General features: G+C 37.9%; 6 protein-coding genes across 22 annotated transcripts; 3 read left to right on the top strand and 3 right to left on the bottom strand.

Annotated features, from left to right (window-relative positions):
* Positions 1–16,701: 16,701 nt before the first annotated feature.
* On the top strand, positions 16,702–95,854 carry LOC104606902 (phototropin-2). 5 transcript variants are annotated; one of them, XM_088890254.1, is made up of 24 exons: positions 16,702–18,124; positions 19,409–20,109; positions 20,664–20,846; positions 40,046–40,137; positions 40,223–40,499; positions 40,829–41,039; positions 41,954–42,024; positions 42,735–42,841; positions 43,086–43,135; positions 43,490–43,594; positions 44,407–44,466; positions 45,915–46,004; positions 49,513–49,589; positions 53,470–53,554; positions 59,540–59,620; positions 63,499–63,602; positions 67,204–67,253; positions 67,730–67,836; positions 80,435–80,554; positions 82,977–83,028; positions 90,512–90,624; positions 90,995–91,135; positions 92,245–92,357; positions 95,836–95,854. In XM_088890254.1, the coding sequence occupies exons 2-23, from the start codon at positions 19,547–19,549 to the stop codon at positions 92,353–92,355; spliced, it is 2,850 nt and encodes a 949-aa protein (XP_088746380.1). In that variant the 5' UTR covers positions 16,702–18,124; positions 19,409–19,546; the 3' UTR covers positions 92,356–92,357; positions 95,836–95,854. The 5 variants fall into 5 exon arrangements, with proteins under 5 accessions (XP_088746380.1, XP_088746379.1, XP_010270628.1 ...); XM_088890253.1 differs by lacking the exon at positions 95,836–95,854 and adding an exon at positions 93,900–93,918; XM_010272326.3 differs by lacking the exon at positions 95,836–95,854 and adding an exon at positions 92,501–92,826.
* LOC104606901 (uncharacterized) lies at positions 95,672–98,464 on the bottom strand. Of its 6 annotated transcripts, none has more exons than XR_736857.3 (3): positions 97,207–98,464; positions 96,934–96,994; positions 95,672–95,970 (listed from the first exon to the last, which is right to left on the bottom strand). XR_736857.3 is itself a non-coding variant. In XM_010272322.3 (2 exons), the coding sequence occupies exon 1, from the start codon at positions 98,462–98,464 to the stop codon at positions 97,241–97,243; it is 1,224 nt and encodes a 407-aa protein (XP_010270624.1). In that variant the 3' UTR covers positions 96,485–96,994; positions 97,207–97,240. The 6 variants fall into 6 exon arrangements, 1 of the variants encoding a protein (XP_010270624.1); XR_016077620.1 differs by having other exon boundaries at positions 95,672–95,928; XR_016077621.1 differs by having other exon boundaries at positions 95,672–95,928; positions 96,934–96,989.
* Positions 98,465–98,687: 223 nt separating this feature from the next.
* On the top strand, positions 98,688–101,430 carry PDE191 (Mitochondrial transcription termination factor family protein). 2 transcript variants are annotated; one of them, XM_010272320.3, is made up of 3 exons: positions 98,688–98,828; positions 99,897–100,898; positions 100,979–101,430. In XM_010272320.3, the coding sequence occupies exon 2, from the start codon at positions 99,902–99,904 to the stop codon at positions 100,895–100,897; it is 996 nt and encodes a 331-aa protein (XP_010270622.1). In that variant the 5' UTR covers positions 98,688–98,828; positions 99,897–99,901; the 3' UTR covers position 100,898; positions 100,979–101,430. The 2 variants fall into 2 exon arrangements, with proteins under 2 accessions (XP_010270622.1, XP_010270623.1); XM_010272321.3 differs by lacking the exon at positions 100,979–101,430 and having other exon boundaries at positions 98,689–98,828; positions 99,902–100,977.
* Positions 101,431–106,870: 5,440 nt separating this feature from the next.
* LOC104606898 (protein DETOXIFICATION 33-like) lies at positions 106,871–110,021 on the top strand. Its single transcript, XM_010272314.2, has 8 exons — positions 106,871–107,398; positions 107,558–108,099; positions 108,213–108,302; positions 108,491–108,547; positions 108,815–109,053; positions 109,267–109,385; positions 109,573–109,659; positions 109,774–110,021. The coding sequence occupies exons 1-8, from the start codon at positions 107,159–107,161 to the stop codon at positions 109,870–109,872; spliced, it is 1,473 nt and encodes a 490-aa protein (XP_010270616.1). The 5' UTR covers positions 106,871–107,158; the 3' UTR covers positions 109,873–110,021.
* A 124-nt stretch (positions 110,022–110,145) lies between these two features.
* LOC104606899 (Serine/Threonine-kinase, putative (Protein of unknown function, DUF547)) lies at positions 110,146–119,568 on the bottom strand. Of its 7 annotated transcripts, none has more exons than XM_010272315.3 (10): positions 119,158–119,568; positions 118,590–118,707; positions 118,228–118,309; positions 113,894–114,217; positions 112,805–113,187; positions 112,195–112,294; positions 111,381–111,440; positions 111,215–111,301; positions 110,737–110,865; positions 110,146–110,663 (listed from the first exon to the last, which is right to left on the bottom strand). In XM_010272315.3, exons 2-10 carry the CDS (start codon positions 118,670–118,672, stop codon positions 110,346–110,348), a joined length of 1,566 nt encoding a protein of 521 aa, XP_010270617.1. In that variant the 5' UTR covers positions 118,673–118,707; positions 119,158–119,568; the 3' UTR covers positions 110,146–110,345. The 7 variants fall into 7 exon arrangements, with proteins under 7 accessions (XP_010270617.1, XP_010270620.1, XP_019054900.1 ...); XM_010272318.3 differs by having other exon boundaries at positions 118,228–118,297; XM_019199355.2 differs by having other exon boundaries at positions 119,100–119,240.
* Positions 119,569–128,629: 9,061 nt separating this feature from the next.
* LOC104606897 (protein MIZU-KUSSEI 1) lies at positions 128,630–129,643 on the bottom strand. The gene has a single exon (XM_010272313.3). The coding sequence runs from the start codon at positions 129,450–129,452 to the stop codon at positions 128,781–128,783; it is 672 nt and encodes a 223-aa protein (XP_010270615.1). The 5' UTR covers positions 129,453–129,643; the 3' UTR covers positions 128,630–128,780.
* Between the last annotated feature and the right edge of the window lie 1,015 nt (positions 129,644–130,658).

The following is a 130,658-nucleotide window of genomic DNA, read 5'->3' as shown; positions in this document are numbered from 1 at the left end:
GAACGGGTGTTATCCCAGACGAATCATTGTCGGAAACGACAATGAAAATGGCCGGAGATAACTTTCTAAAGGGGGGGGGGGGGGGTAAACACTGGACTGAGAGAGAAAAATATCAAATAAAAAATACGAAAAAGAGGGCTTAAACGAACCAATATCACAAGTAGAAATCTGGTCTTACCGTCAACGGTTATAGCCAAATAAGTGATTGGAGTTCTAATCGGGAGGACATGAAAGCTTGGATCGTGGAGGAAAGAGACGCTTATGACAAGTCACGATATATTCTCATTCATTTCCTTTCTCACCGGAGTCGCACGATTTCAGCGTGACCCTTTTCAAGTTTTGGGAGGTTGCGTCCCATGATTTCTCAGTCTGTTTCATAAAACAAACAAATGAAAACAAACATCTAATGGGAACATTTTAATTTTCTCATCCCAGCCGCAGCAACCAAATAGACCTTTAGGAATGAGATTGGAATTCTGATTCTGTTCAACCAAAATGGTTGGAAGCGGAATGGACCATTCCAATTTTGATTTCAGACTCCTATTCCTGCAAATCAAACAGACCCAAGATTCATGTACTAGTGTTTTGTTTACCAATATATCATTTATGTACATTATTTCAATTTCTTTATACTCATCCTATTCGTTATTCGTTACTCTTACAAGTTTAAAATCATGGCTTCCACCGAATTTGCAGGCACGTTTGGGCGTAGAATTTTGTTGCAACATGCCAACATTGCATGTACATATTTTACCAAAATATAAGGAAAGAAAACGTTAAAACGTTGGTTGTTCATATGTCCTTAACCAATAGAACGTGTGTTGTCTTTAAAGTTTGGTACTTTGGTAACCCAATATCATATCCAAAGTGGCTGAACTCTTAAACCATATTCACTTGGGCTGTGTGTTTGATTGAATTGCTGGTCGAAGCATCGTTACTCTTCAATTCGGTAGGTGACGGGATGGCTAGACCCTTGGGTAATTCTATTACGCACTGAACCAGGTTGGAAATCACATCTGCTTGACCGAACTTGAATTTATTCACACCCTCACAATACATTCAGCCCCGTAGTAGGAAAACCTCCCAACGAAAGACAGCATACAAGTACGTAAGATGTTCCTAAGCCTCGTTCGTTTTTTGGTAAATTATTTATCCACACTTACCCGGGTAAGTACATTTACCTATGTTCTTTTATTTCCCATGTAAATAAGACAATGACCATTTTATCCATAAGAATCCATTATTAAAAGTGGCATTTTTGTACCATTTAAGTGTTGGCAATTTTCCCCTAGGTGGGAAAGTTATTTACCCACTTAAGAGATAACCAGGAAAATAAACTTTCCCTTATTTTCACATAAATCTGAAAAAAGAACATGAGATTTTTGGTCAATGAAAACTCCCCCCCCCTCTCCTCTCAAAATCCAGAAAAAGAATACCCCCTTAATGTACTACTGCAATGTATTATGAGGTGAGTGTGAAGAGCAGGTCTGGCCTCGAATCAAACAGGAGAATACTTTCTGTTTATTAAAGAAAGAGGAAAGAAGGGACATAAGGGGTTTTCTCATCATGGATCTCATATGTACTTCCTTTCCTCCATTGTCACACATGTGTATATTAATTTTTTAAATTAAATTTTAAAAATATAATAAATCAAAATTAAAACCCTCATGGGTCTTAATTGTCTCTCATAAAATCCATATATACTCTTTAATAAGATCAATTTTAAATCTCTCTCTACCCCTATCCACTAGGGATGTTGATGCAAGTTGAGCGGGTTGGGTTGGGTTTTAGTTCAACCCAGGCTCAACCCTAAGAATTAGGCCTAAAGCCCAAGCCTTGCCCACACTAAAATTTGAGGCACTTTGGTTGGTAAATCGGCCCATACTAAAAATTGATATACATGCATGTGTATATGTATGCATGTATACATATATGTGTGGCAACCCAATCTATATCTATCTATACTACTTATAAAAGTGTGAATGAAGAGGTATTGGCTTCTGAATTTTTTTTTTTACTGAATTTAGTTCATCTCCATTGAAAGGGTAGAAAATGCAATTAAAAGAATACCATTAAGTACATTCAATTACCTCTCATTAAGTCTCACATTTAAGTTATTAAATAAATCACATTCTCTCTCATTGAATCCAACATTTATACTTTTGTTTATCATCATTAAATTCCACTAACAAATCCATACACAATAATTATTAATAGAATGGAATTTTATATTTTTAAAATAAACATAGGAATGGAATCATATTTTTCATCTAGGTGGTGGGCAAGTAGTTCAACCATTTGGGTTAAATGGATAATTTCGTGATGTCATAAATAAATAATACAAATTAGAAATATAAAAAATACTTTTGTTTATCATCATTAAATTCTATTAATACATACACAATAATTATTAATAGAATGAAATTTTATATTTTTAAAATAAACCTAGAAATGAAATCATATTTTCCATCTAGGTCGTGGGTAAGTACTTCAACCATTTGGTCAAATGGATAATTTCATGATATCATAAATAAAGAATACAAATTTAGAAATATAAGAAATACAAAAATATAGAAAAAATTTTGAAAAAAATAGACACATTTCTATTATTATATATTTGTCATATTAAAAAAATAACTATGATAAAATCGACATAATTTTATTAATGATGGACATCAAATAAATAACTTAAAACCGATGGGAAATTAAACCATCTTCCTATCTAGGGGGTGGGTTAGTGTTTCAACCTTTTTGGTCAAATAGGTTAACCCATGGTGTATAATTAAAAACAATTTTTTTTTAATATAAAATTGTACAAAAGAATATGAAACAATTTGGGGCACATCTATAATATTATATACTAATAATATAAACAAGAATAAGTATGATAAATAATAATTATTTTATCAATGATATAAATGAAATGTAAAATTTAAAACCACTTTGAGAATGAAACCATTTCCATATTTAGATGGTATGTAGATAAGTCAATGATCTAACATTCTAGGTCAATCTATGATGTCATAACTAGGTAACGAATATTAAATACATACATACAAATATATATAAACTCAAAGAAAAATATAAGCTTTATATAAATCATTTTGATACAACTCTATTGTTATATATTCACCAAATTAAACAAAAGTAAATGTGAAAATAATAATTACTTTTATCGATAATGAAAATGGAATACATGATTTAAAATCAACCGGAAAAGCAAAATGATTTTTCTATCCAAGTGATAGGTTAGTGGTTAAACTAAACATGTCAAATGGATGTCATTATTAAATAATGAGATACCTAAAATTTTAGAAAATTTAGAAAATTATCGATAATTTTGGGAACATTCTATAATATTATATTCATCATATAAAAAAGTGTGATTAATGAGAATTATTTTTATTAATGATAGAAATGGGATAAAAGTTAGGATAAAAAATAAAGAGAATTAATGTCTAACACATGACTCGATTAACCATGTCAAATGGTTCAATAATTTAATTAGCTAGGTCATCGTAGGCAAGTGGTTTGGTAGGGATGCAAACAGATCAGATTATATTTAAATTAGTGTATATTCAAATATGATATGATCCAAAGATTCGACTGGATCTCATAAATATTGATACGAATCCAAATATGATACGGATCTCATAATCCGTATCATAAATATTGATACGGATCTCATATCATATTGATACGAATATGATATGATCCTATTTAATTTTTTAAAAAATTAATAAATTATTAAAAGAAAAAGAAAAATATAACAGTTGAAATAAAAAACAAAAAAAATATAAGTATTTTTTCAACTATTTCCATCATATAAAATGTTTACAAAATGCAATATAAATATATGATTTGACCACAATATTAAAAACCAATGTTCAAACAATATATTGGAATTGCATTACCTCTTGGTAAATAAGTCATTTTTATTATCTCATAAATTAAATAATAAAAAAATTAAAATATAGAATTTTTTATAAATTTTATAGAAAAATTTTAACATGCATTAATATTATATATTCTTTATATTAAACAAAATATATTTGAAAAATATGAATTGTTGTTAGTATAAAGATAGAAATGGCTAAAATACAAAGAAAAAATGAATTAAAGTCTTAATCATAGTCCATTTTCCTAGTTAAATAGATTAATGGTTCAATAAGTAAAGTCATTTGATTGCTTACTATTATCATCATCATCATTTGATATTGCCACGTGCAAAAATAAATCTAGAAATAAGAATTACTTTTATTGATGATGAAAATGTAAAACATGATTTAAAATCAATTGAAAAAGAAAAAATGGTTTTTCCATCCAAGTGGTGGGTTACTGGTTAAACTATCCATGTCAAATGTATTAACACATGATGTTATTATTAAATAATAAAATACATAAAATTCTAAAAAATGTAGAAATTTGTAGATAATTTTGGATACATTTTATAATATTATATATTCATCATATAAAAAAGTGTGATTAATGAGAATTATTTTCATTAATTATAGAAATGGGATAAAAAATAAAAATAGCATTAATGTATAACGCATGACCCCACTAACCATGTAAAATGGTCCAATGATTTAATTACTTAGGCCATTGTAGGCAAGTGGTTTGGTAGGGATGCAATTAGATCGGATTGGATTTGAATCAAGATATATTTGAATTCGATTCGATCTGAAGATCTGATCGGATCTCATAAATATTGATCCAAATCTGAATCCGATCAATATATTGGATATCCGAATCTGATACAACTCGATTTAATTGAAAAAAATAATAAATTATTAAAAAGAAAAGAAAATATAATAGTTGAAATAAGTATTTTTCAACTATTTTCATCATATAAGAAGCTTACAAAGATGCAATATAAATAACATATATTTTATATATAAATGATATATATATTCGGAGTAAGGCCGAAATACCTGACAACATAGAGGCCAGCAGTACAAACGCCGCACTACCAAAGAAGCAGCAGCGGCGGTGGCGCAAGACTCGCCGTTCATCAGCAAGGAATGATCCATCAGCGAAGCCCAGCCATGCAGCAGTTCAAGGTCGAGAAAGAGAGGAGGTGAGCTTGGTGGCCATAGGAACAATGCCAATCTTTTGAGCTGGCCTTCCCCCTTGCCACCCGATCTCCTAGTGGCCCCGATGCCAAAAGATTTCAAGGTACCACCGCTAGACAAGTATGATGGGTCCTTTGATCCTAATAATCACGTAAATGCATTTCAGTCTCAGATGCATCTCGCCGTGGCCGATGATGCTTGTATGTGAGTGGCTTTCTCCACCACATTCAGAGGAGTAGTTCGAACTTGGTATAGAAACTTCGCATCGGGTTCCATCAGAAGCTGGGCGCAGTTCACGGACATGTTTATGGTCCACTTCATCACAAGTAAGAAGTGCCCGAAGTCACAGGAGAGCCTTCTGAACGTGGTGCAGAGGGAAGGAGAGTCAATTCGAAGCTACATCAAGCGCTTCAACGAGACATGCTTGTAGATACCAGACCTTGACCCAGCAGTACGTCTCACTGCAGTGCGAAAAGGAATCACTCACAAAGAGTTCAAGTGGCACGTCGTGGCCAACAAGCCGAAGAAGATCACCGAATTCCCCAAGTTGGGCAATCAGTTTATTAGTACAGAAGTAGAGATAAACTAGAAAACCGACAACCAGCCAGGAGAAAAAAGGAAGAGAGAGGAAGAAGGAACGAGTAACAAGAAAAGAAAAAAAAAGCAAGTCCCCCCAAGTGAAGAAGCAAGTTCCAAGCTCGAGAAGTAAGTACCCCTCACGAAGTTACAGGACGGGTCGGCGTTCCAAGACCCCACCAGTGGAGAGAACAAACTATACTCCCCTGAACGCAAAGCAAGGAGAGATCCTAATGGCCATCAAAGACTCCTTTATCGTCAGATGGCCACCCAGGCTACGGGGAGACCCAATGACCAAAAACCCAAACGTCTATTTCACTTTCATTGGGACCATGGTTACAACACAGAAAACTGTAGAAACCTCTGCGATGAGATCAAAGAACTAATTTGCCGTGGGTACTTGAAGAACATTTTGCATGAGGAAAAAGGACAGGGGAACCGATAGGGAGATTGGAAAAAAGACGCCCCAGAGAGTAGTAAACAGAACAAGAAGCCACCTCACCTGCTATCGGAAGAAAGACCGATCCGAGGGGTGATTAATATGATCATTGGAGGATCTATTGTAGTAGGGTGCACAGTAGCAGCCGAGAAAACGTCAGTCCAAGAACTGGAGCATGAAGCAGAGAATCCACCCAAGCAACCTCGGATCGAAGAACCAATCTACTTTACCGAGGACGATGCCCATGGGATTCAGTATCCTCATGGCGATGCCCTGGTTGTGAAGATGATCATCAATGAGTTTGAAGTAAAGCAGATCTTGGTGGACTCAGGTAGTTCGACCGATATCCTCTTCAAAGGAACCTTTGACAATTTGCAACTACAGTAGAGCGATCTAAAACTAGCAGATGCCCCACTAGTAGGGTTTAGCGGAGAGGAAGTCAGGCCTATAGGTCGTGTCACAGTACTAGTGGAGGCGGGCACATGGCCGAATATTGTCCGGTTCGAGCACACATTCTTGGTGGTCACAACTCCGTCCCCCTACAACACAATCATAGGTCGGCCTTTACACATGTTTTACGTGCGATAGTGTCAACTTACTATCTTAAGATGAAGTTCCCGATGGATTACGGAGTAGGGGTAGTACGAGTCGACCAGCTCGAGTCTCGGAAGTGTTATGAGGCTGCTCTCAAAGGAAAGGCAAAATTGGCAAAAGTCGTCGAATTAGAATGACTAGCAGACTACAATGAGGAGCGAGCTGCCCCAATGGAAGAGTTGGTCCACATACCGGTGTCCAAGACTGAACCGGCCAGGACTCTCAAGATCGGTACACTAGTAAGTGAACCACTTCGAACACAGCTAGTAAGTTTTTTACAAAACAATTTAGATGTTTTCGCCTGGTCCACATCAGAAATGCCCGGAGTTTACCCTAGCGTCATAACTCATAAACTTAATGTGGACCTCTTGTCAGGCCAGTCAAACAAAGAAAATGTAACCTCACCCCGGAGCGGTGGAGGGTAGTTGATGAGGAGGTCAGGAAGATCTTCTGTGCAAACTTCGTTTGGGAGGTCCATTACCCGAGCTGCGTCGCAAACCCTGTGCTTGTGAAGAAAGCCAATGGCAAGTGGCACATGTTTGTCGATTACACCGACCTGAACAGAGCCTGTCCAAAGGATTGCTTCCCCCTACCCAGAATTGACTGCCTGGTAGATGCGACCTCAAGGCACGAGTTGCTGAGTTTCATGGACGCCTACTCCGGCTATAATCAAGTTAGGATGGACATAACTGACCAAGAAAAAACTGCTTTTGTAATCGAACTTGGGGTATACTGTTATAAAGTTATGCCCTTTGGTTTGAAAAATGCTAGAGCAACTTTCCAGCAATTTATAAACAAAATTTTTGAACCTTTGATTGGCAATAAAGTGGAGTGTTATGTTGATGACATGGTCGTGATGACCCAATTCTCTAGATCTTTAATTAATGATTTAGATGCTGTTTTTCAAATTTTAAGGAAGTATAATATGAAGTTAAATCCAAATAAGTGTGTTTTCGGAGTCACGTCGGGCAAATTCCTGGGTGAATCGACGTGGCATTGAAGCAAACATGAACAAAATCAAGGCTATCTTAGAGATGCAACCATCCTAGAAAATCAAGGAGGTACAACGACTAACTGGGACAGGTATGCCTTAAAGCAGTTTATGAAGTACCGACGTAGCTGCCATAATCCCAACAGAGATTGAAGTACCAATGTTACAGCATGAAGCTTACGACGAAGAGATGAATGACGACGAGCTCAGAACCAACTTGGACCTCATCGAGGAGGTACGCGATCTGGCCTACATTTGAACTGCAGCTTACCAGCAGTGAGTAAATCGGTATTATAACGCCCGAGTCAGGAAGCGGCTATTTCGAGTAGGCGACCTGGTCCTTCGCAAGGTAATGGTACCTGAGCCCGGCATGGGTAAGCTCAGTCTGAATTGGGAATGTCCTTACCGGGTGAGACGGGTGTTTGGAGAAGGAACTTACAGGCTCGAGACCATGGAAGGAAAGCAGGTACCTCACGCTTGGAATATCAACAACTTAAGGAGATACTACCTATAAGTCTCAACGCAAGCAAAAAATGACTAAGTCCATAGATCACCGAGTTAATCCTATGGACAATGTATTGGAGAGAGGACCTTAAGTCACTCCTAGAAGCCTAAGGGCTATAGTGCCGAGTTGACAAAAGACCTCGGCACGATATAAGACCCAGTCACCTCTCCGGCATGGGCAGAGAAGTCTTAGTCGCCTCTTCGGCATATGCTGTTCAAGACCGGGGTTTTGGATGGATGCCCTCCAGTGAGTCGGGAAAGGCCACCCCTCGGTGTTACGGACCACGAAGTAGCATCTCTTCTAGGCCGGAACCTTGTTAGGGAGCTCGTGCAATAGCTTGTACCCGGGCCGAGGAGACATATTGTAAGTTCGTCTGTGTTCGGGTAGAATGCAGGCTGAGTTCTTCTTAATGGGAAGGATTGAAGAGAAGATGTCGAGGTCTAGAGGATGGTTGTAATCGTGGAAAAGGGAAATGGTACCTATGATATTACAGATGGAGTTCGGGTGTATCTGGTCTATGGCAATGTCAAAGAACTTAACGACTTCGACTATGAAAGGGTGGAGAGGAAGACGTAGACCGGCTACGAGCTGCTCCTCGAAGACCACAATCTCATCGTGACCATGATCCCAAGGAAAGTTGCTTAAGGGAATACTATATACAAAGTCATTGGGGAGTCTATACTGAGCTACTAAGGATAGGAGCCTATCCGCTGTCATTGTAGACAGACCAAAGTTGTTTGGCAGGCGACCTCGGTGTGAAGTGGAGGCCGATTTTCCAAAAGTTTCTCGCTCTCGCCGAGGTGAGTCTGCCTCAAGTGGATTGGAGTCCACATCTTGTGCCAAAGTGCCCACCTCGACTGGATGAGGCTCCGCGGTCTATGCTAAGGTTCCGACCTCGGCCTCAGCGGACTCACCACTCCCATTTAGAAGGCTATCTAAGTTAAGGCTAGACATATTAATGGAAAGGACAACGGAATCAAAAGCAAAGGAAGACAGACTCACCAAAAAAAGACCGAAGAAAGCGAGATGACCTCGGACCCAAGAATAGCTGACACCGAGCTGGGATACTTAAATGCAACCTCAAGGACTTTGGGTTCATAGTTTTGTGGCGAAGAAAATGGGCCCTTCGGCCCCTATTTATAACCTGTATATTTGGGAATCAACGGTCGAGATCTACATGATCCAACGGCTCCTAGGAAAACCGACTCACGCCTCCCGAGGTTGAAATTAGTTTAGCGTGCGTTTTGACGTCCGTAGAGACTATAATCGGCTTGACGTCCGCACGTACCTGATACGCGATCTGGGTCACTTCCTGGTTGAGCCAAAGGGTTGAATTGGTCTGACCAACGATCTGCCCGAGGAGTGGGGGGCAATTGATGAGGGGTAATGAACTTCTCGCGCAGGGTCACCTAGGCTTGTCATGAAGTTCCCGCGTAGGGTCAGGACCCCTGGCACAAGGAGTGGGGGCAATTGATGAGGGGTAATTTGGCACGAACTGGTAAGTAAGGGTCACGTGGACGCGATCTGCCCGTAGAATGACAACTCAACAAGGGGAGCCTAGTCAGTAGTTTTCAGAGTTTGGATGTTTGGCCACCTCGGCATAGAGTCACCTTGGCGCCTAAGCCAATTCAGGGCCTAGGAACCGAAGTGACATGTAATCGATTTCAGAAGCTTCCCAGCGGACTTCGAACATCACGAGATCACATCGCGTAACGGCAGGCTTTATCCTCTCCCCGCCCGGATCCCGGAACCGTTTCGCGAAACCCACGATGACTTACCTATATAAGGGCATCAACCCCTACAGGGTCCAGGTACGCGTGGTTACCTACATTCAAGCTCTCTAGCACTCAAACTTTAGCTCGCAACCACAACAAGAATACTGACTTAAGGATCGGAGCGACCTCTCTAGGTCATCCACCCCGGTCTCTCTGGTCACTGTTTTGTCGTTTGATCCAGCTCACCATGCGAATACGTCCAAGCAATCCTCCAACTAGGAGCTTCCAGGTCGTGCATCATCATTTGGCATTGTTTATTTTAAGGAGTTATCTCTTTTTTACAGTTAAAATGTCCTTATGAACACTGAGTTTTAAATAGCAAAAAGAGATAAATCCTTAAAATGAGAATTGCCAAATGTTGCCTAAACATGTTAGCGGAATAGTGGGGTTATTATTTTAAAATGACAAGTTTTAAAACCGACTCGGTGACCGAACCGGTCAGGAGTTTGGTTATCGGGTTGAATGGTCCGACTGTTCAAACCAAATGCTCAGCCTGTTCTGACAAAAAAAAATAAAAAGAAATGGTCAAAACCGTTCGAATAGTTCGAATGGTCCGAACGATTAACCACCCGGTTCAGCGGTTTACTGACCAAAATCAACGATTTTAAAGGGAAATCCAGCTTTTGGGAAAAATGGAATCAATCACCTGACCATTTCCCAGTTTTTCCAGTCCGTCTGTCCAATCCGGTCTGGTTTTAAAAACCATGGAGAACACCGTCAAGGCTGAAAAACCAATGTATCGCATGATATATGTCGATACATGGTGGTATTTTGAGCCATTGAAAAAAGTCTCAAAATGTGTTCTACATGGTTGCTAATTGCGTTATAATCACTACTGCTAGTTGTGAACTTGCGAAAGGAGGGTTCCTAAATTGTAATTCGTAATTGCTATTATACAAACAAGATTATAACATAAATTGTTCCCACATTCTTATCCACAAAGCACCACCAGTGTGTATCGGACCATCTTCTAATAAATAAAAAGAGAGGTATTTCCAATGTGCAGCTGTAATATCTAGTGGGTAGAGTTGTGGGAAGTGAGAACAGTTCATGGTTAAAATAACTACAAGCTGCACAAACCTGACATTTTATCAATGGTAAATTTCTCAAATATCCATACAATTAGTTTTGATCAAAATATTTACTTTTCAAATTATCTCTTCGTATGATTCATTAGTCCAAACCCTTTCAATCTATTTTCTAATTGATTCGTTTTTCAAATTTTCCCATTAATATATTTTTTATGTAGGAATAAGTCTCAACAGTAATTATGGATATTTTGAATATTTTTGGGCTATAAGAGGTTTTAGCAAGGGTAAAAAAAATTCTGAAAAGGTTTCAGCAATTTACGCCTTTATCAAATAATTAGATGTTGAGATTATTGGAGAGAGATGGACGTTTGGGTTTGTCGGTAATCGGTAAAGAAACTCGACCGGCAGCTGTGAGCTTCAACGTTCAATCCAGGCCAAGATATTACTAGATATGTCTTTTATTTCAGAAATAGACACGTCTTCATCACGTGATTGTTATAATTCCGTGGCTCAGAGGTAGACACGTATCGTCATTGCAGACTACCAATATGGATAAGATCGTTTGGTTATGTTTCAGGAGTTTCATTCATGGTCATAACGGGATTGTGATTTATGAGTTGTTACTTGCTAAACATTTTCTAATTCTTCATTGGTTATTCAAATCAGTAATTTTAGTTTTCGTCTTTCCGGCTTCCCCGTTTGATTGCAATCCATATAGTGAACGTTCTGGATCAACGAGTATGCTCATTGTTACTTTGTCTGGTCTATTCAAAGGGTTTGGTATTTTATTTTGAGTTAATTTGCAACTAACCAGATTGACAGATTGTGGTTGTGGTTGTGGTTTTGGAGTTTACATCTCCGCCCCACAGCACATCCCCGCTGTGTATTGGGAACATCTTCCAATTATAGATATATCGATTCTCGTGTTATCATTGGGAGATGTTTTCAATACACGGCGGAGATGTGCTCTGAGACGTTGTGGGGTGGAGATGTGAACCCGTGATTTTGTCATCTCAACCTTTTTTAAGGAGTAATTTCTCAATCCAGTTACACTTCTATTGTTTTTGTTTTTTTTTTCTTTGGATTGATATAACTGGTAGTTTGGAAGGTAAATTATCAAGGTAAATTACCAAAAACTAATAAATTGTTATTCACTAACTCAATATGACTTTTTAAAGTATTTTGGGTAAATGTTATATTCATGTTAATTAGCTACATTTTATAGAAATTGAAAACTCTTTAACTAATTTCTATAAAATTGAGAATTATTCTTAACAATTATCAAAAAGTATAAAATTTTAGTTATTGCTATTATTATAGTAAATAACCAAATGAAGATGGGGAAATAAAATATTATAATGTTGAAAAATGAATTTATTAATTAATTTATATTAGAAAATAAAAGATAAATTAGTGTAATCTTGTTAGTTAACTACCTAATAAAAATAAATATTTAATAACAATCTAAAATAATTTTCAATAAATCTCCATAATTATACAAATGTAATAAAATTTTCATAAAACTATATTTTCGTAAAATAACATTTTGGAAATTAAAAGATATAAATTTTTTGAAAATTTATTTGAAATGTATTAAATAATTATTGAAAATTATTGGAATATTTTGGAAATTTTAGGAAAATTTGTTACATTTAATAAATTTTGGAAAGTTATTGAAAAATTATGTAATTTTCATTATGAATTATTAAAAATTATTAAAGTTAAATGAGTATGGGAAAGGGAGAATTGTAATTTGAACCAGTAATTACATAAATTATTAAGATAAATTAGTATAATATTGTAAAAATGAAATTATTGATTAGTTTATATTAGAAAATATAAGATAAATTAGTGTAATTCTGTAAGTAAACCATTTAAAATAAAATAGATTATTTAATAATAATTTAGAAATAAATTTGAATAGATTTTCAAAGTTACACAAATGTAATAAATTTTCCAAAATTTTCATAAAATTACATTTGTGAAAATTGAAGACAATTTAGTGTATTTTTAGAAATTTACCATGTGGCTAATGCTCAGTATATCCTTTTGAACATTTTTGTCATCAAATTGAATATTGTGTTGATGGGGAGTGGGTGTCTTGCCTTGAACCCACCCAGCACTAGGGATGGGGTGGGGAAAATTCATTGATTCCCCATCCTTGATTAGGAGTGGGTGCATTGCCCTAAACTTGCCCAACACCGAGGACGAGGTAGGGGAAATTCAAGGATTCCCCGTCCCTAACGGGGAATGGGTGCCTTGCATTGAAGCTGCCTGACACTAGAGACGGGTGGGGAAAATTTGAGAATTCCTCATCCTTGATGAGGACTGGGTGCCTTGCCCTGAACTCACCCGACATTGAGGACGAGGTGGGGAAATTCAAGATTCCCTATCCCTAACGGAGAGTGGGTGCCTTGATTTGAACCCGCCTGACAGTGGGGAAGGGGCGGGGATGGGGTAGACTGTCTTGATTATGGGATAGGAATAGGGATTGGGTGCCCTGCCCCAAACCCACCCCGTTTTCATTCCTATATAATTGTTAATTATAAGTCAAATTAATAAAAATGTTAGCTTTGTAATTATTATTTATTATCATTTTTATTATTTATTTATTTATTTAAAGTCAATCAAAATTTCAATTAAAAATAATGAAAATAATAACAGTTATTAAAATTACTACAAATGATTAATAAAATTAAATTTCTTAAAAAATATTTGTTCATATTCAATTAACAATAATTATTTTCTATAAATCAACATTAAATGAACAAATACAATCATTAACATTTTAAATATTAAACAATATATTTGAATATTTTTAGTTAATTAACAACAAAATTTGATTATTAATATACCAATTCATTAATAGTAAATAAAATAATTATGGATTAGTAGACTGCAGTTCATCTCAGAAATCTAAAATTTCAGTCTCCGCCTACTCTACTAGTAGTCCCCCTATAAACCACATCCTGACCATGGATTTAGCATCGATCCACAGCCAGGATTAATCCCACCTGTACGGTGGAGCTCAGATTTCTGGGGTGGACTGAACAATAAAAATCCTATAAAATACGTTTGATTAATCATATTTTTCAGGTTATTTTATGAGTAACTCTAATTTTAAGGGTAGACAAACCTAAAACCTACCCTGACCTATTTAAAAAAAAAAAAAACTAAAAGAAAAGATTAACACATGATAGATCGATATTTGAACGTTGAGTAAAATTGGCCTCAAGGGTCTGGAAATAATGAGAGAATGAGATTTGCCAATTACACTTCTGTTAGAGAGTGATGTTGTTTAAAATTATAGTTGGAAAGTGGGTCGCAAGGTGGATATTATTAGATAACACATCTGGATTTGTCCAATTAATATCACTAGTTCACTACACTTTGGATATTTCAGATTTGTTTACCCAGTAGATGGGAAACATCCAACTTGTCATTCTTGGAAAAATGTTTTCAATGTATGGCTTTTAAACTATATTTGGTTTGAAGGAAAAAGTAGGAAAAGGAAGAGAAAGATAAAAAAATATTTACAAATCTTGTATAGATTTTCTACCTTTTCCTTTCTTTCTCTATCTTTTCCTTCAAACCAAAGATAGCCTGTGGGGTATGTACGAATTACCTCTCACAACTTGTCCTTAAAAACGGGGAAAAGAGAAATATAAGAACTTGCCCCTAAGTGCTTAATTTCATTATGCCATTTTTTTGGGGTATTTCATTTCATTGTGAAAAAAATTGGACACAAGTTGAGGTGAAGTCGCAAAAAAAAGTTGAGGTGAAGTCCGCCAGATACAGATTTTAGGGTTCGTTTGGTTTTCAGCCAAATTTAAAATCAGAATGGCCTACTCATATCCTGGAATCAAAATTAGTTGGAATGAAATTAAATTTCTAAGGGAGGGGGAGGGAATGACCATTCCACCCGATCAAACAGTTGCCAGACCTCAATTCCTGCAAACCGAACAGACCCTTCGTGCAGTACGTGCTTTGCTTTTGGATTTCAATATTGTAAGGGTTTGTTAGCCGAGCATGCTTTATGATTGCAAGATCAAGATGAATTAATCCTTCTGCTGTCTCCCCAAAATTTGAGGATTTGAAAGTTTAAAGTTTAGGATGTATTTTACATTGTTTTTAAAATCGGACAGGACTAAACAGTTATACTGGAAAATAGGGAACTAGTCACGGAACTAGATTAATCCTTTTTGGCCAAAAACTGTTGATTTAGTCATTGAACCACTGACTCGGGAGGTTGAACTGTCGCCCATCGACCCTGACAATGTTTTTTGATCGTTTTTATTTTTATTATTTTTTTTGTCAAAATGCATCATCCGTTCGAACCAAACTGTTAGACTGTTCAACCCGGGAACCAGTCCCAAGAAATGGTTCCATGTCCGATCCGATTTTAAAAACCTCGACACTTTCAATCTTCAACTTTGAATTGGGAGAATAGATTGGATTTGGTTAGATTGGTAGTTCCTAGCTATTTAGGTCTTGTGGGGAATAGACTCATTAGGGTCCTAACCTTTGGCAAATTCACACACAAAGTGGCCAAAGTGGCCGCACTCGGTGCAAGTCTGGCGAGATTAGGTTGGGTTGACGTCAACCCTAAGTTTATTGGGTTGGTTTGGATTGGCCTGATTTGTTTACTTTTTTTTGTCAAATGTTGTTATTTCTTAGATTCAAGTGTTGAAATCAATTCAACATTATTATGTAAAAAAAAGGACATTGTTAGAAAAATTTTGCCTTTAAAATTAAAATTATTGACATACATATGTACAACCAAGAGAGAATTTACATCCCTTCTCACATGTTCTTAAATTGCCAGCTTGAGAATTTTATTATTTTAATAACATAGAATATTAAAATAAAATAATATTAACATTTTATTTATTTTAATAATTTTACTTTATTATTAATATATTATTTTATTATTAAAATGATATTATTTTCATAATATTGTATTATTATTGTATTACTAAATAATATTAAAACAATTAAATATTAATATTAATTTTTATGTTATGTTATCAATATTTAATTATTATGTAAACTTTATTAAAATTTTATTATTAATAATGTTAACTATCAATAATATAAATATCCATTATGATAATCAACTATAGAGACAAAATGGTAAAATAACCATTTATAAAATTCAAAATTTAGAATAACATTCTCTAATATCATATAGGACAAATAACACCAATTTTCAAGGAATGACGTCTGTGTGGATGAATGTAGTTTCCCCAAAACCTATATTATTGAACTAGGGATTTTTAGAATACTCCAATTATATTATACAAGCTTTTGCCTTTTGATGCCTTCAACCATTTAATTTAGTTTGAAAATTGCATTAATATTTATAAATTATTCAACAATATTAATTAAAGACCATAAATATCAAAATTTGTGTTGCTAGTTGCGACCATGCTAGTAATACATTAATATATTTGGTTTTGGTCTTTTTAAGTTTTTGTTTTCAATTTCTCTCTCATCTCTTGTGTTTTTTTTTTTTTTTTTTTTTTTTTCTTTTAAAAATATAAATCCATAAGATCCCAAAAAAGCTAAGAGAGAGAGAGTAAACCTGTCACCTGTAGACTGTAGACCCAAAGACCCACGGTGCCCACTTTCTGCGAGGATAATTGGACTTTGACGTGCAAGCTCACCTGGCAGCCAAGATAGTTTGAAGCGCGGTGTTGGTCTTTTAGACTGCATTTGCATTTGGATTGCTGGTAAGCGTTGGTCGTAAGATGAATACTAGCCATACAAGGTTCTCTTAAGGATTTGAAAAATCGGTTGTTGTACTATTTAATATTTAGATGAAGGGTTCCTGGTGAAATTATTGTGATTGGTTCCTGCATCACTTTCAGGATTATTGTGGTCGTTTTTCTGAATACAAATGCTTTCCGAGTAGTAACTGCATGGTTCTTATCCAACTCAGGTGAAGTCTTACGAAAGAATTGGATTATTGGAATAGGGTTAAGAATTTTAATGACCGGGTTCTACTATTTGGGTCCGAAAGTTTAGCAACAGCAGAGTGGAATTTACTCCAAAATTCTTAATTCCCTGAGAACGAGCACAGCAACGTTAGGGTTTTCTATAGGCAGCTTGAAGCTTCCGCTGGACTGGGTTCTCCAATATTGCTTCATGGGTATACTGGATTGGGATGCATCTAATCAACCACAGGAAGTAGAAGCTGTTTCACCTATGACTATAGGACTCTATGAGTTGTAATTGTAGGATTGATCAATGGTGATGCTCGTTGTGATGGTGGCATGACAAGGTCGTCACGGGCGTGTGGGAGCTGGGAGGCGTCTCCACTCATCAGGGAAATGGGAGGTGGGGTCCCAGGTGGGTGTACTCATACTATAAGGGTGCAGCTCCAACCGATGGTAGGAGGATGGATTGGGATTCTGTCATCACTGTTGTTTTGTTTGTTATCAAGATTGATGGAAAAAAGATTTTGTCATCGCGCAGTAGAAAGTAGAAAGGAGAATCAATCAATCAAGCTTTCCGTACCATATGTTGATGTGTTATCCAAAGTCATCCAGATGTTCATATTTTCTAGGTTCATTGGTCACTCTTTCATGTCTCATTCACGAGAGACTAATAAATGGAGGAAAAGATAAAACAAAAAGTGGGTAGCAAAAATTATCTAGTAATAATTTTTCAAACGACATTTGCAGCCTCAGAAAAATGGTCGACGCAACAAAAGATCGCGTAAATAGGAAAAATATCATCTTTCGTTTCTCTTGGTTAAGGGAATTCTAAATTTCTTTTCTTGAAAAATGAGAAAGACACCCACCAAGGTGAGACTTAGATACTGAACATGAGATAAACGGCCATGAATGTTCCTTAACGATCGACGTGTTATAGCTAATGACCACGATTCGTGTTTTATTTCTTATATTTTTCCTTGGGACAGTCGGAACTCGAAGTCGCATTTAGTGTCTCAAAACAGTGTCTCCATTCTCTGTCGTTTGGAGGACATTACAGAGGAACTTGAAGGTTCATTGAGGGTTGAACTAGTTACTTGCTTAACACTTGTTCTTGAAGAACTGAATCATTTGGAGCTTGAATGGGCGGACTTACTATAGAGCCTTGATGAACGTAACAATCCTACATCATATCTGAAACTGTGAGTTTCACCATTTCTTAGTTTCTTCTCTTAATTGTCAGTAGAGTTTATTGCATTTCTTTCAAGCTGAATTTTGGTCCTTCTGGAAATCATTTCTTTGGTTACGGTTTATCTCGTACTGTTGAATTTTCACTAAATTTTACTAAAAAATGTGTTTCTCTTTTGTGGGTTGTTTAAGCTTGTGGTAGAATTTGACATTTTCTTGATTGTATAATGTTAGAATATCGTCTCAGTAGAGTGTTATGCCATAATTTTAGTAGGATTTTTTTCTTCAGTAGATTTTACTAGAACACAGAATTTTCTTTTGTCATTGTTCAAGTTGTGATAAATTTGAACACGGATAGGATCTTAGAATAGCACTTCAACAAAATAGTTTGATGTGGTTTTGTAGAATAATGAATCTCAGAGTTTTTTTTTCCTACTAAAAAAGATTTTATTTATTTTTATTATTTAAGCTGTGGTAGAATTTGATTTTCTTGGTGGGATCTTGGGAGAACATTCCAGTCTTCATGCAATCTCAGTAGGCTAATGATTTTTCAGTAGGATTCTGATAGGTCCTGATATTATTGGACTTATCTTTGCCATCTGTTCACTATGACAGAATATGATTTGGGTAGGAGTAATGAAAATTTGGTAAACTAACCTTGGAGCATAGTTTCATCTTAGTAGTCTTAAATTATGATTATTCCTAAATTTTGTTCATGTGACTTTGTACAACCTTTGCCATTTCAACTTGATTTCTTTGATATTTTGTGGTTTCTGGTTTAATTATCAGATAATTCACTGTTTTTTAATGGTTCTGTAGATTGATTTTATGGTTTCCAGTGGACATTTATTATATTTCTATCCTTAAAATAAAGACTGAAAAATATGTTGTCACACTCCAAGTTTAAGAAGGATACTTGTTTTTCATTCATTTTCTTTTGTATATTCAGATATTTGCTCATCTCTGTGGCAATTTTTGTTTCATCTTATGACTCCAGTGAGAAATTTCATCACTCCTTTTTCCAGTTGTCATTGCTGGTGTGAAGATCTTAAGATGAATATTAACTTGTCTATGGTAGAGTTCTTTGAGATCACAATTTATTGATCTAGTTTTCTCCAGTTGCATTTGATGAACTTCTTAGTTTTTTTTTTTTTTTAAATTTTCTCCACTTGGATTCCATCAGATTCTTTTCCCACCTGCAATGCAATTTCATAATTCAATCATTAGATGATTAATTGACAGAATGCTAGTGAAATTTTCTCTTTACTCTCTAATTCAGAGAAACTTTTTGTTGGCAGGGGCTTCTATTCTTAACAGTTTAAAGTGGAAACTGCAGCAAGCTCTTATTTCCTTCCCTTCTAATTATCCTCCTCCACATCAAGGGTCAGTCAGTTAGTAATAGAAATCAAGGACAGTAAGTTGAAATCTTTGAAGCAATGGATTATGTAGGACAATGTAGTCAGAGTGCACATGTTAAATTCCAGAGTTCAGATCACATACAAGAGGGTGAATTGATGACATTGTCTGGTAGAGAACCTACTGATAAGTGGATGGCATTTGAAAGAGACTATAAACCAGAGAACAATGGGTGTGGGCAGGGAGACACTGATCTCTTGGAGTCAAATAAAGCAGTTGAACAAAATTCAAATCGTAATCAGATTTTATCTGAAGCAAGCATGGCTGAAAGGGTTGCAGAGTGGGGCCTTGTAGTTAAGTCAGAGATGGGAATAGGTAATTCTAAAGCCATTGGTGTCAGGTCATCAGGAGACCGAAGCAAAAATTCATCAGATAGAACCACCGAATCTACAAGAACATCTGAAGAGGGTTCTGAATCTGGCTTTCCTAGGGTCTCTCAAGAGCTGAAGGATGCATTGGCTACACTACAACAGACTTTTGTTGTATCAGATGCAACAAAGCCAGACTGCCCTATAATGTATGCCAGTGCTGGTTTTTTCACCATGACTGGTTATTCTTCAAAGGAGGTTATTGGACGAAACTGGTAAGGGGTGTTTTTCATCAATTGCTATTGTTCTGAAACTAGGCTAGAACCTTTGTTTTACTTTGTGAAACCTAAGGGGGTCATGTGAGAGATCGTAAGACAGTTCCAGATGGCACATTGGCACATGACTCAAGCATGGGTCATGAACCATTTATGTTCTTGCCTAGGAGATCTTGAAAATAAATGGTCAATTCAATTGATCATGGTCATTTTTCTGGATCCTTGGGCATATATCCATACCTTCTAAATGGAACAGAATGATTCTAAAATCCAAGTCATTAGACCAATTTAAGTATCTGGAGTAGGGATCTCATATGTAGGAACAACAAGAAAAATCTACCTCATTTCAGCCCACTTCCAGTGCAGTTTTCTCCATTTTTGACTACGGAAGGATGCCATCAAGAATGCTTATTAATGCTTCTAAATAAGTTAATATATTCTACATGTACACACTGCTCTTATACTAAAGAAGCAAGTTCCTCTTTTGAGGATGCTGTTTTCAATTCTTTTATTTAACAGAATGTAACTCCCTTCCTTTTTTCCTCTTCTTGCAGCCGCTTTCTTCAGGGACCTGAAACAGATCAAAATGAAGTTGCAAAAATACGAAAAACAGTCAAAACTGGGGAAAGCTACTGTGGAAGACTCTTGAATTACAAGAAGGATGGCACACCTTTCTGGAATCTATTAACAATTACACCCATAAAAGATGACACTGGGAAAGTTATCAAATATATAGGGTGAGATGTTATGACTGCATTTCAATTATATTGTTGTGTCTGTTTTGCTTTCAGAGATTCTCCATTAATCAGATGGTTAACTATGTAGCATTAAGGATGATGGATCCCATGTCCACCATATAACATTAAGGATCGCAGTGCTACACTTGAAGAAACTTTCCAAGGAATGGAGTTAGGTTCTAAATTTTATTTCTATACAACAATAATTAATGTTTGATGATAAGCAGGGGGGTTGATATGAACCTGGTAATGTGGATCTTGGATTGCGACTAGTTTCTTGGGTTTTGGAAACCAAAACGTGATAGTTTCAACCTTTTATGGTCTAATATACAAAAGTTTATAACCTTTTATGGTGTAATATCCAACACCATCCTTCTTTGGGGCTGAATTGGAACTTGGGCTTCATTAGGAATCTTAGAGAGTCAGAAATACCCTTGGTGTCCAATTTGTTGAGCCTCTTACTCCTGATGTTTTCTTTTTTTTTTTTCTCCTTGTAAATCCTTTTTTAAGTCCCTTGTGGCCGCTTTTTCTTCCCCTTCCTTTCCTGTAAAAGAAATCTGATGCTTCCCTATCCCTCCAAAAGTTGGTGCTTTTTGCTGGGAAGTTTTCCATGGTTCCCAGAATTTGACACAACTCCGTTACAAACCTCATACCTGATGTAAGGGAGGAAAGATGGCAGCAGTGCATTGATATCTTTCCAAAGAGAAGCCTGGGAAGCCCTAGCCAGTGTTCCTGAGTCCCATCCATTTACCGAGAGCTCATGAATACTCTTCATAATTTTTACCATAGCTTTTCCTTTTCCATAGGAAGCCTCCAAAGCCATTTTCCCAATAAAGCCAAATTTCTTCTCTCAATATTCCCAATTCCCAATCCTGAATCCTCATAAAGTTTTATCTTCAAAAAAAAAAAAAATCCTTCTAAAGTTTTGCTCTTGCTGACTTGTTCCCAAATAAATCTGTGATCTTTTCTCCCCTCACTTGGCTCCCACAAAAAATGTTTCATCATTTTCTCCAATTTCCTGATCACACTTCTTGGGGCCCTATGGACCAACAGATAATAAACAAGAAGATTAGCAAGGGTCGCTTTGAGTAGAGTAATCCTTCCACCTAAAGAAATGCAATTCTTCTTCCAGCTGGTAATTTTCTTAGCAAAACTCTCCACCACTGGGTTCCAGAAGCTGACACACCTAGGGTTATGACCTAGAGGGAGAGCAAAATATTTAATCGGCCACTTTGTCATCTCACACCCCCTCACAGCTGCTAACTCCTCCAACTCCCTCTTGGTCAGATTGACTCTTTACTCATACAATGCAACTCTTGTTGAAATTGACCTTAAGAATTGATGCATTCAAGGAGTTGAATTATTGATTTCAGATTTCTAGTCCAATTCATGTCATCCCCTTCACAAAAAAAGAATTGTATCATCCATGAATTGTAAATGAGTAATTGGAACATTCTCCTTACCTATTCTCCAACCTCTCACCAGATTTCTTGAGTCAGACCTAGATCTACTTAATGCTTCAGAAAAAATTGTGAAGAAAAAGATCAGTTACCTTCTCTTTATGCTCTTTCAAGCTTCAAGAATTAGCTTGTTTCCTCTTTTTACTATCATTTTGATTCGGATTTAGGGTTGAATTGGGATTTGGGATTTAGAAGGGGGGTTAGGGGAGGTGATTTGAATGGGCTATCTGTACTTATCAACATCCTTTTTGGGGTTTTCATGGATCCGTTGAGCCAAGATCATAGAATGTGGTCTCTCTCCCCTGCTAGTTCCTTTTCTTGCGCTTCATTTTTCAAATCCTTATTTGAATTCCCTCTCTCCTTGTTGGTCTGTGCTTCCCAGTTAAGGAGATTTGGTGCCATCCTATCCCTTTGAGAGTTGGGGCCTTCTGTTGGGAAGCTTTTTTGGGGAAAATTAATACCTGTGGCATGCTTCAAAGAAGGAGACCAGAGACCAAATATGTGCCTCTCTCCTAATTGGTGTATGCTATGTAAAACCAACAGTGAGTCTTGCCACCACTTATTATTATTATTTTTTGATCAGCATAGAGAAATTTTATTATAAGATCAAAAAAGTTAATACAAAGAGGAAGGACTGCCACCCAAAAAAGCTACCCTCAATATTACATAGCAGTCCAAGACAAATGCTGTCTCATAACTCCTTGCTTAGCAAGGGAATCAGCTAACCCATTTGTAGTCCTTCGCACCCATTTAAATTCAGCAATTATGTCCTTATCAATACTTTCCACCTCCCTAAAAGCATGTCTTAGAGTCCATGGAGTTTGACTGCTCCCATTATCCCATGAAACAATTAATTATGAATCTCCTTCCACCTCCACCGGTCTTTACTCCAGTTGTTTTACTAACTGAAGACCTTGTAGCAAAGTTAACAATTCAGCTTTCAATGGGTTCACCACTCCAATGGGACCTGAATAAAGAGCCAATATTATCCTTTAAGAATTCCTGATCAAACTACCTATTCCAGCCATGCCCAGATTTCCAAAAGAGCTCCTGTCAAAATTCAGCCTCTTTGATGCCTTCTGGAGTTTTCCAATACAACCTCATATTTTCTTTTTCTCTAGAGGATTGTGCCAATTCCGACCAGGCTCTAAAGATATCCATAACTGAGAACACTTGAAAGCTTTCCAAGGTTTTTACCAGTCAGCCACCTTTATTTTGATGTTGTCCAATAACTCCTCCAAGGATCTATTCTTTCCATTGAAGATTCTTCCATTTCTTTCTTCCTTATCACCCAAACTACTGATGCCTTTGTAACTTTTCACAAGATCCTCCCTCTTTTCTTTGGTTGCCTCAAAAAGTTAGGTTGAAAATACCAACCACTTCTTTTTATTTTTTTTTTTTTTGGGGGGGGGGGGGGCACCTGCAACCAAAGAGGGAATAAAAAAAACTCCTAAATGCAATTCACAAAAGGACAAGAAATTAGTAAATGGGAAAGAATTTCATCACCAATCCTGCATAAAAAGCACGTCTGAGGAGAAAGGAAAGAATTAGGCCTTCTTCTCTGCAGCAAATCACAAGTATTAATCTTTCCAAGGAAAACTTCTCAACAGAAGGCTTGAACTTTAGGCGGAATAGGCTTACACCAAATCTCTTTCACCGGGAATTCTACCCCAACAGAAATGGACAAGGTTAGATTTCTAAAAACAAGGAGAGCAACTGAAAAGACCATCAGGAGAGGCTGACCAACATCTAGAGTTCACAAGATTTTCATCCAAAAACACAGTCTCTAAGAGTTTAATCTCTTGTCCTTTTGCATCATGCATTTGGTATTGGTTTTCTTCCTTTTTTGGGTGCAAATCTCCCAGATGATTTGCAAGGATTAATTTGCCTCTTATCCTTTCAGCTTGCCAAAAATGAGGGGTAAGATGTTGTGGAGATGCACTAGGGTTGTCATTTGTTGGATGTTATGGGAGGAAAGGAATTTTAGAATATTTGCTAAGATATCATAGACATTATCATGATCAAGGTGGCTCATTGGGTGAGGACAGTGGATCTTTTTTCTTCATATTCAGTTGATGACATCATGCTCAATTGGGAAGAAGTGGCTGAAACCTGCACTTGTTAATCCATCTAATACAACTGATTAGACCCCTCTGGAGAGAGGTTTCATCAAATTAAACTTTGATGGGAGTTGCTTGGGCAATCCAGGTACCTCTAGAATTGGAGGAGTCTTAAGGGATGAGGGTGGTAAAGTGGTGTCTCTTTATTTAGGACTAGCTGCAAATGGAGATTCTCTTCAGGCTGAGGTATTGGCAGAAGTGGAAGGAATCTAAAAAAACAATTTCTCTAAATATTAAGAAGTTGATAATTGAGGGGGATTCAAAGCTGGTGGTTAATTGGCTGCAAAAAAGAACTGATTCATTGGATATTGAATAATGAGAAGAAAAAGATTTAATGGTTAACTAAGAATATGGAAGTGAGAGTTTAGTGGGTCAAAAGATGTGCAATTTCATTTGTATATACTCTTGCTTGGCACAGGTAGAACTCATCTATTTTGGGCACAATTGTAATTGATTTCTTGTAATCTTTTGCTTCTGGGAAGAGATAAGAGAGGTTATCTCTTCCTTTTTCATCTGATGTAGTCCTTTTAATTACCAATGGAATTTCCAGTTATTGATAAGAAAAAGTTTTCCATAGTTGCATTAATACTTGTGATGTGCTTTAGAAGAAAAGATTAAACTGGTCCTTGTCCCCCAATTTGTCTGTCTTATGTAAGTTGAATGGTGAGACTGCTTTTCATCTCTTAATCTCCTGTCCTTTTGCTTGCTGTATTTGGGAATGTTTTTTTTCCTCTTTTTGGTTGCAGGTGTAACCCTCTTGCCTGTTTAGAGTGGTTGGTTTAACTCTTCTGTTTTGAGAAGCACAAAAAGGAGGAGCAAAATTCTTTGAAGATGCACAAGGGAAGCGATGATTTGGGCAGTGTGAACTGTGAAGAAAGAAAATCAAGAATTTTTGGGGATAAGCAGAGGAGTAAGGAAGCAGTGATTGATCTCATAACTCTAAGAGTTGCACATTGGGTAAAGACCTTGAAACTCTTTTCAGACTTCAAGGTGGAGGATTTCTTCAGGAGTTGGGGGGTGTAGAGAACACTAATGTGGACCCCACTAAGGAGGTCCCCACTGTTCGTATGTCAGCAATAAGTTATATTAGGATTAGTTCTTTATGATAAGATTAGGACTAGTCTTTTATAAGATTAGGATTAATCTTTTTTCAGCTTTATCTTACCTTATCTTATCTTATCTTGCCATGTAAGCAATTCAGTCCTTTTACAAGTATGATACTATGGTATATAAATTTAAGAGGGGGGCGGCTGTTTAAACACATCAACCCAACTCTCTTTTTCAAAATCTCTCTCTCTCTCTCTCTCTCTCTTTTCTCCCTCTTCTTTTCTTATTTTTTTTCTTCTCCTTTAAGTGTCTGTTCAATCTTGAGCGACTACTTGGTATTAGAGCATTCGATCTAGGGTTTCTCATGTGGAACTAATTCAGCCGGCCACATGAGAATTATTTAGGGCTGAGTTTTTTCATTTGACTGATTCTTGGAGATTACAAGAAGTCTTCAGCAATTGTCCAAGGATTGGAAAGTGCTCCTTGTAATCAGGAAGACTTAGAGAAGAATTAAGTGATCAAGGTTAGGTCTTTGGTCAAGATTGGAGGTGCCAATCAGATTTTTTGGTTCTCTCATCAAGATTGAAGTTGGCGATCAAGAAGATTTTTCTCCGATATCTGTTCTGTTTTAGAAGTTTCTCGGGTTGATCAGAATCAAGATCAGTTTTGAGCAAACTGAAGTTGGCGATCAGAATTTCAGCAAGAATTTTTTGAATCAAAATCAGTTTTTTTTTTTTTTTTTTTTTCTCAGAAATTCCTGGGTAAGGTCTTATTCCTTCTTGAGGGCAGCAACAAGGATAGCTTAATTTGTGAGGTACGGCTATATAGAATTTTTTTTCTTTTTCTTTTCTAGGGTTTTAAAAGAAAACCCTGAAATCCAGGACTGTTACTGTGTCTGGATAAGAGATTAGATTTGTTTTTAAGTTTGGCTCCTATCAGATTTCTGTTCTCTGATCTTTGTTTTTGGAGTTTTGTACCCAGGTCAACTGCTATTAGTTCTCAGATTTAGTAGGCTGATTGATACAGTGATATAGTGAATTGGAAATTTTTTTTTTCTTTCTTTGAATCTGATTTCTACTTCTAGACCTACTGCCGTTAGTTTTTTCAGACCCAGTAGGCTGATTGTTATAGTAAATAGAAGGTGTTTTTTGCTTAACCCCTAACCAAGAATGGAGTTCAAGCACCAAGGGGAGGGTGTTTTTGGGACTGGTTCAGGTGGCATGACTGAAAACACCTTCCAGATTACAACTGTAAAGTTTGATGGTTCAAACTACTTAGAGTGGGCCCAATCAGCCATGATGGCCATTGGGGGAAGAGGAAAACTGAACTATTTGTTAGGAGATGTGAAGGAACCAAATAAAGAGGATCCTACTTATGCTAAGTGGATTCAGGAAAATTATTTAGTGATGACATGGCTGTGCAATTCCATGCAGCCACACATCAGCCGAAATTACTTATGGGCAAAAACAACTAAAGAAATATGAATGTTGTGAAAGAAACCTACTCTCAGCCCCTTAATGCTGCTAGGGCTTATGAGCTGAAGTGTGAGGTTAAAAATCTCAAGCAAGGTGAGAAACAAGTTTCTGTTTATTTTTCAATCTTGAAATCCCTGTGGCATGAAATTGACCACCTTGAATCAATTGAATGGGAAAGTCGGAAGGATGCACAGATTTACAAAAAGCAGATTGAAACTAATAGAGTGTTTGAGTTCCTGGCTGGTCTAAATTCGGAATATGATATTGTGAGGCAGCAACTGTTGACAAGAGACAGTGTAACTTTGTCCCAGGCCTATTCCTTAGTGCACAACGAAGAGACTAAGAGAAAAGTTATGCTACAACAACGACCTTTTGAATCAGCTTTGGCAGCAGTTAAGCCTAAATCTGGGAGTGTGATAAGGAAAGAGACATGAAGAAGGAAGCTAAGAAGGACCTAGTATGCGAGCATTGCAAGGAACCTAAACATACTAAAGAGACCTATTGGAAGTTACATTCACATCTAGTTCCAACAAAGCTCAGAAACAAAAAGGGGAATGCAAATATGGCTGTTAACACTGATAGTACAACCTCATCTAGCACAAGAGGCAATCCTCTAGATACTCTAGCTGCTGTCCGAGCTGCTCTAGTTCAGCTAGAAAATGAAGTTGGTAATTCAGCTCCACCTCTCAGACACCATCAGCACCCCCTACCTCAGCTTTTGCTCATTCAGGTAATCGGGCCTCAGCTCACCATGCCTCAGTTACAGGTAATACAGAACATTCATGGATAATAGATTCTGGAGCATCCGACCATATGACTGGCTTGTCGTCACTATTTACTACCTATCACTTATCTTCAGGCAGAGACAAAGTGTCCATTACTATTGGCTCCCTCCTTCCTATTTCTGGCAAGGGAGACATCAAGTTGTCTAATGCTATTTCCTTATCTTCGGTTTTGCATGTTCCTAAGCTTAGTACTAACTTGCTTTCAGTTAGTAGCATTACAAAAAACCAGAATTGTTCAGTAGCCTTTTTCCAGATCGATGTGTTTTTTAGTATCTGGAGACAAGAAAGGTGATTGGGACTAGCCGTGAGGCAAATGGGGTCTATTTGCTTGGAGGGAGTCCTCATTGGGAAAATAGTGAGACTAAGAGGTCTTGTGTTTCTTAGTCTGTTGATCAGGCTATGCTTTGGCATAATAGGATGGGTCATTTATCTTTTTGGGCTTTGAAGAGTTTGTTTCCTAGTTTATTTGAATCTATCCAGATGTCTAGTTTGAAATGTGAGAGTTGTGAACTTGCAAAACATTGTAGGACAACCTATTCATTAAATAATAATAGAAGTAATATTCCCTTTGAAATTGTGCATACTGATGTTTGGGGACCTTACCATACCACTGCCATGGGGGGGTACAGATATTTCCTATTGTTTGTTGATGATTATACTCGTTTTTCGTGGATTTATCTCATGCGTTCTCGAGATGAGGTTCCACCATTAACCCGGATCTTTCATCAGATGATTTTAACCCAATTTAGGGTCAAAATCAAAATTTTTAGATCTGATAATGCGAAAGAATATTTTGCAAACCCATTAGCCTCCTATTTGCTTGAACATGGGATTATCCATCAGAGTACCTGTCCTCATACACCACAGCAAAATGGGGTTGCTGAGAGAAAGAATAAACACATATTGGAGGTAGCCAGAAGCATTATGTTTACCTCCAATGTGCCTATACGTTTCTGGGGGGATGTTGTTCTTACAGCAGTGTATCTCATCAATAGGATTCCTTCACAGGTTCTTGACATGAAATCTCCATTTACCCTCTTATATCCTGATAAAGAGTAGTTATTTACCATTCCCCTTAAAACCTTTGGTTGTACATGCTTTGTTTAGATTCTTAGCCCTCATCGTTCCAAGTTTGATCCTGAGGCCTCAAAATGTATTTTCCTTCGTTACGCACAAACTCAAAAGGGATATTGCTACTATGAACCTACTTCTGGGAAAAGATTTGTCTCAGTGGATGTTACTTTCTTTGAAGATGTACCCTATTATCCAAGGGTTTCTCCTTAGGGGGAGAGTAGTAAGGATGGGGTTAACTCGTCAGAAGTTCCTTTACCTATCCCATTAAGTGAAGAGGGGTGTAATGGGGAGGGCTATCAGAGATGTAGGGATGTGAGAGTCTATCATAGACGATGGAGACAGGTTGATTTTGGACATCAACAGTGTAGGCCAGTCCCAGTCTCCTCTGTAGATCTAGATCCCGGTACCACAGTAGCCTCAGTTCCTTCTACAGAGCCAGATCCAGGTACCACAGATACTACAGATGAAAGACATCCCACCATGGAGCCTTCACCTTCATTAGATGATCTTGATCTTCCCATAGCAGTTCGTAAGGGCAAGCATCATTGCACCACATCTACAACTCACAACATTTCTCAGTTCTTGTCCTACGATCATTTGTCTCCCTCCTATAAGTCTTTTCTCGCATGCATTGCCGATGTTCCCATTCCCAGAACAATATAGGAAGCATCGGAAGTACCAGAATGGAAAGATGCAATAAAAGCAGAAATGGATGCCCTCATCAGAAACAATACTTGGGAGATAGTTGATCAGCCTAAAGCTAAGAAACCGGTTGGATGTGGATGGGTATTCACTGTGAAACATAATGCTGATGGTTCTATTGAAAGGTATAAGGCCCGGTTAGTTGCAAAAGGATTTACTCAGACATATGGTATTGACTACTTGGAAACTTTTGCACCAGTAGCAATGATGACCACTATCAGAGTCTTATTATCTCTTGCAGCCAGTTACTCTTGGCCGTTGTATTAGATGGATGTTAAAAATGCCTTCCTCAATGGAGACTTGCAAGAAGAGGTTTACATGCAGTTGCCTCCTGGATTTTATGGTACAGCGACAAGAAAGAAGGTTTGTCGGTTGAATAAAGCCTTGTATGGACTAAAACTGTCCCCCAGAGCTTGGTTTGATAGATTTAGACAAGCCCTTGAAAGGTTCGGATATGTACAGGCCCAGTCAAACCACACCTTGTCTATTAAGAGAGTGGATTCTTCCTTAACCTTGCTTGCTGTATATGTGGATGATATTGTAGTAACAGGAAATGATAATACTGAGATTGAGTCCCTTAAGAAACTCCTTCATCAAGAGTTTGAGGTAAAAGATCTGGGAGAACTATGATACTTCTTGGGCATTGAGGTAGTCAGATCCAAGCATGGGATTTTTGTTTCTCAAAGAAAGTATGTTCTTGACCTGTTGGAAGAAACAAGAAAGTTGGGTGTTAAGCCTATTGACACATCCATTGAACAAAATCACAAGATCAGTGCAGAGTGTTAGAATGATATGTTAGAAGGCTTGAGTGTGTTCAGCTGATAAGAATTCCTATTATCCCATTCTTATGTTAAACTTATATTGTAACTGGGCCTTTGCTAATGGGCCTAATCTTGTTTATTTCTTAAGTCCTCTAGGTGTCCCATCACTAATCAGGGGTATCCCAGTAATTTCTTGTACTTTGTACTTCACTTATATATAAATAAAGGCATAGTCGATTGCAAGTACAGTTCGACATTCTAGCATCTCTTCTTCTTCTCCTCTTTTCTGCTACTTCGACTACAGTGGTTCAGCTTTTATGGTATCAGAGCATTGAGCACCTTCCTGGTTACTGCCGACGCCATCTCCTCTTTCTTGCTGTATTTCATTTTTTTTTATCTGGGTTGCTGCTGTGAAACCCTAGAGTTGCAGGAGAACAACACAAGGTTCGACCTAGGGTTTCCCTTGGTTGTAGGGCGCAAGGGAGGTAAGACCCTGAAGCTGGAGTCCTACTAGTTTCTAGTAGTTAGCAGCTATTCGGCTGCTAAGAAGAGGTCTGTATAGGACAGACCTTGTTGAGGACTGATTTCAGCAGTCCTAGTGTTGTCTGTAAGGAGGGGAACTCTCTTTACAGTTGCAGTACTCGAAGTTCAAGTGGAGTCTGCATAGCACAGGTCGGTTACCAGCCCAGAACACCTTTTGCTGCTGTAACAGAACTGCTTCAGAACTGTGACAGTCTCGGCAAGTCTGAAACTGTGTTGCGAGCTGTCAGGGCCTGCTGAGGTTACTTCGGCTAATCAGAATCTGCATCAGAACTGGTTCAGAAAGACCTTTACAGAACTGTGGCGACTTCAGTTACAGATCATTTCCAGGTCGGTTACCAGCCCTACTCTAGCTCTGTGAACTGGTTCAGTTACAGACTTTTCCTTGCTGCTGTACCCGAACTGGTTTAGTCCAAGTGAAGCCTATCCGGTGTGCTACCAGCACTGTGAACTCTGAGGTGAAGCCTATCTGGTGTGCTATCAGCACTGTGAACTCTGTGACTACTTCGGCCAGCCCTAACCAGAACCACCCAACAGTACTGTGAACAACTCCTTGACCGAAGTTAGGATGTCATCACCATCCGATGAAGTTTCTTCTAAAGATAACAGACCTGTTATAAGGTCCTCAAACCTGGAGAACCCTAATCTGCATAGCTTGCAGATTACAAGTGTGCTATTGGATGAGTATAACTTTAGAGAGTGGTCTGTCTCAGCAAGACTGTTCATTACCTCTCGTGACCTCATAGGCTATTTGGATGGAGATAAAAAGGAACCAGAAATCAGCAGCCCCGAATACACTGTGTGGCGCAAGGAAAATGCCACAGTTATGTCTTGGTTGCTAGCCTCCATGACTCCTCGGGTGGCCAGAACTGTTCATCATTTTCCTACAGCCACTAAAATCTGGGAGAAAGTATCTAAGACATATGGCCAAAAGAAGAATAATGCTAGAATCTACAGGCTGAACCAAGACATTGCAGCCCTAAGGCAAGGAGACATGTCTGTGGCAACATACTTTGCAACACTGGAAGGTCTCTGGGAAGAGCTTGACCATCACATGATTTTGGATTGGGAAAATGCCAGGGATAAGGAGAGGCATGACAGGCAGATTGAGGAGGGCAGAGCCTTCAAGTTCCTAGCAGGCTTAGACCCTATATATGAAGGTGTAAGGTCATAGATTCTAGGGAGAGATGAATTACCTGAGCTTCATCATGTTTACTACCTGGTGAGGAATGAAGAAGTAAGGAGAAAGGAGATGCTGGTTGACTCCCAGACACAAGCAACATAACTATCTGGAGAACATTCAGCCTTAGTCTCCACTAAGGGAAGCAAATTTTCAGACAAAAGTCCCTCAAGTGTACCCATTGTGGTGGTGAGAAACACACAAAGGAGAAATGTTGGGTCTTGTACCCTCATCTGAAGCCAGCTGCTCTGAGAAAGGAAAAAAGGCAACATAAGGGCCACACAACAAGTGGGAATCTTGCCACCAACAACAGTAGTGACTTCTCACAGAGTACTCAGCCAGTGTCCTCTTCCACCACAAAGCAGGTTGCTGATTCCTCTGGACCAAGTACCTTGGGCTTTACAGCTAGTGAGGTAGAGGTTCTCAGCCGGGCATTTGCCCGTCTGAAAAACAATCCTTTAGCTTCCACCTCTCTTGCCAAATCAGGTACAACCTCTGCATTTAGTGCAACTAGTTCCATTAATTCTAGCTCTTGGGTGATTGACTCAGGAGCCACTGACCATATGACACATATGTCCTCATTATTCTCCTCATATCATTTATTGTCTAGCCAGGATAAGATGAGAGTAGCTGATGGGTCCCTCTGCACCATCTCAGGAAAGGGAGTGGTTGACCTAAGCAAGGATCTCTCTCTTAAATCAGTCTTACATGTTCCTAGTCTTACATCAAATTTGTTGTCTGTTTCAAAGCTTACAAGAAATTTGAACTGCAGTATAACTTTTTTTCCCTCTCATTGTGTTTTCTAGGACAGATTGACGAGGAGAACGATTGGGAGTGGTCATGAGTATGAGGGCCTCTACTATTTTGATGCAGATGTCAGTTCAACACTGCAAGCTTCTGCTACTACTAGTCCAGAAAGTGTGGAGTCAAGAGCTAGGCTACACTTGTGGCATGCTAGGCTAGGTCATTTGTCTTTTTCTTCTTTAGCAATGTTGTTTCCTGATTTATGTAAGGGTATTTCGAGTCAAAGTTTAGTTTGTGATGTGTGTCAAATGTCAAAACAATGCAGATCAATGTATCCAATTTCTAGTAATGAAATTCAAGCCCCTTTTGATTTGGTCCATTCTGATGTTTGGGGTCCTTCACCCATTGTCTCCATTGATGGCTTCCGTTATTTTATCAGTTTTATTGACCATTATTCTCGGTGCACTTGGATTTATCTGTTAAAAGGACATGAAGAAGTTCCACGGATAACTATGATGTTTTGCAAGATGGTTGAAACCCAATTTGATAAGAAGATTAAACAATTCCGTTCAGACAATGCAGCTGAATATTTTGAAAGATCCCTGAACTCATAAATGGAAGACAAAGGCATGTTACATCAATCATCACGTGCTTACACCCCTTAGCAAAATGGAGTTGCTGAGCGCAAGAACAAGCACCTAATGGAGACAGCTCGAGCTCTACTTTTCCAACACAATGTGCCCAAGCAATATTGGTCTCAAGCTGTTCTCACTGCATCATACCTGATAAATCGGATGCCATCTAAGGTACTGGGTATGAAGACCCCTTTCTTTGTGTTGTGTCCCATGGGTTTTTGGATGTACATGCTTCATACATGTGAAGGATCCAAAGAAAACCAAGCTGGATCCTAAGGCTACAAAGGGAATTTTTTTGGGTTACTCTCCTACGCAAAAGGGGTATAAGTGTTATGATCCTGTCTCCAAGAAAAAATATGTCACCAGAGATGTAGTCTTTTTTGAGTCTCAACCCTATTTCCAATCTTCTCAGAATCCTCTTCAGGGGGAGACTAGTGGGATGGAAGAGGATTCTCATTCTCCCTTCTTTTTTGTTCCCCTTTCATCACCTTCCACTACTCCTAGCTATAACATTCCGGGTCGACCTAGTGAGACTCCCGCTGTACCAATTACATCTCCAGCTTCAGCTGATGCTCCTGATGATTCCAGCAGGCAAGAGAAAGAGATACTTACATACAGTAGAAGGAAGAAGGGCCCTCAACCTCATGATTGCAACCAGTTGGACTCAGATCAATCTGTCTCTGCAATCCAAGGTAATTCTGACTCTCTCAATTCAGATTTGGATCTTCCCATTGCTCTCCGTAAGCCTGTTCGTTCTTGTACCACTCGGCATTCCATAGCTGATTACGTCTCTTACTCACATTTATCACTTGCCTATCATTCCTTTGTGTCTGCTCTTTCCTCTGTATGTGTCCCTTCTAGATATTCAGAGGCGGTATCTTATCCAAGATGGAAAGAAGCCATGAATGAAGAGATGAAAGCCCTAATGAAAGCAAGAACGTGGGAATTGGTGGACCTGCCAGAAGGGAAAGGCACTGTTGGGTGCAAGTGGGTATTCATAGTAAAGCATAGGGAAGATGGGTCAATTGAAAGATACAAGGCCAGACTTGTGGCAAAGGGATTTACACAAAAGGAAGGAATTGACTATAAGGAAACCTTTGCCCCGGTAGCAAAGCTCAACACAATCAGGGTTCTACTGTCATTAGCTGCAAAATTCTCTTGGGAACTTAATCAGTTGGATGTGAAGAATGCTTTCCTAAATGGTGATCTACATGAAGAGGTATTCATGGAACCCCCACTTGGATATAATGTTGGAAAGAAGGTGTGTAAACTAAGGAAAGCTTTGTATGGCTTGAAGCAATCTCCCTAGGCATGGTTTGAGAGACTTTGTACGGCCATGAAGAAAGTGGGGTACACTCAGAGCAGTGCGGATCATACATTGTTTACAAGGAGACAGGATGAAAAACTTATAGCTCTCATTGTTTATGTGGATGATATGGTGATTACTGGAAATGATGTGAAAGAGACGAAGAGGCTGAAGGAGTTCTTAGCTTCAGAATTTGAGATCAAGGACCTGGGAAATCTGAGATATTTTCTCGGGATTGAAGTTGCTAGATCAAGAGAAGGAATCTACATATGTCAACGAAAATATGTGCTAGATCTCCTAGAAGAAACAGGCATGATGGGGTGCAGGCCAGCAGACACACCAATAGAACCGAACCATGGATTACAAGAATCAATGGGTGAGGAATACCGTGATAAGGAAAGGTACCAAAAATTGGTAGGAAAACTGATATACCTATCCCTCACTCGGCCAGACATTGCCTATGCAGTGCATGTTGTCAGTCAATTCATGCACTCACCAAAGACTCCTCATAGGAGAGCAGTGGAAAGAATTCTAAGATACTTGAAAACTTGCCTAGGGAAAGGAATTCTATTCAAGAAGAACAACAGACTTGGAATTGAAGCCTACACTGATGCTGATTGGGCTGGGTCTGTTGGAGACAGAAAGTCAACCTCAGGTTACTGTACATTCTTGGGAGGAAACCTAGTCACATGGTGCAGTAAGAAGCAGAATGTTGTGGCTAGATCAAGTGCAGAAGCAGAATATCGAGCTATGGCACACGGGGTTGCTGAACTCTTATGGCTCAGAGCTCTCCTTAATGAGCTTGGTATCAAGACTGAAGGTCCTCTCAAGTTGTATTGTGATAATAAAGCTGCTATCAACATTGCCAATAATCCAGTACCACATGACAGGACAAAACATATTGAAATTGATCGACACTTTGTAAGAGAGAATTGTTTCAGGGGAACTCTGTGTGCCTTATACTCCATCAGAAATGCAGATTGCAGATGTATTAACAAAAGGGCTGGCAATTACAAAGTTCAAGGACATACTTGGCAAGCTAAACATGATTGATATCCATGTTTAGCTTGAGGGGGAGTGTTAGAATGATATGTTAGAAGGCTTGAGTGTGTTCGGCTGATAAGAATTCCTATTAGCCCATTCTTATGTTAAACTTATCTTGTAACTGGGCCTTTGCTAATGGGCCTAATCTTGTTTATTTCTTAAGTCTTCTGGGTGTCCCATCACTAATCAGGGGTATCCCAGTAATTTCTTGTACTTTGTACTTCACTTATATATAAATAAAGGCATGGTCGACTGCAAGTACAGTTCGACATTCCAGCATCTCTTCTTCTTCTCCTCTTTTCTGCTACTTCGACTACAGTGGTTCAGCTTTCACAGAGGGTGGAGAACCCCTTGAAGATAAAGCTATGTTTCAACGATTAGTTGGAAAACTTCTCTATCTTTGTCTCACTTGACCCGACATCAGTTATGCAGTCAGTGTGGTTAGTCAGTATATGCACTCTCCTAGGACTACTCACCTCCTTGCAGTTGAGAGGATACTAGCATATATGAAGAGGTGCCCAGGCAGAGGCATTTTATTCAAGAATAATGATCACATGAAGATAGAAGTTTTCACAGATGCTGATTGGGCTGGGTGTGTTGATGATCGAAGTTCTACTCTGGATATTGTGCTTTTGTAGGAGGTAACCTTGTCTCTTGGAGGAGTAAGAAACAAAATGTTGTTTCTCATTCCAGTGCTGAAGCTGAATATAGGTCCATGACAAATGGTGTACTTGAGATCCTATGGTTGAGATCATTATTTGAGGAGTTAGGTATTGTTTATGAGAAACCCTTGATGTTGTACTGTGATAATCAAGCTGCCATCAATATAGCCCATAATCCGGTACAACACGACAGGACTAAGCATATTGAAGTGGATCGACATTTTATTAGAGAAAGGGTTACATCTCAAGAAGTATGTCTTCCATACATCACCTCCGACATGCAGCTGGTAGACCTTCTCACCAAGGCGGTTTCAAGGAAGAAGTTAGAAGCAGATCTATACAAGTTGGGAATGACAAACATCTACTCCCAACTTGAGGGGGAGTGTAGAGAACACTAATGTGGACCCCACTGTTTGTATGTCAGCAATAAGTTATGATTAGGATTAGTTCTTTATGATAAGATTAGGATTAGTCTTTTATAAGATTAGGATAAGATTAGGATTAGTCTTTTTTCAGCTTTATCTTATCTTATCTTGTTATCATATCTTATCTTGCCATGTAAGAAATTCAGTCCTTTTACAAGTATGATACTATGTATATAAATTTAAGAGGGGGGCGGCTGTTTAAACACATCAACCCAACTCTCTTTTATCAAAATCTCTCTCTCTCTTTCTCTCTTTTCTCCCTCTTCTTTTCTTATTTTTTTCCTTCTCCTTTAAGTGTCTGTTCAATCTTGAGTGACTACTGGGGGCAATTGCTGACTCTTCCTCTAGGAATCAAAGAACCCTAGAGATTTGATCACCACTAGTCAGAGGCTGGATGAAATTGAACTTTGGTGGTAGTAGTGTGGGCAATGAGGATGGTATTATATGTGCCTTGTTCTCAGGCCCAATTGAGCAATGTGATTCATAAGAGCAGAATTTTTTGTTACAATTTTTGGGGTTGGGAAAGCTAAAGATATGGGGATTAGCAATTTGATCATTGAAGGGGATTTGAAGATAGTAGTGGATGGTTGAAGAAATGTGAGGGGGTGATTGGATGCAAAATGAATTCAGACACTTCAAATGGCTGTCAAAAGACATGAACTTTCAAATAAGGTGGATTGGAAGATCAGATAACAGTTTGGCAGATGGTTTAGCTAAGCAAGGGGTTCAAAGACAACAAATTGTACTGGGCACAATTGTAGTATAATGTTGGGGGGCTTGCTATATAATGGGTTTGCTAGTTTTTCACAACTTCATTTTGATGAATAATGAGTGATCTTTTACAATTTCTTGTACTCCTTTTCTCTTAATGTTTTAATGAATGAATGATTTCTTTGTTGCCGATAAAAAAAAGATAAATAAATCTAGGAAGATTACTAGTTAGTAGAACTAGTATGTTTATACGTAATTGTGCACTACTAACAAAGTTCACCATTTAAATGGATACATTGCTAGATACTGATAATACTGTAAATCTGTACATTGCAGATTCTTTCTAACATTTGAATACCATGCACTTTATTGGTTATTAATTGTCAAATATGTAGAACTAATTTTGATGAAGTCAATCTTATCAGGATATTCCTTGATATGTAAGTAGTTATTCTGTTCTTAAATGGATTGCAAGGCTGGATGCTATATTGTGATGTAGAAAATCACTGTATTTGTTGTAAGAAAATAATGCAATAATTTTGTGCAAATAATGTTTTTTCCCCCATCTATGGGAAAATATGAGACAACCTTTACCTCTATTAATGTAATAGATGTTGCATTGCCCACAGTTTTTGTTAATAGAACCATGGCTGTCTGATGATGTTTTAGGATGAGTCATAAAAAAAAGAAGTGTTGAGAATGTAAGGGCATTTATGTCCTTTCATCCTTTTTGTATTTGGGCGCCTATTCAAGGCCCCATTTGTAATTTTCTTCTTCTTCTTCTTCTTCTTCTTCTTCTTGAGTCTTGACTACTCTCGACTACTTTAACTAGAAGGCTTACTTTAACCAGCTGGAATAGAAAATTGGGATGGTGGGCTCTAAGATGTGTAAGTACCTACTACAAAAGGCAGCAAAAGGCAAATTATTTGTGTCCTGATTTCTCAAGGACAAATTTGCCCATCTTGATTTACTAGTAGAATTATTTATTATCCCTCAATATTTTTGTCCTTCAGGGAAATTGGATATTAGTATAGTGGTTGATCCCCAAAAATCTGCTAAGTTGTACTCTCAAAATAAATATCCCATTAGATGATATTATTTATAATATATTCCCATCTTCCTTCTCTTCAAATTCTGAACTACATTATTTCTCTTTACCTTTTGTGGTGGATAATCATGTTTACTTTATAAATTTTCAAATAATAACAATAGATTACGATGCCCTAAGTAGCTAAATTATGCATGATTAGCTCTTCTGTTAAGGATGATTTTACGACCCATCAAAATGTGTGACATTTAACACACATTAAATACATTTTATACACATTTTACATTTGTTTTAGAGTAGTATACGAAGATATTATTTTTTTCTAACATAAGTTTCTTTCTTATTTAAGTTCCAGCAGATCTGGACTCTGCACTTATGGAAGAGAATGATATCTGCTCTTCATTTTTAAAGCATAGGGTATGCCATTCGATCAATTTTCAAGATTTAGGAGGGTAGTCTGAACTGAAATTGTGGTGACCCTTTTGAAGTTAAACCTAGTTTTATGGTTAGAAATGTAAATAAAAAAGACAATAGAGGATAAGAGACATAGTTCTTCAAAATGTTCCCTTGAGCCTTCATTTACAAGTTGTAACGCTTGAAGGCTGAGTGGTAGTTTGTTTCTATTCTCCACAGACAGATATCTGCAGGGACTAGAAGAAACTTGAGAGCACGATTGAAGTTAAAGGAACACTCAGAATTCGTGAGGTTTATAATGGAAACTTGTAGTCTTTTTCTATGGCTACACATGCATTTCTTAGATTGTAAAGGTTCTGATACATAAGAGCTTTTGTTGGAACCTATTTATTTGTATGCTTTTGATATTATAGTTATTTGCCTGGTCCAAGTTGACTCATTTTTAAGGTTCCTTGGATTTGCCCCTTTAAGGAATGGTCTAGTGGTGTTGAATGATTTCCAAGTTTTTGAACTTCCTCTGATCTGTCTTATGTTCAATTTGAAAAGAGTCTGATGGGTTCTTGAGTTTGGTATTGTCATGATCGATGACCTGGTTGGTTCAACTTTTTACTGGTATTAGATTCTTTATCAAGAAATGACAGTTTATTTCTTGAGTTTTGATGTCATGCTTGCTTGGTTGGTCTACATGTAGATGGTGGATACTAACGAGCTACATTGGTTATCTCTTCAAGCTAAGAAACATCTTAGTTATGCTTATCAGTGTTCATGTTTCTGAACCTCCTGTGATCCTTCAACCTCTTAATCTGAAAGCATGATTTACTTCATCGTCCATTTGTTTGAACTATGATTGAGTTCTAATTTTTATTGGTGACGTGGATAATTACAGTATTTGGTCATCAGTAAACTGCCTTGTTGAACTTATAGTATTGATACCATATGGTTTCTAGGATGGTGTCTTTCTTAGTTTGATTTCCTGCTGATAGTTAATTATGTTTTTAAGTACTTCATCTAGATACTAGAGATAGTATGGTACATTGAGGGTGCTAATTGTATTATCTTTTTGCAGGATGCAGGTTGAAGTTAGTAAATACACTGAGGGTCTGAGTGACAAAGCAATGCGGCCAAATGGCTTACCAAAGTCACTAATCCGCTATGATGGTAAGTGTGCATATTCAACATGCTTCTTAATATATATTTGTATCTTATTTGCAATTTAATATGTTGATTCTTTATGTTCAACTAGCTCGCCAGAAGGAGCAGGCCTTGGGTTCCATCACAGAGGTTGTCCAAACTGTGAAGCATCCACGAGCTCATATTCAATCTGCAGATGATGAAATCCCTGCAAAGACTGAAGAGCAAGACAAGTTTAACCTTGATTATTTTCTGCCAAAATCTGCAGAACTGTCAAACTTTAGTACCCCTGGCAGAGAAACTCCTCAAATGGATGATATGTCCAGAAGAAGTTCTGGTCATGATCTCAGCAATAAATCTAGAAAATCTGGGCGAATTTCCTTGATGGGGTGAGTTTCTTGTTGGAGTTTCCTTTTGATGTTTGTCTTTTTGGCTTCCAGACAATATTGTTTTTTGAGGCTGCATCTCGCGCCTCTTGGGAAAACTAAATGCTGTATCAGTTGTAAATCCATTTTAATTTTTTTAATGGAATGCTTTATTATTCATAAAAAAAACTGTACCCCCCATGGATTAAGAGTTTATGACTTAAAATGCCAATCATTTAAGTTGATGCCTTTGTTTTTTATTTTAATTTTTGTTTCTTTTTACTTCTCAATTTATGTTGTTCATCTAGTGTGTTTTAGATGATTCTATAGAAATTGTTGATCATTATTTACAGGTTCAGAGGCAGGTCACAAAGTTCTGCAGAAAAACCTCAGCCCAGTATTGAGCCAGAGGTTTTGATGACCAAAGATGTAAAACACTCTGACAGCTGGGACCGTGTTGAAAGAGAAAGGGATATACGCCAAGGAATTGATTTAGCAACGACATTGGAACGCATTGAAAAAAATTTTGTGATAACAGATCCTAGACTTCCTGATAATCCAATTGTAAGACTGACTTCAAACAACATTTGGGTAGCTTTTTCATGTCTACACTGTACTCTAAGGCTGTGTTAGGTTTGAAAGAAAAGGTAGGGAGACCTGGTACATTTTTCCTTGCCTTTCCCTACCTTTTCTTTCAAACCAAACACAGCCTAATTTACTACTTGAAAATCATGCCATTTGTTCCTACTTTCAATCATAAAGTTCTCCTATGTTACCTGGATATGGCTGGATACTATATTGAATATGGAATTTTACACTAAAAAAAATTAAAGTGTCTGACATGATACAGCACCCTTATACAGATAACTAGGTATCATAAGAGTTCTTTGATTGCTTGTTTTACATAAAAAATTCAATTCTCACTTAATTTCTTCAAGGGTTGTTTTCCATTTGTTCTCAGGTGAGATAATAGCCTTGATATTGCATTATCAAAATGCATACACGTGTAAAAGTTGCTGAAGTTATAGAGAAAGTCTTATGCATAGATAACAACTTCTTCCAATAAAAAATTCATCATTTCACTTCATAAATCACAACTGTCATAGGCTGAGTGAGGATATTGCAGAGGACTCCTTACCTAGAAGTGATGTGAAATAAAGATTACTGTACATAGGAATTTTTTTATATTAATTTTCATGCCTATATATATATATATATATTAAATTAGTGATTTAGTTTCCATTACTTATAAAAGTGGGTACACAAATAAGTACGTGGACCCAGATGCAAACTTGCACACATAAAAATGCTTCAACTACACTATTTTCCTTTGTTGTTATTAACTCCCTATGTACTTCAGGTGCTGATGCTGGTCTGTCCATAAATAATTTATGTATATTATTACTTACCATTTACTGATAAAAAACCATGAGAGGTTCTACATATTCATGATTTGACCCCAATATTTTTACACACAGATATTTGCGTCTGATAGCTTTCTTGAATTGACGGAGTATACTCGAGAGGAAATTTTAGGAAGAAACTGCCGGTATGGTGTTATATTCTTTATTCCTTTCAATAAATGTCTATATAGAAAGGTAGATGCTGGTTGAGTGTGGGAAGGGCAAACAAAGTCTTTTAATTACAAATTTCTTACGGGATATTCATTTATTTTTGCATATCACTCTCTTTCACAAACACAAACACACACACACACACACACACACACATATATATATATATATATATATTTAATGACATATTGAATTATTGTTACAGAGATATACGAAGAGGCATACACATTTGTGATACAGAAACCTATATATACATATACTTATATACATGTTTATTGTGTATATTATTCTGAACTATTATATAAGATGGCAATTGCATGTATACCAACACATACATGTTTAATTACAAAGTTCTTAAGAAGTACTTGATCATTTTTGCATTTCTTCTCTCCCATATATAGATATACATAATACACATATTTGCGTGTGGGGTATTGAGTTATTGATATACAACTACATATTGAATTAAGGATATTTCATTATGTACTTTAATGGCTATGGTCTTTTGGGACTGAAAAACACCTAAAAAATCAGTCTGATTATCTCCAATCTGATCTGGCATCATGGTATCCTTTCGGAATTGTAATAAACTGTTTGCATTTTGTGCCTTGTTTCTATTTTTGCTTTTATATATGTTGCTCCTGTCATATAATATTTTGCTACTGAGCTTCATTGGGTTGTATAGATTTCTTCAAGGACCTGAAACTGATCAAGGAACTGTGTCAAAAATAAGAGATGCTATCAGAGAGCAGAGAGAAATCACAGTGCAGTTAATAAACTACACCAAGAGTGGTAAGTTGACAATTTCAAGGAGCTTTCAGTCTATAAAATATATAAACAGATTATATATCATGTCATTGTGGATTTGTGTCCGATTTTCTAAATGAATTAAAATAAAAATGTTTCCATGCATAATTTTTGGATATGTGAGAATATGCTTGATTGCCTTGAGAGTAAATTGGTTCATTAGTTTGAGAATACTAGTTTTTACATTCAATCTTTGACGTGGTTGACTTTATGAAATCTGGATTTGCAGGGAAGAAATTTTGGAACTTATTCCATTTGCAACCTATGCGTGACCAGAAGGTATCCTCAATTTCTCTCTCTCTCTCTCTCTCTCTCTCTCTACCATCCATGCCTTATCCCAACTATATGGGGTTGGCTACATGAATCCTGTTTCACCAAGCTGTTCTATTTAAAGCCATATCCACTGTTAAATTATTAGTGCTTAAATCACTTCTTACTACTTCTACCCATGTCCTTTTTGGTCTACCCCTAGCTCTTCTAGCCTCTTCCACTTCTTACTACTTGTAATATATATATATATATATATATATATATATATATATATATATATATATAGATAGATAGATAGAGTCTCAGTTTACTGTTTCTGCAATCCTTATTGGAAATTATCTGAATGGTCCATTACTTTGTTAGGGTGAACTTCAATACTTCATTGGCGTGCAACTAGATGGAAGTGATCATGTGGAACCCCTTCGAAACCGTCTGTCAGAGAAGACAGAGCTGCAAAGTGCTAAGTTGGTATGCCCTTTCACCTTGATGATTTATTTAGTATATTCAATTTTATTTCTTGGGGGGTACCCTTCACTTTTTGGCATATTGGAGTGGGTTTTCAGGCCTCAGTCCATAGATTGAGGGTTAATGCGATACCTGATCAGTCCATAGATCTAGCCCAAGGCTTCCATATCGTGCAGTCCATACCTTGCTCAGTTCAAATGGTTGACTGTAATCATGTGGTAATAGAGATCTCATATGCATCTGAAATATTTGATCTATATTTTAATCACTTTTACGATGAAAATATTGTTTTCCTTGCCATTTAAATAGCTGAAAAATTTTCAGTCTGAAAAAAATTATTTCTATTTTATTGAGAAACAGATGGAGCATTTAATAAACTTTCTTTTTTTAACTTTTTATTATAAAAAATAGGCACCCTCTAAAATATGCAGTCAAGTATCACAATTTTGATCTTTGATCCAGATTTGAGCAGCTTGCTAATTTCCAATACTAGCTTGGGAAGCTATACATAAGAGGTTATTTGCTCCATCTGATTGGCCCAATATTTTGGAATCCACTAATAGACTCCTTGATCTTTATACTGATCAAGTGATCCAGAACAAGTGGATGAAAGTCATTCTGGGGCTGGTCTAACTCTTCTTGGCCTGCATGACCTAGATGTGAAATTTGAACTTGTTTGAAATAATTTAGGATATTCTCTTGTCTGTTTTTTCTTCTTCATCCTTGAACTATTTTGCACAAAAACCATTGGAATTTAACCTGGATGATGTGGTTTGCATATGTTGATAACTTGAGTATTTGCTTATGTTTTACAGGTCAAAGCTACTGCAGAAAATGTTGATGAAGCTGTCCGAGAGCTTCCTGATGCCAACTTGGTAAGGTACACCTTTCTAGAACCATGATGCATTTGGTCAAAGAAATCAAAGATGTCATATGTCACTGCTTGGAATAGTTCATAATAATTTTGAGTTTACAGGCTCCCTTTCTAGTGTTTGGTGATCCTATCGAAGAAGCCTTTTAGAAATTAATTTGTATAACTAATAAGACAAAAGGTGATACTGAATTGCCCATAGCGAATTACAATATGAATAAACACATAAGGCCTCTCTGATATATAATTACTCTTCATAAAATTAGAATTACCAAAATCAGAACTCTATGTGTTTGGATGAGACACAGATTTTCCAAGAATTAGAATAAGAATACCAAATATGTCATAAACTCCATCTGTTTCTAGTTTGTTCTCTATTTTGCAGGAGAGGAAGAACAATAAATGGTTCTTGGTGTTAGATAACCATTCTAACTTGTCCATTCCAGAAATTTTAGGTGAAAGTTTTGAATATGTTTGAGTGTTTGTCCATCTTTGTGCCAGTCATTGGAAAATAGGTTGGATGGTTTTTAGTTGTTACTGCACAGTAGGTCAGAACTTGATGAATGAATTTGATGCTCATTAGTTGTAGGGTTCAAGGTTTGAGATAGAGTGAAGGTTGCCAGAAACAAAGAAGAGTGACACATTGAGATTCCAAGAAGAAAAGCTGGGCAAAAGGAATAGAATTTGAAGCTAAGGGGGAGGGGAAGACGTCTGATGAAGGTTCAGTCTCTAGATTGCATCTGGTGCCTATAATGAAGGTAATGAAAGTGTGGAAGATGTTGAAGGTCTTCATCTCTGGATCTGGTGGCCTGTGTTTCAATTCCAAAGACTTGGAAGTTGGAACTGGAGAAAACATGTGTTGTGTTCTCCCTTAAACATTGGTGGCTTGTATTTTTAGGCTAGTACCTAACTCCTCAAATTCAAATGGAATTTACAAATCCACTGTAAGGTGTCTGTGCCAAAATTTTGAACTTGGAATTGGGGCAAGTTCTTCCAAATCCACCTCAATTCCGTGAACCAAAGCCAGCCATAGTGACTTTCTTCTATTCTTTCTTGCTTCTGTCATAGTGATGAAAACTTGGCAGTGGGCTTTTTTATACTTTAAATGTAACTTATCTTTAGATTCATGGCTTCATAATGTGCTGTAAATTTTCAGAACTTTATGTATGACAGAGATAGGTAGGGTCATGCACATCTTCTGGCTTCCACACAGATGGCTGTGGTAATATTTATTTCTAATGGTTTTTGAAATGCTCCGGATAATATTTCCAGTGGATTCATAGCATTCTTCTTGGCTTTGCATTTTACCTCTACTATTACTCATTTTTGTACATTTTCTTATTTCCTTAGTATAAGCAATTATTTTATTTTCTGTATTCACCACCTGGTTACTTTTTCATCTTCTATTCCCTATATTGAAATGTAGCTTATGCTATTTTTGAAATCTTTTAGAGACCAGAAGATTTGTGGGCAATCCATTCTCAACCTGTCTTCCCAAGGCCTCACAAAAAGCATAGTCCTTCTTGGTTAGCAATTCAAAAGGTACTTATTTATGAAGTAATTGCTCATGATTTTACCTGTTGATCCATTTTTGGATCCTTTTTCAAATATGTATTATCTATGTTAATATTTGTAGGACTTTATTCATGCAGAAGTGTCATGCTCATTTCTTTAAGGTTTCTCTTAAACTAATCCTGGTCTTTAGAATATGTGAAGTCTGAACAACTAATTTCATATTAAGTCAACCTTACTGATTTATAAGTGCATGGCGGGTAATAAATGTAAAACCTTCTCCTGCTCAATGATTGAGTGGATGCAGGGTAGGTTTATCTTTCAGTAAATTGTTGATTTCTACAAAAATATTATATCCAAATTGAGTCTTGCATGCTGGAAACAAGGATTTCATCTGCTAATAAAAGAAAACAAGCGCTTCAACCGTGTAATTTTTGGTGGAGACTGAACTTGAATTCGGTTAGAGGTGGAATAAGACTAATATTTCACCTTTTGGGGAGACAATTATGATCTTTTTTGATAAGATGGACACAATTATGATTCCCATGCTCATTTTAAGATGCTAGAAATATACTCCACTTATTCAACTATCTATTTTTCATTTGTTTGAACTGTTGAATTAAACTAACTGGACAATGGACAATATGTTTGATATTAAATAAAAATTTATTGAAAAAAGTAAATAAAGAATAAAAGAGAAAGATAGCAATGTGGCTCGAGTGACAAAAAAAATCCACAAGACAAGAATAGAGAAATAAAAATGTCCCACCCCCAAACCAAAATATGATGTTCTCCACTAAACTCATCAATAGAAATCCACACAGAAGAAGAGCACAAGAAGAAAATTTCTCAGACCCAACCACTCCCAACTGCAACACAAACAGCAACCAAACTAGCACTGATCTCTTCCACCTGAATTCCCACCCACAATATCTGCTTGAAAGCCCCAATTTTTTCTTAGGCTCCACTATGTCCTAGTGAAATAACTCTTCCTTATCTATTAACATGATAACATCCTTAACCCTAAATCAACTTTCATTGGATGGCTTTGTTGATACTTCCACCTCATGAGATTTTCTTCTCTTCTATTTCCATTTCTCTGAAAACTAGGGCTGTCAATGGGACAGGTCTGGTTGGTACAGGGTGATCCCATTCGGAAGCAATTATTAACCAGAACAAAATCGTAGACCCAGAACCATCCTGGTTAATAGTCAGTTGGTTCTGGATCTGAATCGGATTGGGACAGGCAGGAACTGGAATGATCCAATTGTTAATTGGGACAAAATCATAGAACCAGAACCGACAAAATTGGTTCAGTTCGGTTTGGGCAATTGGGCAGAACCAACCCATTGACAGCCCTATTGAAAACAGAGTTGGCAAACTGTTCAGCCCAAGAGAAGTCCACCTAAACCTCTTTATCTGAAACCACAGCCATCTCCACTGAACCTTTCTCTGCCACCGCTGATCTTCGCTGGCCTCACAGGTCTTTTCCAAGTCCCTGTCGTCCTCCTTTGCAATTGGGTTAGCCCTGTAGACCCTTCCATCCTCTTTTTCATGATCCAAGCTCATGTCTGGTATAAATTCAACCTTTTCCATTGTTTTTTTTTTGAAGCCATTATCAATATATTTTTTTTCTATTGTGTTTACCTCTCTGCACTCTGCAGCACTGAGAGCCCTCATCAGCCTCTTTAGTGATACCCTCAACTTTTCCTTGTTCTACCTGAAGTCCACTGTTTTGACTCCAAACGATAGTTGACAATTGCCTCTGCTAATGCTAGTGAAGCAGATGCTCAATTCCTGGGGGAAGATATTAGTGCAGAGGCACTGAAAAAGGAGACTTTAGTTGGCTGAGCAGGGGTGCAAGTCATGTTGGGTTGTAAGCAGCCCTAATCCAACTTGATGACTTTGTGTTGGGATCAGGTTGGGATTTGGACTGGTCTCAGGTAGCCAAATTTTTTTTCCTTTTGCTTTTAGAGAAAATGTTAACACTACTTAAACGTGGGATGGTGGGATTGGCCAATTAAGTTTAGCTATATAGGGTGACAAGGTTATGGTGCTTTAGGAGTACTATACTTATGTTGTACTAAAAAAATCTTTACTTTTAAAATTAAATTATTACATACAGGCATATGTACATACAGACATACACATTAATATGATATTTATAGAAAATATGAAGACATGTGGGATTTGGGTTGGGTTGAGTTGCCAAAGGCTTCAACCCTAAACTTTGTATTTCCCTAAGAGACTCTGACCATACCTGTCATTGAGGGAAACTCGCTTGAGCTCTTCCTGTTAAATAGCTTGAAGCTTTCTTTTAAAGTCTCTTTTTCACTGACAATAGGTTCAATGGAGAAGGGTACATACTATAAAAAGCCAAAAGTGGCTAAACCCCAAAATATTGATACAGGTTTCCTTAGTTTTGGTGGTGGAACCCTTGCTCTATTTCTGTCTCTACCTACCTACTTACCTACTTATATCTATCTTTCTATCTATTATATCTACTTCACACATGGGATTTGATTTTTTTTTTTTAATTTTTTGGGTATCTATTAGAGATGAACTAATGGAATAAAAGTTTGTTTGAAGTTATTTTCAAGTGTGTGGTTTTCTTTTTTTCCCCCTCTCTTTTTTTCTCTAAAGTATAACATTTTTTCTCTTCTCTATTTCAGGTTAGAAATTTCTTTTAAATGATGGGTAATTTTTTTTTTCCTTAAAAGCTCTCTTCAAATAAAAGAAATTTGAGTATGAGTTGCAAAATGGGTGAGTGAGGCGCACTAATGGGATTTTTTTTTTATAATTTTATATTTTTTATTAACCAAGCATTTTTTATCTGATAATTCTTCATTTTTGTTTCATTTCATTCCATTTAATTTATCTTTTGTTAACCTTCTTATATATATTTTTTTTGTGTAAAACAAAAAGAGCCCATAAGGCTATTGGTTCTAAGACATAGTTCCTTGATCCTTCTATTAATGAAATTTGATGCCATTTGGATGTATAAAATTCATGCTGGAGATGGTTGAGCATCTGCTGACCTGCATGTCCTATCTTTAGAATTTCATACTTTTCTTTGTTTTCGGAATTTCTTTTTTGATTTCATCTTTACTATTATTCTTTATGAGCACTCAAATCATGGATATCCTCACTTAGCTAGGGCTTATTACCCTGTGGTTTCTAAGACTGGACAGTATATATGCAACTTAGTTTTTAGACAAGTTTGGGTGGAGTCCTCGGTATCTTGCTTCTGTTTCATGATTCCATGAAACTCTTAGTTTGGGTTTTCTGATCTGTCTTGGCATTTTTTTTAAACTTCATACACAGTGTATTGTGGATTCTCATGTTTAGTACTTTGTATATCTATAGTTAAATTATTTAATTTATGCTTTGTGACGTTCTGCAATCTTCTGGAATTTTGTTCAAGTGATATTTGTTTATCATTTGAAGTTTTAAAGTTTTGTTGGTTATGTACTTTTTGGCATATTATATATGCATTCACTAATGCTATTATATTTTTAATCTCCTTTTGTCTTGGTAGATTATTTCACATGGTGAACAGATTGGGCTGAAGCATTTCAAGCCCATAAGGCCCCTGGGTTGTGGTGATACTGGCAGGTAATGCAATTTCCTATGTTAGTATAGACATGACTCTGATTCCTTGTAACTTATCTCGACTTCCTAGTGGTATTATCCAACAATTGAATGAATTGGTTCTTTAATTCCCTTATTTTCTTCAGGGGAGTGATTAGGGTATATCCTATTTTTTTTTTTTTTTTTTATAAAATAGGATATCCCTAGTGAAAAAACAAAGAAGCCACTGTTGATTACCAAAGAAATCAAAACAATGGTGTGTTTTTATCTTTTAATGTATGTGTTGTTTGAACAATGATTAATGGTGTGCACCCTTAATCATTGCTTCTGCAATTTACTTTTTATCTAAGCCTTTTTAATGATAGAAAAAGAAATTTTCTCTGCAAATAGTTTTCCAGCTAGAAACTTGCTTAGGATTGTTGATTGTTGTTAGCTGATGATTGATTAAACTAATGAGGGATTAAATGCAAAGGTTCATGGACAAATAGCTTATAAACAAGAGATTTTAAAATAAGTAGGAGCATAATATATGATCTGTTTTGGGGAGCACACAAAGAAAGGGCAGAATTCTCTGAAGATGTACAAGGTGGTGGTGGTCTGGACAGCTTGGGAAGAAAGAGATTTTAGAATATTTGGGAGATGGAGAGAAGAAAGGAGACACTAATTGAGTCTATAACATTAAGGTTTGCACTTGTGAAGACTCTGAAACTCTTCTCAGAATTTACAGTTGAGGAGTTTTTCAGGAATTGGGGGGCAATAGCTGATTCTTCCTCCATTTGTATCCTTTTCTCTATTTAATGAATTATTCTGTTATTGATAAAAAAAAGCTGAATCTTCTTCTATGAAACAAAAAGTCCTTGTGGTTTGGTCATCCCAAGTGGTGGGTGGACGAAATTAAATTTTGATGGCAGCAGCCTGGTTAATCCTGGACCTTAAAGAATTTGGGGGGGGGGGGGGGGGGAGGGAGGAGGAGGAGTGATAAGGGATGAGGGTGGAGATATTGTGCTTTGTTTTCGGGTCCAATTGAAGAAGGTGATTCAATAAGGACCGTACTTTTGGAAGCAGTTTTCTGGGTGCAAAAAGCTAAGGAAGTGCGAATTGTAAAGCTGATCATTGAAGGGGTTTCGGAGATAGTAGTGGGGTGGCTGAGTAAAAGTAAGGGGTGGTGTGGCAATTTTAGAAATGGAATTAGATGATTTAAGTGGTTCTCAAAAGATATGAACATTCAAATAAGACGGGTAAGAAGATCAACTAATTATCTTTTTTTTTTTGATAAATAGAAGATTGACTAGTTGTCTGGCAGATGGTTTGTTTAGACAAGGTGTTCACAATCAACAAATGTATTGGGCTCAATTGTAATAGGGTGGCGGGGTGTGTTTGTAATTTTTTATTTTTTTAGTGGCATTCACAACCTCTTGTTGTATCCCTTTTCTCTTTAATCATTTAATGAAATCTTTTGTGTTTCTGATAAAAAAATGATATGTTAATTTAATATAATAGGAGTGCAAATCAAGTTATGCTTAGGGTGGAATGGCTGGAGGGAGACAAAAATGGTTTGTGGGTGACAGCAATGAAAAGAAAAAGAATCAAGTGGCTGAAAAAAGACATGGAAGTTAAAGTAAATTGGGTTACGAGATGTGCAAACTCCTTTGCTGATGGGTTAGCAAAACAAGGGGTAAATAGGGGTACTATGTTTTGGGATCAACTGTAATTTTTCTGCTCTGTTTTTTCTTGTTTGGGGGAGATGAGAGTGGTTATCTCCTCCCTTTGTATCCTTATTTCTAATTAATTAAGTCTTTTGTTATTGATAAAAAAAAGTTACACTTAGGACTGGAAACCAAGAGATAACTTAAGGTGACTTTTTCTGGTACCTTGGCTTGGTAATTCATAACAAGGGAGAGATTGAGAATGACCCCCCCATGAAATTAGAGCAGGATGGACAAGTGGAGGGTTGCATTCAGAATCTTATGTAATAGGCAGATACCAATTAGATTAAAAGGAGAATTCTATAAAACAGTTGTAAGGCCAGCTATGTTGTATGGAGCAGAGTGTTGGGCAGTCAAGAAATAACGTGTCCAAAAAATGAGTGTGGCACAGAAATGCATATGCTGAGATGGATGGGTGGAAAAACTAGAAAGGATAGGGTTAGAAATGAAGTCATTTGGAGGATAAGGCCTTTTATCCTTTTTGAGATAGAATAAGGAGAAAAGGTGGGTGATTATTATTTGGTAAAATACAATTCCTTATCCATTTAGGTGGCTAAAAAGTGTTTTTGTGGATAAGTTTTAAGGGGTTGAGATCTCATTTTTCTCCGCCTATCGGAACTCCTTATCCATCCTTGTGTTTCAAAGATGCAAGGGCATGCGTGGCTTCAAAATTTAATAAAATCTGAAATATTTATAATGCCCTCTAAAGACAATGCAAAATAATTTTTTTTATGACCATCAAACCCTTGTAAATGATTTTAAACCACTTGAACCACCCTTATAACTTCTACAATTTTAAATGGATGGATTATCCCCTACTTTATTAAAGAACTTATTTTACCCACCATTATTACCTATTCAAGCTAATTTTATCCATAAGATGCAAAACTCACATCCATATGGAGATAAAGCCATGGATAAGTTATACAAACACAACCTTAACATCCTAGGTTTAGGATGTTTTTTAATTGCTTATTTTATGGCAATTAAAAATACAAACCCAAAATGAGAAGTAGGTTTTTACATAAGCAGCTTAGATCTACCAATTAACTCAGCCTATAATACTGGAGAGAAATCCACCTCAATAAATTTAAATTTCTGAGATTTGCTTTCAAATACTCTCTTAAATCTATTTTTATTAGTAAAGAACTTAATTAGAGGAGAGATGGAGAAAGCATAATAGAAGCATCCACTAGGAATGGCAATGGGGTGGGGTGGGGCCGAGTTTTTCCTACCCCATCTTGACCCCAAACTCAAATGCCCCACCCCATCCCTGCCTTGAACCCTGGCGGAGCTAGAAATCTTAACCCCATCCCCGTCCCCGTGGGGAACGGGGATCCCCGAATTTGCAAAGCTTTGCCTTGGTCATTCATACTTGTATACTTACAGATTTAATTTTTTATTTTTTTGAAACCTACCTAGAACTATTTTATGTAATTTAATATAATATAACATATATTAACAGTTATTGACATTTATATATCATATGTATATTATGTTATATAATATAGTCAGGGCGGGTTTGGGGCCGAGGTCAGGGTGGGGTGGGCAAATACCACCCCCACCCCATCCCCAATCTCTAGAGTTTCAGGTTTCCCTGAACCCGCCTCAAATCCCAATCAATGGTAAAAAAACCCACCCCAGTCGGGGCAGGGCGGGGCCCCACGGGGATGGGTCAAATGCCAAGTGTAGCACCCACTCCAGTTGATAGGAGAGGTCTCAAAGCTTCAAGAGGCAACCCAAACACTAGGGCAATCCCCGATACAATTAAGTCCTGAGTAACCTGACTCCTAACAAGTTGTCAGACATTAAGTTAGCTAACCTTGGACTCTTTTCATGTGTAGTAGGAAGTTGGTTTAGAAGAGTATTAATTCTTTTTGTGATTTGTTTTTCCTAACTAATGACTAATAATTCTAGGTGGGTAATATTATGATTGGAAAATTAAGTTGCAAAAGCCTGAAGGCAAGGTAGAACAAAAACATTTCACATGTGTTTTGTTGATTATCATTGAGTCATTTATAAATACTTGAAAATGCATCACTAACATTTGGATAAACGATTTGTCACATGTACCCGTATGGTTTTCTAGGAAACATACTGGAAATTATATAAACTTATTTAGCATTATTGCTTTTGAAATTTGTTGGAGGTTTATACTTGGCTGTCTCATTGTTTGGTGGATTTCTGTGTTGTTTCAGTGTTCATTTAGTGGAACTAATTGGCACTGGAGAATTGTATGCTATGAAGGCAATGGACAAATCTATAATGTTGAACCGCAACAAGGTTTGAATATTATGGAACTTCCTGATTGAGTTCTTCATGATGTATCACACATATTTGTTTTAATAGAGATATTCTTATACATGTGATTTGGATAACTTGCATAATTTGTATGCATTATACAAAAAAGGACAAAAGCATCTGTTCTTGTCATTTACTCTTAGTATTAAAATTAGTTATTAATAATGCTATTTACTATTAGTAATGGTTGAGAATGTGCAATTTGTTGTAAGGGTATCTTGGGGTTTTTTCTTTCTTTTGTATTTGGGTGCCCAAGGGAAATCTTTGTACTTTTCCTCTCAAATATAAATTCAATGTTTCTGGTATGAACAGTAACAAAAACACCATTTGTAACTCTTCTCTTCTTCTCTTCTTTTCTTCTCCTTTCCTTCTTCTTCTTCTTCCCGGCTTTTCATTCAACAGCTTGGTGTCAAAGCAACATTTGGATTTAGGTTGAGAGTTCTGCTGGTGTTTGATGTCAATAATACATTTCTGAATGGAGATCTTTAGGAAGACATTTACTACATGGACCCTCCTCCAGGAGATGACATAAAGGGAAAAATATGCCTATTGAAGAGGGCTTCGTATGGTCTAAAACAGTCTCCTAGAGCTTGGTTTGAGAGACTATGCAATGCGATGAAGAGTGTCAGATATAAACAAAGTAATGCTGATCACAATTTATTCTACAAGAGGAAAAATGAAAGTCTTACTGCTTTAATTGTATATGTTGATGGCATGGTGGTGACTGGGAATGATGTAGAGGAGATTCAAAGGCTGAAATCCTTCTTAGAATTGAAGTGGCAAGATCAAGTGAGGGAATTTAAATATGTCAAAGAAAGTATGCCTTGGATTTGTTGAAAGAAAATGCAAAACTTGGGAATCGACCCACTGATGCTCCTATTGAGCAGAACCATGTGTTACAGGAGGGGGATGATGAGCTATATAACGATAAGGAGAGATATCGATGACTAGTGGGCAAGCTTCTTTATCTTTCTCTCACCAGACTAGATATTGCATATGCTGTGCATATTGTAAGTTAGTTTATGCATGCTCCCAGAGTCTTAGACATGAAGGTTGTTGAAAAAAGTTCTTAGATACCTAAAGAACTGCCTAGGAAAGGGTTAATTGTTTAAGAAACATGGTAGACTAGAAGTTGAGGCATACTCTGATGCTTTTGCATGGTCTATGGACTGGAGATCTGCAACTAGGTATTTTACATTTTTTGGGGGAAATTTGGTTACATAGAGAAGAAAAAAGCAAATAGTTGTTGCAGATCCAGTGCTGAAGCAGAATATAAGCCATGTGCCATGGTGTGGTTGACTTCTTATGGATTCATATCTTGCTGAAGGAATTAGGAATGGGGATTTTTGGTCCCCTGAAGCTTTATTGTGACAATTAAGCAGCTATCACTATTGCCAATAATCCAGTTTAGCACAATAGGACCAAACATATTGAGACCAAGAGGCATTTTATTAGAGAAAAACTTGTATCTGGAGACCTATGTATTTCTTACATGTCTTTTGGGAAGCAGCTGGCCGATGTCTTTTTTTTTTTTTCGGAAAAGGTAAGGTATTTTATTAAATCAAGAACCAGTACAAAGGAGCCTAGGCCATTAGAGGCTGCCTAGAGCCACCACAAATCACAAATACATCCAGTTCTGAGATCTAAACAACATACTCGAATTCTGATTTTTAAACACCTCTGTTGCCAACACCCAGGACAGAAGTTTACCCACAGCTTTCTGCACCATTTCCTCTGGAGATTTAGCTTTCACTGAAAAATTCTGTTATTTCTTTCAATCCAGATAGTCCAAAGCACAGCAGCCGGGATAGTCTTCCAAACCAATGTACCTTTCTTGCTGAGACCCTCAATCTGCCAACACAACAGCAGATCCTTCACAGAATTTGGCATTACCCAGCTGATTTCCAAAGCTTGTGGAAAATGCCTCCAAATATAATTCGAGACTGGGCAATGTAAGGCCACATGTTCAGTAGTTTCTATTGCCCCACCACACAAGCCACATGACATGTCCGGAATTTGTATGCCACGTTTCACTAGATTAACTTTGGATAGACATTTATTTAAAGGCATTGTCCAGAGCAAAAACTTCACTTTAGAAGGACTGATTGAGTTCCAAATCTGCCTAGCCGGAAAGTTTCCCTGACCTGAACTTATCAACTTACTGAACATAGACTTTACAGAGAACCTGCCATCAGCTTCCCATTTATCTCCAAGCATCCTCCATGTTTGGGTCAATTCTCTGGTTATGGAGCAGGCCCAACAGATTTGCATACTCCTCAATTTCCCAGTCAAAGAGATGCCTCTTACAAGTTAGGTTCCAACTGAAAGAGTTACCATCCACATTGAAATTATCAGCCACCGAGGAATCCTGATTTACAGAAATTTGATACAAGAGAGGAAATGCATCTTTCAGACACACTTCAGAACACCAAGAGTCTTTCCAAAATTTAATTCTTTCCCCATTTCCCAAGTTGTAACTGATTCCTTCCTCAAATAAATTAGAGTTCTTCATTATACCTGTCCAAATGGAGCTTATCCCTCTTAAAATAGGAGAATTGGATCTCCAATCACCCCAATCTACTCCATATTTGTCCACAATCAGCTTTCTCCACCAAGCATTTCTTTCATTTGCAAATCTCCAAAGCCATTTACACAGGAGGGCAGAATTGAATTTCTTCAATTTTCTTATTCCCAACCCTACAACTTCCTTAGGAAGACACACTTGATCCCAGTTTACAACATGAACCTTCTTCTCCTCCTCCCAACCTCTCCAGAGAAAATTTTTCTGTAGTTGCTCCAATCTGTTAGCCACTTTGGAAGAAATAGGAAAGAGGGAGAGGAAGTAAGTAGGTAGATTAGAAAGAGTACTCTTAATCAAAATCACTCTCCCCCCGAAAGAAAGGTATTTAGCTTTCCGGGAAGCCAATTTTTCTCCATTCTTTCAACCACTGGATTTCAAGTCTGAGAGGAAGTATATTTAGCTCCAAGAGGGAGCCCCAAGTACTTGACCGGAAGATGGGCAGTCTGACAAGCCATAACTTCTGCACAAACTTCTAGATTTGTAACAAGACCTACAGGGATAATCTGAGATTTTCTCAAATTTACCTTGAGGCCAGACACCACCTCAAACCAACTCAAAATTCCAAGCACCACCTCTAGTTGATTTGGAGAAGCATCAACAAAGCATAAGGTGTCATCAGCAAATTGAAGAATATTAACTTTTTCTTTTCCCGGAGCAAATTGCAAAGCCCTCCCAAAGCCCATTCTCAACAGCCTTCTTGCTAAAGAGATAAAATTTCCATGACGCAAATGAAGAGTAGGGGAGAGAGAGGGTCACCTTGCCTTAAACCTCTTGAGCTTCCAAAAAACCCAGTTGATTGCCCGTTAACTAAGATGGAGAACTTAGGAGTCTTAACACAAACTCTGATCCAGTTTCTCCAAAGCTGCCCAAAATTCATTTTCTCCAAAACCAGATCCAAGCAGTGCCAGTTAACATGATCATAAGCTTTTTCAATATCCAGTTTGCACAGAACACCTGAGGTCTCCTCTCTTCTTCTGGACTCCAGCAGTTCATTGGCAATGAGAATAGAGTCAACCATCTATCTACCCGGGACAAAAGCACTTTGGTTACAAGAGATAACACTGCCTAATACACACTTCATTCTTTCAGCCAAAACCTTAGCCATGATTTTGTAGAAACTGTGCAAGAGACTAATGGGCCTGAAGTCCTTTATATTGACAGCCCCCTCAATTTTTGGAATGGGAGTGATGAAAGTTGCATTCAGACTTCTCTGAAAAGAGGCATTAGTGTGAAATGCCTGGAACACCTGCATCAAATCACTCCTCACAATATCCCAACATTTTAAGTAAACTAGATTAGAGAACCCATCAGGACCCGGTGACTTATCATTTTCTAGCTTCTTTACTGCACCCTTAATTTCCTCTTCTGAGAATGGTCTCTCTATGCAGATTTTCTGCTCTTCATTTAATTTATTAAATTGGAGCTCGGAGGGAAAAGGTCTCTGAACCCACTTCTCTTTATAAAGGTTCTTATAGAAAGAAGTAGCTACAGATTTAACTTCAGAACTAGACTCACCACACCTGTCCTCCCACACCAGCTTGCTGATTGAAGAGAATCTAGCACGAGCATTTGCCATTTTGTGAAAGAACTTTGTATTTTTATCCCCCTCTTTAAGCCAAATGGATTTAGCTCTTTGTCTTCACTTCCTCTCTTCCTCGACTGCCATCTTATCATACCTGATTTTTGCAATTGACCTCTTAAGTCTCAGATCTTCAGACAAGGGACCCGCCTCTTCAGCTCTGTCAATCTTAACAGTGGTGCTCAACAAAGCCTTCTTATCAGTAACCCACTTCATATTCTTTTCCTTACTCCAAATTTTTAGTTTACCCTTGACAGCCTTTAATTTTGATGCCATAACGAAAGAACTAGAGCCCTCCACTTGCAACTCATTCCACACAGAGCTGATTAAGGGGATAAGATTTTCCTCCTCAAACCAAGCATTTTCAAACCTAAACAGGGATTTGACTATCTCATGGAGACCACAAACAAGCTGAATAGGGCTATGGTCGGACATCGGTCTAGGAAGGGTAAGCTGTCTGAAATCAGGAAAGAATTCGTCCCAGTTTGAAGAAACCAAGAATCTGTCCAGCCTAACCAGGGCCGGGATAGATTGGTTATTGGTCCAAGTGAATCTATTACCCTGAATTGGGATGTCCATTAATTCCATACTATTTATGAAGTCAGCAAACATGTTCATCGAACCAGTTCTTCTACCCCTTGTATTCTTCTCATCCACCAAAATAGTTGCATTAAAATCACCCCCAATTACCCAAGACAGTTCTGAGGGTCTCTCAAATCTGATAATTCCGCCCAAAAGCCACCCGAAAATTAGAGTCAACAGGACGATAAACGTTTGTGACTTGAATAAGTTTTCCATCTTGTAGTTTCAGCCTCAGGGTGATTGAGAAATTACCAATTCTGCAAGAAACCAAAGAACAGAAAATGGGGTCCCAAAGGCTCACAATTCCACCAGCACTCCCCGAGGCAGCCAAGGCCTTCCATCTGACCTGATCCTCCCCCCAAACACTTTGAATTGTAGCAGCGTCAACCCACTCCAGCTTAGTTTCTTGGAGCAAGACAATCTTTGACTTCGATTGTTTCAAAGAATCACATGCCATCATCCTCCTCCTTAAGGTTATCTTCTGCCAAATTTAAGGAGTTGTTGTGCAAGCTGGGCATGATAGATATCTATGCTCAGTTTAATGCTATTGTACTTAATTTTACCCCTCCCTCCTTTCTATTGTACTTAATGCTATCATTAATAAATTTCTGTTCATTATCCAAAAAAAAAGATATCTATGCTCAGCTTGAGGGGGGGTTTTGTGGGCCATAAGTTTTATGGGCTGGACTATAATGTTCTTTCTTGGTATATCTTTCTTTAATAGTGCTTAATGGGCATGGGCTTATGCTATGTAACCTATTTCTTACTGCCTACTAATTGGGGGCAGTTTTGTACTTTCTTGTATTTTGAAATCTCTCATTTAAATACAAAGTTAGGCTGGACACAGTAAGCTGCTGCCCATTTAGTATGGACATTTTGATGAAAGTAAGAAAGTACTTCTCTAATCTAAGGTTGAAAACCTTCATCTAGTATGGAAATTTTGATAAATGTATTCTAGATTGTTAATAGTGATCTGATTAATGCCTTTTAGAATCTAGTATGTAGAATGCAATTGTGTTATTTCATGAATCATGATGTTCCTTTTTTTCCCTTCTCTGGTATAATCTCTAAGTTAGATATGCATTTGCATGCCACAATATGCTACATAAAATCTTAATGTTGTTTGCAGAGGGAGCTCAGCATTTTCTATATCTTTTTTTTTTGTCTAAGGTAATATAGTTGCTTAATAATGTTAAAGCTTGCCTAATATATGAATCATGTACAGGTCCATAGGGCGTGCATTGAAAGGGAAATTGTATCGCTACTGGATCATCCTTTTCTTCCAACACTATATGCTTCTTTTCAGGTCTTTTTATGTTCTTACTATACTCCTAGATCTTATTCTTTTGTTAATTTGACAGGGATCCCACTTGATATGTTGACATTAGTGCATTTAGATAATGTAAAAACACAACTGACATTTAAGAAGTCTTAGTTATTTGGGAAGGCAGTTGTACTGTGAAACTCTAAAAAGAAAAATTCTGCAGATGAAACTTTCATGTGCATATTGAACAAAGTCATAGAACATATATGAACAATTCTAGACAGCCTGAACCAAAGAGCAAATAAAAAAGCAGTTGCATTTTCTTTTTTTTTTCTACCTCATTTTCTTAATTAGAAATTTTCATAATGGTGCACAAGATGGAAAATGGATTTTTTAAGGACTAGGTTTGAGATTTATGAAGTCTTGGTAATGTTCATATTGGCAAGTCAATTATCTGTACGGATGATTTGAGGCTTATGTAGCCATCCCCAACTAATAGAGAACTTGAATATCAACCATATGATAACTTTCACACATGTTTAGGGTGGTGAAGTGAAGCTTTAGGGCTTTTCTGTTTATCCTAGGGATGAAAAAATTCTTTAGGCCAAAGGGAATAAAAGAAAAATCAAGGAATAAGGTAGTAAAACAGGTTTTAGCTAGGAAGAATGCAAGCATTGAGTATTTGAAAGTAAGAATATTCAGGAACTCAGTACACCAAGAACATATCAAGATTCTTTCATGAATGCTAGAAATCAAACAAGAGCGTAAGAAATTGAGAAAGGGATCAAGAATTAATCAAGATAAACCAAGGATGTCCAAGATTTAAAGAAGAAATTATAAGACTTAAATCTTAATTCAAGAATAAGAAGAATAAGATTAGATTTTACCTGACAGAGAGAGAGAAGAAAAAAATGCGAAATTCCTTCAATAACTTCAATTCTTGAATCTGAAAATTTCAATTTCTATTGCACAAATTGATCAGAAGGAATTCCAATGGTCTTACAAGCACATTTATAAGTAGAAAAGAATTTACCTGCCTTTTACCACTTTATTTTGCCTACTACAAGAAAGAAAAAAATCTATTAATCCATGTCATGTAAGTAGACTCCATCATTAAATATAACCAAGACAATAGGAGAAACTCTTTAACTGTCTAATATGAAGTCATTGACACTTGAAAGAAAAGACAAAATTTCTTAAACTCTGAGAAATTGACCTAAAAGAAAAAATAGACTGAAACTACAAAATTGCCACTTAAATACCAAAAGAGAAATCATATTTATCTCACATGGGGTGAGATGTTTTCTGATTTGATTGTACAATATTCTATATCTAGACAAGCTCTATGTGGTGGCTGCAGCAGCTGAGCCCACCAAAGGCTTGGGGCCCCACTTACAGTTTTCACCACTTTTTCTCTTCGGACCCTCTCATGAGATGGGAATGTTGGCAGAAGTTGTTTTGGCCTTGAACCTGAATGAGGCAATAAGCTGATCATTGAAGGAGGCTCAAAGCTTGTGGTGGGCTGGCTATAGAAACCGGGAACTGTTACTTGGGATTTTAGGGATGAAATCAAGATATTTAAGTGGTTAACCAGCAATATGACAGTGATTATTCATTGGGAAAGGAGATTGTAAAATTAATTGGATGACCATATAGCTAAACAGGGGGTATATAGGGATCAGCGATTTTGGGCTCAATTATAATGTTTTTTGTTTTTAAATTGAACTGGATGTCTCACCTCTCCCTTGGGATGCTTGTATTGGATTGACATGTTGATTTTTTTAATAAAATTGAAGTTGCTTATGAAAAGAAGTTGTTTTGCCCTTGTCTTCCTTCTTTTCTTATTTTATTATCATATTTTGAGATTCTAAAAGTGGATCATAATGATATAGGTCAAGCCATCTACATGTTTCTTTCCATTCCATTATGTGGTTTGGTATGAAACTACATAAGAGAGTTGCAAAACTAGATAATGCACAATGTTCCTTTCAAGGACTAGATAATTCATGTTGTTCAATAATCATTTCATTTTTTAATATACTATGTATCATTGAATTTCTAGACTACAAGAATCTTGTATTGCTTTTTCCTAACTACTGATACTTTCTTTACTAGGTCTAGGGTAAATATATTGATGAGAAAAAGTATAACAAATTTTAGAAGCAATCTTAATTCTGAAATAATAATGTAAAGTCGTGATATGAATGGTGGAGATAAATTACCCAAAATGGATTATCATAGATGGTAGAGAATTGAATGTGATATTTTCCAATGGAGTAGAGGACGCCTAAGAAGGAGCTCAACGTTGGTTCAAATGCAGATTTAGTTGGCTATTCTGATCCATGGAAGCATATGCAAAAATGAATATTTATTAGCACCTTTTATTAGGTATTGTGTTTTTTCAACTAAAGGCTCCTTAGTTTAAGAGCATAAATAAAAGCACTTTACTTGCTTCTGTTAGGATATTTTAATTAATGTTATAATTAAAAGCATACATGGGGGCTATTCCTTGGTGCAATGGTAAAACCTCCAATTGACAAGTGTGAGAAGCAGGTTCAAGTTCGAGAACAGCCACTTTGCAATTATGGTTTAAGTTGTTCAGTTTCTAAGAACAGATGCATCTTTAGTTGAATCTGGTTATAGTATGAAATTGCATTGGAATTTGCATATTGCCCGGTCCAATCTGATCATTTGAGATTCTACCTTTTTTATTAGAAAACTCACATAGTAAGCATGCATTATACCCAAATTCACATTTTTTTTGAAAAAGAAAAAGAAAAATTAAAAGAAAAGGTGTAAACTATCATACAATTTTGAAGGAAGAGTATTTATATGTATAGGCTAAAGATGCAGAATTTTGTGATCTTGTTGTGGTCAAAAACATGCCCCTAAGACTTATTTGAGAAGCTCTGGTGTTGGCTGGGAACCACTGTTTAAAATATAATTATATACTAGAAAAGTAGAAAATAGTACAGAGAGTGAAGTGGACATCTCTTGAGGCGTTGTAGGTGTAGGTTCCAAGTCCAAATTGCATTATTTCTAAAAACATCAACTAATAATTTGTATTTGGTGCACACAAATAACTAAATAGATGCCTTGTCTATCAAAAATCAAGAGTCAAGAAATAATAATGATAATAAACATAGTGTTCAAGGCGCCAAGGCAACAGGGGAGCACTTTGTCGCCTAGTCTCCCAGGTGTCACCTAGGTGATAGATTTTTTTTCAAGTAAAAAACATATATCCTAGGGTAGTTCCCTAGGTTCCATAATCATATTTCCTTAATAATTATCCATAATTTTCAGAAGAAAAGTATAACCTTCATGTTAAAGTATAGAAAATCAACATATTCATAAGAAAAAGAAGAAAGAAAGAAAATTCAAAAAATATGGGGGCTGATCCCCTATTTTGTTATAGGAAAAGAAGAAGAAGAAAATACAGCATTTATCAATGTTTGTGTTGATTAAACCCTAACAAATAAAAAATTAATAAAAGGAAATTAGTAATATAAACACATGAAATGAATATTTTAGTTTAATAATGCTTATTTATAATTATAATCTCAAAAAATTAAGAATATAAAAGTATTTTATAACACAATGTATAAAACTACTTGGTGATTAGGCAAAGCGAGCCTCCAAGGGTGCCTTGTCACCTAGGCGTCACCTTGACAACTATGATAATAAATTAAGATTTCAAAATAACAACATTATTAAGATGACCTGGGAGAAGACAGTTGTCATCTAATGTCCCATGTACACATCCATGTCTTTATTGTCCATATGGATTCTTTGGGCTAAACAATGAATTTGGATATCACAAGTTAATAGGCACCACTGTACAAGGGAAGTTTCCTTTTTCTTTTTGTTTCTTTCAAACCTCTTCTTAATGAAATATGCTAAAATATTCTTTTGTTCCTCAGACTGATACTCATGTTTGCTTGATAACGGATTTTTGCCCTGGTGGGGAATTGTTTGCCTTACTTGACAGACAACCAATGAAGATATTTAAGGAGGAATCTGCAAGGTAGTCTGCTATTTTCCATGGATTCATTTTGTTCTTTTGGTTGCTATCCTATTATAGATGCTCATGGTTAAAAATGTGGTTTGATGCATTAACAAGCCATGGTTGTTCCTGGCCCAACTGACATACTTCATATTTAGTCTCTAGCCCAAGTACATCCTTTGTTGTGGACAAGCTGAAACTTTAAACCCATCACACAGCCTACTACAAATAGGCTTTCTAGTTCTCTCTCGTCAAAGTGAGCCTTTTTACATGCACATCTCACGCTTCAATTGGGAAAACAGGTTTAAATGCCTAGGAAACAACTCTAACAGAAAATGAAGACTTAAATTGGTATACCAATTACCCAAGCATTTAATTCATACATGTCTTCTGAATCAAGAGTTATACAAAATATGCATATAAGAAAATGAATAATAAAAAACAACTCTTCTATTTTGATCCTCTTCCTCAATTGTTGTAGACTTGGTACCACGTGGAGTTCCAAGGCTGCTGGCTATTGTCTGGTGTAATGGTAAAATCTCAGGATGACAAATGTGAGAATACAAGTTTGATTTTGAGAGCAGCCACTTTGTGAAAAAAAATGCCAAAGGTTAGGCTATGGAGACTCCAAATAGCTAGGGGCATTGGGTAATGACCCTTTTTAGTTCCAAGACCAACAATTGATGGAAAGAAGATAGGTAAGTGCATTAGAGCAATAATAAAAACTATAGCAATCGGCTATGGAGAAGAAAAGAAATTTAAAGCACTATTGGTAGAAACAAGAAAACAGAATAATAACAAAAATATAGCAGCATTGAATTCCAGCTATTAGCATATATATGGTTCCCTAAAACCCTAGAAATTTTCCAAATAAACTCTTTAAATTGCCCCTGCTCCATACACATAAAGATTGAGACTAAAATCTATTAACTTAATATTCCCAAGTGTCCTTACATTGAAGTGATAGACAAAAGGACCATTTTTGAGAAAAGGAAACTTTCAATAGACAAAAGGGCCATTGTCTGGTGTAATGGTAAAATCTCATGAGAATGTGGGTTCGAGTCTAAAGAAGCCACTTTGTGTGCTAAAGGCTAGGTCTGTATCCAGTTCACCCCTCCCAAGGTTCCAGATAGCTGGGACCAACCTTTGGTAATGGCCCTTTTATGCCAACTAAGGATAGTGCAGGAAACTCTTTGCACCAATTCTCCTTACTTCTAAAGTTATGCCCACTAAGTCCTAAATATAGCAAAAATCCTATTTATGTCCCTTCAATACTTTATCAGTTATAAACAAGATAAAACTTGTTACTTTATATAATTATATTCTTTTTCCCTTATGAACGAAACTTACCCTTTTATAACCCAAATGGATAAATGATTAATTAAATAAAATAAAGTTGGAAAATGATAATAAAAGAAAAATAAAATATATTTTGGATTTGTAGATAAATTAAAAAACAAGGGAATAATAAAGCAAAAAACACAAACTACATATTTGGTGAAAGTCTCCTAGACAATAGTAACAATCAATATAAAAGGCTATAGGATGTCTTTAAAAGTAGTTGGGCAGGGGTGGAATATAAAGAAGTCCTAATGAGCACAAGTTTCTATCGATCAAAGATTTTTGGAAAGATTTTGTTCCACATTCCCTAATTGATTGTGAAATTTACAAGTACCCATCCCAGTAATTTTACTAATTAAAAAATAATTAACTATAAATTATACATGCCTAAACTAAAATTAATGAGACTTGGACAAATAAACTCTTGGTGACTCAATATGTAGGGTCCATGTGGTCGAGCTTTAACGACTGTTGACCACTGCTAATGGTCCACAGATTCCAGCAATTGAAAGTCTACTCGATGAAGGCCTTCCCCATATCTGGTCATCCTGAGACTTTGAGGGTTCCTTCCACTCTCAATGAACTCTAAAGATTCAAATTTCAGTTCAATCTGACAGTTAGATAAAGAGAAATTAGGCTTGCAAATTCTGCTTGGAAGTTTGACTATTCTGCTGAGCAATCTTCTTTATTTTTATCTTCTGAGACCTTGTCAGTACTTGCTGAAATCCATCTGAATGCAATTACCTTCTGAGACATTGTCAGTTCTCCAAGAGTCAGTAAGTCATCATCCTTGTGGATGTATGTTAAGGGTTATTTTCTCTTTTGCAAGTATGCCATTCTCTTGTCTAAGTTGCAATTTTTTATTCATGTTTCTTTTTGTTACATGTGTTGATTAGATTGAGAATCCCCTTTTTCCATTTGTTTGCCCTTTCTTTTTGAATTATATGGACCAGTGAATCACATTTAAAATACTAATCTTTTTTTCTTTCAAAAAAGTCAGATGATTTTACTGAAATACCAGCAATATTCTGAAATTTGAAAATTTAAATGTTTAATTTGTCACGAATACTCGAAATATCTCTGATATATTTGTGATATATGAGCAGAAAAATGATTAAAGGGATGTTCGTATTGCCCCCTAGAAAAATGGTGAGATTTCAGTAAAATTTCACCAAATATTTTTGAAATTAACCATGATTGCACCTAATGGAAAAAAGTTTTAGATGGCTTTATGTATCACTAGAAAACTTGTTAATTCCAGTTGTAAAACCTTTCATGCATTTTGGCCCCTTAATTTTACCTAACCTTCTGGAGCTTTCCTATCGTATACTATGCCAACTTTTGTTTTCTTATACAATGGTTATTTTTGACCTAGTCATATGAAGATGAATTGAGGAATTGATCACATTCAAAGTTTAAAATGTTGATGTCAGTGGAAATACTGATCGTCCAAATATAGGAAACATGTTGGAAATGTCAGAAATATCACGTGGAAATATTGTGAAAATTATAGACATGGTAGAAACATTGTAAAATCTGCAAAAATATAGAATGATATTTTATGAAATGAGAAAAGAAGCATAGGCACACATTTTTAAATTATTTTCTTGTTCCAAATCATTAAACAAAGCTAAGAAACTAAGGTAATAGACAAAAGAATGCATTCTAAAGTTGTCCTGTCAAACTTAAGATTCAAAACTACATGAAAGAATGAGTTAAAGAAAAATTTAAACTCATAGAAAATGTAAATGGTTCTAATAGATCAACCAAATAATCTATTACACAAACAAAAACTAATATTTAACTTCATGTTTGAAATCAAGATTGAGCTGGCTCAAAGTGGTAATCATGTAAGTTAGGTGGGTAATAACATTGCTATTCTACATATCTACAATATTGTTACCAACTTATGTTATAATACTATCTCTTATATTCTGCATAGTGCTGGTGGTGTTCACTGGGGAATATGTTGATTCTAGTAAAATTTTGTGTCACTACCCATGTAAATGGAAATATGTCATGGAAATATTAGGCAATTTAGGGACATTTTAAACCATGTATCATATTTAATGAATACATTACTTTGTTCACTGGGGAATATGCTGTTGTGGAAGTTGTTTTTGTTTTCAAAATCAAAATCAACCATGTTGTCGAACACCCCCTTAATTGTTCTGAAGTGGAATCAAAGCATATTTTTAGGACTAGAACTAGATATGCTCTTAAATATTATTTCCTACATCCTTAATCTAACTTCAGTCTTGGCTTCTGTTACTTTGCCCAGGTTTTATGCTGCAGAAGTTGTGGTTGGATTGGAATATCTTCATTGTTTAGGTATATTTTCATCTCAAAGACCAGTTACATTGTTGTTTTATTGGTATACTCATTACCTGTATTCAGTTTCTCCTACTAAAGCGAAGGCAACAAGATAATACATCTATGAAGTGCTCTAGAAAAGCAGTGTATCATGTCCATTCTTCTTTAAGGTTCTAGATCTTTTATATATAAAATGGCTGTATCTTATTTACTATAACGTCAGCAACATATTATTTTGTGTTTTTTGTTTTTATTTACACAATATCAAACCCAGAATGCTTCTTTGTCTAGTATCAAATTATTTCCAACTTATTGTCTTATACAGTGTCTTTAGCTATTCTCCAGTTAGAAAACCTAGGGCAGGGGGTGTAATATTGAAAGGACTCTAAATTATTACATGACTTTAATCCTATATGAATTAATCAAGTTGCATTTTATTTTAATTACTTTATTGATCTTGATTTTATTTATTTAATTTTGTATTTATGCTACAGGAATAATCTATCGGGACTTGAAGCCTGAAAATGTGCTGCTCCAAAAGGATGGGCACGTTGTATTAACTGATTTTGATCTGTCATTTTTGACATCTTCCAAGCCTCAAGTATGTTAATCGTTATTTGTTTCATAGATGTTCTATGCTTTATTTTATATATATTATGATTCGGCCTACCCTTGAGTTCTGTTAGTCTGATAACAGCCAAGAAGAGAGAAGAAGAAAGAAGAAAGAAAGAGAGAGAGAAAGGAGGAGAAAAGGAGAGAAGAAAAGTCTGGTTCGAAAGAGAGAAAATTACCTCTCCCATTCGGCCAGATATGTTTTATATTACTAACATAATGGAAAAGACACATGTGCCCTTACTTAAGTGAGGGACACTAGTTCTAATATAATATTACAGATCAACAACCTCAACATAAGTATAAAGATAGAAATACCCCTACATACTCGACACTAACACTCCCCTCAAGTTGGTGAGTATATATCATATAATCCCAGCTTGTTACATATGTAATCCACTCTTCCCCGACTCAACCCTTCAGTAAATAAGTTTGCCCACTGGTTCCCTGTGTTAACATATGCAGTGTCTATCACTCCATTCAGCACCTTCTCTCTCACAAAGTGACAGTCAACCTCTATGTGCTTGGTTCTTTCGTGAAACACCAGATTAGAAGAAGTATGAACTGCAGCCTGATTGTCACAGTAGAGCTTCATTGGAGTGTTAACATTGTATCCTATCTCCTGTAGAAGGTTCCTTAGCCACACTAATTCACAAGTAGTATGTGCCATAGCTCTATATTCTGCCTTTGCACTGCTTCTTGCCACGACTGTCTGCTTCTAACTTTTCCATGTCACCAGATTACCCCCAAGAAAAGTGCAATAACCTATGGTAGATCTCCTATCAGACATAGAACTGGCCCAGTCAACATCAGTATATCCTTCTATTTCAAGTTTTCCACCACTTTTGTATATCAAACCACAACCAGGAGCCCCTTTTAAATACCTCACAATTCTTAGAACCGCATTCCAATGAGGAACCAGAGGTTTCTACATGAACTGACTTACCACACTAACCACAAATAAAATATCTGGCAGAGTAATGGTTAGGTAGTTCAGTTTACCTACAAGTCGCCGGTATCTGCCAGGGTCTTCAAACACTTCACCCATATCACTACTCAGCTTAGTATTTGTTTCCATAGGTGTTTCAGCTGGTTTAGTACCTAACAAACCTGTTTCCTCCAGCAAATCAAGAACATATTTCCTCTGGCACAAATTAATACCATGCTTAGACCTTGCTACTTCTATCCCCAAGAAATATTTCAATTACCAAGGTCCTTTGTTTGAAAATGTTCCTATAGAAAAGTCTTCAACCTATCAATTCCCATTTTACCATTCCCGGTAATAATATCATCTACATACACCACCAATAGGATTTTTCCTGCCTGAGAGTCATGACTGAAGACTGAATGATCAACTTGGCACTGTTTCATACCAAACTTCTTTACCACCTCACTGAACCTACCAAACCATGCTCGAGGAGACTGTTTAAGTCCATAAATAGCCTTCTTTAGTTTGCATACCTTACCATCCTCCCCCTGAGCAACAAACCCCAGTGGTTGCTCCATATAGACCTCTTCGAGCAAATTACCATGCAAGAAAGCATTCTTGATATCAAGCTGATAGAGGGGCCAATCATACATAGCAGCAAGAGAGATCACAACACGAACCGAACCTATCTTAGCAATTGGGGAGAAGGTCTCTGTGTAGTCAATACCATAGGTTTGGGAGTACCCTTTTGCAACCAACTGGGGAGAAGGTCTCTGTGTAACAGTATAAACCCAGTTACAACCGATAGCCTGCTTCCCAGGAGGAAGAGTGGTGACGTCCTAAGTATGATTATGAGTTAGAGCTGAGAGTTCTTCTTCCATTGCACGACACCATCCTGGAGAGGCATGGGCTTCCTAGACATCCTTAGGGACAACAATTGAGGATAACAAATAGATAAACTGGCGATGGGAAGCGAAAAGGTGGCGGTTCAACAGGTGGTGGCACTGAAGGAGGAGCAGCCGGTACATGTGGGCGATGTCTATACACTTGATGGATAGGTGGTCGTTCAACATGTGGTGGCACTGGAGGAAAGGACTTGGTCACAGCTGGAACAAGAGGAACAAAATCTGCAATTGGAAGTGGAAGAGGAGGAGGTGATGAGGAGGAAGAAACATCATCGGACCCCAAGAAAAACAGAGTAGACTCAAAGAAGGTAATATTAGCACACACAAAGGAACGCCGAGAACTAGGATGATAACACTTATACCCTTTCTGGGTCCGGGAATAGCCAAGGAAGATGCACTTAATGGATCGTGCATCTAACTTGTCCTTCCTGGGGCCCAGATTATGGACGAAGCAGACACACCCAAAAACCCGAAGAGAAAGAGGAAACGGAGACAAAGTGGGAAACAAGGTAGTGAATGGGGAATGGCCATCGAGGATAGATGTGGGCATCCGATTAATCAAGAAGCAAGAAGTAAGCACCGCATCACTCCAAAAAGGTTTGGGAACATTCATGTGATGCATGGGGGATCGAGTTGTTTCCAAAAGATGAAGATTCTTTCTCTCAGCCACCTCATTTTGTTGTGGGGTGTAGGTACATGAGGTCTGATGTATAATGCCATGTTGGTCCAAATATTCTTGAAATGATGAAAAATATTCACGGCCATTATCGGAACGAAAAAATTTAATGTGAACACCAAATTGGTTGTGAATCTCATCATAAAATTTTTGGAAGATGGTAAACAATTCACTCATTTCTTTCATTAAATAGAGCCACATCATCCTTGAATAATCATCAACAAAAATGACAAAATATCTATATCCATTGTATGACATCACTTTATAAGGACCCCAAACATCTGAATGAACCAAAGAAAAAGGACTCGACACACGGTTATCAACCCTAGGACTAAAGGGAACACGATGATGTTTCCCCAACTGACACGACTCACAATCTAAAATAGAAAGTTGACTCAACGAAGGAACCAAAGACTTCAAAACTTTCAGCGAAAGATGACCAAATCGACAGTGCCACTAGAGAGGAGAGAGAGATGACTGGAGAGTTGTTGATGTTCTTCCACCACCGTCAAGATAATACAATCCACCAACTTCATGCCCTCCATCAATCTTCATCCTTGTCTTGAGATCCTGAAAAACACACGAAGAAGGGTAAAAAGTAATAGAGCAATTGAGTGGCTTGGTCAACTTACTAACAGACATAAGGTTAAACGGAAATTTAGGGACATACAAAACTGAGGATAAAGATAAGGGGGTCATATTAACATTGCCAACACCACAAATGGAGGATGTGGAACCATTAGCAAGGGTAACAGATTGTGATGTTGAGCAATGAAAGAGGGAAGAAAACACACCTGGAGTTCCAGTCATGTGATTGGAGGCTCTAGAATCAATAATCCCAGGATTGGGTGTGGATGCCAAACAAGCCATACTTGAGTGTGCAAGAGTAGTTGTGTTCTGTTGAGATGTGGATTTGACAAACCTCTCATACTCATCACGGGGAACACTCACCATCTCCTTCCTAGGAACATCTGTGGATGTAGGAGGCATCTGATCAGCTGAACGACTCTCCTGTCTGAAACTGGTGTCACTAGTCATGGCATGATTGGCCCAAGTTGAGGGTGGACCATGCAAGTCATTGCAATAATTAATGGTATGTCCATCCATACCACAATGAGTACACCTCCTCGGGCCCGAACCACGTCCTCTACCACGGGCTCCCCCTGAATCTCTACCTCCAGTACGACCACCACCACGATAATATGTAGGTCCACCTCCACCACTCCAGCCATATATCGGACCACTGCTACCACTATGGCCAGACCGAGCTCCACCTCTAACACCACGGCCCCTCGATACTACAAAGGCTGATCTATCAGAAACATTAGAGTTCTCAGTAGATCCAATGGAAATCCTCCGAAGTCGAGTAAACACCTCTTCTAAGGAAGGGAGAGCTGACCCTCCTAGTATCTGAGCCCGCACCGGTTCATACTCACTACTCAGATTTCAGCCCCACTAAAAATCGAGTCACATCAAGCTGTTCTCTCTGTTGTTGCTGAATTTTGACATCAGAAGTGAGGGGGTGATAAACATTCAACTCATTACGAATGTTTCTCATACTAGCATAGTACTCCTCAACACTCTGATTGCCCTGTTGCAGATTAAAGTATTCCTGATACAACTGATATACTCTAGTTGTATTGTCTTGACCAGAATACAACTTCTTAGCATGGTCCCACACATCTTTGGCAGTGTCAAGAAACATGAAATTTACACTAATCTTGGGTTCCATACTTTTCCATAACCACGTGATAATCTATCCATCCTCTTGTTCCCAGTCATCATACTCATGAGAATCAGTGGAGGGTTTTTCCTCCTTTATGTGTTTCACCTTCTTCTTTGCCTTCAGAAAAACTTCTACAGATTTAGCCCAAGGTACATAATGTAATCTTAGGAGCTGTACTCGAAGTAGCAAAGGAGAGAAGAGAAACTCTGAAATGCAGGGAATGTCGAACTGTACTAGTCAGTCGACCATGCTATTATTTATATATGAATGTAGTACAAAGTACAAGAAATTATTGGGATGCCCCTAATTAGTGATGGGACACCCAGATGACTTAAATCATTAAACAGGATTAGGCCCATTAACACAGGCCCAGTTACAAGATAAGATAAACATAAGTATGGGCTAATAAGAACTCTTATCAGCCGAACATCACTCTACATTCTAACACTCCCCCTCAAGCTAAGCATGGATATCAATCATGTTTAGCTTGCCAAGTAAGTCCCTGAACTTTGTTGTTGACAGCCCTTTAGTTAATACATCTGCAATCTGCATCTCTGATGGAGTATAAGGCACACAGAGTTCTCCGGAAATAATTCTCTCTCTGACAAAGTGTCGATCAATTTCAATATGTTTTGTCTTGTCATGCTGCACGGGATTGTTGGAAATGTTGATAGCAGCTTTATTATCACAATACAGCCTGAGAGGACCCTCAGTTTTGATACCAAGCTCATTAAGAAAAGTTTTGAGCCATAAGAGTTCAGCAACACCGTGTGCCATAGCTCGGTATTCTGCTTCTGCACTTGATCTAGCCACAACATTCTGCTTCTTACTGCGCCATGTGACTAGGTTTCCTCCCAAGAATGTATAGTAACCTGAGGTTGATTTTCTGTCTCCAACAGATCCAGCCCAATCAGCATCAGTGTAGGCTTCAATTTCAAGTCTGTTGTTTTTCCTGAATAGAATTCCTTTCCCTGGGCAAGTCTTCAAGTATTTGAGAATTCTTTCCACTGCTCTCATATGAGGGGTCTTTGGTGAGTGCATGAATTGACTGACAACATGCACTGCATAAGCAATGTCTGGCCGAGTAAGGGATAAGTATATCAATTTTCCTACCAATTTTAGGTACCTTTCTTTATCATAGTATTCCTCACCCATTGATTCTTGTAATCCATGGTTCGATTCTATTGGAGTGTCTGCTGGCCTGCACCCTATCATGCTTGTTTCCTCTAGGAGATCTAGCACATATTTTCGTTGACATATGTAGATTCCTTCTCTTGATCTAGCAACTTCAATCCCAAGAAAATATCTCAGATTTCCCAGGTCTTTGATCTCAAATTCTGAAGCTAAGAACTCCTTCAGCCTCTTCATCTCTTTCACATCATTTCCAGTAATCACCATATCATTCACATAAACAATGAGTGTTGTAAGTTTGTCATCCTGTCTCCTTGTAAACAATGTATGATCTGCACTGCTCTTAATGTACCCCACTTTCTTCATGGCCATACAAAGTCTCTCAAACCATGCCCGGGGAGACTAGTTCAAACCATATAATACTTTCCTTAGTTTACACACCTTCTTTCCAACATCATATCCAAGTGGTGGTTCCATGAATACCTCTTCATGAAGATCACCATTTATGAAGGCATTCTTCACATCCAGCTGATGGAGTTCCCAAGAGAATTTTGTTGCTAGTGACAGTAGAACCCTGATTGTGTTGAGCTTTTCTACTGGGGCAAACGTTTCCTTGTAGTCAATTCCTTCCTTTTGTGTAAATCCCTTTGCCATCAGTCTGGCCTTATACCTCTCAATTGACCCATCTTCCCTGCGCTTTACTATGAATACCCACTTGCACCCAACAGTGCCTTTCCCCTTTGACAGATCCACCAATTCCCACGTTCTTGCTTTCATTAGGGCTTTCATCTCTTCATTCATGGCTTCTTTCCACCTTGGATCAGATGCCGCCTCTGAGTACCTGGAAGGGACACATACAGAGGAAAGAGCAGACACAAAGGAATGATAGGCAGGGGATAAGTGTGAATAAGAAACATAATCAGCTATGGGATGCCGAGTGGTACAAGAACGAACAGGCTTACGGAGAGCAATAGGAAGATCCAAATCTGAATTGAGTGAGTCAGAATTACCTTGGGTTGCAGAGACATATTGATTTGAGTTCAACTGGTTGCAATCATGAGGTTGAGGGCCCTTCTTTCTTCAGCTGTATGTAAGTATCTCTTTCTCTTGCCTACTGGAACCTTCAGGAGCATCTGCTGTATCAGGAGAAGTAACTGGCACAATGGGAGCATCACTAGGTTGACCTGGAATGTCACAACTAGGAGTAGTGGAAGGTGATGAAAGGGGAACAAAAAAGAAGTGGGAAGAATCCTCTTTCAACCCACTAGTCTCCCCCTGAAGAGGATTCTGAGAAGACTGGAAATAGGGTTGAGACTCAAAAAAGACTACATCTCTGGTGACATACTTTTTCTTGGAGATAGGATCATAACACTTGTACCCCTTTTGTGTAGGAGAGTACCCCAAAAATATTCCCTTTGTAGCCCTGGGATCCAGCTTGGTTTTCTTTGAATCCTTCACATGTATGAAGCATGTACAGCCAAAAACCCGTGGGGGAAGAGGAAATTCTGGAAGAGTGGGGACACAAAACAGAGAAAGGAGTCTTCATACCCAGTACCTTAGATGGCATCCGATTTATCAGGTATGATGCAGTGAGAACAGCTTGAGACCAATATTGCTTGGGCACATTATGCTGGAAAAGTAGAGCTCGAGCTGTCTCCAATAGGTGTCTGTTCTTGCGCTCAGCAACCCCATTTTGCTGAGGGGTGTAAGCACACGATGATTGGTGTAACATGCCTGCATCTTCCATGAATGAGCTTAGGGATCTTTCAAAGTATTCAGTTGCATTGTCTGAATGGAATTGCTTAATCTTCTTATCAAATTGTGTTTCAACCATCTTGCAAAACATCATAGTTATCCGTGGAACTTCATCACGTCCTTTTAACAGATAAATCCAAGTGCACCGAGAATAATGGTCAATAAAACTGATAAAGTAACGGAAGCCATCAATGGAAACAATGGGTGAAGGACCCCAAACATCAGAATGAACCAAATCAAAAGGGGCTTGAATTTCATTACTAGAAATTGGATACATTGATCTGCATTGTTTTGACATTTGCCACACATCACAAATTAAACTCTGACTTGGAATGCCCTTACATAATTCGGGAAACAACATTGCTAAAGAAGAAAAAGACAAATGACCTAGCCTAGCATGCCACAGGTGCAACCTAGCTATTGACTCCACACTTTCCGGACTAGTAGTAGCAAAAGCTTGAAGGGCTGAGCTGATATCTGCATCAAAATAGTAGAGGCCCCCATGACCACTCCCAATCGTTCTCCTCGTCAATCTGTCCTGGAAGACACAATGAGAAGGAAAAAAAGTTATACTGCAGTTCAAATTTTTTGTACGCTTTGAAACAGACAACAAATTTGAGATAAGACTAGGAATATGTAAGACTGATTTAAGAGAGAGATCCTTGCTTAGGTTAACCACCCCCTTTCCAAAGATGGTAGAGAGAGACCCATCAGCTACTCTCATCTTATCCTGGCCAGACAACAAATGATACGAAGAGAATAAGGAGGACATATGTGTCATATGGTCAGTGGCTCCGGAATCAATCACCCAAGAGGTAGAATTAATGGAACTAGTTGCACTAAATGCAGAGGCTGTACCTGATTTGGCAAGAGAGGTGGAAGCTAAAGGATTGTTCTTCAGACGGGCTAATGCCCGGCTGAGAACCTCTACCTTACTAGCTGTGAAGCCCAAAGTACTTGGTCCAGAGGAGTTGGCAGCTTGCCTTGTGGTGGAAGAGGACACTGTCTGAGTACTCTGTGAGTTGTCACTGCTGTTGTTGGTGGCAAGATTCCCACTTGCTGTGTGGCCCTTATGTTGCCTTTTGTCCCTTCTCAGAGCAGCTGGCTTCAGATGAGGGTACAAGACCCAACATTTCTCCTTTGTGTGTTTCTCACCACCACAATGGGTACACTTGAGGGACTTCTTGTCTGAAAATCTATTTCCCTTAGTGGAGACTAGGGCTGAATGTTCTCCAGATAGTTCTGTGGATTGTGTCTGGGAGTCAACTTGCATCTCCTTTCTCCTTACTTCTTCATTCCTCACCAGGTAGTAGACATGGTGAAGCTCAGGTAATTCATCTCTCCCTAGAATCTGTGACCTTATACCTTCATATACAGGGTCTAGGCCCGCCATAAACTTGAAGGCTCTGCTCTCCTCAATCTGCTTGTCATGCCTCTCCTTATCCTTGGCATTTTCCCAATCCAAAATCAAGTGATGGTCAAGCTCTTCCCAGAGGCCTTCCAGTGTTGCAAAGTATGTTGCCACGGACATGTCTCCTTGCCTTAGGGCTGCAATATCTTGGTTCAGCCTGTAGATTCTAGCATTGTTCTTTTTCTGGCCGTATGTCTTGGATACTTTCTCCCAAATTTTAGTGGCTGTAGGGAAATGATGAACAGTTCTGGCCACCCGAGGAGTCATGGAGGCCAGCAACCAAGACATGACTGTGGCATTTTCCTTGCGCCACACAGTGTATTCAGGACTGCCAACTTCTGGTTCTTTCTTGTTTCCATCCAAATAGCCTGTGAGTTCACGAGAGGTAATGAACAGCCTTCCTGAGACTGACCACTCTCTGAAGTTATACTCATCCAGTAGCACACTTGTAATCTGTAAGCTGTCCAGATTAGGGTTTTCCAGGTTTGAGGACCTTGTGACAGGTCTGTTATATCTAGAGGAAACTTCACCGGATAGTGAGGACATCCTGATTTCAGTCCTAGAGTTGTTCACAGTGTTGTAGGTGGTTCTGTTTAGGGCTGGCCGAAGTGGTCACAGTGTTCACAGTGCTGGTAGAAGTGTTCACAGTGCTGGTAGCACACTAGATAAACTTCACTTAGACTGAACCAGTTCGGGTACAGTAGCAAGTAAAAATTCGAGGCTGCAACTGTGCAGTGTAAGTCTTTACCACTGTGCTGTGCAGGGCTAAAGTAGGGCTGGTAACCGACCTGAAAATAGGGCTATTTACCACTGTTCTGTAGGAGTCTTGCTGGAGTACCGAAGCTGCAACTGTAGAAGAGGCTCTCCCCCTTTCGGCTAGTGCTAGGACTGCTGAAATCAGTCCTCAACTAGGTCTGTCCTATACAGACCTCTCTTAGTAGCCAAATAGCTACTACTTACTGGAAACAACCTAGTAGGGCATCTACTTCTGGGTCTTACTTCCCTTGAGTCCTACAACCAAGAGAAACCCTAGGTTCGAACTTGCTTTACTCTCTTACACCCCTAGGTCTTTACTGCAGCAGCCCAGAAAAAGAAGAGAGAAGATGAAAAGACAGCAAGAGAAGAGAGTGCGCCTGCTGAAACCCTAGGTTCGAACTTGCTCTGATACCATGTAATCTTAGGAGCTGTACTCGAAGTAGCAAAGGAGAGAAGAGAAACACTGAAATGCTGTGAATGTCGAATTGTACTAGTCAGTCGACCATGCTATTATTTATATATGAGTAGTACAAAGTACAAGAAATTACTGGGATGCCCCTGATTAGTGATGGGACACCCAGATGACTTAAATCATTAAACAGGATTAGGCCCATTAACACAGGCTCAGTTTCAAGATAAGATAAACATAAGTATGGGCTAATAAGAACTCTTATCAGCCGAACATCACTCTAACATTCTAACACATAATTCTCTCCATTCAGTTTAATGGAGGTCATTTGAACATTCAAATAGTCAATAGGTATCATCACATTAGATTTGCTATCACTGCTATCTCCCATTGCTCCATTCTGTTATTACTGAATTCGGCACACTACACACTAGACCACACCACACACTGATCACACTGGTTTAAGCACTTGTTATTGCTGAAGATTGCACTCTTTACACCACAAACCCTACCCCACGACTACTTGAAATCTCACCACACTATATGAGGACCACTCCCCCCTTCGAGTCACACTAAAAACAGCATAAACCCTAGCACACTACAATCTGAAATCCCACCATACGATCTAAAACATACTTCTTATTTGATTCATAACAAAAATATGCATAGAAATCTCTTACCTCATCACCCGAAAATCAAACCACACAAAAAATCAGACCACACAAGACACCCACTGCACCACACGAATCAGCCCTCTTCTCTTCATCGATTAGGGGAGGGCTTCTTAGAAACCACAGAAACCGACCATGAACAGCACAACTGGAGGCATAGAGACCTCCAAGGGAAGAGGGAGACCACTCCTTTTCAGCCCTTTCCCTTATCTCCGATCGATGGCAGAGAAATCAAGAGAAAACCCTAGACTGGGTGCGCAGAAAACAGAAAACAGAAATCTGGGCAGATCCGAGTTGCTTAGTTGAGCTCTGATACCATATTATGACTCGGCCTGCCCTTGAGTTCTGTTAGTCTGATAACAGCCAAGAAGAGAGAAGAAGAAAGAAGAAAGAAAGAGAGAGAGAAAGGAGGAGAAAAGGAGAGAAGAAAAGTCTGGTTCGAATGAGAGAAAATTACCTCTCCCATTCGGCCAGATATGTTTTATATTACTAACATAATGGAAAAGACATATGTGCCCTTACTTAAGTGAGGGACACTAGTTCTAATATAATATTACAGATCAGCAACCTCAACATAAGTATAAAGACAGAAATACCCCTACATTACTCGTCACTAACAATATAATTATGGATTCTTAGTTAGCCTTTGCTTTTCTAAACCCTAAGTCTTTTTTTTTTATCAGCAAGAAAATCGGATTATATTAAACTGATAATCTGGATATTACAAGGACACGGTGTATCCACCCATAAGGATTCATTCCAATCCCATTTCAGGAATAAGATTTACAACGGTGCCCAAAACATCTGTTGCCTATATACCCCTTGCTTTGCAAGAGTGTCAGCCATCCCATTTGCTGTCCTTCTGACCCACTTGAAGGTTATGTTCAGCTCCTGTGTAATGCTCTCTATTCCCTAAATTAATGCCTGTATACCCATGGCACAAGCTGCTTGCTTCTGGCCCAAGAAATTATCAGTTTTGAATCTCCCTCTACTTCCAAAGGCTGAAATCTTGATTGTTTAGCTCTTCTTAACCCTTTTACTAATGCTATTAACTCAGACTTTAGTGAATCTCCTAGCCCCAGAGGTCCTGAGAAGATACCCAACACTTTTTCGGTGCAATCCCTAAATACTACTCCAAGTCTCTTTTTTAATTTCTCCTAGTATAGCCTTTTCTTTTCTGTTTCTGATTACAGAGGAAGAGAACCACTTAGCAAGCCTGCCCGACAGTAGTTTACTAACCTAAAGGGAAGAAAAAGAAAAACGTACTTAAGTGGGAACCATAGATACAGATGATAAATGCCAAATTTCTGGATGAATAGAATTCCTATTTAGCTTTTGGAGTTGATCAGTCTCACTGGTTCCACTGGATTGCTCAAGATCCAGCTAAACAGGGGAACAGTGTCCTACTTTGTGCAGGCTTTGAAGCCCATAAAGACACACTTTCTGCAACTGGATGGATGACATCACATACCATATTGTCTATGTGATGAGGAATCTTCTGGTTCAATATCTAGTTTCTTTTGTTATAGACAGTGGATCTTAAGTTAGGATATCAACGTATTCAAAGTTATGTTTCCTTGGAAGAAGGCAATGAATGAGAGAGAAAGAAATAAAGGGAAGTAGAGGAGAACCAGAAAGGTACCATAAGATTAGTTCCCTGTAACATGTCACAACTACAATATCTAGTTGATGCAACTAGAGAAACAACAAGAATAAGAAAAAAGGAGAAAAGGGAAGAAGAATATTAAAAGTTCAATTTCCTAAAAAAGAGTATTAAAGGGGAGCTCAAATGGAATAGTTGAATTTCAAACAGTATTATTTACAATAATTAGAAAGTAGGAGTGTTGTCTCTGTATCATTCCAGGCATGTAACTTAATCGCATCTGAAGTAACTAGTTCTACTTCAATTTATTTCTCAAACCATCACCATCATCATCATCATTTGTGTATGGAATAGCTTCTTTCCTCCTCTTTTCAACAATTTCCCTTATATCAAGTCTTACTTTTGTTATTCTTCCTTTGTGACACTATGCTGACTCTTGCACTCATTGATTTACCTTTCTTTACTCTTTGCTGTCATTGAACTTGCAATGCACGATGATTTGATCTTTAACAGCTGATTTCCTTAGCAAATGTGTTTAATGATGGATCCTATATCCTAAAAGAATAGGAATTGTTTTTGTCCTTTGTTTTTACAATTCTTATTTCCTTTATGGCAGGTTATAAAGCACCCAATGCCTACTAAACGAAGATCTAGGAGTCAACCACCTCCCATGTTTGTTGCAGAACCTGTTACTCAATCAAATTCATTTGTTGGAACTGAAGAGTACATTGCCCCGGTATGATAACCTCTGACCTCAATAATCACAAAATCTACTTTCCCTCCCATTTATCAACTCATAATGGGAAGGACATTTTAAAATTTTTTAGGTGGTTAATTTTGACTGGAAACAGGGGGTTTTAAAACAAGTAGGACTAAAACAGAATATATGCTATGTTAGGAGTGAAAATCAGGGTATGCTTAGGATTGGAGACCAAGAGATAACTCAATTGACCTTTTAAAGTACCTTGGTTCAATAATTCATAACAAGGGAGAGATTGAGGAGGATGTTTCCCATAGAATTAGAACAGAATGGGAAAAATGGAGGGTGCATCCAGAGTCTTTTTTGATAGGAAAATACTAGTTTGGTTAAAAGGAAAATTCTATAAACATAGTTGTAAGGCCATCTATGATGTATGGAGCAAAGTGTTGGGAAGTCAAGAAGCAACATGTCCAAAAATGAGTGGCAGAAATGCATGCTGAGACTGATGAGTGGAAAAAACGAGAAAGGATAGAGTCAGAAATGAAGTCATTCAAAGGAACCTAGGAGTAGCTCCAATAGGTGATAAGATGTGAGAAAGTAGACTAAGATGGTTCTGGTCACATGCATAGAAGACCATCTACAGCACCCGTAAGAAGAAGTGATCTGTTACAAGTTGAAGGGGCTAGAAGGGCTAAGGGCAGACCAAAAAGGCCATGAGTGAAAGTAGTAAGAAATGATTGTAGTGCTTATAATTTAACAATGGATATGGCATTAAATAGAATGGAATGGAGAAACAGGATTCATGTAGCTTACCCCGTATAGTTGGGATAAGGCTTAGATGATAATGATGATGAGGTTGTTCAAAATTTTCCTAGACAGATAGGTTTACTTGATTACAACTCCATGCACTTTGATACTGTTTCAAAGTGACAGTATGAGTTTCTTTTTTGAGTAATAAAAAATTTTGTCAAATAAAACCATATAAGCATGTTGAGAAAAACCAATTTGAGCTGCAGCTTTATAATGCTCTGCACCCAAAACAGTGTTCAGCTAAATATCCCTTGTACTAAAGGACCAAAATCTTCAAGTGCCAAAAGATCAGTCCATGAGAACATTAGATGAGATGATGATGCTTGCTCCAACCATATGGGGTCAGATACATGAATCCTGTTTCGCCATTCCTTTCTGTTCAGTGCCATATCCAACTAGATGAGAATGATCATCATCATCCAAGCCTTATCCCAGCTATATGTTGTCGACAACATGAGTCCTGTTTTGCCACTCCGTTCTGTTTAATGCCATATCCATTGATGAATTATGGGTACTTTAATCATTTCTAACTATTTTGACCCATGTCTGTTTTTGACTATCCCTAGCCCTAACTTGCAACAGATCAATTCTTGCAAGTGACCAAACCATCTTAGTCTATTTTCTCTCACTTTATCACCTATTGGAGCTACTTCTAGGTTCTTTCAAATGACTTCATTTCTGGCCTTATCCTTTTTTGTTTTTCCATTCATCCCATCTCAGAATGATCTCTCTCAAAAAATTTCTATGTTCTTTTCTTTCAAATGCTTCAACAAATAACAACTTAAGCCTGACTTTAATGACAAGTTATCATCAGTGATTTTCATTCCATAATTTTATGTTTCTTTTTTTTTATTGAGGATTTCATGATTTTTTTTTTCACTTTTGTACTAAGGAAACAATAAAAACATCAAACAAGCAAATACCAGTAAAAAATATGAGTAATATATGGTCATAGAAGTTAAGTTTTGGTCTCTTAATTAAATATTAAGAGAATTTGAGAGATTCTAAGAGATTTTAAGTGGATGGGAGAAGGTTGGCTTGGGCCTAACCCAAAGTCAACTTCGGGTTGAGGTATTTTAGGTTGGGTTAGGATTAGGGTTGACTGGGTTGGATTAAAGGTCAGGTTGGGGGTTCAGAACCTCAGATTGGGCTAGGGTTGACCTCAACCCTACCTAGCCTGATCCTACTTTCACCCCTAATTGTACTTGTAAGGTTAACTCCAAAACCTGTTGCTTGTTTTTAATTCCTAGAGAAATATTAACTCTAACTTTCCATATAAATTTACAAACTGACACTAGTTCGACATGGATATTACTTTCTTTGTGAGTGTTATTCTGGTAATCATAAATTACTCTGTGAATCAAGTCATTCAATCATAATTTACAAACTGACACTAGTTCGACATGGTTGAATATGTTTTGACATTTGGTAGAAATAGGAATAATTTTCAGAACATAAGTATTTGTGAATCAAGTCATTCAATCAATCAGAGCAATAATGTATGTTCCAAAATTTTTACTCCCTTGCTAACTCTATATCATGTCTATAGGAAGTTCTTTCATGTTTAATAATGGAACTTGTTAGTTATATTGGAAGTTATACCATTGATTTATTCTTTCTAGAATTGACATTGATTTCTTGATTTCAGGAAATTATCACAGGTTCAGGCCACAGTAGTGCCATTGACTGGTGGGCTCTTGGTAAGCATTTATTGAGTTCATGATATCTGATAACTATTTCTATCTGTCAATCTTTCATATAGCATTGTATAATAGTAATCTCTGTTGTAGAAACCGAATTTACTCTATCCTTCATAGCTATTTTTTCCAAATGACCACTTGATGACAACTATTTTTAAATGGTAGTGTCTTTCTAAGATATTGTTTTAGAAATCCAAGTTGATTTTTAAATCCATCTCTGTTAAGACCAGTGTTTAGAAAACTGGACCGGTTGAACCGTGACCTGTGGTCCTGGCCGGTTTGGTCACACCCCAAGAACTGCAATGTCTAAAACCCTGGTGAAAACCGGCTGACCTTCCAGTTTAACCAGAAAATCAATGAACCAGTTCTGGTTTCATGAAACCGCCCTGGTCACTAAGGGCCTATTCGTTTGCTCTGAAATTTGACTAGTCCACCACTTTACTTATGCTATTTAATGACTCTTTATTGTATATATTACTTTATTACACACGTATTTTAAAGAAAATGTAAATAAAGAGACTTGAACCTTGGTCATGCTTCAAAAATTAAGGAATTTGCCATCCATCCACCATATTTAAGTATATTAAAACTTATAAAATATATTATATATAGTATTTATATAACCCACAATATATATACATATATGCCATGCCATCATAGTTTGACCTTTGGTTCGACACCGGTTGAACATCTGACCCATGAACCTCTCCCTTCTCCAGTTTTATGACCAGTCCGGTTCTCTAAACATTGGTTAAGACAAATGGAATTCTAGATGCAGGATGTAACATCCTTATTAGCTCTCAAGATTAAAGAAAATAAGGACCCGTTTGGTTTCCAGGAATAGGTGCCCGGAATTGGAATCTAACTGGTCCATTCCGATTCCTATTGTTTGTTTGGTAGTAATGGGTTTCCGATTCCCATTCTTGGGGGAATGGCCATTCCAAGCCCCCTCCCTAGGGAATGGGAGTCCCATTCTAGAGTGTCAAGAAGTAAAGAACTCATGAAAAAAAGCCCCCCAGTCCTAATACTAATAAAATAATAAAATATTATTAAATTAATAATAAGATGATAATAGTAAAACAAGAGTATATTAATAATTAAAATAACAATAAAATATTAGTAAAATATTCACAAAATAACAATACTATAATAAAATATTAATAAATTAATAATAAAAAGCAAAGATATTATTTATTTCATAATAATCATAATAATAATTAAGTACAAATAAAATATTCATATATTATCATTAAAGTAATAATAAAATACTAACATATTATATTATTAAATCATAATAAATTTATTTTAAAATAATAAACAAAAATAATATAATATTGATAAGCTAATAAGAAAATAAGAATAAAATATTAAATCATTAATCAAATATAATAATAGAAATATTATTAAAGTAATAATAATAGAATGATATATTTAGAGAATAATGATACTAAGATATTAATTATTAAATACTAATAAAATAATAATAACAAAGTACTAATAAAATAGTTAGGTAACTGCCTAACTCAGGGCTTTTCGAGGAAGCCTACCTCATGAAACGAGAGAGAGAGAGAGAGAGAGAGAGAGAGAGACTGAATTCCCAAAATCAATACCTCCTCTTTTGGCTTCCTTCCCTTATTTATAAAACTTCCGTTACAATTCTGTTATATCAGCCTCTCCACTTGTCTAGTTTGTTATTTAGTTTGTTCGAGTGGTTGGCTGTCAGTTACATTACTTAAAGGCTGATGTTGCCTTTTCTTGTACACTTGTCCCTCTGTTCCCCTTATTTGTGTCTTAACAGCCCCTCCTCCCTTGAAAGTGACCTTGCCCTCAAGGTCAAGATGTGGAAATCTATTCTGTAAGTCCAAGTAAGGTTCCCAAGTTGCATCTTCAAGTGGGAGACCTGACCATATCACCAATGCCTCTGGTTCGATGTGATGCCCTTTGCGTATCCACCTGAAATCTGTTATCTGGGTGGGCTCAGTTTGAACTTGGCCATCTTCCGAGAATGATGGGAGGGTTGTTGTTGTTATTGCTCCTGTTTTTGGCCATTTCTTTAATAGAGATACATGAAATACAGGGTGCAATTTTGATGTTGCTGGAAGGTCAAACCTGTATGCCACAGACCCAATGCGTTCCACAATCCGAAATGGGCCGAAGTACCTTGGGCTCAGTTTGTTCCACCCGTGACCTGCTACTGAAACTTGCTTGTATGGTTGTAGTTTAAGGAAGACTTGCTCCCCAACCTGGTGTTGGACAGGCCTATGCTTTCTGTTGTAAGAGTCTGCCATCCATTGTTGGGCTCGACGGAGGTGGGATTTGAGATCTTGTAACACCCTATCCCGCTGGAGGAGTTGGTCTTCCACTGCTACTACTGCTGTAGACCCTTTCTCATATGGGAGTAGGGGAGGTGGGTCCCATCCATATAGAGCCCAGAAGGGAGTCATTCCTGCTGCATTGTGATACGTGGTATTGTACCACCATTCCGCCCAATGAAGCCACTTGAGCCACTGATGTGGCCTGTCTCCTGCATAGCACCTTAGATAGGTTTCCAAACTCTGGTTGACCACCTCAGTTTGCCCATCTGTTTGAGGATGGTAGCTGGTAGATTTGAAGAGTTTCACTCCCTATAGTCGAAAAAGTTCTGCCCAGAAACGACTCATAAAAATTGGGTCACGGTCTGAGACAATAGAGTTAGGGGTACCATGCAGTCGTGCCACCTCCTTAGTAAAAATCTCAGCCACCATTGAAGCTGTAAAGGGGTGGTGGGAAAGAGGAAGAAAATGGCAGTATTTGGTGAATCTGTCAACAACTACGAGAATGACGGACTTACCATAGGAAAGGGGAAGCCCCGTTATGAAGTCCATGGATATATCCACCCACACTTGTGTAGGAATTGGGAGTGGTTGTAGCAGACCTTCTGGACATTGGGTATCGGCCTTATTTTTCTGGCAAATGATGCATTCGGCTATGGGTGGAACACTTCAAGAAGCTGCTAAATATGGGCTGAATCCTGTGGTATCACCATTCGACGTTTATACAACAGCAAGTTATTCTCCACTGTGTACCCTGGGTGGCTAGTAGGGTCCTCTTGGACCTATGAACACAGCTTGCTCAGTTGTGGGTGTCTTTCAGCTTCTTCCCTTAACTGACTCATGATGGAACACGTTGGGCCCGTGAGAAGTAATGGAAATAGTTGTGGTTGGCGTGACAACACATCTGCCACCTTGTTAGTATGCCCAGCCTTGTATTCAATGACATAATCGTAGCCGAGTAATTTGGCTATCCATCGCTGCTGTTCCGGGGATAATACTGACTGCTCCAACTGAAATTTCAGGCTATGGTGGTCAGTTCGTGATGAACCTCCTCCCTAGAAGGTAGGGTCACCACCGCTGAACTGCGAGAACAATTGCTATCAGTTCTCGTTCGTATACTGACTTGGCCCATTTTTGTGTTGTCAATGCTTTGCTGAAAAACGCTAGTGGCCTTCCTTCTTGCATGAGAATCACACCTACTCCTTGGCTTGACGCATCACATTCAATGATGAAGTCCTTTGAGAAATCTGGAAGTGCGAGTGTCACTCCCTAGTCCAGCAGAACCCATTCTTCTTAAGTAAACTTGTCAAGGGGGCAGCAATCAGTCCATACCCTCTGATGAATCGCCGGTAGTACCTTGTTAGACCCAAGAAGCCCCGTAACTCCTTAACATTTTGAGGTTGGGCCAATTTATCATGCTTGAGATCTTTTCCGAGTCTGCAGCTACAATGTCGTTTTCGACTACGTTCCCTAAATAGTGTACTTGAGTCTGTCCAAATGCGCACTTTGACTCCTTTGCAAAGAGTTTATGAGTCCTTAGTAGTTCCAAGGTGATTTGTAGATGCACTAGGTGTTCGTTCCATGTAGCGCTATATACAAGTATATCATAAAAAAAAAACTAGTATAAATTTGTGCAAATGGGGTCGAAATATGTCATTCATAAGTGCTTGGAACGTAGCTGGCGCATTGGTCAACCCAAACGGCATGACCAAAAACTCATAATGCCCCTTGTGTGTACGAAAGGCGGTTTTGTGGATGTCACCCTCATGGACCCGAATTTGATGATATCCCGATCTCAGGTCTAGTTTAGAGAATATTGTGGCCCGGCCGAGTTCATCTAGTAGTTAATCGATTACCGGATGGGGAATCGATCCTTCACCGTAATGTTGTTCAGGACCCTATAGTCTATACAAAACCGCCATGTCCCATCCTTCTTTTTCACAAGTAATACCGGCAAGGAGAATGGACTATGGTTGGGTTGTATAATTTTTCTATCAGGCATATCTTGCACTTGTCTCTCAATCTCCAGTTTCTGAAAATAGGGGTAGCGATAGGGCCTTACATTTGTGGGTGTCGTTCCGGGCAGCAATGGAATGCAATGATCATGGGCACGTTCCGGTGGTAGTTCCTTAGGCTCTTGGAAGATCACTGAAAACTTCTGAAGTAACTGCTGTAGTTGTATGTGGGCTTCTTCGGATCTGCTGGAGTTACTTCCTTGGGCTAGAAATGGGTCATTCCCGTGGGAGTCTATCTGCATTAAAATGATGTGGGCTGGGTCTGCTGCCTGTTTTCTTAGGGTGGCGAGACTAATGGGTCCTGGATCCTTGGACATCTGTCCTTGAATATGCACCTGCAAGTTGCCCACTTGAAAGTCCATTGTGAGACGGGCCCAATCACATATCACCGGCCCTAGTTGCCTTAGCCATTGGACTCCGAGAGCTACATCTGCTCCATTGATTTCCAGGGAATGTAGATCTACCTCGAACTCATGTCCTTGTATCTTCAGTTTTAATCCTGTGCATGTACCGTCGCACACCAGATTGCTCCCATTAGCTACGTTGACTCGGAATGCTCTACATGGTTGGACCGGAATCCCTAGTTGTCTGACCAATGTTTGAGTAATGAAATTGAGAGTGCTGCCACTGTCTATAAGAACCGATACATGGCACCCTTTTACCAGTCCGGTTACTCTCATAGTTTGAGAGGAGGCAAGACCGGTCAAGGCTTGCAGGGATACTTCCGGATATTCTTTTGTCCATTGCCCCCATTCTTGATTGTCCACTGGCTCGTCAATGTCTTCTGATTCACCGGCGTTTTCAGTTTCGGGCTGAAGGAAGAATACTTGCGGGATCTGACAGCGACGGCCCAGTCCAAATTTGTCTCCACATGCATAACAAAGGCCCTTTTCTCGTTGGGCTTGCATCTCAGCCTAGGTTAACCTCTTGGCTGAGCCGGGGCCTGAACCAGAGTTGGCTTCCTTGCTTGTGATTCTTACTCCTGGTCTGGACTCCGGTTTACCCAAGATACCCGGTTCTGGATTCGGTATACCTGGTCTGACCGCAGCTCACAGGGGTCGATTAATCCTTCTTGCCCAATTCAGTTTGTCTTCATGGAGTCAAGCTAAGGCTGCTGCGTCAAGAACGGTGGTGGGTTGCATGGCTTTAACCTCCAGCCGCAGTTCTTCCTTGAGTCCACCAACAAAACTGCCGACCATTGCGTTTTCTGGCCACCCTTGCACACGCACAGCTAACCTTTCGAACGCCATCTGATAATCTTGGACGGAGCCGGTCTGTCATAGCTTAGCGAGGCTTTCATCATAGTTTTCAAAAACTGAGATTCCAAATATCATGGTCAAGGCATCGGTGAAGTCCACCCATGTGGCTCTTGGGTTCCGTCGCTGGTACCACTGGTACCAGACGATCACCTCTCCTTCCAAGTGTGCGGAAGCTAGTGGAACACGATCAGGTCCAGGCGTATCGTGGTAATCGAAGTACCTTTTGGTTCGCAGAAGCCAAGACGTGGGATCCCCCCTGCGAAGACGGGAAACTCGATTGCCGTTCTGGTGTTTCCTGATCCGCTTCATTGACTGGTGTCACTGCATTCTTCTTGCCCTTCCCGATTCGGAACTGGTGGTGTCTATTCCAGTCGCCCAAGCAAGGACGTGAAGCTCTCTTTTATTTCTTTAATGTCAGCCGATAATCTTTGCATTTCTCCTTCCATGTTGTCGACCCTGTTCTCCATTGCAGACGACCTTGTGCTCGGCATCTCAGCTCTGATACCAACTTGTTAGGTAATTGCCTAACTCAGGGTTTTTCGAGGAAGCCTGCCTCCTGAAATGAGAGAGAGAGAGAGAGAGAGAGACTGAATTCCCAAAATCAATTCCTCCTCTTCTGGCTTCCTTCCCTTATTTATAACACTTCCGTTACAATTCTGTTATATCAGCCTCTCAACTTGTCCAGTTTGTTATTTAGTTTGTTCGAGTGGTTGGCTGTCAGTTACATCACTTAAAGGCTGATGTTGCCTTTTTTTGTACACTTGTCCCTCTGTTCCCCTTATTTGTGTCTTAACATAAAGTAATAAATAGACTAATACAAAATTGAAAATTGAGTTGATTCCAATTCCATCTCCCAATGAACCAAACAACAACAATTGGAATCTGATTACTTTTCTTGATTGAACTAAATAGGCATCAGGTGTAGGTGATTCTGATTCCAATTTTGGGGGATTTCAATTCCAATTCCAATTCCAATTCTGGTCCTGTCTGCGAACCAAACAGACCCTAAATCCTGTCTCTTCAAATGCATTTTGTAGAATATTATTTGTATGTTTCAATATAGTGCTTCATGTGTTTATTGGCCTTACTCTTCACTAATGTTTTAAAAACTGGAAATGGAACTGCTTTTCTGTCTGGGTGGCGAGTGAGTGGTTCAACTGTATGGGTCAAATGGGACAACCCTTGATGTCATAAATTAAATAATAAAATGTAAAAAATAGATAAAATTACAGAAAAATATAGAATTTCAGAAAATTTGCAGAAAAAATTGGGCATGCTTCTAATTTTATATATTCATCATATTAAACAAAAGTTAGTGTAATAAGTGATAATTATTGTTATTAATGATGAAAAATGGCTAAAAATACAAAAAAACAGAAATAAAGAATCAATGTCTAACCCATGACCTGCTGACTGGGTCAAATGGTTCAGTGGTTCAACCGTATGGTCACTGGGTTGTTGACTGAGTCAAAGGTTTTTGACAAGTAGTTTGGGGGTGAAATGGACCTGGAAATTTGGTTGGGTAATGGGTTGACTGGTCTGGCCATGGGTTGGAACATTTCTCTTCATTGACTTTGCATGGGCACTTACTAAGAACTTGTGTGTTCTATTAAATCTATTTTTGTTTTATTTGGATGATCTAATTTGTATCCCTAGTTCAGCTTGTTTATGTTTGGGGGTGGAATGGACCTGGAAATCTGGTTGGGTGATGGGTTGATTGGTCTGGTCTGGCCATGGGTTGGAACATTGCTCTTCATTGACTTTGCATGGACACTTACTAAGAACTCGTGTGTTATATTAAATCTATTTTTGTTTTATTTGGATGGTCTAATTTGTACCTCTAGTTCAGCTTGTTTGTGTTTATTGGGCCTAATTCTTCATTTATGTTTAAATGTAGGTATCTTGTTGTATGAGATGCTTTATGGCCGTACACCTTTCAGAGGGAAGAACAGGCAGAAAACATTTGCCAATATCCTGCACAAGGACCTCACTTTCCCAAGTAGCATTCCGGTAAAAATTAAAAATAAATTGCTATTTAAATGCAATTCCATGAGTCACCCTTTTTGTTTTCTACAACATTTTTCAAACTTCATTGGTTATGCAGTTTAACTTGCCAGATTGAGAGCATGAAATTGTTAATGGCTATGCTGTTAAATGTTATTGATTGCAAAAGCCTACTCATAGATTCAAAATATCGTCTTTGTATTAATAAGTAATGAGCAACTAACAATCTAATCATATTTGACAAAATGAACATATTAGTGCCATAAGACTCACTGCAGAAAAGGAAGTATTTGGATTAATTTAACTAGAAGACTAAATCAACAATGAGATGAATCATATATCCTTGTTATTTGATTAAAATTGACAAATTTTGCAGGTAAGCCTTGCAGCTAGGCAATTGATCCATGGATTACTTCATAGAGACCCTGCAAACCGATTAGGATCAACAAATGGTGCCAATGAAATCAAACAACACCCTTTTTTTCGTGGAGTCATTTGGCCTCTTATCCGGTGCATGGTATATTATCTGCCTCTATATGAGATTTTTTTTTATCAGTAAGAAAAGATTTTATTAATGAAGGAGAAGTGAAAGTACAGCACATGAGCAGCATCGGCTACCTCCTACTACTGAAACAAAGAAACAAATCCAGTGACTGCCTTTTTTAAGATTACAACTGTGCCCAAAAGCACTGTTGTCTGTTAACCCCTTGTTTTGCTAATTGATCTGCTAGACTGTTAGCCAACCTTGGAGTCCAGAGAAGTATTTAACTGCAAATCCTTTGACAGCCTCCTAAACTTTTTGATCTCATTTCTGAAACACCACGGACTCCTTGCCTCTTGTTTCAGCCAGCTTAATATTACTTTGGAATCTCCTTCAGTTATCAACTTTTGAATCCTAACTCCACAGCTTTTTGCAAGCCAAACATCACTTCCTTCAGCTCAACTCTTGTGGAATCCCCTTCCCCAACTGGTCCTGAAAACGTACCCAGGATTTCTTCCCTGTCATTTCTTACCACCCCTCCTATCCAGAAGGCCTGGATTGCCAAAACTACTGCAATCGAAGTTCAACTTAAGAAAACCAACTTTGGGTGAGACTATGTTTTCTCCCATCTTATCTAAAGATCTAAAAGGCCAGAACTCAGTGTTGGTCAAAACTATCTAGGGTTGTGAGAGGGCTGCATCTGATGCAGACTTTATTTAAAGTTCTAAACACATTGATTACGTTTTAGTTTCTTTGGCCAACTCCCAACTTAGTGGGTTTGCATATTATAATAAATCAAGGCAAACATATGGTAGAAAGCTATCGGTTAAGAGTCTTAGAGATGCTTATTTTAAAGACAACTTTCCCATTTTAAATTGCTTATGTGAAAATTAAGTGTAAATGACTGTTCTTAACAAAATAACAAATAACTAAGTTCTGCGAACCAATTTCTAGTATATTCGTGTCAAATGGCAATTAGATGGTCATGTTACCTAAAAGTGACAAATCATAAGAGAGGCCTTAGGCTTTTGGAGCTTTCGCGAACTCCAGAGGAGGTTTATATGTTCTAGTCTGCTCTTAATTAGCCCTTTTCTAAACTTGAGATGTAAGATTTACTATATAGTTATCTGTTTGCTTGCATGCAGAGCCCACCACCATTAGAGGTGCCTCTTCAATTGATTGGAAAGGATTCTAAATCTAAAGATGTGGAATGGGACGACGAGGGAGTGCTTGTTCAGTCTATAGACATCTTTTAAAGGTGTGAATAAGTTGTTTCAGGAAATTTTACATCTGGAGATCTTTAATTAGTATAAGCTGCTCTAAAAATTTACCTGCAAATCATTCATTGGTTTAGTTTCTGGGTGCAACTTGGCCCATGATTGTCTTGAACCTGATCTTTAGGTTCAGTGGTGCTTGCATGTCTACACTTCAGGTTGGGAGTGGGCTGAAATGATAACCCATCTTTCCCTAGCTTGAAGAATATAACTTTGTGGTACAATCGTCTTGCTTGACATGGATCTTTGTAGCAAATGCTTCTATAATCTTGTCGAGAGTATGCAACATATATTGGTGTTGCGGTTGGTGTATTCATAAGTTGACAGCGAAAAGATGCAGGCTATAAGATCCAACCAGAAAGTGGATAGCGCTTCAGCACCACTAATATTGAACCCATTTGTAATCTCTATGTGCATTTTTATTATAGAAAATAAATAGTTATTTACAGAGCATCCACCACCCATTGCATTTTTATCTTGGATGAATAAATGGATAATAAAGATAATGAGCAAATCATCTCTCTCTCTCTCTTATGGTACTAGGGGCTTAATTGTCCACTTTTCAGAACCTCAAAGGTTTATGGACCCTGCCTTGTAACAGGACTTGATCTCTGGTAGGCTTAGGCTATGGTTGGTTCTGTGGGTGTTTATTGGGAAAACACCACCACATCAGCACCGCTTAGGCTATGGACCATGCGTTGGTGTTTATTGTGCATGAAACCACTGTTTGGTTTCAACATTTATCGAATAAATATTAAAAAACAGAAACACTTGGATTTATGTGATGGAGGAATTGGAGGAAAACTTCAAATTTTGGTTTCTCCCAATGCCCCAAGCCCCCAATATTATTGAAATGGAATGATTAAAATATGAAGGGGATATTCAACCATAAAATTTAGGGAGAAGTACGGACAGGTCCATTGCAGAGTTCTGATTTCCACTGTAGATCTTTAACATTTGAAAATGTCAATTACCCCCACCCTATGCACCAATGCCCGCCCATGAATTGGCATCAATTTGGAGTTGGCACCTACTCCAACTGTACTTTGGGCCTATGAAATCTGACCCTGGGCTGAATCGTCATTCTCCCTAAAATTTATACTTGCAAGGGTCTTTCTTATCACCCAAGAAACAAGGAGATTTTTTCTTTCTTTTGCCATGTCCTGGGCCCATTAGACAAGCTTGGATCTCCTAGTCCTACTCAAAGTTTTGAAAACCGGATCAGATCAGATGGTTGGAATGGTTGACCTGAGACCTGTCCAGGCAGCCAGTTCTGTTTCACCCTAAAACCGTTCTTGGGCCAAAAACTTGGTTAGCAACCTGTTAACTTGGGTGGTCGAACTATCAACCAGGATAATGGTTTTTGGCAGTTTTTTAATTTTTAATTTTTTAAATTAGAATGAGCCGTCTGTTCAAGTCAGACGGTTGAACTGCTAACTTGAAAACCAGTGGCCAAAGCGGTTTTAATTTGAATCAGTTTTTAAAACATTGGTCATGTCCACTAACTGTTCCCATATTCCTACCAGATTCATGGAGAGATGTTCTCATTACACGGAGATAATGTTTTGTGGTTGGGTAGGAGATCTGGAGTGCCGTTTGACTGGTTATGAAGTAAATGCAAAGTTGTACTATCAACCGATATATTTGTTGTATTGGCGTCGGCCAATACTGATACTGAGGTGGGAGTCTGGGCCAATATGCTCCAATTTTTTATATGCACTTTCTCCCACATTTCAAAATTTGTTTGACTTTTTTATCCATAAATTCCCTTAATTATTATAAGTTTATAACTCACCATTTTTTGTTATAGAAGCAAAATGATTTGAACTTTGGTCTACCACCAACCAAGTTCTAAATATTGATGCCGGTAGGGGTGTATTGGTAATGTTTTTTTATTTTTTTAACTTTTTTTTTCAAATTCGGTTCAGAGGGGTCAGTTTAAGATTCCTCCACCTCCTAAACTGGCCAAAACCCCGATACACCTTCTATAGGGGCATATTGGAATGCTCCCAATATGATACGTATCGGCCGATACAAGTCAATACGTAATGATTTTTTGAACCTTATCACCCACACAAGATTAACAACAATTAACGCATCACCTTCAAGTATGGTATGCGAAAATTGCATAGCATGTGTAAATTGTAGTCCCTCAAGAAAAGTTCTTTCATGCTGGAAGAACTTTGACCAATCAAAACCCCTCCCTGAATTTTAATAGGTAGGTTTTTTTTTTTGGTAAAAAATAGGTAGGATTTCAAGTAGTTGAAAATTTAAAATGTAAATGCAAATTAATAGGCGGGATTTGAGGGAGTTAAATATGTGATATTTAAACATGGGATTAGGTGTCATTTATTGGTATATTTTGGCCCGTACTTCGATCACTGCTTCTTCCTTTGGTCTATATAGACTCCAAAAGTTTCCCTAACATGGTTAATAACAGATCTCACAGAAGGTGGTCTATGCTAGACAAATATATTGTGATGAGGGATGTCTAATCATATTTTTGAAAAGAAAGGGATGTTTCAGTTGCAGTAAAAAAAAAGCATAGCACTGGGGAATTTGCAGCAATTTTTCCTTGATTTTTTTTTTTTTTTTTGTGGAATTAAAAGATTCATCCATTCAATATTGATGATAAGTTCCGATATCTGTCAGATGTGGCAGAACTGGAATGGAGCAAAATGAAAAGTTCCGATAGCCAATAATAAACCAGCCAGGATTGGAATGGAGCAAAATGGTAATCCTAGATTTTGCTAACGGATTGTACAAGCGAATTTGACCTTGTCTACAGTTCTCTTGGAGTTGCTCCTTTCTCCTTTTCCTTGTCATTTATTCTTGATAAAAGATCATTGTTTATTCAGGGTTTTAGAGGACAGGATAATAAGGGAGAAGGTAGCAACTGCAAGAAATTGTAGCACTCTGATCTTTGCACAATGATAGGAGCTTATGGAATCTGCAACATGTTCACACTCGCAGGGTGTTGCTTTAGGAGGGCCCCGATTCCCCTCAAATGCAAACTCCCTTGAGGCTTAAACAAAATAGGAAGGAAGAAGATTTAGAAGTAGCAGCTAACCCACCAAGCTGGATTAGCTGCCATGGCTACTGCTGTACTCCTTAGTGCTTGCCATTTTCTTATTGCTTGTGAGTCATGAAACTCAATTTGGATGGAGTCTTAAACCATATGGACAGTCTGATGATTGTAGTATAAGGTCCCTGCATCTGGCCATCTACTGCCTGTTTAGATTTTCAAAACCACCATCGGGATTGTATCAATCACAAAGATCAATTATACAACTTTAGATCAGGTGAATGGTGATCATTTATTATACTCTAAAAATATTACACTAGAAAATGTTTCAACTTGATATTTGGCTCCAGGCAATGGTTGGCCTCATTGTTGCAAATTTTGAAGTCAAATACTACATTTACACATCATTTATCCCGAGTTCTTAATATTCTTAACAGGGACAGCATGCTTCAGAATATGTGTGCACATATTGCAGGGTCATTGATGGGAGAAATAGAATCAGACAGAAGAGTGCGCAGCCGTGCAGGAGTCTGAATAAAGACGTACAGAAGAGTGCGCAGCCGTGCAGGAGTCTGAATAAAGACGTCCACTCAGTGACAGGTTTAAATAAAACGTATGGACTATTAATTCTAACATTTTTCTGTAGGAAATATGGCAATCATAATGTATATTATTAGCTCAAGTAAAAGCATAGTAAGGAAAAATATCTGGTAGGAAAGTTGTTCACTTAGAACATGGACGCTTCATCCATTTAGAAGGGGTTCATGCGAGACTGATACATGCATTTGTATGTGGAATTGTGGACAATTGCTGTTTTTGTTGTTTTATTACTTGGTAGAGTATATGTATATATATATATATATTTGTTTCATAGTTCTGATTTTCTTTTTATGCCTCAAAAATGCTTTTGGCCTACGAGTAGCCTCTCTGCTACTTAAAAGTTAATCCATTTTAAAACAGCATGATTCAACTAGGTAAAGAGTTAAGACTAAAGACAGTTGATTTGCCCAGACATCATGCCTACGTTTAAAGGACTCCTGAAACTATTTATCAAAAAAACAAGGACTCCTGAAACAAGAAGATGGATGATAAAACAATATTTTCCCAATAATTTGCAAGGATTACTCACTGGACCACCAGGACTCCTGAAACAAGGTGATGATAAATACCAGTGTTCTCAAAAAATAAGAGCATTCTCTATTTTTTTTTTTTTTATTGTAAAGCTAGCAGAGGAATTACAATCAGAACCTTCTCTATTGAATATAAAGCAAAGTGAGCCGAAATACATAAAGCTAGCAGAGGAATTACACCAGATATAGGGCTATGGAATCATGTAATTTCTCAGACCCTCCAGTTATTCAGCTTAAGGCTTTTGATGATCATCATTAATGTCACAAAACTCACAACTGTCAGTAAACAGGGAAACATTCAACAAACAGAAGAATACTAATCACTCCATGTATACATACAGACGTCACAATAGTTTAAATTGTAAGATAAAGAGGTAGTCATAATAAACATTAAGACAAACTTACCCTTCCCAAAAGAAGATAAACTTGCCAAATGAGATACTAGTAAAGAACCATCAGAGCTGAACTGCAGAAGATAATCAGATATAGCACTTCAATGAAGTCATCTTTCTTTGAAGATTAGACAAGCAAAGATTAAATGGACTAAAATGTATTCTTATCATAGTCATGTCTCATGGAACAAAAAAATAAAAAACACAGTCATGTCTCAACTAAAGATGCAGAAGTGTATAAAGACAGCCAAGGTAAAAGGGAAAGAAATGCAATGCAAGAACTTACAAGTTTTCGGTTAATAACTCTGCATATATAGAATTTAGAATGATAGTTTTGAATTTTTCTTCCCAAATACAGCTTCCCAAATTAATGGTGAGAACGGCCCCTTCTTGTCCAAATATTCTCTGATAGCCTTCTCATCGACAAAGTATCCCTTCTCCCTTAATCTCTCAATGGTGCTCTTCGCTTCTTCCACACCCTTGTCCCTACAAATCGCGTCAACCAGGCCTGTAAAGGTTGTCACATTTGGGGAATGACCGGCCTCCAACATCTCAACGCAGATGTCTATGGCGTCCTCCAATCTCTTCCCTTTGTACAATCCCTGAATGAAGACTGTGTAACTGAACGCATTCGGTGAAATCCCATTATTCTGCATCTTTCTAAAAATCCTCTTGGCATCATCAAGTTTCTCAGCCTTACAGAAGCCCTCAACTACAGCCGTGTAGATTACAACTTCCGGGAACGTACCCTTCTCGCGCATTAACCCAAACAGCTTCATGGCTTCTTGGACCAGCCCATCCTTGCAGAGGCCATCAAGCATTGCCACAGCATTCGGGATGAGACCCGTTTCCTTCATTTTCCTGAAAATTTCGTCGGCATCTTGTGGCGTCGAATCTGGTTCTGCTTTGACATCGGTTTCTGTAACTTGGGTGGGAGAAGTTTCGTTTGTATTCTTTTTCTTCTCTTCGCAAAGCCTCAATTTTTCGAGGAAACTCTCGTCCAATGGACTCCCTCTCTTCTCTCCCTTCATGGGTCTATTAGGAAACTGCACTGAAGGACTTTGCTGCGACTCCGAAGTCCTCTCGTCGACGATGTCCGAACCAAAGTCGAATTTGCGGGCAAAAGTATCACCGTTGAACCTACCTTCTCTCTTTCCCTCTCTACTGGATCCAAAATGAGTTTGCCGTATTTGGTCAGGTTTTCTCATTTTCTCATCATCTTCGTCGTCTCCAAGCTTGAATTTTCCATTGAAATGATATTCAGATGGCTCTCGTCGTTTCTCTCCTCTCATGGGTCTGTTGGGTATCGGGTTGGGGGGGTTCTGATAAGTTCTATTACTTCTTTCTTCATCTTTTCCATCTTGACCATAACCAGATTCGAGTTTACTGAAGAAGGGATCCTGTGATGCATTGCTTCTTATTTCTCCTCTTATGGGTGTATCCCGAATCGAGCTAAAATGGTGCACTATAGGAAATGTTGAAACCGTTTCAGAACGATGTGAGAGAAATTTGAGAAGATTTGAGAAACGAAGTTTGGAAGCCATGAACGAGTTTCCTTCTTTCTCTTCTGGTTCAGACTTCAGAGGACCCAGGACAGACTCGGAGGGGCTAGGGTAAGGGTTTTAGGCGAATGACAATTGATTCTCTGATTAAGGGTACTTTAGTCCTAACGCAAAAATGAAAAGGGTACTTACGGAAAAATGATGATGTACCCTTTTAAAGGCTCAAGTAGTTCTCTACTTCTCTTCTCCGGATAAGGCTTTTTACCTCATAACCGCGATTCTGTAGTCCGTATCCGCTCCTTCGGATTTCAGACCTTCATATTCCAGCAACTGTTCTGAAGAACACTTCCAAAGCTTGCAATGGTTAAAAGAAGCTTAGCTTGAACCATCCGTGAATTTCATCGAGGTAACCTTCTCTCTCTCTCTCTAATAGCACCCTCTCAGTAAACTAAAAGGATGTTTGTGTTCCTTCTTCTAATTTGAGTTATGGGGAAGTTACCACGCACAACCTTCTTCAGATTAGACCATTTAATGTCCTTCAGGGGATCCTGTTAAATTGATCAACCGGGCAATTTTTCTTTTATATGTTTGGAAAGGTACCCGGTTGGAAATCTCTGCTCACTTCTAAGACCTTGATTGACGAAGTTTATATTTTCCAATTTAGTAAGATTTGATACTTGCTCATTTGAACCGGTTTCAGTTTAAACTTTCCAGTCTTGGCAAATAGTACACTTGTTTCCTTCTCCCTTCTCTCTCTCTAACTTCAGTTCTTGATGTGGTCTAGACTGTCTAGTAAGACCAGTATATGCTTTTTTCCTGAGTTGTTCATTGGGAAACCAGTTATTTATATTGAATGTGGATAATGTTTATTGTAAAATTTGTTGCTTAAGACTGATTTTATCATCAAAACCATTTATTTTAAGTAAATTAAAAAAAGTACATTTTTCTTCCATCCAATTCTTGTTGTATTTCATGAATAAAAACGCATCGTTGATCTGATGGTTCATTCTGCTTTCTATCAGGTGATATATATGATCTGTAAGGGAAATAGTGCGTGCTCATGAAAAACTTTGGAAATACTAAAGCACAATTTATTACCGTAGAAGTGTTTTTTATATATGATAATGATTGATGAATGCATGCATTGCTAATTTTAATGTCATGGTAGTGTATGCCTATGAAGGATGTTGGAACACGGATGCTTATGGTGTTATCCTCACTCTATCCTGTTGTATGGTTACTATGGTGTAAAAGAATATATAACTTCTTTTAAGCTAAAATTACTTTTCATTTTCCTACATTCTAGTTTTCAGGATAATTCAACTGTTCCTTTTGGAAAACCTGTTTTCTTCAATCTTTCAGAATTCAACTGTTCCTAGTTTTGTATTTCTCTCGTCCCTGAAATATATGTATTGCTGTATTTGAACAAATTTAGGCTTGAATATAAATCTTTCTACTAAAACTATCTTCCCAGGAAAGATGGAAATCAGCAGCAGTCAAAAGGGCAGCATCATTGGGTTCTTCAGGGAACGAGGTTTTGATGAGAAAAACATCCATGAAATGTTCAAAAGATGCAAGCGTTTAGAGGGCACAGAAAGAGAAAGAGCCTCCCAGAATTGGGATTACTTGAGAAGCATTGGTATTCAAGAGAGGAAGCTTCCTTCTGTTGTTTCAAAGTGCCCCAAGATCCTTACTTTAGGCCTAAATGAGAAGCTTGTGCCTATGGTTCAATGTCTTGCAACCTTGGGAACAAAACAGAATGAGGTGACCTTGGCCATAATGAAATTTCCCCACATACTCTCTCATAGTGTGGAAGAGAAGCTTTGTCCTCTACTAGCTTTCTTCCAGGCATTGGGGATTCCAGAAAAGCAGTTGGGTAAGTTGATACTTCTAAATCCAAGGCTCATCAGCTACAGCATTGAAACAAAACTTGTGCAAATTGTGGATTTTCTTGCTAGCCTTGGTCTTAGCAGAGAGGGAATGATTGGTAAGGTTCTGGTGAAGCACCCATTTATTATGGGTTACAGTGTTGAGAAAAGGCTACTTCCTACTTCAAAGTTTCTAAAGTCAGTGGGTTTGACTGAGTTAGAACTCCAAAAAGTGGCAATGAATTACCCTGAAGTTTTGTGTAGAGATGTCGAGAAGATTCTGAAACCCAACCTCTCTTTTCTGAAGAGATGTGGATTTGGAGATAGACAGATAGCAGTTCTGGTGGCTGGATATCCCCCTGTACTCATAAAGAGCATTAGAAATTCTTTGGAGCCAAGGATTAGGTTCTTGGTGGAGGTAATGGGAAGACAGATTGATGAAGTGGCAGATTACCCTGATTTCTTTCGCCATGGTCTGAAGAAGAAATTAGAGTTGAGGCAAAGGCTCTTGAAAGACAAGAATGTAAATTATAGCTTGAGTGACATGCTGGAATGTAATCCGAAGAAGTTTGCGTTAAAGTTTGGTTTGATTGAAGGGCTTAGCTGAGGTATTATTGGTAACTTCCTTTCAATTTTGTGACATTCTTAGTCCAGATTAATGGTTTAAATACCTATCATTTTTATGCAGATTGGAATTTGATGTTGCCTGTGTTGTGGTGTTTGATTAAGGTAAACTTAAATAAAAAATAGTTTAGGCTGCGTTCTCCAGGATTAGACAAAAGAGTCTTTGCCTGCTCCTGCTTTTGTAATTCTTAGTCATTTCCAAATTCTGTTTGTACTGTGTAGAAACAACAAATCTGAATGCTCATCGCAACATCATATACCTAGTGCTCAATTGGTTGGGTCTGATCCGTTTCAGGGTAGACCTGGTCTCGATCCAATAAATAAATGTGCAGAACCAGTCCCAAACCAGTATAATAACGGACCCTGAACCAACCCAATTATTAATTGAGATTATTGGGTCTGATCCGATAAGATCCAAAAAAAAAAATAACAGCCATGCTTTTAAGCTGTAATTCCACAACAAAACTACTCATTTGTTAAATTGACACATTTGGTCAGTGTTTTGTGTTGTGACTTCATGATTTCTTGCTGTCTGTTCTGCTCTGACACTGGCGAAACTTTACATCTACATGCATAGTTGAGCAAGTTTGGATGGATAATATCAGAATCCCTGCCTATTAGAAATTTAACGATCTAGAGTGACACTTGCAATTACAGCTATTTCTACTAGGGATTGGTACTAGTTATATCTGTGTGCCTTGTGCCTTTTGAAAAGGTTCTACAGTTAATTATCAAATAAAAAAAAAAGGTTCTACAGTTAAATCATAAAGAATAGGAGCACACCATTGACGCTGAAGAGAAGAACATACAAATCTTGTGTTGTTGAAACGGCCTTTAATGTATCAGTACCATAAAATACTGTGGAGCTGCCAATGGAAAAGGTGGGTGAATGGGAGAGGCACTCTATTGAATTTGAACTGGTTTAAGGGTCAAATGTAATTAGCAGAGTATAGAGAATTTTATTAGTCAATCGGGGATCAAACTTCAAATTACAGTTGCTTCCCAATCAAGTGAAGCTCTTGGAAGTTGGAATCTATACCGTAACTACTTTTTATATAACTTCCTCTCTTGATTGGGAACAAATTTTGACTCCAAACAGATGGCCATGAGATATGCTCCTCCCCTAGTAGATTTCTATAGTATTTTAGTCTCTTGTCATAACTCAACAAAATAGAAATTCCCTTCATCCTTGTGGTCAAAACACAAAAAGAGATTCCATATCTGTGAGGTTAACAAACATATCCATATTTTTTGGGTAACCTGTACTTTGGGAGTAGTGGTAATTAGCTCTTCCGTTACCTTTCATTTGCAATAAAGACCCTCCTGAACTTTCAAATTCCAACAAAGACCTCTCTATTAAATTGAGTGATGGAAGAAGTTAATTTACCAAAATACCTACTCAAGAAAGGCCCCTCTCCCCGCCACTGGTTGCTGGCCAATACAACAATGACTTGAAAACATCAACTGGTTCAGGTTGCAAAGGTCATAACCAGTGATGGATGCCGGTACAAATTATACAGAAGCCCAGGAGTGCCTTGAAAACACTAATTGATGTGTTACCTGAGGGCTAGCTCCTTGAAAACACTAATTGATGCCGGTACAAATTATGCTAACTGAGGGCTAGCTCCTTGGTGTGTTACCTGGTTTGTTCCAGTGTTGAAGCAGAATCAAATCCCGCAGACGAAAAAGGGGTTAAGGGAAAGTTATTAATGGTGCATGACACCAAATACAAAAAAAAAAAAAAAAACTAATATAACAACCAAAGGCACCGAATACCACAAGAACTTTATCCATGCCTTACCTTAACACACATATTGCAAGGAAAAAGACATCATCTGCAATCGGATCAATTAATTAATTACAACATTCGCTACATCTGATTATAAACCGAAGCTCCTTTAAAACTTAAAAGCAAGCTTAATTAATTAATTGTTTCACACCGGTAGTGGGCTGTCATTATCTTGCCATCTTTACAACATGATATCTCAATTTGGGTGACTGATAGAGAGTAGTTTTCCCTTTTTATTCATTGATGAGCACACTTGTCGAACCAGGATCCTGTCCTGTGATATCAGTCATCTTTGTATGCTCCACATATGTTCACATCAATATTTTCAAAATCGAACCGGACCGGAAAAACTAGGAATCAGTCATCTAATCAGTTTCATTTTACCCCAAAATTGTTATTTGGCCAAAAACTGTTGATTTGGTCAGTGAATCGTTGATTCCAATAGTCGAATCATCAAACCATTCGACCCATGAATGATTTTTGGTCGTTTCTTGAGTTTAAAAAATTTTTAAATTTTTTTTGTCGGAGTGGGTTGTCTGATTGGACCGGACGGTCGAACTGTTTGACCGGAGAACTGGAGCCCAGAATAATTCCCTATCCGGTTCGGTTTTAAAAACCTTGATTCACATCCTGGTGGGCCATAAATCATACTAGAGGATCCAGACTGACTATCAGACCTTTAGGCTATGCCTGGTTTGAAGGAAAAGGTAGGGAAACCTTTACAAACCTACAAACCTTGTAAAGGTTATCTTATATTTCCCTACTTTTTCCTTCAAACCAAGCACACCTTTAAGTTTTAGGGTCATTTACTAAATACATCCTTTGTTTCATGTATTTACTAAGGGCCTATTTGGTTTGCAGGAATAGGGGTCTGGAATCAAAATTGGAATGGGCTATTTTGATTCTAACTGTTTGGTTGGGTATAATTGGAATCGCATTCCCATTCCTGGTGACATTCCCCTATTTAAGGGAATGGCCATTCCCTCCCCTCCCTTGGGAATGAAATATCATTCTAGCTGATTTCAATTCCCATTCTGATTCCTGTCTGAACCAAACAGACTATGGGAATAGACCATTCCGATTCCGATAGATTTTGATTTCGGTTTTGACTATGAACCAAACAGACAGTTAAGAGTAGACCTACTTTGTAGTTTGTGTTTTACAAAAACGCCCCTATAATTTGCAAACAATTTATTTTAATTGATCTTTCATTAGATGACAGTGGAAAATGGCAGTTTTGACCCTAAGGTCCATTTGAATAAATTTGATAAAAAAAATGAAAATACCATTTTTTCCCCTAACAAGATACGGGCAACCACTCTATTTGGTTAATTTTGTTTTCTGTATGGGCCCTTACCCCTTGAACATTTTACATTCAGTTTAGGTGATCATGTTACTATTTTCAAATGGCAAAACAAACACTTCTTTGTGAATGGCCCATAAAGTAAATAGATTGCAAACTATAGGGGGTATTTTAGTAAAGGGAAAATTCCCGATAGGTACCCTGTACTTTAGGCTGAGTGCCAATTTAGTACCCCAACTTTAAAACCCTACAATCTAGTACCCAAATTTTTATTTTGCGACAATCTAGTACCTACCGTTAATAGACCGTCAATTATGTATATTACGTGACTTCATGTGCGATTTAAGACTTTTAAAAATGTCAAAATTACCCTTGGACACTGTTCATCATCTTCTTTCTCAAGAAAATGAAACAAGCACAAACACACTGTTCATCATCTTCTTTCTCAAGAAAATGAAGATCAAGTTCCGAGAACCCAAAGAATGGAATGTCGGAATGTTGAAGAGTAGGACCACTACTACTCCCTCGAAAAAAAATCTATATATTAAAAAAGGAAAAGAAAAGGCGCTACTTTAATACTTTGCTTGGGGGTGTAGAAAGAAGAAGAAATAGAGACGATGGTCAGATCAATTTTGCTCAGGTTTCCTGGTTGACTCAAACGTATTTGCTGCTATTGCTGAGAAGCGGAGGACATACAAATGTAAGTAATGGTAGATGTATTGATCAAAGAAAAGAAAAGGAGAAGGAAAAGAGGAAAGGAATCCATCCATTGATAAACGTTGGCAGAAGAGAAGAGCATCGAAGATGAGCCATGCTCTCCAATCCTACTCGCTGAAAGAGTATGGAAAGCTCATGAAGGATGCCAAGTTCACTTTCAATCCCACTTCCATTTTCTTCTTGCTCTTGAGGCAGTGCAAACGGCAATGGAGGTTGTTGTTGAACCACATTATTGGCGAATGGTGGTAGCCAAGTTGGTGGTGGTAGTGGTTGTTGAATCACACCGGGGAACGTGGTCGGAAAATGGTTTGCACCTTGATACCTGCTACCGGAAGATGCCACTGATTGGGGAGCAAAACCAGGAAGGAATGAGCTCATCAACTCCAAAAATGGAGAATATTTCCTCGTTGTTGTTAGAGTTTCCTTGCCCTTACACGCCTTATCCATCGAGTTGTAGCTACCACTGAAACGAATCATCTGACCCAATCCAACCTACAACTCTAGGGCATCCGTCATGGGAAATCCAGCATGGTTGTTATTGGTGTAATTGAAATTTGGGGCTTAGTTATGCTTATTGGATGAACCCATATTCTCAAATCTTGGATTGATACTGTTGTGGTTGTGGCTGTATAGGTTCAATAATGTGTTGGTAGAATATCTCGGTTGCATCTAAGATCGTTGAGGGTTCATCTGCACTGTATTTGTACCTTTTCCCAGTAAGGATGAACTCATTCCAACACGGTGTGGTTTCATTCGTTGATTAAGAGAAGGTGCAGAGCCAAGAAAAGTGAACTTGATATGCTCTTCAAGCTCGACTACTCTGAAGTAGGTAAGCAAATTGATCGTCTCTACCTAATGCCCCGCTCCGCCGTCTAACTCGCCAACTTCAAACCTTCCCTCTACGAACGCCCTGTCTGTCATATCGCTGTCGAAGTCTCCAAGAATCTCGAACGTGCCTTGGCTCTCATCTGTAAGTGCAAGTGCAGCTGCGTCCTCTGCAGATTCGTCACCGATTTCCGCAAGCTCTTCAACCTCCTTGACGCCTCCATCGGCAACAAACTTCAAAGCCTGAAGAGTTTTGAAGCAGCAGAAAAAGAAAGAAGAGTAGAAAGAGCTTCATTTTGTGTCGGATTCCGAATCTGCACAGAAAAATCATTAATAGAAGGATGGCTCGTAATTGTAGAAGGTTGGGAGTTTATACAAAGGAGTAAAGTTGGAAGTTTACACTTAAAGGGCATTTTTGTCTTTTTACATGCTATTTAACAGCTGGTTAACGTCGGGTATTAAATTGTTGCAAAATTGAAGCTCGGGTACTAGATTGTCGCGTTTTAAAGTTCGGGTACTAAATTGACACTCGGCCTAAAGTATAGGATACCTATCGAAAATTTTCCCTTTAGTAAAATAAAAACTACGGATAAGTTTAAATGAATTCATGAAATTCCAGGGGGTGTTCTAGTAAATGACCCGATGTATTATTTCTAAAGAAATTACTACCCATAAGGGTACACTACTAGACGGCTTCCTTTTCTAGGTGGGCATAGTGAATTTTGTCTTTGATAGGTTTGATTGTAGTGAAAAGTTGTTGAAGGGCTCTCTGCTGGTCCATTTTAATTTGACTCTATGCTGTTAATCATCTCTGGAGTCACCACTCACCAACAACCCTGATTGACCTCATTTGTGTGTCCCGGTCCCCTCAATGCATTTGGTCAAAACACTCCCCATTCCACTACCCACCATAAAATTTTAAACCACCAGTCTATACATACTCCAAAGGAATTTGAATGCGATTCACACCAACCTCACAGTATATTACAGCCCATGTATTTAGAATATCTCTCCATGAATGACAATATAATATACAATATACAAGTACAGGAAATATTTACAATGTATGACTACAAAAAGCAAATCCGGACTCACTCCATAGGCTGCCCCACACTGAGCAAAGCTGAATTCTTTTTCCTTGAATTGTGTATACTTGGGAAATATGTAACCTTGAATTGTGTATACTTGGAAATATGTAACACTAACACCGCGGCACAGCTGCAGACCTGCAGTTCTTTCTCCTTGAATTGTGTACACTTGAAATATGTAACATTAACAGCTATCCATGTAACACAATGTGAGAAGAAGAAATTCACAAATTCAGACTGGTAGATAGATAGGTGAATTTTTGATTTGTTGGTGCTAACGGAAAACTGGACAGCTGCAAACGGGACAAATTCTTCCATTTGACTAGTAAGATGGAAATAGATGTCTATGAGACGAATCGTCTATTTAAGTCTTGAGACAGATCCAGTTCTCTTAGAACTCTCCCAAAGTCCCCAAATCCACAACAATCCCTCCTATGCCCTTTTCTACTGAATTTGAGACAATCCCACTTCACCTTTTACATCTTTTGTTTACTCTGGAGAAAAGTTTCTTCTAAGAGGGCCATGGATCCTACGCCATTAGTAGGGTCCGATTACAAGTCTAGATCAAAGACAATATCAATCAAGATATGGCAAGAGTGGAAGAAGTTGTGGCTCCTTGCTGGACCTTCAATTTTGATCGCTGTATTCCAATTCTCTCTGTTTGCAATCACACAGACCTTTTCGGGACATCTCGGAGCAGTTAAACTTGCTGCAGTGGCTATCGGGAACTTGGTCATCTCCGGGATTGGCTATGGCTTCTTGGTAACTAATCAGAAGTCTAGACTGACTAGACCCTCTGTATAGATAGATGCTATACTTGTTTAAAAGAAAATTCTGTTTGAATAACATAGATGTATGTATGTATGTATTGGATCGGTTTCTAAACATGACTAGATGACATCCCTTTAATTTGTTTCACAGATGGGCATGGGAAGTGCTTTGGAAACCTTATGTGGACAAGCATTTGGAGCAGGGCAGCTACACATGATGGGCATATACTTGCAAAGATCATGGATAATCCTGAGTGTGACCGCGGTGGTTACGTGCCCGGTCTTCATTTTCGCGGCCCCGATCCTACGGCTCCTAGGCCAAACTGCTGAGATTTCCCAAGTTGCTGGGGAGTTCTCTATATGGATTATTCCACAGTACTTTGCATATGCATGGAACTTTCCAATGCAAAAGTTTCTGCAAGCACAGAGTAAGGTCATGGCAATGACATGGATGTCGGGTATTTGCCTAGCAATCCATGTAATATGGAGCTGGTTGTGTATCGTGAAGCTGGGGTGGGGACTTGTGGGTGCTGCCATTACACTGAATTTAGCATGGTGGTTGCTAGTGTTGATGCAGTTGGTTTACATCCTAGCCGGGAAATGCCCTGGAGCTTGGACTGGCTTTTCATGGTTGGCTTTTAAGGATTTATATGGGTTTGTGAAGCTCTCCATGGCTTCAGCCATCATGCTATGGTAGGTCCCTCAGATTCATTAAATCTTGGGTGGAACTGGAGATAGAGATATTCATTTTCTGTGGACTGTGGGCCTTCCAATAAGTTGATGAGTTTGCTCTGTTTACTTTGCAGTTTGGAATACTGGTTTGTAATGATTTTGATTTTGCTAGTGGGGCATCTGAAGACTAATGCAGAAGTGTATGTGGATGCCATGGCCATATGGTAAGTATAATTAATAAGCTTTTACAACCAATGGTTGTTTGCTTCAGTTATTCTCGGGCCACCCCAAATGTTCTTCCTACTCCTACCCCCTTCCCATGATAAAACAAATTTAATTTGTTAACATCAAACTTTGAATATTAATTACTAACTTGCTTTTTCACTTAACCAAATTGTGTTAATTTGTATAGCTTGAATTTGGATGGATGGATTGTGCAAGTCCCAATTGGATTTATGGCTGCAGTAAGGTGAGAACCCATCTTTTTCAAGTATTGCAACAACCTGCTTGACCCCAGGGCCCGTTTTGTTTGTGGGAGTAGGATCCAGAATCGGAATTCAAATGGGTTATTCTGATTTCAATTGTTTGATTGGGCAGAATCGGAATTCTATTTCCATTCTTGCTGGAATAGCATTTCCGCTTAACTACACGCTGTAGGCAGCTAGGTCATCCATGGAACATTGGCAAACTGAAAATGTTAATGACCCCCATTGTTTTATCTTTTGTAATTTCACAGCGTTAGGGTGTCAAATGAACTTGGAGCAGGAAACCCAAAAGCTGCCAAGTTTTCGGTGATAGTGACGGTGTTAACATCACTCGTGGTGGGCATTGCTTTCATGCTTGTAATTCTGATAACTCGCACTAGTTTCCCCGTACTTTTTACAAATGATGAGCAGGTGAGGAAGGAAGTATCAAGGATCTCTTGGTTCTTAGGACTCACCATCGTCCTCGAGAGTGTACAACCAGTTCTATCAGGTCAGCAATTTCAACTTCTCTTTTCATCACTTTCATTTAAAATTACATGTATAGATATAGGTTGGTCCCGTTTTGGGGTTGGCCTAGGCCTACTTGCTGAGCCCGAGTTGTAAATTGTAATCAGCATTTGCTCAGTTGAATACAATAAAGCAAAATTAGGCACAACCCAGAGTCCCATATCTTTCAAAATTGTCGTTTGATTTTTATAATCAGGAGTCGCAATAGGAGCTGGTTGGCAAGCCATTGTGTCCTACATCAATATTGGATGCTACTTCCTAGTTGGGCTCACTTCAGCTATTATCATGGGTTACAAATTCAATCTTGGTATCAAGGTCTCTCTCTCTCTCTCTCTCTCTCTCTCTCTCTCTCTCTCTCTATCTCTCTCTCATTTCCATAAGAGTAAGGAGGTATAATCAATATAATGGGGCTTCCTTACTCCTTAGAGAAGAGAACAGAGATATTTTGATCTATATATGTCAATAACTTAAGGTATGACCAATTGGAAACGAAAATGAACAGGGCATCTGGGGTGGAATGTTACTCGGGTTCGTGGCTCAACTCATAATCATATCCATAGTCACATTGCGGACAGACTGGAATAAAGAGGCAAGTACATCCAAATGGGCCTACCAGCATTTTTGATTTTATGGTATTGAGCTTTGTTTTGTTCCTTTGAGCCCCAAGTTTATGATTTTAGGCAATGCATGTCTTTGAGTGCAGGCATCAACAGCACAAGACAGGGTGTCAACATGGGAAAAGTCAACAAGAGATCCGGTGGATGAAGAATCTTTTAGCAACGGTACTCACATCACCACCTAAATAGGGTGGGTACATGTTCAATGTTTAGATCACTGGAGAGAGAGAGAGAGAGAGAGAATGGACCCAATGAAAGAAAATTTCCCCATTACAATTAATGTGGGTTATCAGTTATCAGGAGATAATAAAATAGACTAAATCCTTGACAAAAATTGGTTGATGCGTATTGCTAATTTGCATAAGAAAGGACTCCAATTTGCACATGTGAAAGTAGGTGCCGTGCGTGGCTAACATGTTTCAGCCTCAGCCTGCACCAAAGCGAGTGCAGAAAATCCAGACTCCAATTCAAGAAAAGTTTATTTTCATAATTGTTAGTACATATTAACAGCACAGCACCATGTTTGATTGGAGTCCTCCCACCATCAATCATTTCCCAAGGTGTGGTATTATCATTAACAATGACTTTACATGAAGGCAGTAACAACTCTTACAACATACGAGTTTAAATTTACGACTGATTACAGAGCAAAGGCTGATTACATGAATACTCTTTCTTTGGCCAAGTCCCTGTGGATCATGTACCGGAAGGCAGAATCTTGTGGTGCCCATGCAATGTGTTTGTCAAGCCTTCCTTTAATGCATCTTACAATAGATTTCTTTTGGGTTTCTGATACGCATTCATGTATCATCTCCAAAAGTCCAGATAAATTTAGGGAAGCATCTTTAGCAAAATAGTAAAGAATTTTTGGAAGGATAATCTTCATTCCCTTCTGGATGTGGACACTAACTTGGACAAACTCTTCTTTGGCTACTCTGAGCTCTTGAAACACATTCTTTGCTGTGTAGACTCGGACCTAACAAATAATGAATCAACAGGCAAGTCACTAGCAGTTAATTTAAAGTGGAGAGAGAGAGAGAGAGAGGTACCGCAGGATCAGAGTAGGCCCCTGAACAAAGTGCAAAATGAACAAGTGGCTCAGGGTAATCAAGGGCATAGATATGCTTGCGAGTCCCTGTTTTCAACTTTGTTCCTGGTGAGAACAATGTCTGTAGCCACTGCACAATTTGCAAGGCATCATGTAAAACAAAACTAGATTCAGATATTGAACTTATATTTGTTTATGATCAGTAACATGAACTATCTTTTATTGAAAATGGAGGGAATACACAACCCATGCACATCATGTCTCTTTATAGAACGATCTTGTATTTTTTTAGTGTAAGTCTTCAATTAACTTGAAATTTGCTCTTATATTTACTTGAAACCAACATGTAATCAAGCTCATTTTGTCTACAACTCCTGTTTCTCTGTTTTTCCCTTCCATTAGCTAATTGGTTCACAGATATTAATTCCAGAATTGCATCTGATTCTGTGGTGCTAAATATATGAACTAATTGAACATACCGGTGATGAATGGCGCAACTGGCATCCTAAGATGGAGCTTTGTATCATATAAGCATTTACTGAATGTCCCCCGACATTATATGATGCCTGGCAATGAGAATTGAAAAATCTGAAGTGAATGTCAAATGAATAATTATAACCTGAAAATTAGCATTCAGAGTATTACCTTTAGTACCATGGATGTACTTCTGATGCAATTATGATGTATTCCATATGCCAAGTATGCCTGCAAAAGAATAACTGCTGAGATACTGCCTTACAGATTGAACATGTTGAATAGCCAAACCCGATTAACATCATAAATTTTTCTTCCCACTATTATAGACTAAACAGCAGTCTCAATAGAAAGAACTTCTGTCATGCATTCAGGGGATGTGACTTTACAAGACTGTTTGGATTGGGGTGGAAAATATGAAGGATTCCAAAATCTGCTAATTTTGCATTCTGGTGTTTCCTCTGAAAATTGAGCTGCACAAATTCTAGAATATGGATTCTTTGCCACCTTTCCTGTTGTTTTATAGGATTTTTGTATCTTTTTTTGTGGGTGTGGCAAGCCATCACCAAATCCACTAGTTTTAGTATCACTTAAAGGATTTTAGTATCCTTTTCCAGTCCCATCCCCTGCCTTCCCCCACCCCCCCAAAAAAAAAGATAACCTAATTTAATGTAGGGATTTCCGACTTAAAAGTCAGATGCTTGGAATCATATATTGTGAAGTCAGTATCGATCATTTAACAGTTGTCTCACTGTCCAAAAGAATGTGGGGCATTTGATGGCTTCAATATTCTCATACAGTTGATCTAAACCTAGAAAAACTCCCAAATGGGATTCTGTGAATTGTAAAAATACCTGGTAGGCATAGTGTGATATGACCTGGAATACTCTGATATTCAGAATATTCAAACTGACATAAAATAATCAGCAACTTTGGGAACATAAATTACCAAAACAAATTTCAAGTTCAGCTTTGAAAGACATACGTGCATCACCAAGGCATTGTGGATGTTGATCCAGAAAGAAAGCTTCTCTTCACGCTTCATATTCCTCGGGTCAACCTTCTCAAGATGTTGAACCAGTGACCTATAAAGCTTTAGGTTTAGTACAGTTTTAGAAACTTTAGGTCTGGCAAACTTTTTCATTGTGAAAGTTGTTAAGAAAATGAGCCAAGCTAAGATGAGAATGTTAAATGGATAAATGGAAGGTCTAGGAGGGTTAAAATCAAATATAAACACAACCAACAAAATCTCTAAGCTGGACATGTACTAGAAAGAAAAAGAACTGCTTTGGATAGACTTATTGTTTGGTTTATGTTGAAGGACCATTATTCTTTTCTTTCTGTTTTTTGTGGTCATGGAAGGGATTTTCGGTTTGTTGAAGATTGAAATGGTAGTAAGAAGATTTGTACTGTCTAGAAAGCTTTAGCCATTTCAGTTTTCCTGAATCAGTTTGTTTTTACTTGAAAGAACAGAAAACTATATTGATAGAAGGGTTAAGAATATAAAAGTACAAATCATGATAAACAGATCCTCCAGATAATGCAGTGAAATGAAACATGCACAAGAATTTCAGCGCAAGTTGAGAGTAGACTACCTAAACCTTTGAAGCATGGCAGCAGCATAGTTAAACCTTTCATCATCTACACATATCTTCAAAACTTCTAGCATTGCATCATATGGCTCATTCTTATCCTTCTCCACTTTAAGCTGAGAAGGATTCTCTGGAGTTTCTTCGCTGTATCCGGAACTCCAGTGATCATGAGGTGAAAAGGTACTAGAAGAGGACAAAGAGGAAGTTGGAGATGCTGACAAGCCTATCTGGGGTAGAGGGGGATTGGCTAGTTTGCAATAAATAGCAGATATGCATCTTACAATTTCTTCAGAAAGTCTATCTGGGGTTTCAGGGATGTCATCTATCAAAGAAGCACCAAGGTAATCTGCAAGGCTGCGGAACCCTGAATCATCATTCTTGCCATCCTGTAAAAAGATGCACCATAAACCTGGCATGTAAGGTTTTCTTTTGCTTCAGTAATGAAAAAATGGGGGGTGGGGGGGAGTAAACCTAGAAAAGATTAAATAATAAAGAAAATTCTCTCTCTCTCTCTCTCTCTAAAAAAGGATCACATTCTTATAAGAAGGTTCTCTATACACCTTTAAAAGAAAGATTTCTGGAGTACAAACAAAAGGAATAAATTAAAGCATGGAGTATTATTATATATATGACTCGATAATTTGAGCTTCTTACTAAGGGGTCATTTGGCTTACCTTTAAACATTTTCACCAGGGATCAGTTCAAGAATCTATTTTTCCATTCTCTAAGCTGGCAATTATTTTGCAAACTCAGTTGACAAAATGGGTTTCATAAACACTTGACTCTAGTTGCTAGAAAATGTTCTCTAGAAACTAAACCTAAGCATTGAAGTGAAATTTAAAAGCTGCCTCCTTGGCCAGCATCAAGTCTAGAGAATCAGTAGCTTCTCTAGTTGAATTCTTTTTAAGGCCTAAAATAGAGGTTAAGCAATATTCTTGCAGAAAATATTATAGAACAAATATTAGTTCATATTTCATAAGCACTTCATTAGGAATAAATTAATACTTCTTGTTAACCTCAAAATAAAAGTAACACATTGAGAATGAGTAACTACATATGTTGCATACAATTTCATGGGTAAGGCCTACATACCATTCTAGGTGTTACATCTGGAGGAGGGTGAATGGGATTATCAGAACCAACGGAACCATGTTCAGGGGCAACTCCATTATGCTCCACTGTGTCATTGCTGAGCACATCAGCATCCTTATGGCAACAGAATTCATTTCTTTTGTCCTGTGAAGGAGATTCTGTCCTAGATGGCAAGTCAGGTCTAGAGCCCTCTTCTATGATAGTGGAAGGCAAGGTAGCTAGATGGTGTTCAAAAGCCTTCCGATATAGTGAAAGAAGATGTCGTTCCAAATGCGTAACTTCCACCTCAAGTGCTGCAATCTCCTTGATCAGTTCTGCAGCAGACTGTTTCACAACCCCATGGTTAAAAGTTCAACAAGTTGAAAACAGAGTGACATTCAATAAAACATCAACTTGTCAACCCTTATGAATAAATGAAACCATAAACACAAGGGTATATTTAAGAGTATCCTCATCCAAAGGTCAATAAAGAATATATTTCTAGGAAGTCATCTAGTTAAAAGATTTATCATCCCTATCAAAGAAGCTACCTATCCAATCTAATAAAAACTTTTCCATCCTGCCTTTAGATTGCAAACTACAACTTTGGATCTGTGCATCCTCCACAAAGAATAAACATAAAGAAACAAAGAAACAAAGAAATAATGAAGAGAAGATCACTGGATCCATGTAATTATAATGCTCTCTAGAAACTGAATAACCAATATACATGGACACATGGATATGCCAAGTATAGAACATCCGAGCTAGAACAAATACTACATTAGATTTTAAAAGATACATTATATAAAAACTTGCATCACCTAAATTTAATGGGTAGCATTAGCATAATACAATTTTGTTTTATTTACAATATCTGAAAGGAGCAGTGGAGCAACAGCAATTGAGAATATGAATACCTAAAATCAAATGGAAGCCTTATTAAACCAATTGATGTTTAAAATTAAACATCAAGTCTTTTTATAAGCATTTTATATGCAAAATATCTTACTTACCCATGTACATCCATGTAATGACCCTTTTTATAACACTTCTGATCTTATTATAACCATCTTATAGAACTTTCCTTCCAGCCTTATTTGTATAAAGATAACACGACAAATGCCATATGCGCTCCTCCATCTTAACAATAAGCTCTAATTAAATGAGATTATGGATTCTCTTCAATTTCTCCTCCTCTATGGATGACTAATCCTAGGTAATGGCAATGGTCAATTAGGGGCATCTCTTAATCATGAATCATTATTGCTCCAATACTGCAAATTCAATTTTTTCATCAAACTGAATGGCATGGTGAAACAGGATTCGTGTAGCCGAGCCCATATGGTTGGGACGGTTAGATGATGATGACGGTGGTGGTGACAATGCATATATTCTTAGTCCCATTACCTTTTTATGATTTTAAAGGTTCTCTTTATGGTTCTAGCTTTGCAAATGCACCTTGTTCAGTGGCTTCGATCTTGTTAATAAAAGAATATAATTAGCAAATAGCATAAACCAAGGGGCAATTGCTTGGTGTAATGGTAAAACCTTAGGTTGACAAGCACGCGAATGTGGATTTGAGTCTGAGAGATGCCACTTTGTGCAAAAAACATGTCAAGGGTTAGATCTCCAGTCCACACTATCCACCCCTCTCGAGACCCTAGTAGTTAAGACCAACATTGGAAAATGGACCTTTTAATTAGCATATACCACACGACCTCTTTGCTTGTCCCATAAATGACAACTTTATGCATTTAGTTAGTTTAGAGTCTTTAGACCATGTGTAAGTATGTAGAGTTAGCCACCGCACCTCTTGCGATATACAATGAAAGAGACAATGCCTGAGCACAAGTGAAACCCATCTTTTCACAAATTTTGTATCGCAGCTTTGCATTCTCATATCGCAATTTCACAAACTCTACATTGCAACTTTGTTTCACAGCTTCGTATTGCAGGTTCCCATCACATCGCACTATCACAATTAGCCTCTCATCACATTATCCTTTGTTCAAATTCTCGTCACAATTTCTTTATGGACTTAAAAGGGCCATAGCAACCCATGTCCTCACATGCACACGTTAGGAAGGGGCAAAGGCCCAGACACTAAGGTAACTGCTTGGGCACGTGGTGAGATCCCAACAAAAATGCAAGTGGTGCAAATTGGGTAACTATGTAACAAATTCAACTCCTTTCCAGAAAGAAAAATCTCCAAGGAAATCCATAAATAGGGGACCCCTGAGAGGATCCATGGCACATTCCTACCCATTCAAACCGCATAAGTTTCCTTCTTGTGTCAAAATTTCCTTTTCCACATTAGGCCCTCCCTCTTAGATCTAAGATCTAAGATCTGAGACTGTCTTTTGACAACCTCGCTCAGTCTCACCTTTGAAATTTCAACATCTAACTACAACAGCCCGATCCCTTGTTGGAGGGTATATAGGCAGCCCCCTGGGGGTCTGGGGTCTGGCCAGCTTCTCTACCCCCCCCCCCCCCCCCCCGGTTTAGATCGTCATCCCCCTCAAACCTTCAGAGCATAGACCGCACTCCATGGCCTTACACCATGACAAGGACACAACATTGTAAAGGCACAAAACACAGAAATCTACACTAGAGGTGTTCAACATGGGTTTAGAAGAATAGTTCTTTACTTTTTATTTTTAATATATTTAAAGTTTATAAAACTTTTTTCTGAGATCTAACATTTTATGTAATTGGCAGTGACAGTTTTTAGGAGTTAAAGGTAGTTTCTTAACAACAGTTTCAAACCATTTCTTGGAACTGAAATTAACCACATCTACAGTAAGCATCAATGCATTCCAATATACAAATTAACAAAATGGAAAGGGTGTTTAGTATTGGTGTGTTGTAAGGTTCTAAATATCGACACGGGCCGATACGCTGGTAGGGTGTATCGGCCTGTGTCGGTGCTTTTTTTTTATGTTTCACTTTTTTTTCAAAATCAGTTCAGAGGGTCCGGTTTAAGGCCCGACTACCCTCTGAACCAGTGGCTGACCCGATACAACCCCTGTAGGGGCGTATCGGGAAGCCACCAGCACGATACATATCGGCCGATACGTGTCGATACTTTGAACCTTGGTGTGTTGTATGAATGTTGTGTTTTTACTTGATTTTAAGAATTGGAAAATGAGAAAAAAAAATTTTGGGTACCAAGTAGAATGCTAAATCGTTATTTATTACACATAAGCACCACTAGGCGCCATTGTGCACCACATAGGACAAACCGCCCACACAACACCGGAACACCCCCTTGTGCAGGAAATATCCAGATGGTGTTTCCTTCAAAATGCACTTTCACATAACCCAAGAAAAAAGAATAGTACAAAATATGTGTACTTGATCAACCCAACCAAACAGGATTTTGGTTTGGTAAAGTGAAAATTCCTGTGGTGTTTATGTGGTGGCAAAATGGTTCAACAACACCTGCACAACACCATGATACCAAGCACCACTTTAATTGAGCACTTTTCTATGTTGGATGGATTGCCATTCAATGCAAGGATGCAATATTCCAAAAACACAAATCATACAAGACTAGGTAAGAAACCTTATCTCTTTAGGGCTCTGAAATAGACCATGTCATCATCATCATCCAAGCCTTATCCCAGATATATGGGGTTGGGCCGGTTGGCTAAAAGAATACTGTTTTTCCATTCCGTTCTGTTTAATGCCATAATTTGGCTACAGGATGAGTGCAGTCCAAATTCTTGGAAGCAAGATATGACTTGGACAAACCATTGTGAGCTGAAAATTGTAGAAGGCCCTGGTCTATTCAGCCTCCCTTAAAGATCAACATGTATTATACCTTCTGTTGTCCATGATCACAAATATTATTTTGCACCAGCACTTCAGGCAATTACTGATATTATCAGAATCAGTTACTGGAATCATATAATTTTTCTGTCACTCAATATTCTACATATGCTACAGCCGTATGACTAGAAGGAAGTGAATTTCCATTCAATATCATACCTCTCATGGTTTCCCAATTATAAAAGATGATAAAAGAGATTGTAAAGCCTTAGTGTTGTGATAAGTGGCATACACAATCCTAATTTACAATGTTCAATGTATGAAAAGAAAGGCAATAATTCTTTGCTGTTACTAGTTCTGGAGGCAAATGTCCCTTGGTCAGAAGTTTAGGTCAAAAGAAAGGGACTTAGCTCTTCAATCTAGGACACTATCATAGGCCCAGTTTGGAGGCCACAATATCTGGCCTTGATCATTTGATTTAGTGAACAATAATGAACTAAGAGAAAACCTAGAATGTTCTGATCATATTCATCTTTTGGCACAAAACTAAAACAAGTGAAGAAAGGGGTAGGATTACTTACAGAATCAGAACTATAGGATAATTGTGGTGAAGTATGTAGCATATCATTGTGCAAACAATTATCAGGACAGCTGCAAATTGAACTGCAATGTCAAACGCAACAAAGACAAAGAAATGAGACATTTTAATACACTCAATCAAATTAAGTGTTGAAAAGGATGGCTACTAATCAAATTAAAAAGCCTTGATTGAGAATCAATTACTTTTCAACACTAGAAGTATATCCAAGTATTCTGAGAGCATTCCATGATTTCTAAACTAATATAAATAACCCAGAAAACAACTCCTAATTCTCTACAACAACTCGTAATCGTATCCATTTTTTGAGAATCGAGAACCCCTGCCTAATCTCCTAATGCTTACCTCTGCAAACTCAAGTGTGGGGAAGAAATGGTAGAAGAAGGACAAGAACACGAAGAGGATGAGCGGCAATTAACATGCAGCATTGTCTATGGCTGCTATTCTGATATCTCCTGAGAATCTGAAGAAGGGAAATTGTAATTTTTTTCAGCTACCACAGAAGGGGAAAACCATATAATTGTCAATGTGTTACTATATGATCTCCCGACAATCTCGAATAAAAGAACAAATATAAGCAATGAGTAGGAGATGACATATAGGGTATTTATTACCACTAAAAAACACAAGCAAAAATAATAATCACCATTTATTCAACTTCAAATATCAAAAGAAAAACACAAGGGAATCCACAGATGAAAACAATAAGAGTAATAATGTCAAGGGTAAAATTAAAGGAGAGGAACCTCACATGAAGTCAAATTCTAAACATTCTGACAGACAACTTGAGAATACTGAATACATACAGGATGAAGCCAAAACGAAGAATCTTTAGAAGGAAGAGAGCTTCATCACCTTAGTATATTGTGTGGGAAGAAGAAATAATCAAGAAGGATCAAGAAGAAGGCATTACCAGTAGCAGAAATGGGGAACCCACTGAAATGATATCAGCAGAGAGGCACTACCAAGCTTCCAAACAACGGAATCTATAAAAAATCACAGGACCCATCTCGAAAAGATGGAGCGATTATGGAGTTATCATGAACAGGAACATTGCAATTTGCAAAAGATCTTCCAACGGGTGTTCAAACAAGAGATTTTCTGGAGGACGGACGACCCACCAGAGCGAGTTGAACCAGGCATTAATTGTCTCAGCAACAGAGAGAGAGAGAGAGGGGGCCACTGTTACTGCCTTAAGAAAAATATCATTTAAAAAATATAAATCACATCTTATTAGGTGGACAGAACTCACAGAAGTGAGCAGTTATGATGACGAAGGAAGCAGTGGGAGAGCAGGTATTTCAGCTCTGCCTAACACAAAAACATTTCATCTTATCATTAGGTTTTGGTTTCTTAATGGCGAAAGATTGGATCGATTAGCGAAAGAAACAGTTAAGAGAGTCAAATTTTTATCTGGGTATCCTATTCCTGGATATAACTTGGGATATATAATGAATAATGAAATGAAAACAAAAGCAGAAAAATTAGGAGGGGCAACGCAAAGGTCCAATTTCTCCTTCTTTTCTTGTGCATCTTTAACCACACGACAGGAACATTATATCGGTTCAAGTGGGTCCTCCATCTCTCAATCAAGGTGGATCCTCGTTACTCAAACAATGTCCCACATACATACCACCGACTTCACATCTGCCTCCCACAGAATGCGCTTCAAAAACTTCCCACGTGTACATTTCAGCGTGCACGAGATATTCCTAATATACAGTTGAGATATGCTGTGGAATGTTTTTGGGAGCACATTCTGTGAGGGTAGATTTGAATTCATACATACCTTCTGTAAATGAAACATCTAAGGTTCAATTCGGGCGTGCTCAAAAATATTCATGCCAATAAGCATTTATTTTGGGCCAGATCACACTAATAAGTATTTATTTGAATATGGAAAATAAATTCAAAATAAGTATTTATTTCTTTGTGGCCTATCTTGATTCGTTACTTTTCAATTAACACTTATTTTTAAGTATTTATTTAATAAATACTTACTTTTTACTCCCAAAATGATCACGTGTAAGGGGTTAAAAAGAAAAAGAAAAAGAAAAAAATTGGAATCGTTGGGCTTTTTTTTGGGCTCAAAAGAGAAAACGTCATTGACCAAAAGCAATTTCTAAATTCTGACCAACAGACAACAGACTGTAAGAAGAAGGAGGATTTTAGGAAAGAAATGTAAGAAGGTGACGTAATCCTAAAGCAAAAATATGAATTCAGATCTGCGCCCCACACCAAAAATATATATTGAAAGAATGCCAAATTATGTCTAATGATTGTCGTTTTCAAAGAAAGAAATGGTTTGGAGGAAGGAAATTCACACCCATTTAGAGAAAAAAAAAATAGTAAAAATAATCTGAGGATGACATAAGTATTCCATTAATATGATGATGATGATGATAAGACATTTTACAGGGATTTCCAATAATGACAAATAGCCGTTTCATTGATATTCATTTGATTTTGAGGTTCTTGAAATTATTCCATAAGAAGAAAAAATCTTTACTTAAAACTCTGTTAAAATTTAAACCGTTTAAGAGGATTTGATAACTCAAATTATGTTTGCCGTTACCAAGAAAAAGTAAATACATTTACTTTCATAACGACAGTTCTAATTACCTCTTCACACATTTGATAATTAAACCTCAAAAAAAAAAAAAGGAAGAAAGCTATTCAGTGGATTTTCTTGAGTAAATTGTTGAAAGCTTTCTTAAAATTTATGCTCATTGCTGAAACTTCCCTTGAACTTATATTCAAAGTAGACTTTTTTCAATAGAATCCTCTAATAGGAGGCACGAAAAATGTCTAAAATACTCATAAAGTTACTATTGGGGCTACTTTCTTCATAAAAAATAATACAAATTTTATGAACAATAGAAAAAGAGTTTTAAATTACAATTTTATCTTTGAGTGATTGATATTAGGGGCAAGTTTAAAAAATAAATCAATTTCGAAAATGAGACTAGAAGGACTTGGAGGTAGCGATTGATAAGGAGAGAAAATTTGGAAAATAAACATATTGGTCAAGAGTAAATGCTTAGATATTTTGGACATTTTCATGCCTCATGTCGAATAGAAGGTATTTACTTGCTACCATGTTAAAAAAATTCAGAGGAGCTACTGCAATTATCAAACTTCAAAGGAGATTTCAGAAAAAGTCAGGAACTTCACTTCAAGGAGTTTTTAGCAATTTTGCTTTACTTTTGATAAAGTATTTCAGTGGATCAAGTATCAAATAAGAAATAATGGTGTCCAAGATTTGGTACATTAGTTACACTTACCACTAAGAATTTGATGAAAAGATGTTGAACTCCACCAATGTTTTAATTCATTAATTGCCACCAAACCAAACACACTTTACACACTCTTTTCAATCAAATCCAACAGCTTAAAATTTTATATATATAACGTGATTAGATATTAGCAAAGCCAAGTTAGTTTGATGATTGCTGAGTCAAAAATTAAACATTGATAAACTCATCTATCTACACAGCTTAGATTGATAATTGATGTTGGCATTATATATCATGTAGAAGGCTCAGGCCCATACACCTGTAAATGTCCTACACCGAGTTGTTCTAGATGCTAACATACTCCCTTGGGTCTACCTGCAGAAACAGGGCCCATCATTCAAGGGTCTGGGCTCAGGGATCTCACACAGGACATAGATGGGGCCCCGGGTCCAGTGGTCCACCACTGAATGAGTATCAAAATTAAGCATAGTTATACAATTATTAACCATCTGGTTTGCTTTATTATCTGTGGGTTTTTTTCCATTTAAAGAAGCAACCTTTGGTCCACTATCCAATTAAAATATAATAATTTTAGAGTTCCTTTGGTTTGCAGTCGGAATCAGAATCAGAATAGTCCATTTCAATTCCGATTTTAGATCCTTATTCCTGCAAATCAAACGAGGCCTTAGATGATTATGCATTATATTAACGATTATCTGCTACGGCATTGAATAGGGTCTGTTTGACGCTGTGTCCTGATCCACGAAATAAGGGAGGGACAGGTGGTTTAGTAACTTCTTAAAGACCCAATTTCAAATCCAAGATTTGGGGCTTGTTTGATGCATTTTTTGGAAAGATCTTCTGGTAGTTCTGACGGTCAAAAGACGCATTGAGTTTTTGCATGAAGATCTGAACAGTTCGAAGCATGTTTGGCTGACGTGCGCCTTTCTATGTGAGAATAAAATGCGAAAAATGTGAAAATTTTAATTTGGAGCTTCCTAAAATCAGCCCAAAATGGGCTTTTCACGTCTTTTCGGCGTTCCGTCTTTTGGCGGCTAGATCTTCCGTGTGCCAAATAGAAATAGACCGAAAATCAGTCTTCCCGGCTTGTACACAGCCAAAAGACTGCATGGAAAGATGTGTCAAACGCAGCCTTAAATTTTCATGGGCTTTTAGAGAATAGAATAATATCAAATAATAACCTGGTTGAATCTCCTTATGTTTTGTACTTCAAGTTGTTGACAATATGTGTACATCATGTGCTTAGCAAAAACAAATGGAGGAGTACTACTTCTAGCTTTAACGGTACTATTGCATCATGGAGATACAAGGGCTATGTTTGGTTCTATAGATGTTTATTAGAAAAATGTGACAATATCAACACCATTTAGACATTGACGTTTATTGTGTATGAAATTACTATTTGGTTTTAATGTTTATCAAATAAACATTAAAAAACAGAAAACACTTGGACTTATGAGGAATTGGAGGAAACTTCAAATTTTGGTTTCTCCCAATGCCCCTGCGTTTATTAAAATAAACACATACAAGAGTACTTGCTCATATGGTAAATTTGACCTAAAAAGTCATCCATCCCTTTCTTTTTAGAGGGGAATGCATATTACAAGGGAAAAAACACCCATATATGTTATAAATATATTGTCATAGCCGGAAAATGAACAAGTCAGGGGTTTGGTTCCTGGGTCGAACAGTCCGATCATTCGAACCGAAGGAACGGCCTATTTTGATAAAAAAATAAAAAACCAACTAAACCATTAAACGGTTCGAACAATTCAACTGTCCAGATTAATGATTTGTTGACCAAATTAACAATTTTTAGAGAAATAATGGTTTTGGGATAAAATGAAATCAATCACCTGTTCGATTCCCGATTTTTCTAGTTTGACCATCCGATCTGATCCAGTTTTGAAAACGATGATCATAGCTATGAAAAGAATATTAGGCCTCGTTACTTGATTAATACGCTTATCTGGGCAAATGATTCCCAAGCAAGAGTTATCTAGATAAATTGTGGTGACAGTGTTAGGTCACACCGATGCTTGCTTGGTAAAGACCTTGACCAAAGATTTTAATACTTTGGATACCCTCTAAGAGAGTATCGGTCCCCCAGGTAACAAATACTCTCCGCTCCGAAAAAATAATCTTTTGTGGGATTCATTATATTGGAATTTGAACATGGAAAAATTAATTAATTACCCCATTAATTAATTTACCTGTATTAAATAATCGGTAAATATAAACAAGGCCTTAATAGATATTCCACCCCCTCCTTCCAACTTGTTTATTTCACAAGGAGTATGCCATTTATCAAAATGTGAAGCCCAAATCAATATCCACCTACTGATCAAAAAATGAATCCCCACTTTAAGAAAGGAAAAGCATTTAACCGTAAACCCATGCACCCACCTTAAAGCAAAAGAAATATTCTCTTTGGAGCAGTACTGGCATGTCTCCTCCAAATGTTGGTTAAATTTAAACACGATTACTTTTCCATGTAATAACAGCGCTAATGACCACTAGCTAGCTAAGAAAAGCTGCTTAAGTAAAATGGTGAGAACGTTGGGAGGTTTCACTTTGACAGATCGACTCTTATGTCTAATTATCACATGGGTTGGAGACAACACAGAAAGTAAACTACAAACGGAAGAAGGGGAAGAAGAAGAGAACAAAAACGAACCTCTTTCGGGATTGATCAAGAGCCCAGATGCTGATGGTGTAATGGTGTTGTTACGAAATTCCCCTTTTCGTTTTATTTTATGTTTTCTTCTTCTTGGGCAGATCGAGGTGGTCATCAGCTGCGTTACGTTCTGGGTATCTGCTGCTGCATGTTCTGATATCCAGTAGTACTGATTCGGGGTGTAGTTTGTTTAAAAAGCAGTTGGGGAGGCTTATTCCTTGGGTGTAGCAAAATAATGCTGAAAGTGCGTGAAGTTTTTGTTTTGTTTGCTTGAAGATGGAAGTCGCGACAAAGGAACCTTGTTTGAATTTCGAGAGTTAGGTGAAAGTGAAACCCATGAATATGTGTCCGTCGATTTGCAAAGTACAAACAAAGACACCATTAGAATAAACTGAATAATGGTTTCTCGGATTTTATGTGTTTGATCTTTTTGCATTTTACCAGAACCCAGAGAGAGACTGAGAGACAGAGGACCACAGCCAGAAGCCCAAGCATCCCAAGATCATTGGTCCACAATACTTGAATGGGGATGAGTGGGTTGACGTTGCTGGATGGATTACCACCAAAGGATATGAGGAAAAAGCTTTAAATGAAAGAATACGTTACTATTTACAATAAGGAAGCATATTAAAGAGGTGAAGTAAGTGTGATATGAAATGAACGGATCAGACCGATTTGCTCACGCCATCTCTTCACCTTCACGTGGGGTCATGTTCCGTAGCGACTAGCGAGAAAACTTTTGACTGATCTGTACCTGTTCAAACAATGTGCAGCCTGGGCTGTCAACACTCTACATAGGGCTCTCCCCGCACGACACGTTCTCGGGTTCCCTTCCCACTGACTCCTTAGTTGTTAAATAGTTCCGGTATTGGCCAAGGTAGGCTATGTCGGAACTTGCTGTGCCTACCAATACCATACCATGGGGGGGTGTGTGTGTGTGGACTGTGGAGTATAAACCAAACCAATATTTGCTGCAATCAATAATCATTTGACCAAAAAGACAAGGAAGAGACTGAGAGTGGGGTAACGTGTTATGTTCAAGAAGCTAGCTCCCAACACAGCCAAAGTTTGCTCCATGTATTATTGGCTTGGGTCATGGGTGAGATAATATATGTCAGGCGCGCAAGGAAAGCCCAGGCTGTCCGATTGGGGTCTGGAATTGGAACTGAAATGGGTCATTCTGATTTTAATTATTTAGTTTGGTGGAATTAGAATTTCATTTCAATTCTTGCTAGAACCACATTTCCTTTCCTTGAGAATGAAATTCCAGTCTAACTTATTCTAATTTCAATTTTAATTCTTTTACAAACCAAATAGATTATAATAATAGATCATTCTAATTTCAATTTCAAAAGATTTTGATTTTGATTCCGATTCCGATTATAGCTCAAATGGATCTTAATCTAACTGGTCAGTCAAGCAACTCAACATGTTACATGTACCCCAGAAGAAAGAGTAGCGGTATTACTGAAGATACATTGGGCTCACAACCCAAAAAAAACTAATATCTCCAAGCCCAAAATACCTTTACAACCCAAATAAGAAAGCTGGGCCAAACAAAAAGACAAGCCCAGACGATCAAAAGGAACAAGTTGCGGCAACCCAAAAAAATCCAAAAGATCCCCAAGCCCAAAAAGTCCAAGGAGATCACCTCAGCTCTCCACGGAGATGGGGCGCCCAACATGTACATCTTCAGCGTGTATTGAGAACATTTCCACTGAGCTCTCTATGAATTATTTGAGCTTGGTTCATGAAAAGCTCTGCTCAGCTTGGTTTCAACCGATCTTTAAGTCGAGTTCGAGCACAATTTACAGGCTCGTTTATTAATCAAGACAAGCTTAAATAGTTACATATTTAAGATGCATATATACATACATACATACATACATACATACATACATACATACATACATACATACATACATACATACATACATATAATAATAATAATAACAACAAAAACAACAACAACAACAACAATAATAATAATAATAATAAATAGAAAATTATAAAAAATAATATATATATATATAATATTTTTATTTTTATATATAATAATTAATTATTATATATATATATATTTTTAAATATATATATTTTTTTTATTTTTATAAAACATTTTTTCAAGTTGAACTCGAACTCAAAATTCTAGCTTAAACCGAGCTCGGACCTCGCTCTGGGGCGTTGTGGGGCGCCGATGTGAAAATCGGATTTCAAGCCAAGTAATCAAGTTAGGGGAGAAGGTGTATTGTTGATCTACAAAAATAGTGGTGTTTAATCATGAGTGATGATTCATTCAATGAGCACACTGTCAATTGAATAATAAGTCATATGTGGGCTTATGGGTATTGACTCTACAATTCAATACCCTTTTGAATCCAACAACGAGTGATAAACACATAGAGGTACCCAAACCCAATGGCCAATGGGAGAGCCGCTCACTGGATGAATGGATCATGGATGAAGACGTGCTCAAATCATCACAATTCCTTTGCTATTCTTATTTTGTGTGTGAAAAAGATAGAATAAGCCAACTGTCTCCAGTTATTGTCGTTTTTCCCTTGTCCATGCCCATTGCCATGATAAATATTGAATCAATCATACACATGGAATGACTCTTAAGATAAAACATGGCAAAGCAAGACCCCCCCCCCCCCCCCCCAAGATTAGTTGGGGGATTTTGGCAGCCACATCTTGCTTTGGGCGGTGGAATTGAAGTAGCTTCCATCACATCCTCTGCTCCAACAATGCGCCAAGGTACGGGGGGTTGTCACCAAATTGGATATCATGATTCATGCATAGAAAAAGTGTTATATATGGTAATTAAGCATCCAATGTGGCGATGCATGTTCCAGAAAGGAAAAATAAATAAAGGACTGTTGTCTGTTGAAGCCAGATGGTTCAATATGGAGCAGTAATAAAAGATATTAGGATCTGTTTGGTTGCAAAATATCAACCACATTTAGCTGTTAGGCACTACCATCGACCATGAAGCCATAACATCATTCACAAATTGACAGTGTTTGATTTCATTAGAGTTAGAGTTTTGAATTTGATGATATTCCCCTTTTGGGGGCGACCATATCTTTATTTACTTGATTTTTGCATGTTATAGCTACATCTAGAGTCTACAAATGACCTACTACCCTTAATGTTGAGCAATGACATGGGTACATTTGTTTGCAAATTAAATATATGCATGGTTCAAAGTATATATATCGGCAGAGGTGTATTGGAATTTTAAATCATTCATTTTTTTTTTTTTTAATTTGGGTTCCTGAAAATACCAATAAATAGATGTATCATATATTAAAAAATACGATATGATATGCCCGATATAAACACAAAAGTATAGATATTTAAATATTGAATATATATGGCTAAATGAAATGAAATGGAAGATCAAGCTTAACTTTTTTTTTTTTTTTTTAAATTCCTTCTTCTCAGAAATTTCAAAACAAGACAACATTAAGGCCCGCCCGTGTTTGTTAGCCAAAAGCAATTAGAATTATTTGGCCAAAGTGTTGGTAATAGGGTACAAATGGAGTGGTCCATTGATGAAGAGGAATGTGGTCGTTGCCCAATGCCCCAAAACAAGGACTAGAGTTGTAGTCTACTACTAATGGACTGGGCCTTTAATCAGTAAGGGCTTCAAAGAGTCAAAGACAGACAACAGCGGTCCTGGACCAAAACCCTACCACAGTCTTCGGGAAAACTCATCACATGGGATGTAAAAGACACATTTCCGGTGTCTGGGTCTCATCATATTTATTATATCCCCGAATTGCCCCTAAGGAGTCAGAATAAATTCAAATAACCCAGTACTCCCTACATCTAACATCTCTAGGTCTAAGAGTCCTGGCCCTCGTGTGCATGTCCATATCTGATTAAGGACCCCAACGTACCCTCAGAACACCCTTTTGTTTGGCATCAAATTAAATGGGGGCTTGTTGGCTGTTACAAGCTACAAAAGCCCCAAGACACGGTTATGTAGGCAGGGGACAAAAGGATTTCATCCCTATTCACCCATCCTCATCCTGGCTGGACCTCACAATTTACAACTATGGGCGCCCAAATGAAATGGGTCTAATTACAAGAGTGTCTATGCAAAGGACATTTTCCTTTTATTAAGGCTCGTTTGTTTCCGGTACCCGAGTTATGTGTTTATTTGGATAAATGATTATCAGGTAAGAGTTTTTCGGTCAAATTGCGGTGTCACTGTTCAGTTGCATGGATGCTTAGACTTTGCTGGGAGATTTTAATGCATCGATTGCCCAAAACACTGATATTCTCCAGCAATCGAACATGAAAAATTAATCAATTGCCCGAGATATAGGTAAGCAAACGAGGCCTAAATAATTTAAGCACAAGCCCAGCCACATACGCCTAATCGTATTTACAGAATGAGAAAATAGCAAAAGTGGTATTTATGTAGTACGTTACGTAGTAGCTGTGAAAAAGAATAAGAACCAATGAACCATGGACTTTGGATTTCAGAATTGGGAATATCATACAAGTATTTCTTTCTTTCTGGGGTAGAGGGACCCACAGGGTTCTGCCATCATCGTCACACTCTGGGATTTCGTGTCTGAAGTTGAGGTGTCATGATCTTAGCAAGAATATACTTAGCTCCTGGCCGGAACTACCATCTGGGTTAATCATGTGAAACGATTCCGAGTCAGCCGATCCAATGACCCGTTCAAAACTTGCTCTGAGGTACATGAGATCCCCATCCTCAGACTTGGGCTCCACCGGCAACACCCCGGCACCAACAGACACAGACTGCATGAGCTTGAGAGTAGTGGCATCACTCTCCGTCATCTGACGCCTGACCGCGAACCCGACCTTCCGACCATTGCAATACATGGACCAGACCGGGACACTGAACAGAGAACAAGAGTTGGACCGGGCCCTTGTTTGATTGCACTCCAGTGCAATTCGAAGCAACCCATACTGCATTTCTCTGGCAAGATAAGCCGTAGGCACGGCAAATTCCAGTAAAAGGAGAGGAGAGCTCTTTGAATCATCCTGAAGGCAGAAGCTAACCCGTCCCTTTCGATAGCCGAAGAAGGTCCCCGTCACAGTCGAGCCATGTGTCAAGTCGCTATCACTGTCGACGGAGTCCGATGGTTGGAACCCACAACATGGAACCATGCACTCTACCAGTGATCTGAACGATCGCCGGAATCTGACCTCCCGGCCGCAGTCCACGGCCGTAGGTGTATCGATGATGTATATAGGGCCTCTTTGGCCTCCCAAATCAACCATCCTCATCTTGGTATGGTATATATTATGGATCTCAGTCACAAGATATATAATACTAGAGAGAGAGAGAGAGAGAGAGAGAGAGAATAGGAAGGTGAGTATGAACTATGAAGTAGTAGGGGCTGAAAATCAAGTAGTTGAAGGCGAAGACGGAAGATCACAAGAGAAGTGAAGAGAGAAGCTTAGTAGGAGGAAAGGTGTGAGGGGTGTTAAATAAGGGGAGGGGGGCTAGGGAGAGGCAGGCGTGTAAAGAGGGTTTGATATCTTGGTGGGTCGAGGAATCGTGGGCAATAATTCTGACCACGAGGGTGTGTGGGGCCCAATTTGGATGGACTTGGATGGCGCGCATGAAATTACAAAAGCTGAGAGGGACGAGGACCAAAGACCTCGCTTCCTTGTCTCTTTGATCTTCTCCCTTCTACTCTCGTGTCCAATTGTCCATTGTCCACACCCCCAAGGAAGGAGATATCGAACTCTCTCGTCTATACCACACTAAGAAAAGGTAAAACGAATTCTTTATATTTATCTAATCAACAATCAAGAAAGAATATCAACCTTTAGAATTCTTTATGTATTAAAGGACCAGTTTGACAACAGCCGAAAATGGATGAATTAGATGATTTATTATTTATGTCGTTTAGTGGATAAGATATCAAATAATGACATATTCCAATTGGAGTTTCGATCTCCAGCCTACAAACTGTTGCCACATTTTTATCCATGAGACTAAAGTTAAAGTATCAATATATATCGGTCCGTATCTGCCGACACATATTCACTGGTTCGGGAGATAGAGAAGTCTTAAATCGATCCCTTGAACTGATTTTAAAAATAAAAAAAATATATATCAATATAGCTCAATATATCTTTATCGACATATTTGATGTATCGATATTTTGAACTTTAAATGAGACATTATAGATACTTTGTAAATATATTTTCTTGTCATTCATAGAGAGATATTCCCAATACATGGTAGGAGATTCTAAGTGACTGGATTGTACAGTTATCTACCTAACTTCAGCTTTAGAAACTTGCTTCCTGAATAATTTATCCACTAAAAGACAAAGCAGCAAGTGATTCAATTCAGCCTCTTCAAGGTGTCATCAAATGGCCCCCCTAAATCAAACCTGACTGGATGAGTGCAGCTACAAGCCTACACAATAACAAGAAACGGTGAAAAACACACAACAGCAGAAGGTTCTATTTTTTTAA

This window comes from Nelumbo nucifera, chromosome 6 (assembly GCF_055504915.1).
Source record: "Nelumbo nucifera cultivar China Antique chromosome 6, China Antique-T2T, whole genome shotgun sequence".
Lineage (NCBI taxonomy): Eukaryota > Viridiplantae > Streptophyta > Magnoliopsida > Proteales > Nelumbonaceae > Nelumbo > Nelumbo nucifera.
The sequence above is the reverse complement of the archived record's forward strand: the minus strand, read 5'-3'. Positions and strand labels throughout refer to the sequence as shown.

Bases quoted from the DNA above. Each gene is read 5' to 3' on its own strand.
- LOC104606902 (XM_088890254.1), top strand. From the start codon at position 19,547: ATGGATTATGTAGGACAATGTAGTCAGAGTGCACATGTTAAATTCCAG. The intron at 40,500-40,828 runs GTGAGTTTCTTG...CATTATTTACAG, and splicing joins GGGCGAATTTCCTTGATGGG to GTTCAGAGGCAGGTCACAAA. The intron at 43,136-43,489 runs GTATCCTCAATT...TTACTTTGTTAG, and splicing joins AACCTATGCGTGACCAGAAG to GGTGAACTTCAATACTTCAT.
- LOC104606901 (XM_010272322.3), bottom strand. From the start codon at position 98,464: ATGGCTTCCAAACTTCGTTTCTCAAATCTTCTCAAATTTCTCTCACAT.
- PDE191 (XM_010272320.3), top strand. From the start codon at position 99,902: ATGGAAATCAGCAGCAGTCAAAAGGGCAGCATCATTGGGTTCTTCAGG.
- LOC104606898 (XM_010272314.2), top strand. From the start codon at position 107,159: ATGGATCCTACGCCATTAGTAGGGTCCGATTACAAGTCTAGATCAAAG. The intron at 108,100-108,212 runs GTAGGTCCCTCA...TTTACTTTGCAG, and splicing joins GCTTCAGCCATCATGCTATG to TTTGGAATACTGGTTTGTAA. The intron at 109,660-109,773 runs GCAAGTACATCC...CTTTGAGTGCAG, and splicing joins GGACAGACTGGAATAAAGAG to GCATCAACAGCACAAGACAG.
- LOC104606899 (XM_010272315.3), bottom strand. From the start codon at position 118,672: ATGCTGCATGTTAATTGCCGCTCATCCTCTTCGTGTTCTTGTCCTTCT. The intron at 113,188-113,893 runs GTATGTAGGCCT...ATCTTTTTACAG, and splicing joins CAGATGTAACACCTAGAATG to GATGGCAAGAATGATGATTC. The intron at 111,302-111,380 runs GTAATACTCTGA...TCTCATTGCCAG, and splicing joins GTACATCCATGGTACTAAAG to GCATCATATAATGTCGGGGG.
- LOC104606897 (XM_010272313.3), bottom strand. From the start codon at position 129,452: ATGAGGATGGTTGATTTGGGAGGCCAAAGAGGCCCTATATACATCATC.